Source organism: Artemia franciscana, unplaced genomic scaffold (assembly GCF_032884065.1).
Source record: "Artemia franciscana unplaced genomic scaffold, ASM3288406v1 PGA_scaffold_1178, whole genome shotgun sequence".
Taxonomy (NCBI): Eukaryota; Metazoa; Arthropoda; class Branchiopoda; order Anostraca; family Artemiidae; genus Artemia; species Artemia franciscana.
Window position 1 is genome coordinate 748,278 of NW_027062616.1, and position 123,246 is coordinate 871,523.

General features: G+C 34.0%; 1 protein-coding gene and 1 pseudogene across 4 annotated transcripts; one reads left to right on the forward strand and one right to left on the reverse strand.

The window, feature by feature from the left end:
- The first annotated feature begins 3,546 nt into the window (after positions 1-3,546).
- LOC136041171 (4-hydroxyphenylpyruvate dioxygenase-like protein) lies at positions 3,547-81,910 on the forward strand. 4 transcript variants are annotated; one of them, XM_065725702.1, is made up of 8 exons: positions 3,547-3,718; positions 7,020-7,248; positions 18,844-18,992; positions 52,735-52,822; positions 59,517-59,668; positions 60,030-60,181; positions 79,516-79,649; positions 81,706-81,910. In XM_065725702.1, the coding sequence occupies exons 5-8, from the start codon at positions 59,563-59,565 to the stop codon at positions 81,863-81,865; spliced, it is 552 nt and encodes a 183-aa protein (XP_065581774.1). In that variant the 5' UTR covers positions 3,547-3,718; positions 7,020-7,248; positions 18,844-18,992; positions 52,735-52,822; positions 59,517-59,562; the 3' UTR covers positions 81,866-81,910. The 4 variants fall into 4 exon arrangements, with proteins under 4 accessions (XP_065581774.1, XP_065581772.1, XP_065581773.1 ...); XM_065725701.1 differs by lacking the exons at positions 3,547-3,718; positions 7,020-7,248; positions 18,844-18,992 and adding an exon at positions 51,486-51,670; XM_065725700.1 differs by lacking the exons at positions 3,547-3,718; positions 7,020-7,248; positions 18,844-18,992; positions 52,735-52,822 and adding an exon at positions 44,367-44,460.
- Positions 81,911-82,384: 474 nt separating this feature from the next.
- On the reverse strand, positions 82,385-115,036 carry LOC136041170 (uncharacterized; annotated as a pseudogene).
- Positions 115,037-123,246: the final 8,210 nt, after the last annotated feature.

The window sequence follows — 123,246 nt, forward strand, 5'->3', positions numbered from 1 at the left end:
AGAGCATTGTTTCAGGATCTGTACTATGAAAAATGTTTGACAAGTCTAAGTGCGAAGTTGGATTTTAAATAGACTTGATTGCTATATGTTTCCCAGGAAAGATGTGACTGTGCAATACATTAAGTTGGTCTGAAGAACTTCAGCCATTGTTTCAGGATATGTACTATGAAAGATGTTTGACCAAGTCCAAACGCGAAGTTCGATTTTAAATGAGGCTTGATTGCTATATGTTTCCCAGGAAAGATGTGACGATGCAACACATGAAGTTGGGCTAAAGAGCTTCAGCCATTGTTTCAGGATATGTACTATGAAAGATGTTTGACCAAGACCAAACGTGAAGTTCGATTTTAAATGTGGCTCGATTGCTATGTGTTTCCCAGGAAAGATATGACAGTGTAACACATGAAGTTGGCCTTAAGAGCTTCAGCAATTGTTTCAAGATATGTTCTATGAAAGAAGTTTGACCAAGTCCAAACGCGAAGTTCGATTTTAAATGGGGCTTGAGTGCTATATGTTTCCCAGGAAAGATGTGACGGCGCAATACATGAAGTTGGGCTAAAGAGCTTCTGCCATTGTTTCAGGATCTGTACTATGAAAGATGTTTGACTAGAAGTTCGAATTAAAATTCTGTTGTCTCCGTGCGTAAACGGCCTGTAGACGCCATGTATAACTGTCTGCTGAGGAACACTTGAACAAGGGTAGAAGGTCCTACAGTAATATCTTTTAGGCCTAGAAGGAGGATACCTGAGGAATCTCTGTTGCTTTGGGAATGCACAAAAATAACATTTGTTGCATTTTCTCCTCTGGACGACACATCCGTCAAACAACTACCTGTTTGACAGATTGGTAATGCTGACCCATTTCTGTTCTAGCTCATCAAAACTTCCACAAACTGTAATAACAGCGATAGACTAGAGACTTTGAACACTGTCTAACTGTAACTGTAGATAATTTAGATTCTGTCTGCAAAATTATGGATAACTTATAAAAAACTTTCTGTTGCCTATATATATATGTAGCCTCTCAGAGACCCAAATTCTATATGTATATTTTTTGGTCTTGGACATATTCAATGTGTTTTAACTTTTCATCAGAAGTAATTCCAGATATATATGAGAAGGGGGAAGGGGGATACTTTACCCCGTAGACTCAGTTCATGAAAAAAGAGTTGTCGGGGTTTTATTCGCAATGGCTTTTGAAAATAACTGATATTCTTTTTTCACTTTCACTTTGCCATGGAAAAACTAGTTGGGGCAATCTCTTTTCTCCAGCTAAATCATATACATACGGGTTCTGCAGGTGGTGAAGATAGAATGCAAGAGTATTCGTCAAGAATGAAATATAAGGTGATAAATTGATTTATTTGTTTTTGTCACTCATTTAAATAAAAAAGAACTTATCTTTTTAGCTGAAAGTAAGGAGCGACATTAAAACTTAAAACGAACAGAAATTACTCCATATATAAAATGGGTTGTCCCCTCCGCAATCCCTCGCTCTTTACGCTAAAGCTTTTAATTGTTTTAAAAAGTAGAATTGTGGCAAAGAGTAAAACTTTAGCGTAAAGAGCGAGGGATTGCGGAGGGGACAACCCATTTTATATACGGAGTAATTTCTGTTCGTTTTAAGTTTTAATCTCGCTCCTTACTTTCAGCTAAAAAGATAAGTTCTTTTTTATTTAATTTTTGAACGTTTTTGAATTAATGCATGTTTGATTTTGGCTCTCCGCACATAAATTATTAAAATAAAATTTGCATATTAATTCTTTTTTTGGCTAAATGGCTTTCTCTTAGTTTTGATCTGACGATTTTGAGAAATAAGGGGTGGAGAAGGAGGCCTAGTTGCCCTCCAATTTTCCGGCTGCTTAAAAAGGCAACTAGAACTTTTAATTTTTAACGAACGTTTTTATTGGTAAAAAATATACGTAACTTGTAAATTAGCAACTTACGTAACAAACTCTCATAATCTTATATTTTTATTATGTATACAAGGAGGTTTGTATCCTCGTTAATACCTCGCTCTTTACACTAAATCTTAAGTTTTGTACCAATTCTTTAAGAATGACCCCTGAATCAGAAAGGCCGTAGAATAAATAGTTGAAATTACTAAAAATACTTTAGCATAAAGATCGAGGTATTTATCTCCTCCTTAATACCTCGCTCCTTATGCTAAAGTATTTTTGGAACCCCTCATATGCGTAATAATCTCTGTTCGTTTGAAGTTTCAATGCTACTCCTTCCTTTCACTTGAAAAAAACGTTTTCATGTTTATTTTTCATTGTTTTCTTATAGTAATGCTAGAAAATCATGCGCCCTTTTCCTTGAATTTTTCTTGTCTCATGACAGATTTCTCCAAGGAAAGATCCTTCAACATAGCCCCCTCCCCTCAACCCTACCCCCCAAACAAAATAAAATCCCCCTGAAAACGTCTGTACGCTTCCCAATAACCATTACTATATGTAAACACTGGTCAAAGTTTGTAACTTGCAGCCCCTCCCCCAGGGATTGTGGGGGAGTAAATCATTCCCAAATACATAGTTATTATGGTTTTTCGCCAATGCTGAACAAAATGGCTATCTCAAAATTTTGATCCGTTGATTTTGGGAAAAAAATGAGCGTGGGAGGGGGCCTAGATGCCCTCCAATTTTTTTGGTCACTTAAAAAGGGCACTAGAACTTTTCATTTCCGTTAGAATGAGCCCTCTTGCGACATTCTAGGATCACTTGGTCTATAAAATGATCTCTGGGAAAAAGAAAAAAAAACAAAAAAACAAACAAATAAACACGCACCCGTGATTTGTCTTCTAACAAAAAATACAAAATTCCACATTTTTGTAGACAGGAGCTTGAAACTTCTACAGTAGGGTTCTCTGATAAATTGAATCTGATGGTGTGATTTTCGTTAAGATTCTATGACTTTTAGGGGGTGTTTCCCCCTATTTTCTTAAATAAGGCAAATTTTCTCTGGCTCGTAAGTTATGATGGGTAAGACTAAACTTGATGAAACTTATATATTTAAAATCAGTATTAAAATGCAATTCTTTCGGTGTAGCTATTGATATCAAAATTCAATTTTTTTGAGTTTCGGTTACTATTGAGCCGGGTCGCTCCTTACTACAGTTCGTCACCACGAACTGTTTGATACTGTAAATAAAATAGTTACTGTGGTTAAACTGTGTATGGTTACTTGCATACAATGAACATGGAATGTATTTTCTTTCCATGATGCGTTCTTCCTGTAGGACGAACCTCTAAGAAGTTCCTCGATATAAAACGTAAATAATTTCTTGCACCATACTGTCCTTCCATGCGGGAAGTGTTCCTTTTATGCGCAAATGAAGTACTAGCAGCAACTATTACAATGATAAATAAAATCATATTTTATGTCTATTTTCATGTAATTTAATTCTTCCCTTGATTTGAACGTTGTTCTTTGATTAGTTGTCATTATTATTTAGGTGATGATTTTACAGGTATCTTTAAAATTAGGGAATGAGAAAAAGTTAATTTTTCTTTTTTATGTTTATTTTAAGGTGCACTTCCACGCTATTGAGGATTTAAACAACAACCGAGTTGCATTAGAATGGGTTATAGTGAAATTCCATGAAGAAAAAATGCGTATTATTAATAAAAGAATCAAACAACTTTGGCGAGAAATATACTGAGGGGTGGATATTGACTATGTCATGATTCATACGGATGAAATTGACCCGACATCTGCTTGTAAGTGTTTTACACTACTACCGGTGATCCTCCAATAAATAATAATCTTGGGTTAACTCTGTCTGACAAGCCTGTATGTCAAGGGATCCTGTCTAAGGCTGAATAATTCATTGCAAAATATTCATTGACCCCCCCGTTCATATTAGAATCGGCTGCCTCATTCTTCCCAAATACGTTTCGTATTAGATTTCGTTATATCTTTTTTCGTTTTTTTTCCCTTATTGTTTTCGTAAACAGTAATAGCCCAAAAATACCACCATCTCTCTATTTCTCTCTCTCTCTCTCTCTCTCTCTCTCTCTCTCTCTCTCTCTCCCTTACTCCAGCACTCTCTTACACTCCCCTTTTCTCGTCTCTTTCTTTGATCTGAATCAAAATTTGTAATACAGCTCTGTCTGAAAATACTGTTTGTCGGTGCAGAAATGTAGAGCCATAAATAAGTTTAATAGTGTGACTCTAGAACTTTTTTGAACTATTTCGTTTTGCAAACTTTTTGACAAATGGCAAAGAGAAGCGGTATAAATCCCACTATATTTCCTGACATCTGCTTTGGATTTTTTCAGCGAAAAGCTGCTTTAAATAAATGAATATAAAACGTGTAAAAATATCTTTCGTTCCAGTATGTAAAGAAACGTAAACTTATACTGAAAAACCAGAATAAGCATAACTTATACGAAAAAACAACTATGTATTATAGTATCTCTAGATCAAAAACTACTTATAAAAGTTTCTGTAGCAAGCAATTCATTACATTTTCTACCACACTTTCTTTGATATTTAGCCAAACTGACAAAGCAAGTCTTAGGAAGGGTTTGGTGCGGAAAGTGTGAGTAAAATGAATAAACTTTTAGAGATTTTTCGGGTACAGGATGCTAGGATAGGTTTAAAAATAATGTTGAGAAGACTAAGTGGCTAAGGGTAAGAATAAGTGTAAATGAAAAGGTGACGTTGGGTAACGAAAAGATCGATCAAATGGACAGTCACATTTACCTAAATATTATTATAATCAAAGATGGTGAGAGCAATGGAGATATTAATAGTAAAATAGTCTAGGCTCAGGGTGTTTTTTTTTCACAGTAAAAAAAAAGTTTGGAAGAATAAGAAAGTAAGTCTGCGATATCAAGATTAGAATACTGGAAACCGAGGAAGATTTTCTAGATGTTTTCCAAAGAAATTGCCTACGGATTGTTCTTGACCCGGCTAACTAACTGTATATCAAACAGTAAGCTGTAGGGGTAGGATGATTCAATGTCACTTTCAAGGGCTATAATGAAATAAAGGTTGAGATGGCTAGGAACGTTGTGTAAAAGAAGGATGACAGATTGCCAAAGATTGTCCTTGTCGGCCAACCGTCTAGGACTAAACGGAAAGCGGCTTGTCTGCTGTTGAGGTGGAGGGATGTCGTAAAGAAGCATTTAACTAAAGAAACACTTCCTGGGATGGTGTAAAGAGTGAGGTATTGAATAGATTGGGATGGAGAAGGAGCGTACGTAGCTGTGTTTACCGTAGACGGCTTGGTGCTTTGGTCACTTGTTAGTAGCAGTAGTAGCAGATGATACAAGCTAAAATAGAATACCGGGGAATAGATCTGCTTACCACTCAGTAATATAGCCTCTACCATCTAATGAAATGGCATAGTTCTCACATCTAACGCATTTAATAAATAAAACTATTGCTAAAAAAAAAGTCACCTACCAACCGCCAATCTTGATCTATAATTTGAATTGGCAAAAAAAAAAGTTTCCTGATTTCTTTTCTTTTTTTTCTTTTTTTTCATTTCTGTTCTGTTTTTTTTCTTTTTTTCATTAATTATTTGCTTACGAAGTTTTTCAAAAGGTCCCAAGAGGGGTTCTGCGCTCGTTTACCTGTATTTCAGTTTGCTATAGCCAGACTAAAATTCATGATTATCTATACATCGGTCTGGTTTTAATTTACTAACTTATTTAAAACGACTGTTTTCGCAAATGGTTGGTGACTCGTTACTGAACTCAGACTCGAAGCATACGACTTGGAATCGAGGATTAATGGACTGTTATCATTGCAGATAAAAATAACGATACAAATTTAAATAATTTATATTATCCATTAATTGTAAAGGTAAAGAATATGGCATTGGACTTTGCAATCCCTACCGGCAGTGCTGATCTCCGTTTCTTGGCCCTTCAGCCACGAAGTACAATGGGGGGCCAGCTATCCTGTGCTTTTGAACATCCTTTGTGGTTTTTTTTTCCTTAGATTTCTCCAGGAACCCATGTAGAGCTGGGTAGACTCTGGCTGAGTTTGCTGAGTCACGCCACTGACCCCCATATTAACCAAATACCCAGCGATGTCTGTCCCAGACCCTTCTCCTCACGGATATAAGATTTTAAATCTATTGCACTACCTAATCGGCAAGGATGATCGAGTGGTTAATAATAGTGGTTCTCTAGAAGGATCCCAACTAGAACAAAAAGAGAGATAATTTTTATAATGCTAATTTTATGCTTATTTCTATGGTTTTTTTCACGTTTTGACAATTCATCCTTAGCTCCCCTCCCCCATATAGCCTTACGTTATATAGAACATAAAATAAAGATTGTGCCGTAAGATTTCTTATTTTATTCTTTTTGTCTACTGTAATAGCAGTAACCCTGACAACACACCCTCACCCACTTGGGTACATGGGTCCATATATAGTTCTAATACTATTTTTTTTTCTTTTTTTCTATAGATTGGTTGATCTGTTTCAACACCGGTTACTCTCTGTGGGATATTGGATGAAAACATACCACGATATATTAATTAAAAGCGTGAATAATAAAAGAAACAAGCATGATAAAATAGTAAATTTAAATATGCTGCGAAAAAAAATATTTCTTAGTTTTTATGATATTTTAAGGTACAGCCTAAGGCCGCTGGGGAGAATTTTCAAAAAGGCAAAAAAACTCATGAAAATGAGAATAAAATTAGCAATCTAAAAATGTTTCTCTTTTTGTCTCCTCCTGGAGACCTCTTATTCTTAACCTTTACTCCATCAATAAACTAAACAATAGCTTTAAGTAATTATAAAAACTACTGTGGGTAATGGTATTATGTTAGCATGACTGTGGAAAAGTTTCTGTGAGTAAATGCTCTAACTCGCAGATCAGAGCGTCAGGAAAAAAAAATTAGGTAGACAAGACAAGATCAGCCAGGTGATCTCGTCAATCAACTTAAGCTCTGCCATAAATTATTCTCACTTTTTCATGATAGTGTCTTGAAAAAGAATAAGAAAAAATCTTCATTGGCTATAGAGTCCTTTTCAATAGACTGTTTCTTTTTCAGGAAGTAAGAAAAGACGACAGCACAGTTACAAAGTCGTCATGTTTAAAGGTGATGTAGAGCTAGATATGAGAGGGCGTAGCAGTGCTGGTCAAAAAATGTGTGCCTCGATCCTAATTCGCAAGGCTTTAACAGAAACATTCAGTGGAAGTTGTGGTGTATTGGCCTTAGACGAACCGACCACCAACTTGGATCGAGATAATATAGAAAGTCTCTCCAGAGCACTTACAAGGTTTTTTACTTTTTTTTATGCAATCAAGGTCGCCATTTGAGGGGTAGTAGGTCAGTTGCCCATCATAGATTTTGAAAATACCTGCTCTTGTGTCTTCATAAAAAAAAACCCAGCTAAATCCCCCTCCTACGCTCTGAAAAACACCTTTTATTTGTATCTGCATTTATTTTTTTATTTTTTTATGAAAAATTACTCCTCTCCCCCCCTTTACATTATTTTAATTGAAACCATTCACTTCGATAAGAAATCAATAAAATTTACTATTTCCACTTAAATGAAAACAATGAATGAAAAATGTAAAAAGAAGATCGGTTTTATTCTAATTTATGGCTTATGGCTAACCTACGTGCACCAGATAATGCTGAGATAGATTTTGTAGATTTTGAAAATGCCTTATTTTGTGTCTTCATTTAAAAAATTTCCAAAAAATCTAATCCCCCCCCCACTCACATTCTGATAAACATCTTTTATCTGTATCTACATTTTTTTTTTTTTTTACAAAAAATCGCTCTCCTCCTCTTCTTTACATTATTTGCATTAAAGCTTACTAATTCTCCCAAGGATGACCTGCTCTTTGTTTACCCTCAGATGCATTTCCAAAAATTATATTTTTAGCAACCCGACACCTTTCAACCCTAAAAAAGAACCAAAAAATGTTTTATTTTTCTTTTGTTATAGCCTTAAAAAGTGGGATTTAACCACATGATTCGTACATTGTTCGTTAGATTGCCCATCAAACTACTACCTAGAACTAATGTATCTTATTTTTCCACTTTTTCCAATAAAGAAAAAAAAACTTTGCACCTTAGCTATTCTGCTTTTTACATTTTTGCTATTCACTTGATGAACTTTATTGCTGCCTAGTGTCGCCTCTTTATGCACATTTTTTTGGTTTAAGTTACTTAGTCCATTCAAAATTAAGACTAATCTCTTACCCTGAAGTTTCAAAGCCTCAAAATATTTAATATTTTGCTAAGATTTTTATCTAAAACACTTGTATCATGGATACAAAATATAAATAAATGAAGCTTTTACCTTTTAATTTGGTACTATAAGCAGTGCTGCAACAAGTACTCCAAATTTTTACTTAATTATCAAGTATTAAGTACTCATTGTTTTTTTTACTTAAATATCAAGTAATAAGTACTTTCCAAATTCTTACTTAAGCATCAAATATCAACTACTTGCCAAAATTGTACTTAAGTATCACTTCAAGTACTACTTCAAGTATTTATTCTATATATATATATATATATATATATATATATATATATATATATATAGATACATATATATATATATATATATATATATATATATATATATATATATATATATATATATATATATATATATATATATAAATATAAAAGTAGATAATAAAGTAGATAGTCTTTTTACATAAATTATCACAGGAAGACCGAATCCGAAAAGGTAAAAAAAAGGTAAAGGATACGGCATTATACTTTACAGTCCTTACCGGCGGTGCTGATCTCCGTTTCTTGGCCCTTCAGCCAGGAAGGGCAATGGGGGGTTGGGGGCCAGCCATCCTGTTCTTTCGCACACCCTTCCTGTTTACCTTCCCCTGATTTCTCCAGGTACCCGTTTAGAGCTGGGTCGACTCTGGCTAAGCTTACAGAGTCACATCACTGACTCCCGTCCCAAACCGAAGAATTGGGTACACTGGGATTCGAACCCGTGTCCTCTCATACAAAGGATCCCGAATCCAGCGCACCAACCCACTCGGAAAGTACGGCAATCCGAGAAAGCACATCTATTAAGCCAAATCGAGCAATTAGTTTTATGTTTTGGTGCCATCTAGGAAGCCGGAGGAGGAATTTGCAATATCTGAAATAAGCCGCACATAGAGTATGGCGATTTTTCTTACGAAACAGATGAGCCATGCCTGATAAAAACAAAAGCACAGGGGCGCAATCAGCGTTATAAATCATGTAGGAACAGTTGCGGTTGTAACGGCTTTTGTTTGGTGATATTTTTCCGTCAGCGACGCGTAGATTTTTCATAGCTTGATTCACTAGGGATGAAAAGGTAGTGGAAAGTGCTGGACCGAAACACAGACCAATACAAATAACTAAAGAAGAACATGGCACAATTGCGGTCCCAGCAACGAATGGAATGACAACAAAAGGGCTATTTAAACAAATAAACTCGCATTTAGACGCATTAACTGACGGTCCAATCTTAGATAGTTCATTGGTTGATATAGTAAAATTGTAAAGCAATCCACGGCGAGTCCGGGCAACAAGAAGAACGTCGTCTGCATATGTAACAGAAGACAAACCAATATTACCGTAAGAAACAAAACTTTCAAGGGGACGCAGGAACGACGCAAGCACACATTTGAATTTACAAGAAGACAATACGGCAGAAGTTGCAACCTATCTATTTCTTGCAGCAGTTTTCACACCATGAAGTGGCAAAAACCATGAGACTAAGTCGAAAATCTTCTGAGAAAAAAGGAATTAAATAAGAGCTGAGAGCTCATATGGCACTTGTGACGAGGTCGGAAGAGCCAAGAGCTCATATGGCATGAGCTCTAGCAAAATTATAAGAATCAATAGATTAATTTAAAAGAAAAATCAGAGGCTTAATGCTGGTCGGCATTTAAAATAAGAGCTCTGAGACAAAATGTCCTTTTAAATATCAAAATTTATACAGACCCAACCACCAAGTCGCAACTTAAAAATACCTCATTTTTCTAATTTTTCCTCTCCCTTAAGTCCCCCCTCCAGATGGTTGAATCAGGGAAATCAACTTTATCAAGTCAATTTGTACAGGTCCCTGACATGCCTACCAATTTTATTGTCCTTGCACGTCCAGAAGTACCGAACTCACCAAAGCACTGGACCCCCTAACTACCCCAAAGAGAGTGGATCCAGTCCGGTTTCTTTAATCACGTATCTACGAAATTTTCTTATTCTACCCACCATCCCGATCTCTCCACTCTAAGTGTTTTCCAAGATTTCCGGCTTCCCCCTCCAACTCTCCCCCAATGTCACCAGAACTGGTCGGAGTTTAAAATAAGAAATCCTAGACATGACTTCCTCCTTAATATCAAATTCAAAAATACCTCACGAACGGTCACCCGCTCTTAAATTAAAAATATCTCAATTTTTTAATGTTTCCGAATTAACACCCCCTCCAACTCCCCAAAAGAGAGCGAATCCATTTCGGTTATGTAAATCACATATCTAGGACTTGTGTTCATTCTTCCCACCAAGTTTCATCCTGATCACTCCATTCTAAGCTTTTTCCAAGATTTCTGACCCCCTCCCCAAATCCCCCCAATGACATTGGATCCGGTCGGGATTTAAAACATGAGATCTGAGTTACGAGGTCCTTCTAATATGAAAATTCATCCGATTAAATTCAAGATCCGATCATTCCTTCGTAAGTTAAAAATACCTCATTTTGTCTAATTTTTCAGAGTTAACCCTCCCCCAACTCCCCAAAAGAGAACTTCACTCTAAGCATTTTCCAAGATTTTAGGTTTCTCCCTCCAATGTCACCTGATCCGGTCGGAATTTAAAGTAAGAGCTTTGAGACAAGATATTCATCTAAATATCAAATTTAATTAAGATTTTCCAAGTAATTTTTCTCTGAGGACGGAATATTTGGTTGAAGGTTGGCTTTAGTATGACTTATTTTGGAAAAAGGTTATTTTCAGGCTTTGGGCAAGCCATGGGTGGATGTAGCTATAGGCCCTAATAAACTGAAGGAAAACTCGACTTTCTTAAGACTTAAAACCCCCTCCCCCTCGCCCTATTTTAGATATGGCTTGTGATATCACAGCTTGATATGAGCCCTGATCCTCGTCATCTTTCGTCTAGCTTTCATTTGGATCCGTTGCTCCATTCGCAAGTTAAACTAAATTAAACCAAAAGCTTGACTTTTTTCAGTACTTAAACTCTCTCTCCCTGGTTCTATTTGAGATAGGGTTTTCATCTCAAAACTTGATGCCTGTCATGGTCTTAGGCACCTTTGGTTCAATATTCACTGAGATCCATCGATCTCTCGCAAGCTACACTGAATTAACTGAAAAACTCAACTTTTAATTTAGCTTATGTCTCCATCCCAGAACTCAATGCATATCATACTCTTAGGCATCTTTATGCAATTTTCATCGAAATTCATCTCCATATGCAAGTTACGGTGAATTAAATGAAAAACTCAAATTTTTTTAACACTTAAAGCCCCATCACCCTAATTAAACTAAATTTTAATCCAAATAGTTCAATTTCATTACAAATCCGCTATACTCGATTGCACAGACGGACGGACGGACAGACAGACAGATCTCGAACACTTATCTTGATGGATATTTTCCACTGTCCAAATAGATGATGATACCTGCATAGTGATATGCCATTATTTTCCTTGTTTTGGATCCAATTAGCCAACATGGCTACCTAAGACGTTGTAAAATCCGTCCGTCCGTCTGTCTGTCTGTCTGTCCGTCCGTCTGTGTAATCATGAATAGTGGGAGAAACGTTGGTCGGATTTGGATGAAAATTTTGATGGCCAGATTTGGTGCCAAAGATCATGAGACACATCAAGTTGAAAGATGAAGACCCTAGCTCAAATAAAACAGAGGGGAGAGGGCTTTACCTGCTAAAAACAGTTTTTCGTTTAATTTAGCGGAGCTTGCGAATGGAATGATGGATCTGAATGAAAATTGAACGAAAGAGGCCCAAGACCATGGCAAATATCAAGTTTTGAGATAAAGACCCTAGCTTAAATATAACAAGGGGGAATGGGTTTTAATTCCTGAAAAATTTAAGTTTTCTGTTTAATTTAGTATAACTTGCAAATGCGAGTAACGGATCCGAATCTAAACTAGACCAAAGATGCCTAAGATCAGGGCTCATATCAAGTTCCGGTATCACAAACCCTATCTCAAACAGGGCGAGAGGGAGAGGGTTTCAGGTCTTAAGAAAGTTGAGTTTTTCTTTAATTTAGTAGGGCCTATAACTTATGAATGGAGTGACAAATCTGAAGTCAGATTCGTATGAATACCTGAATTTACTGAAATAAATTTGACAAAATACCGCTGCATTGGATCCTGCTAAAATTACCTAGACTTGTTTATTGCAGACAACTTTTAGATTGGCACATATTTGTAGCTTCAGTAGTCTTACCAATAATATGGTCCTGAAGATAATGAAATGGTAGAAATCTGGTTCAGTTGACGAGATGACAAAAGTTAAACACTAATGTTAGAAATATAAGCCGAAAACTTTTAAACAAAAATTAAACCAAGCGTTAATAATACTATATTTTTTTTTGTCAAAAACAAATACCTTATTTCATGTCCAAGAATAGGGCATGGAGGTATATCTGAGTTCACTTATCTAAGTAAACTCTAACTAAAGGGTGATGTTTTCTTGTACAATGCCAACGCACACACACACACAAAATTTTCGTGTCAAAGGTAAAGTATTTGAAAAACAAGTACATTAAAAGTATCTTAAGTAATATGTATTTCGTAATCTTACTTAAGTATCAAGTAATAAGTACACCCTAGAGTTTTTACTTAAGTACAAGTACAAGTAATGGAAAATTTTACTTAAGTAGTACTTCAAGTAAAAGTACTTCAAGTAAGTGGCAGCACTGACTATAAGATACAATCCCTTTTATCCCCTGATTCCACCGAGTTAACTTATAACCACACTTCCTACCTAAACTGCTAAAGTATTTTTCTAGTATATATCAGGAAAAAACATTCATTGAAGCTTTTAAAAGAGTGAGTGCTACTCATGCTTGTCAATTTTAAATTTACCTGGAAATGTTTATTCTACCACAAACTACACGACCACAAACCAAACACCGACCGGCATTAAGCCTCTGATTTTCCTTTCAAATCAATCTATTCATTCTTAGAAATTTGCTAGAGCTCATGCCATATGATCTCTTGGCTCTTGGCTTTTCCCACCTCGTCACAAGTGCAATATGAGTTCTTAGCTCTTTTTAAATTTTTTGCTATCCACTTGATGTGCTTTCTTGCTGCCTAGCCTGCATTGCTGCCTTAAGTAGTACTTCAAGTAAAAGTACTTCAAGTAAGTGACAGCACTGACTATAAGATACAATCCATTTTATCCCCTGATTCCACCGAGTTAACATATAACCACACTTCCTACCTAAACTGCTAAAGTATTTTTCTAGTATATATCAGGGGAAAACATTCATTGAAGCTTTTAAAAGAGTGAGTGCTACTCATGCTTGTCAATTTTAAATTTACCTGGAAATATTTATTCTACCACAAACTACACGACCACAAACCAAACACCGACCGGCATTAAGCCTCTGATTTTCCTTTTAAATCAATCTATTCATTCTTAGAAATTTGCTAGAGCTCATGCCATATGAGCTCTTGGCTCTTGGCTTTTCCCACCTCGTCACAAGTGCAATATGAGTTCTTAGCTCTTTTTAAATTTTTTGGTATTCACTTGATGTACTTTCTTGCTGCCTAGTGTCGTCTCTTAATGCTCCTTTTATTTTGGTTTAAGTTACTTAGTCTTCTCAAAATAAAGACTAGTTTCTTATCTTGAACTTTCAAAGACTCAAAATATTTATTATTTTGCTAAGATTTTATCTAAGACACTTGAATCATGGGTATAAAATCTAAATAAATGAAGCTTTAACCTTTTAATTTGGTACGATAAGATACAAACCATTCTATACCCTTATTCCACCGAGTTAACTTATAACCTCACTTCTTACCTAAACTGCTACATTATTTCTCTAGTATATCATTAATCTCTTCGCCATACTTATCTGGTAGGTTAGGCAAGGAAAAAACTTTCGTTGTAGCTTTCAAAAGACTGAGTGATACACATGCTTGTCGATTTAAAATTTAACTGCAAATATTTATTCTACCACAAACCACCGGATTCTTCTCTTAAACCCTATCTATTGCATGTTTTAGTCTAATCAGTATCATCATCCTAAGTAATTTGTTTCTCACAGGAATTATGCCTATTACATAAGAACCAAAGAAATGATGAAGAAAAATGTCTTGAAAAAAATGTCTTTAAAAAAACGTTTTGAAATTTCTTGAAGAAAAATGTCTTAAAAACGGTTTGAAGATATATATATATATATATATATATATATATATATATATATATATATATATATATATATATATATATATATATATATATATATATATAAATCTATGTATATAAAAATAAGTTGTCTGTGTGTGTGTGGGTCTGTCGGGTGACGTCATGTTTGTGTGTTGACTGACGTCATGTTTTCGACTGACGAAATTACAGACCGGGACATCGGGAAACAAATGGCGACCGGGACACCGGCACATAGGGAATATAAATGACCACCGGGACACTCAAAGAGAAAGCGACCGGGATACAAGGAATGTTCGATTAGGAATCATCATCAACAAAGCACCGAGACACAAATGACGACCGGGACAAAGGGATTATAAAAGACGACCAGGACATAAGTAAAAAAAAACGAAAAAAAAGGTAAAAACTACAAAAAAGCTAAAAAGAAATAAAAAAACTAAAAACTAATAAAAAAACTAAAAAAGCTAAAAAACTAAAATAGAAAAAAAATAACATAGGAAAAAAATGAAAAATAAAGGAGAAAAACAAAACTAAAAAAAATAAAAATAAACTAAAAAGAAAAGAGAAAAAAAACTAAAAAAATTAAAAAAGTAAAAACCAAAAAAAAAATAAAAAGAAAAAAAGGGGAAAAATACAAAATTTATTTCATTATATACCATTTCAAAAACGAATGTATATACAGACCGGGATACCAGGATACAAATGACGACAGGGACACAGGGAATATAAATGAAGACCGGGACACAGAGATACAACAACAACGGGGACGCCGGGGGGCACAGGGGGATATATAAATGACGACGGGGACGCAGGGAATGTTCGATCAGCAATCACCATCAACAAAGCTCAAGGGCAATCATTAGAATTATGAGGTATAACTAAAAAAACTAAAAAAAAGGTAAAAAACTAAAAACTGAAAAAAGACCAATTCAAAAACGAATGTATATACAGACCGAGACACCGGGACACAAATGACGACCGGGACACCGGGACACAAGGAATATAAATGACGCCCAGGACACTCAAAGAGAAATCACAGACTGGGACACCGGGACACAAATGACGACCGGGACACAGGGAATATAAATGACGACTGGGACACAGGGACAAAACTAAAACGGGAACGCCCGGGGGCACAGGGGGAAATATAAATGACGACGAAGACACAGGGAATGGTCGATTAGCAATCACCATCAACAAAGCTCAAGGGCAATCATTAGATTCATGAGGTATAGATCTGAATACGGATTGTTTTCCCATGGACCATTATATTTTGCATGTTCAAGAGTCGGTAAACCTGACAATCTATTTATATGCACAGACCATGGGACAGCGAAGAATGTTGTATATTCGCAAGTTTTCCGTAGTTAAAAACACACACATATATATATATATATATATATATATATATATATATATATATATATATATATATATATATATATATATATATTCACAGGTGGGACATAGGGGCACAACTACAATGGCGCGTAACGACTTAGGCGCGCGTTGGGGTGGCGCAAAGTGCCACCCCAACAGCTAATATATATATATATACACGAGAATTTAGAGTGGCGAAACCCTATATAGGCCAGTGTATTCTCCTGATGAGCCCTTATGTTGGGTGTTGCCTCTGAATTATTTGTCTATATTATTTTTTCTATGGTTTGGTAAATGACGACTTATACTTATTGACGACATGACTGCCTGTCCATGGATTATTCTTTATGGTTGATTGTGTGTGGCTATGCTGTTTGACCTATGTGATTGTATGGATGAGTAGGGTTAAGGCCTCATTCAAGTGCTGGTCTATATTAATCACTAATTTAGGAAAACAGTCTTCCTTTTCTCCTTCTGTCTCCTCTTTTTTTTTTTTTTTTTTTTTTTTTTTTGTGTGTGTTTGTGCTGTAGCATTGGTGATTTCTCTTTTCATGATATATATATATATATATATATATATATATATATATATATACATATATATATATATATATATATATATATATATATATATATATATATATATATATATAAAATATAAATAAGTTGTATGTATGTCCCTCTGGTACACTATCTATTTATATCAAAATAAGTTTAATGTATTTTTGTTTGAGGGTTTGCATATGACGTGTGAAAAATAAAGAAGAAAAACAAAACTAAAAAAGGAAAAAAAGGTAAAAACTATAACAAAATAAAGAGAAAATAACTAAGAAAAAGAAAAAACAAAAAAAGAAAAAACCTGAAAAAAGATAAAAAATAAAAAAAGGTAAAAAACTAAAAAGAAAAAAGTAAAAAAGAAAAAAAGCAAAAACATATATATATAAATAAAAAAAGCTAAAAAACTAAAATAAAAAAAAAAACTAAAAAATAAAAAAAGGAAAAAAGAAAAAGCTATTTTAGCTAATTGTTATTACTCATGATGAAACGTTTCTTGAAACTATGTGCCGAACTACTTATCTTGAGCACTATTACCGTGTCAGCCGTGACAAAAAGTACTTTTTTATCTTTTAAATACTTTGTTTCTTTTAGTTTTTTTAATACTAAGAAAAGGGAATTTTTTAAGATGATCTTTCCTTGTGGGCCTGTTTCGAGGATAGATCTGGTGCCTGCACCCGTAGTTTTTCCGGATGCAGCAGCATTTAGACTTGTCTGGGTTAAAATGCTCCTAGTGTAATATGGGGTTCTATTGACCCCCTCCCCCCTCTTGTAGTGATCTTTATCGTCATGGGAAAGTCAGCTAAATTGTTTAAGATGCTCTTAACCATGTGTCTTGAGTTGTTCATACATTTACCTTGAAAAATAGACTTCTTAAGTAGTAGGAGTATATTTAGAATGGAATTCTAGAATGAATTTAAAAAAAATAGACCACTTAAGAAATAGGAGTACATCTAGAATGGAATTAAAAAATAGACCACTTAAGAAGTAGAATTATATGAAGGATAGAATTCTAGAGTGAAATTAAAAAGATAGACTACTTGCGAAGGGGAAGAATATCGAGAACGTAATTCAGAATGGAATTACAGAATAGCTCCTTGGACTTATTTTGGCTGTCTCTATTTTAGATTAACTGACGAGGGGATTCATACTGTGATGCTAGGGGTAGTATATCTTAACCGTCGTACGACAATAAACTTTGAAATTATTTACCAAGTATGTTCTGTTAATCAAGATCAAATCATTAAAGTTTGTATTCGTTATGATGCTTGTTCCGCATGTCTTCTAGCCGCAAATCTCGCTTGCGCTTCATTTTCTTGCATCATTACGTTAGACATATTTCTATGTCTTTTGCTTTAGCTGTTTGAATACATTCAAAATTATGTGTGATTTCTCATGGCATCATAGATACGAAAGAACTTCTTTTTTTCTTTTTCTTTTTTTTCTTAAGTTAACTATCCAGTAGTTATAATTTTGTCTTAATGGCTTTTTTATGTAATTTAGTAACAGCCAGGAATGTTCCGACGCCTATGCCCTCTGAAGTATATAAATTACGTATTGTCATAATCAAGTCTTTATTCTTTTGTTTCATGTCATAGGGTGGCCAATCAACAATTTCATATTTTGACGTGAGTTCAATTCCTTCTTCCTTTTTTTTATGGAGGCTAAAATAATTGTTTTTTATTTCATTGCATTTTCTGAAATATCTAACTTATGTGACTATCATAGCGAATCACAATTGGAATCACAAAAGAAAAAGCTGCCTAAAAATTGCTTTTTCTTCAAGGGATTCTAATCTAAAAACAAAAATAATTTAAAAATTTAATTAAGATTAGGATACGACTTTTGACAAGGCTATGATTTCATATGATCTCAAGCTGCTATTATAATTACTCACAAATGATAAGAAATAATAAGGCTAAGAATATCGACGTCTGTGGAGTCCATAAATTGTGATGGTACATACCAAATTTCTCTTCTTTAAGCGAGTGATGCAATCATTTTTCTTCAAACAGTGAGATCGTGTGAACTTGAGGAGACTTTGAAAAGTATGAAAAAATCGGCTGCTGGAATGGACTTTATAACCTTTCAAGTAGTTCAAAAATTTTACCCAACTATGTCTAGTCATCTGTTGTACTTTTTAATCAATTTTTGAATTGGGAGTATACCCTAATTGCTTGAGAAGTGCGTTGGTAATTCCTCTGTATAAAGGAGGTGATAAGGAAGATATGAACAACCACTGTCTGATATCTTTACTTCCAGTGATTTATCGTATTTTTGAAAAGTTGATTTTTAGACAATCGATGGATTATTTTGAAAAAAGAGGTTTTTTCCCTAAAGTCAATTTGGCTTTAGAAAAAATATGTCTACAGAACACGCTTTAGTATTTTCGACTATATTTTTCAACGATAGCCTAGATTCAGGTTTAAAGGTGGCTTCGATTTTTTTTATTGTGAAGATTTTGACTGTGTTGATAATGAGCTTTCATTGGCTAAGCCTGAATATGCTGGAATACGTTTTAAAAGTCTGAAATTGATAGCTTCATTTCTAGAAGGAAGAACACAATGAGTACGACTGAGCACAGTCCTATCAGAAGAGATGGTAGTAAAGTGTGGTGTACCACTGGGGTATGTGTTGAGTCCCTGTTATTTCATGTATAGATTAATGATCAAAATGGATGCCTCAAATAGCTGTCAACAGGTAGGTATAATAATCGCCCGTTGCGAGCATTACTTTCAGCTTTTGCTGAGGATACTCAGTTCACAATGGCTACGAAAGCAGAAATGGATTTGAAAATTGATGTGAAACAAGTAATGGTGATTATCGACAAGAAACGAAAGCAGATTACTGGATGATGATGGTAATCTTGATTTACAATGGAAACGATTAACTAATCTAGGTGATCAAAAATCAGAGAATGATGCTATGAATTTACAAAATATGAAATTATTTTAAACAATTTCAAGGGTGAAGTTGTTAACCAACAAATTGTTGCAAATCAGTATTTAGATGAGGGTATTAATAGATTAATTAAAATTTATCAATCAGCCAAGAATATTTTGACTAGAGTTGATGGTTAATCATAAGAAATACTTCAAAAATAGCAATAGATGATGTAAATGTGGAAAATAGAAGAATTGAAAATGTTGCTAACCCAGAAAATTGTGCAGATGCAGTTAATCTTTCAATGTTAAATGACCTTAAACAAGAAGTTATTAAAGATCAATCTTAAACAATCTGAAATTAAGCAAAGATATTAGCAAGCATATTAAAACTTATCAATTACCCGACAATATACTTACTAGAATTGACGACAAGGAACTATTAGTAAACAATACTTTAAAAATTACAAAAGAAGATGTGAAATATGGAAAATAGAAGAATTAGAAATGTTGCAAACCCAAAAAATGGTGCAGATGCAGTTAATCTTTCAACGTTTTTGTTATACTCAAAAGGTTTTATACAGTTTATTTTATCATTTAGACAATTTTGAAAATGTTATAATAAATACACTTGAAAAAGATCCAAATGAAGCATTCCAAAAGAGAATGAAAGGAATATATTCTGAAAAAGAAAAATAGTTCTATAATAAATAAAAGAGTATACAATTTATTTGTCAAAATTTCAAAAACAAAAAACTAAAACAAGTTTTAATGCAAAACAAAAATTTAATGAGCAAGTAATGCATAGAAAAGCGAATGAACAAGAACCTGTTAAGCTATTAGTTTGTAAAAGACAGGTGACTAAGATATAAAATATAAAAATTAAAATAAGGGATGTGATAGTGATTTATCTTACAAACAACTTAAAATTATCCAAGATTAATATTCTCATCTCTTCTTGATAAATTTGAAATCAATAAAAAAAAACTCACTTCATTGAATACACAATTCATCTATCTCCTCTTGAAAAAGTAAAAATAAACAGATGTCTTAAAAAAATAAGAAAATTGCCAAATTCAAATAGAAAATAATGCTGTTGGTAGAGAACCCGTTAAATTATTGCCTAAAGAGAGCAAAGTCTTGAAGAGAGGATAAATTGAGCAAGTAAAAATAAAGAATAAAGATAACTTTATAATTATATCATATAATCAGCTGATTCAAAATGGTGGCTTACTTCTATTTTCAAAATCATTAGCAGCTGCGATAGGTAAAGCTGCCCTAACACGTGGTACTGTGCATTAGGCATATATGCTGGAAAGAAAATTGTTGAGAAAATTACAGATTTTTCAAATGGTAAAGGTGAAGGTTTAACATTACTGGGGACTTTACCAAAAGGTCAAGGCTTAAAATTACCTGGTGCATTCAAAATTGTTGGATCATGATCGGAAGTGGTTGTTGAAGCTCCCGAAAACGTGGTAGACCCTAAAAATACAAATAGAAGCTGTTAAAGTAGGCTACCTAAACAGCACAGAAGACCAAAAAAATTTTGGTCTATATAGGATCGCCTGGAACGCACTGGACTTGTTATTTCAATGATCCCAAGTACCCATTTGTAAACTTTTATGATTCTTTTGGAATCCAGCCTGAATTTGAAATTGTCAACTACTTAACGACTTCAAATAAACAAATTGCCTATCATTCTACTGTCAAGTCCAAAATTTTAACAATGAAAGTTGTAGTCATTTGTGGGTTGATTATAAAAAAAGAAGATTTATGGGGATAGATCCACATAATTTTATTTAAAGTTTACTTTCAAATATAAATGGAAGAGGGAATACAAAAAAGATTATTTATTTATCATAGAAGTTTTTTATATTATGGAAATGTTAATGATGCATTTTTAGCCTCTAAATTTATATTTGGTGCTTCAGGTTTATCTGCTCTTGCTATGTTGCCTCTTACTTTTTTAAGTCTTAAGGCAGTTCTGATTGAAAAACTTGAAAGATATCTAACAATGAAAGAAAGAAAGGCAGAGATATACTGACAAAGGTATACTGAGATAAAGGCTGAGCAGAAGGAAGTACTGCTTATTTATTCTATTTAAAATTACTTGCGACACAAAATTGGGTGAATTGACTATAGAAGAAATTTTCAAACGAGAAAATGAATTAAGCAAGGTATTACAGTTTTTTCCTAGTGAAAAATTCTTGAAACGGGTAAAGTTAAATTGTTATAAATATTGCGTAGAGTCTGTAAAGTTTAACATATAAATAAAACCCTTCTTACTTTCCGCACTATATTCTCCAAAACTTTAAAGAATACAAACCATCATTTCCTAGAGTGCTATGGCATATCATATATCCTAATAACGCGTAATTGTTTCCGACGCGTGTTTTGGATTTCTTCCCAGATTTGTTTACTTGATGAAAAAATTCTGTGAAGAAAACCAGAGGTGAGTAAAAGAAAAATTATTTATGATTCAGAAAATCTGTTCAATACAACTATTTACTAAAAAATGAAGAAACTTTTAAGTGAAATGAAAATGCAAAATAAATGTATTTGAATTATTGAAAAAGAATATTTAGACATTGGAATCGAATCTACGATTAAAGGAATGAAATGTGTTGTAACTAAATGTGGAAAGAAACTCGTTATCATTTATGATTTTAAACGTGAAATGACTGATCTATTTGGACCTAAGTGTTTTGATTCTAAAGCAGCTGATTTTGAAATACATTAAAAAATTAGATAAAGGTATGATTTTTAAAGGTTATTGAAAGAAAAAATAAAGATAATATAAATTATTTTGATACTGATATTGAACTAACCACTAAATATTAAATCATATTAAATTATTACATTTTATCAGTAATACAGGAAAAATGGAATATAATTAAACTCTTATTTCAAAAATTAGTAGTAGTTCAGTAGTGTGGCATCTACCAATGGGATTATTGTGACAAATTTATAAAAAACTCTTTGGTACAATTTTTAGCTTTGTACAAGCCATTAACTTCTCTTTATAATCCTGCAGTAGCCTAGCAACATTGGCAGAAAAAAAAGACTTATCAAGGAGATTTTCTTTTCTGTCTAAGGTGGAGACTGTAATTCTCCTTCATGGAGTCTTTAATCATGTTAACTCTGATGGACATAATCTCTAATGGATTAGTTGTAGTCTTTAAATTGACATATTCTTTTTCATTGTTTAAGAAAACCACATATTTCTTTTGTTTTTCTTTATAAGAATCTAGGTTTTGCCTTACTATTTATATGTTGGACAAAATTTTGCAACGTTTTTTAACAATTCGTATTTTATAATGCTCTGGATTTATTGATAGAGGGAAGAACATTCAACTATCAACGGTAGGTTGAAAATCTGCATGATATTCAGGCTTCTATGGGGCTGATGAAATTTTAAACCCTAACATATTATGACTTTAAGAATAAAAAAATATTAAAAACCTATTCCTTTCCCCATGCCATGAAAGATTCAACTTATTTCCATTTACCTTTCCTGAGATATTGCAGATACACCCTTTTGACCAACAGACCCTACAGCAATTTTCCACCTCAACATGCCCTTACAATTTTAATTTAATACCCTTAGCTGTTCCTGAGATAATGCAGATATGCCCTATGAATAGAACTGGATGTATATTGTGTCTTTTAATTTCGTTCAACACCCCAAAGAACATACTCTGAAAGTCCAACATAATACTCCAAATGTTTTTCTTCTGATATTCCAAAGACCTCCTTTTTAAAATCTGAATGCACATACTTTATTTTGATTTAGTTTCAAATTCTATTCAATTTTTCCATAAAGTTTCAAAGTCATACTCTATTCCATCCCTGAGATATTGCCTCTGCCATTTTGACAATCTGAATGCTCTTGAATTCTTTCGATTTTGTTCAATAGTAGTAGTAGTAGTAGGAGTTGTAGTAGTAGAAGTAGCAGTAGTAGTAGCTATTGTAGAAGCAGTAATAGTAGCAGCAGTAGCAGTCACAAGTAGCTGCAGTTGCAGTCATAGGTAGCTGCAAATGTAAGTAGTTGCTACAGTCAAAGTCAGACGTAGTTTTAATTACACCAAGTAATCAAAGTCACAAGCAATTGGAGGCATGGTCACAAGTTTTCACTTTCTCAAGTAGTTCAAAACACAATCAGTTGCAGTTGCAAATAGTAATAGTGGTAGTAAAAGTAGTAGTAGTAGCAGTCCTGAATTTTTTCACTTAATTGCTTTAGCCTCAGTAGTAGCAGCAGCAGTAGTAGTAGTAGTAGTAGTAGTAGTAGTAGTAGTAGTAGTAGTAGTAGTAGTAGTAGTAGTAGTAGTAGTAGTAGTAGTAGTAGTAGTAGTAGTAGTAGTAGTAGTAGTAGTAGTAGCAGTAATAGTAGTAGTAGTAGTAGTAGTGGAAGTAGTAGTAGTAATATACTACTGTAGTACTACTTATGTGTAGTAATGGTTCTATTTATGTGTAGTAATTTGAGTTCTCTGCAGTCTACTTAAATCTCTTATTAAAACATAATGATTGTCAAAATAGAGTAAATTAATCAGATGTCCGGCAGTTATACCCATTGATCTTAGTTTTAGGATTATGAGGTTTAACCACTTTATTTTCATTTATTTCAAATAAACAAATTTTAATATTATACTAGCTGTTGGGGTGGCACTTCGCGCCACCCCAACACCTATTTGGTGGGGGCGCTTCACACCCCCCAAGCCCTCCCGCGCGCGTAAGTCGTTACACGCCATATTAGTTACGCGCCATTGTAGTTGTGTCGTAAAACTTGCGAATATACAACATTCTTCGCTGTCCCATTGTCTGTACATATAAATAGATTGTCAGGTTTACCGACTCTTAACATAAACATATAATTGTCCATGGGAAAAACGATCCGTATTCAGATCTATACCTCATTATTCTAATGATTGCCCTTGAGCTTTGTTGATGGTGATTGCTAATCAAACATTCCCTGTGTCCCCATCGTCATTTATATATCCCCTTGTGTCCCCCGGCGTCCCCGTTGTAGTTGTATCCCTGTGTCTCAGTTGTCATTTATAGTTGACAAACATGACGTCAGTCGACACACAAAAATGACGTCAGTCGACACACGTCCCAGTCGTCATTTGTGTCCCGGTGTCACAGTCTGTAATTTCTCTTTGAGTGTCCCGGTCGTCATTTATGTTCCCTGGGTCCTGGTCTGTATATACATTCGTTTTTGAATTGGTATATGATGAAATAAATTTTTAGTTTTTTTCCTTTTTTTCTTTTTAGTTTTTTTGGTTTTTAACTTTTTTAGCTTTTTAGTTTTTCTTTTTTCTTTTTAGTTTTTTTGTAGTTTTTACCTTTTTTAGTTTTTTTAATTTTTCTTTAGTTTTCTTTTTCTTCTTTATTGTTCAGTTTTTTTTCCTTTTTTTATTTTTGTTTTCTTTTTCAGTTTATAGTTTTTTTATTAGTTTTTAGTTGTTTTTTTCTTTTTAGTTTTTTTGCTGTTTTTACCCTTTTTTAGTTTTTTATTTTTTTTTTCTTTTTTAGTTTTTATTTTTTTACCTTTTTTTAGTTTTTTTTTTAGTTTTTTAGCCTTTTTAGCTTTTTAGTATTTTTTACCTGTTTTTTTCTATTTTTTAGCTTTTTTCTTTTTTAGTTTTTTCTTCTTTCTTATTAATGCTAAAGCCAATATTCGAACCTGGAACCTCTCGGACCTAGAACCTGGAACATAACGCTTTACCAATTCAGCTACTTCGGCTTGAATACATTTACCTTTTTTTTTAGTTTTCTTTCTCTCCTTTATTTGCCAGTTTTTTCCTTTTATTTAGTTTTTTTTTAGTTTTTAGTTTTTAGTTTTTTTTATTGGTTTTTAGTTTTTTTTTCTTTTTTTGTAGTTTTTACCTGTTTTTTAGATTTTTTTAGTTTTTTTCCTTTTTTAGTTTTTTTTTTCTTCTTTTGTATTAACGCTAAAGCCAAGGTTCGAACCTAAAACTTCTCGGACCTAGAACCTGGAACATAACGCTTTACCAGTTCAGCTACTTCGGCTTGAACACATTTACCTTTTTTAGTTTTTTTTTATTTTTATTTTTTAGTTATCTTTTTCTCCTTTGTTTGTCAGTTTTTTGTTTAGTTTTTTTAGTTTTTTATTAGTTTTTAGTTTTTTTGTAGTTTTTGCCGTTTTTATTTTTTTTGTTGCTTTTTTTACTTGTTTAGTTTTTAGTTTTTTACTCTTTTTTAGTTTTTTTTTTAGTTTTTTTAGCATTTATTTTTATTTTTTTTTGTAGTTTTTATCTTTTTAAGTTTTTTCTTCTTTTGTATTAATGCTAAAGCCAAGGTTCGAACCTCGAACCTCTCGGACCTAAAATCTGGAACATAAGGTTTTATCAACTGAGCTACTATATTTGTATTTGTATCGGATTAAGGACGCTTCTTGACTACTAAGGTCCCTGCGTCGGCCCTGTAGTGCGTTCCCGCAGCATGGTCCGATCTCTGGGTCCCGTATTACCACGCTCAGGTCAAACCGACTGAGCCAACACAGGTAGTTATATAACTGAGGTACTTCGGCTTGAATACATTCGTTTTTGAATTGGTATGTGATGAAATAATTCAGCCGTCATATGCGGACAGTGACGTCACTCTACAGACACACAGACAACTTATTTATATACTAGCTGTTGGGGTAGCGCTCTTGCCACCCCAACGCCTAGTTGGCGTTAGTATATATATATATATATATATATATATACTAGCTGTTGGGGTGGCGCTTCGCGCCACCCCAACACCTAGTTGGTGGGGGCGCTTCGCGCCCCCCCCAAGCCCCCCCGCGCGCGTAAGTCGTTACGCGCCATAATAGTTACGCGCCATTGTAGTTGTGTCCCTATGTCCCACCTGTGAATATAGATATATATATATATATATGGTTTTAACTACGTAAAACTTGCGAATATACAACATTCTTTGCTGTCCCATTGTCTTTGCATATAAATAGATTGTCAGGTTTACCGACTCTTGAACATGCAACATATAATGGTCCATGGGAAAACAATCTGTATTCAGATCTATACCTCATGATTCTAATGATTGCCCTTGAGCTTTGTTGATGGTGATTGCTAATCGACCATTCCCTTTCCCGGTGTCCCGGTCGTCATTTACATCCCCCTGTTTCCCCCGGTGTCCCCGTTGTAGTTGTGTCCCTGTGTCCCGGTCGTCATTTATATTCCCTGTGTCCCGGGTCCCGGTCATCATTTGTATCCCGGTGTCCCGGTCTGTATATACATTCGTTTTTTAGTTTTGTTTTTCTCCTTTATTTTTTTCCTTTTTTTTTCTTTTTTAGCTTATTTAGATTTTTAGATTTTTTAGTTTTTTTTATTAGTTTTAGTTTTTATTTCTTTTTAGTTTTTTTGTCCCGGTCGTCATTTATATCCCCCTGTTTCCCCCGGTGTCCCGTTGTAGTTGTGTCCCTGTGTCCCGGTCGTTATTTATATTCCCTGTGTCCCGGTCGTCATTTGTATCCCGGTGTACCGGTCTGTATATACATTCGTTTTTTAGTTTTGTTTTTCTCCTTTATTTTTTTCCTTTTTTTTTCTTTTTTAGTTTATTTAGATTTTTAGATTTTTTAGTTTTTTTATTAGTTTTTAGTTTTTTTTTCTTTTTAGTTTTTTTGTAGTTTTTACCTTCTTTTTAGTTTTGTTAATTTTTTTTTTTTACTTGTGTCCTGGTCGTCATTTATACTCCCTGTGTCCCGGTGCTTTGTAGATTGCTAATCGAACATTCCTTTTGTCCTGGTCGCTTTCTCTTTGAGTGTCGTCATTTATTTTTTTTCTTTTTTAGTTCTTTTAGTTTTTACCTTTTTAGTTTTTTTTTAGTTTTTAGTTTTTTTAGTTTTTTACCTTTTTTTAGTTTTTTTAGTTTTTTTAGTTTTTTAGCTTTTTTATTTTTTTTATTAGTTTTTAGTTTTTTGTAGTTTTTGCCTTTTTTTTAGTTTTTTTAGTTTTTTAGCTTTTTTATTAGTTTTTAGTTTTTTTTGTAGTTTTTGCCTTTTTTTAGTTTTTTTAGTTTTTTAGCTTTTTTATTTTTTTTATTAGTTTTTAGTTTTTTTTGTAGTTTTTAGTTTTTTTTATTAGTTTTTAGTTTTTATTTCTTTTTAGTTTTTTTGTCCCGGTCGTCATTTATATCCCCCTGTTTCCCCCGGTGTCCCCGTTGTAGTTGTGTCCCTGTGTCCCGGTCGTTATTTATATTCCCTGTGTCCCGGTCGTCATTTGTATCCCGGTGTACCGGTCTGTATATACATTCGTTTTTTAGTTTTGTTTTTCTCCTTTATTTTTTTCCTTTTTTTTCTTTTTTAGTTTATTTAGATTTTTTAGTTTTTTTATTAGTTTTTAGTTTTTTTTTCTTTTTAGTTTTTTTGTAGTTTTTACCTTCTTTTTAGTTTTGTTAATTTTTTTTTTTACTTGTGTCCTGGTCGTCATTTATACTCCCTGTGTCCCGGTGCTTTGTTGATTGCTAATCGAACATTCCTTTTGTCCTGGTCGCTTTCTCTTTGAGTGTCGTCATTTATTTTTTTCTTTTTTAGTTCTTTTAGTTTTTACCTTTTTTAGTTTTTTTTTAGTTTTTAGTTTTTTTAGTTTTTTACCTTTTTTTAGTTTTTTTAGTTTTTTTAGTTTTTTTAGTTTTTTAGCTTTTTTATTTTTTTTATTAGTTTTTAGTTTTTTTGTAGTTTTTGCCTTTTTTTTAGTTTTTTTAGTTTTTTAGCTTTTTTATTAGTTTTTAGTTTTTTTTGTAGTTTTGGTCGCTTTCTCTTTGAGTGTCGTCATTTATTAGTTTTTTCCTTTTTTTTTAGTTTTTTATTGGTTTTTACCTTTATTTTAGCTTATTTTTCAGTTTTTTCCTTTTTTTTAGTTTTTTTTATTTTTTATTTTTTTTAGTTTTTTACCTTTTTTTAGTTTTTTTAGTTTTTTAGCTTTTTTACTTTTTTTTATTAGTTTTTAGTTTTTTTTTGTAGTTTTTGCCTTTTTTTAGTTTTTTCAGTTTTTTTTTTAGTTTTTTATTGGTTTTTACCTTTATAGTTTTTTTAGTTTTTTAGCTTTTTTATTTTTTTTATTAGTTTTTAGTTTTTTTTTGTAGTTTTTGCCTTTTTTTAGTTTTTTCAGTTTTGACGTCACCTAATCCAGTTTTTTCAGGTGACGTCACCTGACACATCCATCCACACATCCATCCACAACTTATTTTTATATATATAGATATATATATATATATATATATATATATATATATATATATATATATATATATATATATATATATATCTATATATATAAAAATAAGTTGTCTGTCTGTGGATGTGTGGATGGATGTGTGGATGGATGTGTCAGGTGACGTCACCTGAAAAAACTGGATTAGGTGACGTCAAAACTGAAAAAACTAAAAAAAGGCAAAAACTACAAAAAAAACTAAAAACTAATAAAAAAAATAAAAAAGCTAAAAAACTAAAAAAACTATAAAGGTAAAAACCAATAAAAAACTAAAAAAAAAAACTGAAAAAACTAAAAAAAGGCAAAAACTACAAAAAAAAACTAAAAACTAATAAAAAAAGTAAAAAAGCTAAAAAACTAAAAAAACTAAAAAAACTAAAAAAAGGTAAAAAACTAAAAAAATAAAAAATAAAAAAAAACTAAAAAAAGGAAAAAACTGAAAAATAAGCTAAAATAAAGGTAAAAACCAATAAAAAACTAAAAAAAAAAAGGAAAAAACTAATAAATGACGACACTCAAAGAGAAAGCGACCAGGACAAAAAACTAAAAAAAAAGGCAAAAACTACAAAAAAACTAAAAACTAATAAAAAAAATAAAAAAGCTAAAAAACTAAAAAACTAAAAAAAGGTAAAAAACTAAAAAAACTAAAAACTAAAAAAAAACTAAAAAAGGTAAAAACTAAAAGAACTAAAAAAGAAAAAAATAAATGACGACACTCAAAGAGAAAGCGACCAGGACAAAAGGAATGTTCGATTAGCAATCAACAAAGCACCGGGACACAGGGAGTATAAATGACGACCAGGACACAAGTAAAAAAAAAAATTAACAAAACTAAAAAGAAGGTAAAAACTACAAAAAAACTAAAAAGAAAAAAAAACTAAAAACTAATAAAAAAACTAAAAAATCTAAAATCTAAATAAACTAAAAAAGAAAAAAAAAAGGAAAAAAATAAAGGAGAAAAACAAAACTAAAAAACGAATGTATATACAGACCGGTACACCGGGATACAAATGACGACCGGGACACAGGGAATATAAATAACGACCGGGACACAGGGACACAACTACAACGGGGACACCGGGGGAAACAGGGGGATATAAATGACGACCGGGACAAAAAAACTAAAAAGAAATAAAAACTAAAAACTAATAAAAAAAACTAAAAAATCTAAAAATCTAAATAAGCTAAAAAAGAAAAAAAAAGGAAAAAAATAAAGGAGAAAAACAAAACTAAAAAACGAATGTATATACAGACCGGGACACCGGGATACAAATGATGACCGGGACCCGGGACACAGGGAATATAAATGACGACCGGGACACAGGGACACAACTACAACGGGGACACCGGGGGAAACAGGGGGATAACCTGACAATCTATTTATATGCAAAGACAATGGGACAGCAAAGAATGTTGTATATTCGCAAGTTTTACGTAGTTAAAACCATATATATATATATATATCTATATTCACAGGTGGGACATAGGGACACAACTACAATGGCGCGTAACTATTATGGCGCGTAACGACTTACGCGCGCGGGGGGGCTTGGGGGGGGCGCGAAGCGCCCCCACCAACTAGGTGTTGGGGTGGCGCGAAGCGCCACCCCAACAGCTAGTATATATATATATATATATACATATATATATATATATATATATATATATATATATATATATATATATAGGGTGGCGCGAAGCGCCACCCTTACAGCTATCTATATATATAAAAATAAGTTGTCTGTCTGTGTGTCTGTGGATCAGGTGACGTCATGTTTCTGTGTTGACTGACGTCATGTTTTCGACTGAAGAAATTACAGATCGGGACACAAATGACGACCGGGACACCGGCACATAGGGAATATAAATGACTCGGGACACTCAAAGAGAAAGCGACCGGGACACAAGGAATGTTAGCAATCACCATCAACAAAGCACCGGGACACAAATGACGACCTGGACACAGGGAGTATAAATGACGACCAGGACATAAGTAAAAAAAAGCTAAAAAAAACTAAAAAAAGGTAAAAACTACAAAAAAACTAAAAAGAAAAAAAACTAAAAACTAATAAAAAAACTAAAAAAACTAAAAAGAAAAAAAGAAAAAGAGGAAAAAAAAATGAAAAATAAAGGAGAAAAACAAAACTAAAAAAAAAATAAAAATAAAAAAAATAAAAAGAAAAAAGAAAAAAACTAAAAAAAAGTAAAAACCAAAAAAAAATAAAAAGAAAAAAAGGGGAAAAATACAAAAATTTATTTCATCATATACCATTTCAAAAACGAATGTATAGCCTATACAAACCGGGACACCGGGATACAAATGACGACTGGGACACAGGGAATATAAATGACGACCGGGACACAGGGACACAACTACAACGGGGACGCCGGGGGGCACAGGGGGATATATAAATGACGACGGGGACACAGGGAATGTTCGATTAGCAATCACCATCAACAAAGCTCAAAGGCAATCATTAGAATCATGAGGTATAACTAAAAAAACTAAAAAAAGGTAAAAAACTAAAACCTAAAAAAAAGACCAATTCAAAAACGAATGTATATACAGACCGGGACACCGGGACACAAATGATGACCGGGACACCGGGGACACAGGGACACAAATACAACGGGGACGCCGGGGGGCACAGGGGGATATATAAATGACGACGGCGACACAGGGAATCGTCGATTAGCAATCACCATCAACAAAGTTCAAGAGCAATCATTAGAATCATGAGGTATAGATCTGAATACGGATTGTTTTCCCATGGACCATTATATGTTGCATGTTCAAGAGTCGGTAAACACAAATGACGACCGAGACAGAGGGAATATAAGTGACGGCCGGGAACCTCAAAGAGAAATTACAGACTGGGACACCCGGACACAAATCACGACCGGGACACAGGGAATATAAATGACGACCGGGACACAGGGACACAACTACAACGGGGACGCCAGGGGCACAGGCGGGATATATAAATGACGACCGGGACACAGGGATTGTTCGAATAGAAATTACAGACCGGGACTCCGGGACACAAATGACGACCGGGACACCGGGACACAGGGAATATAAATGACGACCGGGACACTCAAAGAGAAATTACAAACTGGGACACCCTGACACAAATGACGACCGGGACACAGGGAATATAAATGACGACCGGGACACAGGGACACATCATTAGAATAATGAGGTATAGATCTGAATACGGATTGTTTTTCCCATGGACAATTATATGTTGCATGTTCAAGAGTCTGTAAACCTGACAATCTATTTATATGCACAGACAATGGGACAGCGAAGAATGTTGTATATTCGCATGTTTTACGTAGTTAAAAACATATATTTATATCTATCTTTATTCACAGGTGGGACACAGGGACACAACTACAATGGCGCGTAACTAATATGGCGCATAACGACTTACGCGCGCGGGGGGGCTTGGGGGGGCGCGAAGCGCCCAACCAACTAGGTGTTGGGGTGTACAACGACAACTAAGTCGTTACGCGCCATAATAGTTACGCGCCATTGTAGTTGTGTCCCTATGTCCCACCTGTGAATATAGATATATATATATATATATGGTTTTAACTACGTAAAACTTGCGAATATACAACATTCTTTGCTGTCCCATTGTCTTTGCATATAAATAGATTGTCAGGTTATCCCCCTGTTTCCCCCGGTGTCCCCGTTGTAGTTGTGTCCCTGTGTCCCGGTCGTCATTTATATTCCCTGTGTCCCGGGTCCCGGTCATCATTTGTATCCCGGTGTCCCGGTCTGTATATACATTCGTTTTTTAGTTTTGTTTTTCTCCTTTATTTTTTTCCTTTTTTTTTCTTTTTTAGCTTATTTAGATTTTTAGATTTTTTAGTTTTTTTTATTAGTTTTTAGTTTTTATTTCTTTTTAGTTTTTTTGTCCCGGTCGTCATTTATATCCCCCTGTTTCCCCCGGTGTCCCCGTTGTAGTTGTGTCCCTGTGTCCCGGTCGTTATTTATATTCCCTGTGTCCCGGTCGTCATTTGTATCCCGGTGTACCGGTCTGTATATACATTCGTTTTTTAGTTTTGTTTTTCTCCTTTATTTTTTTCCTTTTTTTTTCTTTTTTAGTTTATTTAGATTTTTAGATTTTTTAGTTTTTTTATTAGTTTTTAGTTTTTTTTTCTTTTTAGTTTTTTTGTAGTTTTTACCTTCTTTTTAGTTTTGTTAATTTTTTTTTTTACTTGTGTCCTGGTCGTCATTTATACTCCCTGTGTCCCGGTGCTTTGTTGATTGCTAATCGAACATTCCTTTTGTCCTGGTCGCTTTCTCTTTGAGTGTCGTCATTTATTTTTTTCTTTTTTAGTTCTTTTAGTTTTTACCTTTTTTAGTTTTTTTTTAGTTTTTAGTTTTTTTAGTTTTTTACCTTTTTTTAGTTTTTTTAGTTTTTTAGCTTTTTTATTTTTTTTATTAGTTTTTAGTTTTTTTGTAGTTTTTGCCTTTTTTTTTAGTTTTTTGTCCTGGTCGCTTTCTCTTTGAGTGTCGTCATTTATTAGTTTTTTCCTTTTTTTTTTTAGTTTTTTATTGGTTTTTACCTTTATTTTAGCTTATTTTTCAGTTTTTTCCTTTTTTTTAGTTTTTTTTTATTTTTTATTTTTTTTAGTTTTTTACCTTTTTTTAGTTTTTTTAGTTTTTTTAGTTTTTTAGCTTTTTTACTTTTTTTATTAGTTTTTAGTTTTTTTTTGTAGTTTTGCCTTTTTTTAGTTTTTTCAGTTTTTTTTTTTAGTTTTTTATTGGTTTTTACCTTTATAGTTTTTTTAGTTTTTTAGCTTTTTTATTTTTTTTATTAGTTTTTAGTTTTTTTTGTAGTTTTTGCCTTTTTTTAGTTTTTTCAGTTTTGACGTCACCTAATCCAGTTTTTTCAGGTGACGTCACCTGACACATCCATCCACACATCCACAGACAGACAACTTATTTTTATATATATAGATATATATATATATATATATATATATATATATATATATATATATATATATATATATATATATATATATATATATATATGTTGCAAATAGATAGATTGTCTGGTTTACTTACTCTTGAACATGCAACATATGATTGTCCATGGGAAAAACAATCCGTATTCAGATCTATACCTCATTATTGTAATGAAGTGTCCCTGTGTCACGGTCGTCACTTATATACCCTGTGTCCCTGTGTCCCGGTGACCTGGTCGTCATTTGTGTCCCGGTGTCCCGGTCTGTAATTTCTATTCGAGCAATCCCTGTGTCCCGGTTGTCATTTATATATCCCGCCTGTGCCCCTGGCGCCCCTGATGTAGTTTTGTCGCTGTGTCCCAGTCGTCACATATATTCCCTGTGTCCCGGTCGTGATTTGTATCCAGGTGTCCCAGTCTGTAATTTCTCTTTGAGGTTCTCGGTCGTCATTTATATTCCCTGTGTCACGGTCGTCATTTGTGTACCAGTGTCCCAGTTTGTAATTTTAACAGTTGACAAACATGACGTCAGTCGACGAACAATTTCAAGACGCATACAGCTCAATCCTTATTATGACGTCAGTCGACAAACATGACGTCAGTCGACACACAAACATGACGTCAATCGACACACAAACACAGACAACTTATTTTATATATATTCTACCAACCTAGTTGGTGGGGGGCACTTTGCGCCCCCAAGCCCCCGTGCGCGCAAGTTGTTACGCGCCATATTAGTTATGCGCCAATGTAGTTGCGTTCGTGTGTCCCACCATATATATATATATATACATATATATATATATATATATATATATATATATATATATATATATATATATATATATATATATATATATATATATATATATATGTAAAACTTGCGAATGTACAAAATTCTTGGCTGTCCCATTATCTGTGCATATAAATAGATTGTCAGGTTTACCTACTCTTGAACATGCAACATATAATCGTCCATGGGAAAAACAATCTATACCTCATGATTCTAATGACTGCCCTTGAGCTTTCTTGATGGTGATTGCTAATCAAACATTCCATGTGTCCCTGTCGTCATTTATATATCCACCTGTGCCCCCTGGTGTCCCCGTTGTTGTTGTTTCCCTGTGTCCCGGTCGTCATTTGTGTATTAGTATGTAATATCTCTGAGTTTCGCGGTCGTCATTTTTATTCCCTGTGTCCCGGTGTTCCGATCGTCATTTGTGTTCCGGTGTCCCAGTTTGTACTTTTTCTTTGAGTGTTCTGGTCGTCATTTATATTCCCTGTGTCCCGGTCGTCATTTGTGTCCCGGTGCTTTGTTGAGGGTGATTGCTAATCTAACATTCCCTGTGTTCGGTCGCTTTCTCTTTGAGTGCCCCGGTCGTTATTTATATTCCCTATGTCCCGATGTCCCGGTGTTTAATTTCGTCAATCAACAAACATGAAGCGCCATATTAGTTGTGTCCCTGTGTCCCACCTGGGAATATAGATAGATATACATATATTTTTAACTGCGTAAAACTTGCGAATGTTCAACATTCTTGGCTGTCCCATTGTCTCACCATTCTCACCATTGTCTCTAAACAGATCTTCAGGTTTACCGACTCTTGAACATGCAACATGTAATTGTTCATGGGAAAAACAATCTGTATTCCGATCTATACCTCATTATTCTAATGATTGCCCTTGAGCTTTGTTGATGTTGATTGCTAATCGAACATTCCCTGTGTCCCTATCGTCATTTATATATCCCCCTGTACCCCCCGGCGTCCCCGTTGTTGTTGTTTCCCTGTGTCCTGGTCGCCATTTGTGTCCCGGTGTCCCAGTCTGTAATTTCTCTTTGAGTGTCACGATCGTCATTTATATTCCCTATGACCCGGTGTCCCGGTCGTCATTTGTGTTTCGGTGTCCCGGTCTGTGATTTCTCTTTGAGTGTCTTGGTCGTCATTTATATTCCCTGTGTCCCGGTCGACATTTGTTTCCCGGTGCTTTAATGATGGTGATTGCTAATCGAACATTCCTTGTGTCCCGGTCGCTTTCTCTTTGAGTGTCCCGGTCGTCATTTATATTCCCTATTTCCCGGTCATCATTCATGTCCCGATGTCTCGGTGTGTAATTTCGTCAATCAACAAACATGACGTCAGTCGACACACAAACATGACGTCACTCGACACACAAATAACTTATTTTTATATATATATAGATAGATGTCCCGGAGTCCCAGTTGTCATTTGTGTCCCGATGTCCCGGTGTGTAATTTCGTCAATCAACAAACATGACTTCACGCGACACACACACAGACAACTTATTTTTATATATATAGAAGATAGATAGATAGATACGTCAGTTGACAAGCATGACGTCAGTCGACATACAAACATAACGTCAGTAGACAGACACACAGACAAACAACTTATTTTTATATATATAGATTTATTTTCAAATTTATAACTATCTTGAATATCCATTTCAAAATTAGTAATCCCTCTAAAGTTGAATTCATTTTCATGTTTTTGATATTTTGATAGTTTGTCTACATGTTTTATAGCTGGATGAAGATAAGTGAGTATTGATCAAATAAACATTTATTATCATTATTTTTTATATTAATGCAAGCTTTTTTAGTTCTTACCAATTTAGGCAATTCTCTATATGTACCTCCCACATAATTTGGTAATCTTGTCATTCGATAATCAATTACAAAGCCTGATCTAGGTGTATTGTCTATGACTGATGTATACATATTCCTGAGATTACTATTTAGTTGGCCTTGTTTGATGTCATTATTTTTATTAAAAATTCAGGAGTAGCTACGATAATGAAATGGTTCGAGTTCTTCATTATCATTCTGAGAACAAAATATTAAACGTGTTGTAAATTGAAGTCTTTAACTATCTTTATCACTCATTGTTGTATTTCTCAAATCTTTAAAAAGAAGAACTCCCGAAAGTTATTCAATAAAAACTTTCATTCTATAAATAGATCCTTTAAAGTTGAAAAAATTATTAGCGAGTATAGTGAAAAGTAGAAAAATACAAAGAAATATAGTTCAAGAATGTTCCTTTGAGCAAGCTGGATTTCGTTTATGCTGAAAAGTTGGGTGCACCAATCCTTGAAGCAGAAGATAAAAATACAAATTACATAAAAGTGACACTAATTTAAGCAGAAGCTTTCAATGACTGGATCAATCTTGAAGCAACGCAGCAAGTTTTCAATCAAGCAATCAAGCACACTCAAGTCAGGCTACTTTACCCCAAAATAAACCAAATTTCATTGCTAATGTCGATTCGTGGATAGATGAAGAACTTTTGTGAGAAATTGATAAGGACTACGGTCCTAAGGGATTCTATTTTGAAATACCTAGTTTTTATTTATACAGTCTTCAATATTTAAAAGAGGCAATAGATGAATCAGTAACGCTTCATCAAAGATTTGGAGGAAAGATGAAAGGTGTGAAATCTAGTGAGCTAGAAAAAAGTCTCAGTTCGTAAAAATCTATGCAAGAAGGTCAAAAGCTGCTAAAGATAACTTTGATGTTATACTACCTCAGGAATGAACTGGGAATTGCATGAATGTAAATGATATTATTGACAAATTATATAGTTTGCTAGGTAGCAGAGCTGCTGAAAATACATCATATGGAGCTGTTGGCCTGCTCGATTCTTTATTCAAAAATGAAATTATTAAGAAAAATGACTATAATACTATTTACAACATCTATCTCGGAATTTGAATTTTATGAAAAAAAATTCTTAAATTAATAAATGGTTTTGATTATTATTAGTGGTAACAAAAGTGAAATCGAACAGTCAAATTCAAGTAATCTGATCAAGTTCAATCGGAATTCTGATTATGAAGTAGCTTTAACTCAATGTACACTATGGTGTTCAAGGTATAACATTAGTGATCGATTTAAAAGCAATACGTTTGAATACAGGGAAACAGACAAGAATAAATGGTTAAAATTCGAATCACTCTGCCGGAATGCACTGCAAGGCCGACGCAGGGACCTTAGTAGTCAAGAAGTGTTGTTACTTCTTAAATAATAATAATAATGAATGATTAACGTTATTATACCCAATGGGCTGTATGATGAAGGAGGTTTAAATTATTTCTTAACTTTTTATTTCAATTTATCCCTGGATCAATGCCCAATAAGTATACTATCCAATCTAGCAACAATGAAATTCGTTATTATTTTGAAAGAGAATCATAAATTTCGGTTTACTAGTGATTTCTGTTTTATTTTAGGGTTTGAAAATGAAGCTAAACTAACTAGTAAGCATAATAAAGGTACTAAACTTCGTAATATTACAAGAAATGTTGATAAAATACATATTCATTTCTCATTAGTGGATAGTTCAATTGTGAATGGGAATACAACCTCTAATGTGATATGGAGTTTAGCTCCAAAAACAGAACCTGGAATGCTACTCCGTGAGATTCCTATAGAAAGGCAATATCTTCCAATCAATCGAAACGAATATATCAACGCGCTAAGAATAACTATAACTGATCAATTAGGTAGGTTACTCGATCTGAATGGAGAAAATATTGAATATGTTTTGGATTTGAAAAAAAAAGTTTAATAAAAAATATTAATAAACGTTATCTATAATAAATATTGATCAATAAGAAATAGTCATTGTATACGAGACAGTATGGTAGTGGGAATGTATTCCTTTAAAAATATCGCCAATTCTCAATTGTTCAAGACGTCAATAAGAAATTTAAAAGGTGATGCTCGTTCCATGTATAACACTATGATCAAACCTCGACTGGAATTATCTAAAAACAGAGCGATTGAATATGGAAAAGATTGGATAGATTATAAATAAAGAGAGTTAAATGATGTGAGATCTCTAAAGGATATAGTTTCAAATAATAAAAGATATTTCATTAAACGTCTTGATGAACAGAGGAAATGCTTATTGAACGCAATAATTTTAGGGAAGGGACTTGAACTACATTCCTAGTGATGCTCTTGTTGACACTCTCATTGACAATCGAAGATCTTTCTCCGCTGTTTGAAAATCTTTTAAACTTTATTTAATAATTTTTTCCGTATATAAATGGCGGTGAATAATGTTGTTACTCCAAATTGGGAAATATTTGAGAAACCTATTGTTGATGATTTTTCCACCGAATACGAATATACAGAAATTAATGAAAATAATGTGAATGCATCTCAACGATTAAATTATAATTTCATTTTTAAACAATTGGAATCTTGGATTCTTTAAAGTGATAGTTACCTTTATGCAAAAGTGAAAAGAACACAACCGGATGGAACAAATATACGAAATAATGATGAAGCTACTTAAAAAAATTATGGATTTCATTTTTTCGGAAGTGCTGAATATATTATTATTGAAAAATGTATTTAAAGTATTGATTATATTGATATAACGACTAATGTTAAAAATTCATTTAAATTTTTAGATGACTATCTTCGAAGCGCAGCTACTAATATTTTTTGGTATAAAGATTAAACCTAATCCGTTGATCCCTTCAAATTAGAAAACAAGTTTGAAAACACTTTTACACCTGTTACAGCAGGGGGTTTAGCCATTACAACAAAATGAAATAACCTTTTTAATAGTGGTTGATTCAAAAGATTGAATATAACAAAAGAAAGTCACGTGGTTAATATGTATTTACTATTATCACAATTATTTGGAGTTTTTCAAGCTATAGAGGTGTTACAGATCAAATTATATTAAAAAGAAACTATTTTTTCTATAGGATTATAAAAAATGGAGCTAAAAAATTTAAAGTGATGTAATGCATGTATCATTGATGTTACCTGTATTACATCCCAGTTTACCCATAGTGACTCAATTAGAAGCTGGATTAACAAAGAAGGCAGAACAATCAAAAGCTGGGTTAAAAAAAGGGTAACCCATTTCAATTAAGATGAAAAGCGTATAGTACCTATTAAAATGATAATAAAACAGATAAGGAATTAATATGAAGGGTAATCAGTGAACGCTATAATAGAACTAAAACGGTGTTTGTGTTACAGAAATCTGAAAAAGATAACAGTTATATGCAAAACAATATGTTATTTAACCATGTGAATACTGATCGAATTGAAGTGAGAGTAAATGGATATATATATATATATATATATATATATATATATATATATATATATATATATATATATATATATATATATATATATATATATATATATATATATATATATATATATATATATATATATATATTTATATATAATATATATATATATATATATATATATATATATGTATATATATATATATATATATATATATATATATATATATATATATATTTATATGTATATATATATTTATATATATATATATATATATATATATATATATATATATATATATATATATGTATATATATATATATATATATATATATATATATATATATATATATATATATATATATATATATATATATATATATATATATGTATATATATATATATATATATATATATATATATATATATATATATATATATATATATATATATATATATATATATATATGCAAAATATCTACAAGGAGATTTTAAGTAAGATTTCAGTGATACTAATGAAGATTATTCTAACGCTTGTCAACAACTTTTACAGCTAGCATATAAACATAAAAATATTTATATCCTAAAGTTACAATGATTAAAACAATTAATCCTTTATTTTGTTTGGATGTTTTAATGCATGAATCGAATATTTATTAAAGTTCATCAAGTGTTGATATAGAAATTAAACTTTTATTACATCAAGTACCTGTTAATCCGTATAACATTTACTGCGTAATATTTTCAGAAAGAAAAGTAATCATGGAAGTCATTTATAGTAAATTATATGTTAATATATAAATTATTGGCAATTTAGAAATTTGCTCATAGAATTCGCAGCTAATAAATGGAGAACTTTTTAAGCGAAATGAAAGTGGAAAATAAATATAATCCAACTATTAGGAAAGAAGATTTAGACATTGGAATGGAATGCACGAATACTGGAATGAAATGTGTTACAACTAAATATGGAAATAAACTCGTTATTACTATTGATTTTAAACATGAAATGGTTTTGTTTTTTTTGCGCCTAAGCGTTTTGATTCTAAAGCAGCTAATCTTGAAGAGAAATTTAAAAAATTAGATAAAGGTATGATTTTAAAGGCTATGGAAAGAAAAAAATAAAGATAATATAAAGTATTTGGATATTGATATTGAACTAACCACTAAATAATAAATTATTACGTTTAATCAGTAGTATAGGAAAAATGGAATATAATTAAACTCTTATTTTACAATTTCATCAAATTCTTATTTCATCAAAACCTTTTCCGATCTTAAAGCTGCGGATGGGAAATTATAAAATTTTTGGAAATCTTCATTTAAATGGTTAATTAAACAAAAAAAGAGGTTAATTAATGGGGCTTATAGCCTTTATTCACATTGTGATAAAGTATAAAGACCAAATTTGATTTCCAAGAACCTGTTTTCATTTTGAATGTAGGGATGGGAAATGTTCAGAATGTGCAATATTTGATGTTAAAATGATGTAAAATGAGCAAAAATGATGTAAATTGAATGATTGCAGGTGGTCCAGAAACCCCATTTATGTTCATGTATGCTGTGTATCAGTGGTAAAGTAATGATTGTAGTGAATTTTTTATTTAGTGAGAAATATTATTGGTTAGTGAAACAGAATAAAAAAAAAAGTTTGCATGCATCCTGGTATTAGAATTTTTTCTTGAGAAGAAAGTATTAATGTTTGAACTCACTGATATTAAATGGCATCAATACTGGTTTGTGAATATTTTATTTCATATACAAAAATTCTAATGGTTTCTGAAATAAGAAAAAGTTCTGATATTTGATGGTATTCTTGGGAACAAGGCATTAATATTAGAACTCAAAATCAAGTGTTACAGTGAAGCTTTGGTGACAATATCTTTTTTGTAAGATTCCTCTATAGTCGATTCTGCTTTTTTCTGTAGAGACTTTATGAAAATTCAAACTTTCGCAAACATCAATCTTTTAAAACATCTTTTGGTCTTGACTCTTTGTTGAAGCCTTTCTCAAAGACATCCTGAGCTCTAATTCTATAGAGCTTTCTTGAGAAGAACCAATGAGCAGAGAATTCAGAGGTTTATTTCTTATTGTAAGATCACTTCTTTTTTTCGGGCTTTTTGTTGATGAAGAGATGCTATTTAGCATGTTTTTCTCTCCTTTAACATTAAATTTTAGGCTACTGGTATTTCAGAATTCGTGTAATCTAACCAACATTTGGAGAGCTGAATACAGGGATTAAAGAAGTATTTTGACTGCAGAAATAATTTGTTGAAATTTTATAATGAAAAAAGGAGGATATTTTTTAATGAGCTAATAATCAGTTAAAAGCCAAAGGGTTGCATCCATCTTTTATTGGCCCTTGGTTGCCATCCCTTGCCTGTTGGTATAAGGTGTGTTTATTTTGTTGTATTTTTAAACAAATCAGCCATGCAGTCAGACAGTGTAATTCATTTTCTATTTGCTTTTGAAGGTGAATCAGTTTTAATTGCCGATGTAATTTAAAAAAACACGCTATTAAAATTTGATGTTTTATCTAGTTTCTTAGGTTGGGCTAGGCCTACAGTCCGTAATAATTTTATTAAAGAGAAAGGGGAAAATGGTAATAAAAGAATTTTATACTCTTTCAAGAAACAGTGAATTCAGAAGCTATATTTCTTAATGCTCGTTTTTTCAGATTAAAAAAAGAAGCTTAACAATTGGTATGGAACCTGTTGTACATCATATTGAAGTATGTACATCCAATCTTGAAAAAATCACCAAGTATTTCATTGAAAAGCTTAATTTTGAACTAGCTTATGTTAAAGAAGATCAAGACATAAAACAGAATGCTGTGAAATTTGGTGAATGTATTTTAGTAATAACAAAAAGAGTTGAAAAACTAGTTGAATCCAATGGAACTGTGATAAATTGCAGCAAGAGAGTATAAAAGGGACACCGTGTTTAATCTAGCCTTTGCAGTGAAAGATAAAAAATGGTTCTGTGATAACTATGTTAAGGCAGGAGGGGCTATAATTACCCCTTGCAGGATCATAAACGATTCTTTTGGATCCATTCAGATTGCTCAAGTAAAATCTATATGTGGAAATGTTATACATACCCTGTTGGATAAAAACAGATATAAGGGCTTTCTCCCTGGCTTTCCGACCGTACCCATTGGCTGTGACAATTCGCTGATTGACTATATGGACCATGTAACATATATTAAATAAAAAAAACAAGTTTTTCAACTGAAAGTAAGGAGTGACATCAAAACTTAAAACGCACAGAAATTACTTCGTATATGAAAGAGGCTGCTTCCTCATCAACGCCCCGCTCTTTACGCTAAAGTTTGACTCTTTCTCTCAATTCTTCTTTCTAAAACAGTAAAAAACTTTAGCGTAAAGAGCGGGGCGTTGATGAGGAAGCAGCCTCTTTCATATACGAAGTAATTTCTGTGCGTTTTAAGTTTTGATGTCACTCCTTACTTTCAGTTGAAAAAACTTGTTTTTTTATTTAATTTCTGAACGTTTTTGAATCAATGCATGTTTTGATTTTGGCTCTCCGCAGAGGAATAATCAAAACGAAATTTTTATATTTTTTTTTTGGCTCAATGGCTTTCTCATAATTTTGATCGAACGATTTTGAGAAAAAAAGAGTGGGGGACGAAGCCTAGTTGCCTCCCGATTTTCTGGTTAATTAAAAAGGCAACTAGAACTTTTAATTTTTTACGAATCTTTTTATTGGTAAAAGATTTACGTAACTTATAAATTAGCTTACGTAAAGAACTTTTGTATTCTCATGTTTTTATTATATATATGTGGGGATTCGCCCCATCGTCAGTACCTCGCTCTTTACACTAAAGCTTAAATTTTATCCTAATTTATTAAGAATGACCCCCTGAATCACAAAAGCCGTAGAATAAGTAGTTGAAATTACCGAAAATACTTTAGCGTAAAGAGCGAGGTATTAGAAGGAGGTGAGCCCCTCATATGGGTAATAATTTCTGTTTGTTTTAAGTTTTATTGCTGTTCCTTACTTCCAGCTGAAAAAGCTTTTTCACTTTTATTTTTTAATTGTTTTTTTTTTTAAATAATGCTAGTAAATCCTGTTCTCCCTTCATGGAAATTTTCTTCTCCCATTACAAATTCTCGAAGGAAAGTTCCCCCAGCATATCGCCCTCTTCTCAACCCCTCCCCCAAACCAAAAAAAACCTTCTGAAAACGCCTGCATACTTCCCAATAACCATTACTATATGTAAGCACAGGTCAAAGTTTGTAACATGTTGCCCCTCCCACGGGGACTGTGGGGGAGTAAGTCGTCCCCAAAGACATAGTTATAAGGTTTTTCGACTACGCTGAATAAAATGGCTATCTCAGAATTTTGATCCGTTGACTTTGGGAAAATAATTAGCGTGGGAGGGGGCCTAGGTGCCCTCCAATTTTTTTGGTCACTTAAAAAGGGCACTAGAACTTTTCATTTCCGTTAGAATGAGCCCTCTTGCAACATTCTAGGACAACTGGGTCGATACGATCACCCCTGGGAAAAAAAAAAACAAATAAACACGCATCCGTGATTTTTTGCCTTCTGGCAAAAAATGCAAAATTCCACATTTTTGTAGATAGGAGCTCGAAACTTCTACAGTAGGATTCTCTGATACGCTGAATCTGATGGTGTGATTTTCGTTAAGATTCTATGACTTTTAGGGGGCGTTTCCCCCTATTTTCTAAAATAACGCAAATTTTCTCAGGCTCGTAACTTTTGATGGGTAAGATTAAACTTGATGAAACTTATATATTTAAAACCAGCATTAAAATGCAATTCTTTTGATGTAGCTATTGGTATCAAAATTCCATTTTTTAGAGTTTTGGTTACTATTGAGCCGGGTCGCTCCTTACTACAGTTCGTTACCACGAACTGTTTGATATGTTAAACGGGTCAAATGGACTCTGTTATTGAATTTTATGAGAAGACCTTTGGAATGAAACGGTTTATGATAAATAGGTAGTGTATTTTTTCTTGTTTCAAAATCAGATTCTAATTTAAGAGTTTGGGCCATTTTGGTCATAAAATGACCAGCGCATTACTTCTTTAGTGGTAATAAAAAAGAATTTAAACAACTCATTTTACTGGAGAACCAACATTATAGTTCTCATGCGGTTTTTGCTTCGTTTGGAGGCAAAGTGATGAGTCTGGTAAAGCTCTTCTTCTTCTTTTTCTTCTTATTAAACTCTTCTTCATTCTCATCACTTGTTTCTCGAAAGGTAGACTCACCTTTTCTATTTTTTAAATTATTTTTCAGCAAAAGCCCAGTTTTTTTCTAATTGTTCCAGTTCCAGTTTCTTTCTAAAGCTAATTGTTGCAAAGTCTTCTTAATTTTCACATGCTGACTGCTGAATGTAATATAATCTATTCTAAATTGCGTATTTTTACTAATTGTCGCTAGCCCCAATTTTACTTCTAGTACCCAATAATGATTTTTAACCTATTAAAATTAAACTTTTCATGGTGCATTACTGTCAGAATATTATTTAGCTTAAGGCAGCTTTATTTAACAATCCATGATTAAACTACCTAGTACGACTTCCTTTTCTTTTTCTTATTTGTTCTTATATTGATAATCCTATAATGATATTGCCAAATCCCGATTACGAAACATTATTGAAGAGAATTTTTATGTTAGAAATCCTTATGTTGCATGCTTTGAGAAGAATATAGGAAAAAAACAAAAAAGGAAATTAATAAATAAGTAAGTGTGTGTGGAAAGCGAACAAAATGAAATGAATAAAAACCTTTAGGGGACCTTTAAGGGAAAAGGCTTTAGGGGAGTTGTTTACCATATTTATCAGTGATTTCTATTCTTTTTAAGTTTGAGTTCGTTGTCTATTTGAATATATATTCATTTTAGTTTTTATTTATCCGCCCAAACAGGAAGGGTGCGCGTGAGTGTAGGGGGGACGGCTCCAACCCCTGTTACACTTCCTGGCTGAAAGGCCATGAAACAGGGCAGCATGACTTGTTTGGACTATGAAGCTGTGTGTTGTTTGATTGCCTTTATTTACTAAATACTTTAAAAAGTAACACCGTTTTTTTAGCTTTTCCACTTTGGAACTATAGTGTTGGATTGCACCATAAATTTAAGAAAGCAGAAAAAATTCAAAATGTTTGATCAGCAGTAGTCTTGTGCGGTATTATTCTAACAATATTTTTACTTTAAAATTCAAATTGGATTGATTGGAGGCATTAAAAATAGAACATTATTCGGTCTTCCACGGATTGTTCAGGAATTTTGAAGGTAAATTTAAACCAATCGGAGATACTTAATTTATGGGTTCTTTATTGGGTGTCAAGAATCTTAGCCTTTTAGCCTGGGCTGATTAAAAACCCTTAAAGTCCATTTTGCTCATTTTTATCTTGACATATTGGAAATATCCTCTTCAATTGTCTTATTACATTGGATATTTTCGTTTGGCCTATTTTCAAGTGAAATATATGTTTTCGAGTATTTTTTCTGTGCATTGATGCCCCTTTACCCTAAGACTTATAAAAATAAGCTTCAAGCTCTTTGTAAGTACAAGTTTCTGAAGCCTGTTTTCGGGTGAACCAATTTATATTTACTTTTTGTTCATTAGAATAACCTTGTCCCAATGACTTTTTGGATGCAAGCTTGAAGTCAATTGAAGGTAAAATCTTTCATGCCCATTTTCTGAATTTTTTTTACGAGGGGGAGGTGAATTTTGGCTCTAGTGAAAAATTTTGCTAGGGTTTGCTTGGCCTTGGTACTTGAGGGTAATTGGTAATTTTTGAATGTTTTTGAAATAATGCATGTTTTGACTTTGGCTCTTTGCACATGAATAATTAAAAGGAAATTTGCAGATTAATTTATTTTTTGGCTAAATGGCTTTCTCATAGTTTTGATCGGACAATTGTGAGAAAAAAAGAGAGGGGAGTAGGCCTAGTTACCCTCCAATTTTTTGGTTACTTAAAAAGGCAACTAGAACTTTTTATGTTACGAACGTTTTTATTAGTAAAAATACACTTAACTTACGGAACGAACTTCCAAATTCGTATGTTTTTGTTACGTATATGAGGGGTTCGCCCCCTCGTCAATACCTCGCTCTTTACACTAAAGCTTAAATTTTGTCCCAATTTGTTAAGAGTGACCCCTGAATCAGAAAGGCAATAAAATTGCCTTGAAATCAATAAAATTACTTTAGCATAAAGAGTGAAGTATTAGGGGGAGGTGAACCCCATCGTGTGCGTAATAATTTCTGTTCGTTTCAGATTTTAATGCTGCTCCTTACTTTCAGTTGAAGAAACTTTTTCATATTTATTTTTTCATTGCTCCTTAAAAAAATGCAACAAAAATCCTGCGTCCCTTCATGGAAATTCTCTTCCCCCATGACAAATTCCTCCATGGAAAGTTCCCCCTGTATAACCCCCTCCCCTCAACCCATCCCTCCCAACCGAAAAAATCCCCCTGAAAGTGTCTGTAAACTTCCCAATAACTATCACTATGTGTAAACACTGGTCAAAGTTTGTAACTTGCAGCCCCTCCCACGGGAACTGTGGGGGAGTAAGTCGTCCCCAAAGACAAAGTTATTAGGTTTTTGACTATGCTAAATAAAATGGCTATCTTGGAATTTTGATCCGGGGACATTGAGAAAAAAATGAGCGTGGGAGGGGGCCTATGTACCCTCCAATTTTTTTGTCACTTAAAACTGGCATTAGAACTTTTAATTTCTGTTAGAATGATCCCCCACGTGATATTCTAGGACCGCTAGGTCGGTACGATCACCCTTGGGAAAAAAAAATAATAAATAAACACGCATCCGTGATCTGTCTTGTTGCAAAAAAATGTAAAATGCCACATTTTTGTAAATAGGAGCTTGAAACTTCTACATTAGAATAACTGAAACCACATTAGAATAAACTTCTACATTAGAATTCTGATACGCTGAATCTGATGGTGTAATTTTCGTTAAGATTCTATGATTTTTAAGGGGCGTTTCCTCCTATTTTCTAAAATAAGGCAAATTGTCTCAGGCTCATGACTTTTGATGGGTAAGTCTAAACTTAATGAAACTTATATATTTAATATCAGCATAAAAATGCAATTTTTTCGATGTAACTATTGTTATAAAAACTCCGTTTTTAGAGTTTCGGTTACTATTGAGCCAGATCGCTCCTTACTACAGTTCGTTACCACGAACTTTTTGACAAACTACATATTTTTTTCCAAGGACTTATGGGTGCGAGTTTCAAACCAATGAGAGCCAAAATTATCGGTTTGGCCCATTAAATCTGAGATCCCATTTGGAAAATCCGAACTCAACCATGGTTAAAACCATGGTTGAAAAGCTTGGATTTTTGAGACTGGTCAAAAAAAGGAATTATATTAGGATAAAAAAAATCATCATAAAAGATGAAAGAGCTTATCCATGCGCATTTCTTTTAAATATTAAAATTTTCTATTGAAATGTTGGAAACGTAAGCCTAGAAATCTGCAAAAAAATAAATCTCTTCAGTGACACTACTGAAGCCATCCTGACATCTTACACGTCTATTCTATGGACACCCATGAGTATAAACATACCTTAATTTATTATTTTATAAAAAGAACTTGTTTTATTAAAATTATGCCGTTTATTTCTAGCGTATTTAAAACGCGTATGTCTGGGTCATCAGAGCCAATGCATAAGTAATGACTAAGTAAAGAATGAAGTGCCAACCTTATGTCGCTCTACTCCCCCCCCCCCGGCTCCTCTGTGTAAACGGGATAGTAACAGAACTTTGAGAGGAGGCTCAATGTATCGAACACTGATAATTCTAGTGCCCTATTGAAGGCTAGGAATTGATGGAAGGACCCCCGTCGTACTCTCCTTTACCCCCCAAAAGCCTCCGTACCCCTATTGCATTGGATTAAAATTTCAGGATTGTGATCCCTCTCAAAATAGCCAATAAGTCCAACAAATATGCCTCGAGGAAAAAAAAGACCCATACAGCCCTAGGGTAGAAGGTTCAGAAATTATGCAAATTGCCAATGAATCATAGACAATTACTATCAAACAGTTCGTGGTAAAGAACTGTAGGAAGGAGCAACCCGGCTCAACAGTAACCGAAACTAACAAATGGAATTTTGATAAAAATATTTTTTTCCTCGGGGTTGATCTTATCGACCCAGTGGTCCTAGAATTTCGCGAGAGGGTTCATTTTGACAGAAGTTAAAGTTCTTGTTCCCTTTTTAAGTGAACATAAAATTGGAGGGCACCTAGGCCCCCTCCCACGCTCATATTTTTCCCAAAGTCATTGGATCAAAATTTTGAGGTAGTCATTTTGTTCAGCATAGTTGAAAAACCTAATAATTAGGTCTTTTGGGACGACTTAATCCCCCACATTCGCCGGGGGAGGGGTTGCAAATTACAAATTTTGACCATCGTTTACATATAGTAATGGTTACTGGGAAGTGTACAGACATTTTCAGGGGGACTTTTTTACGTTAAAGGGGATCGGGGGAGGGGGTCACGTGGGAGGATCTTTCTATTGAGGAATTTATCATGAGGAAAGAAAATTTCTATGAAGGGGCCGCAGGTATATCTAGCATTATTTAAAAAAAAAAACAATGAGGAAATAAAAACAGTTTTAGGTGGAAGAAAGGAGCAGTATTAGAACCTAAAAACGAACAGAAATTATCACGTCTATAAGGGGGTTCGTCTCCTCCACAACACCTAACTCTTTACGCTAAAGTATTTTTAGTAATTTCAACTATTTATTCTACAGCCTTTTTGATTCAGGGGTCATTCTTAGAGAAATTTTTTATCAAAATCGTCCCATCAAAACTATGAGAAAGCCATTTAGCCAAAAAAAAAATTAATTTGCAAATTTCATTTTAATTATTCATATGTGGCGAGCCAAAATCAAAACATGCATTAATTAAAAAATGTTCAGAAATTAAATTTAAAAAAAGTTTTTTAACTGCAAGTAAGGAGCGACATTGAAGCTTAAAACGAACAGAATCTATTCCGTATATTAAAGGGGTTGTCCCCTTCTCAATGCCTCGCTCTTTACGCTAAATTTTTTTATTGTTTTAAAAAGTAGATTTGTGAGAAAGAGTCAAACTTTAGCGTAACGAGTGAGGCGTTGAGGAGGTCGTCCCCTTCTCAACACCTCGCTCTTTACGCTAAATTTTTTTATTGTTTTAAAAAGTAGAGTTGTGAGAAAGAGTCAGACTTTAGCGTAAAGACCGAGGCGTTGAGGAGGGGACAACCCCTTTTATATACGGAATAGTTTTTTTTCGTTCTAAGTTTTAATGTCGCTCCTTACTTGCAGTTCAAAAACATGTTTTTTTTTATTTAATTGTTGAAAAGAGCCAGCAAGATTGCTCCTAGCGGTCTAATTAAATTGAAAATTGTATGGATTGCTCCTTGGGCCAAGAGGACTATTTTTGTTAGGAAGAAGAAGGATGTAGGAGGGCCAAAACATGGTCATGATCCAATTGTACGGCCAGAATTAAGTTTGGGAGTACAATTGTTTTAAGTCAGGGCCCGAGAAGAGCCGAAAAACGTTTTCCCGATTAACTAGAGACTCATATTAAGTGGGTCAAAGGGGACCCAATGAAGAATATAAGTAGAAACAAAATCTGTCAACATTTAAAAACAAAAAGTTCCCGAAAATCGAGCTTAAAAATGAGCCAACAATGTTTTTCTAGTGACTTAAAACTTACAACCGTAAATCCCTGGGACTATGTTCCTTTCCTTCTACCGGGAACTATTTTTAAAAAATCAAAGAGTAAGAATTTTTAAACTATATAAATTTTAAAGACTAAAATATTTTTCGTCTTATAAATATTTTAGTAATATATATATATATATATATATATATATATATATATATATATATATATATATATATATATATAAATATATATATATATATATATATATATATATTTATATATATATATATATATATATATATATATATATATATATATATATATATATATATATATATATATATATATATATATGTTGATTCAAGTCGATGTCGATTCATGGGACTATCAAAAAGCAGTTGTCACAACCGCATTTCAACTTCTGTTTGACATATATATTTATATATATATATATATATATATATATATAAATATATATATATATATATATATATATATATATATATATATATATATATATATATATATATATATACATATATATATATATATATATATGTCAAACAGAAAGAAGTTGAAATGCGGTTTGGAAAACTGCTTTTTGATAGTCCCATGAATCGACATCGACTTGAATCAACATATATATATATATATATATATATATATATATATATATATATATATATATATATATATATATATATATATGTATATATATATTACTAAAATATATATAACGAAAAATATTTTAGTCTTTAAAATTTATATAGTTTTAAAAATTCTTACTCTTTGATTTTTTAAAAATAGTTCCCGGTAGAAGGAAAGGAACATAGTCCCAGGGATTTACGGTTGTAAGTTTTAAGTCACTAGAAAAACATTGTTGGCTCATTTTTAAGCTCGATTTTCGGGAACTTTTTGTTTTTAAATGTTGACAGATTTTGTTTCTACTTATATTCTTCATTGGGTCCCCTTTGACCCATATATATATATATATATATATATATATATATATATATATATATATATATATATATATATATATATATATATATATATATATATATATATATATATATATACATATATATATATATATATATATATATATATATATATATATATATATATGTATATATATATATATATATATATATATATATATATATATATATATATATATATATATATATATATATATATATATACATATATATATATATATATATATATATATATATATATATATACTAACTTCTGCAGATACTATGTGTATACACAATTAATTCACAATCGGACCACGGGTTTAGTGTGAGATTTGGATTGCAAGCTTGGACCGAATCAGAAAAAATTTCCAGTTATCGTTGAGCATTCATGCAGTGTGTTTCTCCGCTGTGCAAAGTGAATTTGCTATAGCCACGCCCCTAGGATACAGTGTTTTTTCACTGAGAACAAGCTCGATTGAATAGGATTTCAGATTTGCATTTGATGAAAGCGGGCCCTAGTAATAACTGGATTTATTACAAAACGGGGCCCTTGCGAGTAAGTTTCACTCGATGATATTTTAGTATATTAGATAGGCAAAGCGGCATTATTGTCAGAAATTAGTAATAGCAGTGACAAAAGAGCATTTTGACCGGAGGATGGACGAAATGCTACAGCTAATTTCGCAGTTAAAGACTGAAAATAAACTACTCAGAGCAGAAAATAAATTGCTAAAGACTGAGCTCGTCCAAGTGAAGACTTCTACTTTACGAACAGAACTATATCTAAGAAAAAATAATATCATTATACATGGAATTGAAGCGCCGCAAGGCTCAAAAAATCTTCGGCAGACTGTAGCCTCATTTTTTGAGGCTAAGCTTGGAATATCCAACGCTAACCAAATACGTTTGAGTGCCATTTATCGTATTTCAAAGAATTCTAGTCGACCAGAACCAGAGAGTGTTCTGAGCCTCCGGAGTGGGACACAGCGAAAAAAGGTTGTAGAACCTATTTTTGTAAGCCTAGATGGCTTTGACCGGTCGATGATCATGAAGGAGTGTGGAAAACTTAAGAAGTCGGGGTTCAGTATATCGACGGACCTACCAGCGGAGCTTGGTAAAAGAAGAAAGGAACTTTTCTCATTAGGGTATAAGCTAAAAACATCTAAAGTGACAGCTGAAAAAGTTGCTGAAACTCGTCTTGTCCAACGAGGCGTCAGAATGTGGTTGGATGTTAAAAAGTCTAAAAATTCACAATGGGCGAAATATCTAGATGAATGCTTTGACCCAGTTAAAGTGCCAACTATCCAACCTGAGGAATTAGACTCAGAGTCATAATTGTGTGTGTTCCTTTCATTCATAAGTTTTGTCAGTATAAGTTGATTGCCAATTGATTAGATTTCCATGTTGATTTTCCCCCATCCTTGCCACGGTCGGATGTTGATTAAGTTCTTGAACATTCCTTAATTTTTCTATATATTTTTTTATTTTTTTCTCCTTCTTATGTAGTTGTCATTACAGGTTGATTGCCGCTTGCTTACATTTTTCTGTCTAAAATGTGTATTTAAATGCTATTTTTTATCCATGTTATTCCATTTTCTTTGTTTTGTTTTTCTCTTTCAGAGTTCAAAAAAAGTTCCTACGGGTGTGTGTATTTCTCATGGCTTTTGCTTCACTTCAAGATATGGCCTTGTCCCCTGGAAATTATTAGGTAAGTAATGAGTTCCTATTTTTCATCCCGGGGGCTAATCACTTCGTCATTGCCAAAAGATTATAACCGGTTAAAAAAGTTAGAGAATTCTTTTTTGGATTTAGAGAAAATTTTTGATGAAAAAATAAGTAATGAAGATGATTTGCCGTTATTTAGTGAAAGTAATTATCCTAGAAGTAAATATGTTGATTTAATAGATTTAATCAATGGGCACTCTGAATCTCAGTTCTCTGTGCTTCAACTTAACTGTCAAGGATTATGTTCGTCGTCTATGGAAATAACTTCAATGTGCCACCAACTGCAACCCAACATAATTGGATTATGTGAGACATTCCTTACAGGACAAACGGATAGCCTCCTAGATATCCCAGGCTATAAATCAAATTTTCTACATAGAAAAGAAGCTCGCAGAGGAGGATTGGCTATTTATGCGAGGAATGAATATGCTGTGCATATTAACAATCAACTGAGCCGGAATGTTGAAGGCGTTTTTGAATCACTTTTCTTTGAGCTATATGGGCCTTCTAAGAAAAAGATATTGATTGGAGAAATATATCGCTCACCCTCTGGTTCTGTTTCTGCTTTTACGGATATACTAACTCAGATTTTACAGCTAATAGGAAACAAGAACCAAGATGTGATCATCATAGGTGATTTTAACATTAATCTAGCCTTTCCTCTAAGAAATAGCTCAGTGGATCTTCTCACTATTATGTCAGGGTCTAATCTTTACCCTTCAATTACAATTCCAGCCAGAGTAACAGAAAGTACACACTCACTGATTGACAACATTTTTTCTACATTATGTCCGGCGAAGGTATCAGTCATCACCAGTGACACATCTGATCATTTTCCTATACACACTGTCTTCAACACGGGGAGGATACCAACTCCACTCGTAAGAACTAACCAGGGTCTACAAGTAATTAATCTTAAAAAGGAGAATCTTAAACTGTTAAATGATGAGTTAAAAAATGTTTCTTGGGACAATGTCCTAGCAAATGAGGATGTGAACGAAGGTTTTGAAATTTTCCACAATGCGTTTGTAGCTGCATATAAAGCATGCTGTTTTATAGATAAACCAAGAAACCGTGAAAAAAAAAATACCCTAATATGCCCATGGGTTACCGAAAGCTTACTCATATGCATAAATATGAAAAATAAGTTATAGGCAAATTACAGAAACCACCCAAGCCGAGAAAACCTAGAGAGATATGAGACGTATAAGAAATGCCTTCATTCAGTTCTGAGGAAAGCAAAAAGAATTTATGTGAATATTAAAATATCTGAAAGTGGGAAGGATGGACGAAAAGTCTGGAAGGTCATTTATTCGGTTTTGCGACCAAATGATAAGAAAGAAGAATTGCCTTCCAGACTTTTTGTCAACGGGGAGGCAGTTACGGAACCCACTCAGGTTGCAAAAGAACTCAGTACATTTTTCGCAAGGATAGGAGGAATTACTTCTACTTCTGCGAAAAGTCCCCACAAACCCTACAAGCATTACCTTGACTCAGCATGCACCAAATCAATGGCAATAATTCCTGTGACATCAATTGAAGTAGAGCTAATTGTGAAGACCTTGAAAGGCACATCAGCATCTTGATTTGACTGGATACACACGAAAGCCCTGAAAGCAGTCCTCCCTTCTATCCTAGAGCCATTAACTTATTTGATAAACCTGTCTCTAAGAAGTGGTGTTTTTCCTTCGATACTAAAAAAAGCAAGAATAATCCCTCTGCATAAAGATGGCCCTCATGACGATCCATCAAATTTCCGATCCATATCCATATTATCTGTTTTTTCAAAAGTTTTTGAAAAACCCTTACAAAGACTACTTTACCAGTTTCTCGAAAAAAAAGGATTTTTTATTAGTCGTCAGTTCGGCTTCAGACCTGGTCATTCAACAGAAGATGCTCTGGCATCCCTAAGCTTATTCATCAACAGAGCACTTGACTCAGGCCTTCTGCCAGCTGCTATATTGATTGACATCAAGAAAGCATTTGACAGCATGGATCATACAATCTTACTGGGAAAGTTGCAACATATTGGAGTGAGGGGGATAGCCCTTCAATGGTTTGAATCTTATCTTCAAAATAGTTGCATCTACATTGGTGACGACCCAAGAAACGACACTACTGTGAAATTTGGTGTGCCCCAAGGATCAATCCTCGGTCCTCTTTTGTTTTTAGTCCATGTAAATGACCTAACTCGTATCCTTAATCCGAATCATGACGACCAAAAATGCTGTAACCAATGCTTTGATCAAACATCTGAGGACATTACTAACGAGCAAGATGAACTTATAGCATTCGCTGACGACACTTCAATTACCTGCTGCGGACTTGATATGCCTTCACTCCAGCGGAAGCTTGAAAACATCATAGAAGAGACCTATCTGTGGATGGATGCCAACAAACTTGTCATCAATGTAGAAAAATCTTGCATCCTACTATTTTAAAGGGGAGGAACCCTTCACCCAGAAATAACAGGAATTGTGACGACTCGTGGAAAGGTTCAACGACCAGTAAATGGATGTGCAAAATATTTAGGAGTAATAGTAGATGAAAACCTTTCTTTCCTTCCTCACATCCATGCTGTAGAATTAAAGCTTTCAAGGAATCTTGGTATCATGAAAAAACTGAAGCAAACATTCCCACGTAAAACCCTTACCCTTCTCTACAATGCACTCATTAGACCCCACTTACAGTATTGCGCAATGGTATGGCAATCAACATTCAAATCCCATCTGAAAAACTGGATTCCATCCACAAGAATGCCTTGAAGATCATCAAACACACAGAAGATTATCTCTCGCTGAAATCGCTGTTTGAGCTTTCCTGCTTGGTTTTTGCTTTCAGATTCCTCTCCGGCTTGCTTCCACCACCTTTTAGGAATCTATTCCGTTTGGTATCGAACAGCGTCTTCCAATTACAAGACTATCTGCACAGATCCATATTCGAAATACGCCAACAGTGAGGTCGGATTTTTCGCCTGACATCGTCTGTGCTAAGGCCTACAATACCCTACCGCTTGAACTGAGAGGTAGGAGCTCCCTTGGTTCTTTCAAAAAGAGAATAAAAAATTATCTTGTTTTGAATTAGTTTAATTTGAATAATGAATCTAATTAGAAAAGTGATTTTAGTCATTATTGAGTTTTTTGTGGGGGTTGGAGTGGTTTGCTCCTGGATGAAGAAGTGGGGACTTGTAAGGATGTTTTTTTTGGTAGGGGCCATGTTTGTATCGAGAAATGGAGGGAGAGCCATAGTGCGTATTTATTTTTGAGGTGATATGGGACTCAGCATGCAGTTTTTGCATAGAGATGAGAGATTAAGTATGTTATGACTGTTATAATTTTTTTTTAATAAACCCGAATGAACTGATTGTTAATTGGAATAAAAAAAATGTCTATGAGAGTAAATATCAACATTATAACTTAAAATCAAAAAGGAATTATACTTATATAAGATCGGGAGCTGTCACTCCATCAAGCCCTATTGTTTATGCTGAAGTTAGGTTAATATTTTACTCATAGCGTTTTGGAGTGCAACAAAAATTAAACAGTTATTTGGTATTGCTCAGTTTGTTTTATTTACCGATATTCTTTATATCATTTGAACTGCAAATGTTATTGTTTACTTACAAGGCCTTTCACTTTCACTGGCAGAAGTTAGATCTTTGTTGTGGCCTGATCGATTTTGTTGCCTAAGAAATGAATTGGATTTTCTGTTACAATCGGAACCATTTACCGCAAAAGAATTTTTTTGTGGTTTTTGATAAAAAACCAAACTAAATGGTGGTGTTTTTTCTAATCCTAGTCCTTGGGCATAATTAAAGACACTAGAAAAAAAATGGTAGTAATGAACTGTTAAACTGGTTAGGTCTACATGGCACTGGTACTAACTAACTCCTGTTGCAAACTACTGAGTTGGCTGCAGGGGATAAAAGATGTCGATTCATGAGACTATCAAAAAGCAGTTGTTCAAAACGCATTTCAACTTCTGTTTGACGGTCTTTTTAGGAGTCTGAATTTTTATAGAATGAAGAATGTAAATGAGTGTCGAAAATAAGGAAGTTCGCAAAGGAAAGTGCGATCGATCCAAAGAAGACAATTAGTGAAAATCAACAGAACTTGGGCCTTGGAATATTATTTTTGGCTTCTGACCAGCCCTTGTTCTTCTCTTTTTGAAGTATTTAATAACTCCTTACCTCTTAAAAATGGATCAAGTCTTAAATTGATTGACTGATTTAAATGGATTATATAATAAATCTTTCTATTGTGTAGAATGAAAATTTATTAGAAGCGAATTCCTCTCCAACTGTTAGCATATCCTTTGAAGCTTACTGCTATTACTGTTACTTCTACTACTACTAACATCTCACTGCAGCTCCAAGCTGCCTGAGGCTAACACTGCTACACACATTTCCCCTCCATCCAAAGCATCTCTCTTTACGTCCTCCCAAGAAGTTCCAATTTCTCTTAAATTTTTCCCTATGATATCTTCCCTCGCCATTTGGGGACGAACTGCTCTTTGCTTGGCCCCTGATGGATGTCCAGCAAGGACAATCGTTGACAATCTATCATTCTTAATCCTTCGAACGTGTTTTAGCCTCCCCAACCTTTCTCTTATACTACCCTAGAAAGTGGGTCTGAATTTTTTTCAGTCGGAGTAAAGCTATTGTTTCGAAGTACATAAAGCATTAAATTGTGTCACGAACGTAACTATTCTAAGAGTGTGTGAAAATCTACACCTTTTCTGTTGCGTAGTTTGGTTTTTTGCTATAATAAGGGTACTAATATCTTCAGTTTTTGTTGTAAACCCTTCACATCCCTAGGTTTGATACTATCAGACCCTGAAAAAGAAAATTAATAAAAATGTGTCTTTGACCATTTTTGTCATCACTTTAAAAATGTTTTTCCAGATTTTTATTTCGAAGAAAAGTGTAGAACGATATTAAAACCTAAAGTGAGCAGAAAATTAAACTTAAAACGACATAAAACTGCTGTGAATAAGTAAATGAAATATAAAACAAACAGAAATTACTTGTAAATGAATCTTTGCACAAGAAGTTATTGATATGATGATCAATTCAGGCTTAAAATGAACAAAATTACCAAAAATAAGATCAGGCCTTCTGCCCCGTTAAATCCAGTAAATATTGGAGTGTTCTTTGCGCTTTGATGAAAGTGATCTATATTTCGAAGAATGTGATTATAGTTCTCATAATATCAACAAGAGCAACAAAAAAAGAAATTCGTGGTGCTTTTAAAGATTTGCCAATGAGAGTTCCGCTGACAGTGGGCTTTATTTACCCTCAGATAGTGGGATTACAACCCTCTCAAATACTCGAAAAGCCAGTGTCATTTGTGCTTTTCTGAAAATAATATCTTTCGAAAGTGTGTCTTTTATTTTTCAAAACATAATCAAAACAAACTATGAAATGACAGTACTAAACAAGGTCACGCGGAAGACTCACTATTAGAATAATTAAATTCATGGCTCTCAGTTTAATTTGATTATTGTAAACAAGTAGGTTTTTTGTCAAAATTTTTCCTTTTAGTTCTATTTCATTCATAAGTTATTAAAATTGCTGAAATGAACCATTTAAGAAATTGTGGTAATTTTTTAAGCAGCCTCATTAGTTTACTGGAGCAATAGCCTGTTTCAATTGATGAATCAATAAATGATTGATGAATCAGTAAATCAATAGAGCTGCGAGGGACGCGACTCTAAACTGGACAATTGTAAAAACGAGTTGAAGTTGAATCTGGACTAAATTTGTCTGCAAGCCTAGTACTCTTGATCTGGGAGCCATTTCCGGTTTTTTCTGCAAGGGGAGTACTGAAAAAAACGATCGCTAAAAATAATTTCATGTTAAGAACCTGAAGCTTCTATGTGGAACATCGGAACGCGTTTGGATTTGGAAAAAGCGCAATATCGAAGGTATCCAAACACCTCCAAACTATTAATCCACCGATACGATACCGTGAAGCCTTAGTTTTCGCGTTATCGTATTGACTGACAACGCTATATGTAGTCCAGACTAGTTGCCCTATTATTGGTCAATTAATGTTGATTTAAAAATGACTTAGTATCTTAAAACTTTTCGGAAATTCGTGTCGGTCTGTCGAATATAGGAGACTATAGCACGGATGATGTGCATTTTATTTCCCTATTCTTTTCTTTACATTGGTATAATTTGATTAAAAGTCTGATGAAATTGATGAAACGTTAAAGAAAGTTGGATATTTTTCGAGAAGCCATTGACTGAACACCTTCGTTTAGGGTGACTAAACTGCCAAGACCTAGCTTTTTTATTACAGAAAATGTTCTAATAAGAACTGGTCTATGAACAACTAGTTTCAAATTATAGTATTGTCCAATATGGATGACTTTAACCGAAAAGACGCAATGGAACTGTTTTTCTAAACTAGTCTTTTGGAATCCTGCACTGTGTGTCAATTTTCAATTTCTGTATGGCTGTGGAAAAACATGTTAATGTTTAATTTTGGATATTTTGACTTAAGATTCTAATTTTTTTAAGTTTTAGGCCCCATTGCCCTTTCCAACTAACCTCTGACTTATGCAGGCTCATATTGGTGTCACATATTGATTTTGACCAACAATATTTTTATTATAACTCTATTTTTATTTCTAAAAAGACAAAACATTTGCTCACGTGATCCTTTTTTCAGGTTAGATCAACCAATTGATGGCCTAATTATAGGAGGTAGTGTTGGAATGAAGCTCAAAGTAATGGACTACTGGAAATGTGCAGAAGTAGGGTTACGAACATCAGGATCTAGAAAAATATCCATTGTTCTTGCTGAATCGCTCCCAGGACAAGGTAACTTACAAAACAAGTGGTATTTCAGTTTAGAAATTTAATTGAAATCTTGGAAACCTTTTCCTTGTATGGTTGGAATTGTGTGGCCTTTATCGTAGAGGGCAGTGCCCTCTCTCAATAATTTTGTATTCTCAACTATTTATACTATGAAACCATTTTTGAATGAATTAGCGTGGTCCTTGTCTGTTATTCATTCAAGATATTGCATAGAATCCAGGGAGTGTTTTCCCACGTGCGAGTCAACAGGACTTTTCAGTTTTCGTAGAGATTGAATTAGAGCTTTGGGAACCTCTTGCTTGAAAATTTGTGCTTGTATAACCTTTTTCTTATATGGTATTGATTCATAATTTTTAATTTTCAGCTAATTCACATATCAGAATATTTTTGGATGAGCATGGTGGGCCTGGTATTCAACATATTGGATTACATACGAAGAGTATTGTCCCATGTGTGAGTCGACTCCATGAAAATGGAGTGCAATTTTGGAAACCGCCAGAAGCTTATTATTCATCTGTAAGTAAAATATTATTAATCTATACTAAGGTCAAATTACCTGACTAGCTTTGATCCTAAAAGGCAACAATCCCTACGGGTGACAAATTGAAATTTCCCTATAGAGTTCGAAGAAATAAACGTTTAAATGGGGATAAGTCTATCTATTAGATACAAGAGTTTTGACATTTTGACCACATATACAATGATCTTCATCAGCCGATGTACATATGTATATCTGTAGTATATGCATATCTGATATGCACTATGCATATCAGCAGTATATCTGCTGATGACGATCGCTGCATATGTGGTCGAAATATCCAGACTTTTGTATCAGTTTTCACTGTCTAACAAATGGACGTATCTTAATTTGACTGTTTATTTATTCGTCATAAAAAAGCGGTTTGGTCTGGAAAAAATCCATATTTTAAGGTCTTACGTCGAAATACCTATGTAGCAGGCTACTTATCAATATCAATATTCATGTAGCGAGAGCAGTCATCTGATAAAGCTAGAATAAATATCATGCAGTGTCACTGTATTATTCATCTATTCAGGCCCTTATAAGGATCACGGCTTATTAATCTTTCTAATCTTTTTTCATATTGATATAGTTTCAATGAGGTTTGAAATTTATAGATGGCGCTGAGGGAGTTTTTTTCCTCCATTTGTCTAAGGCTAAACCTTTGAATATCAAAACGTTCAAATATTCATATGCGTCTTGAAATCAAATATGAAGGTATTTCTAACTATGCACAGTTTTAAGCATATAAGCACCCGCATTAGAAAGTGATTCCCATTAATTGGCTCTATTCACGTGCAGACATGAAAAGTATAAGAAAAAACTCTATAAGAAAGTTTAAAACGCAAATTTTGTCTTAATTAATTCTGTTAGGAATTTGAAATAAGACTGAAAAGTTTTCTCTATCGTCCAGTTTAGTTTTATACAGAAGCTAATTTGCTTAAACATGGAGTTCAAAGCAATATCACTTAAAACATTCAATGATAGTTTTCAAATCATTAACACTAAACATCTAAGCAATCAATTTCTTCCAATATGAAAAGTTGGAATTATCATTATTTAGAATATTCCCACACTGTGTTTGGTTCTAATGACAAGTTAAATATCAACAGGGTTTATGAACATTACCATTAAATTTTTGGTTTAGACGTATGAATATCCTCCATATCAATAGTTTCTAATTTATACATTCTATTTAAATTTCTTATTTTCTTTTCATTTTGGTAATGCTTGCAGTGCTTCTGAACTGTCTATAAGTAAAATATCTGCTGAATATAGCGAGGCATTCCAGTTCCATTGTGGTGTCGATAGACTTGTCAAATTCTGTATTAAAAGTTGTACCAAATTCTAGATTGCTATTTTTTGGCTTTTTGGCAATACTAGTGGGGCTTATGACCCGTCTATAAATAAAATATTTTTCGAATATAGGGAGGCTATCCAGTTCCATTGTGTTGTCAATCGACTGGGTAAATGCTGTATTAAAAGTTGTACGAAATTCTAGATTGGTATTTTTTGGCTTTTTGGCAATACTAGCGGTGCTTATGACCCGTCTATAAGTAAAATATTTTTCGAATATAGGGAGACAATCCAGTTCCATTGTGGTGTCGACCGACTGGGCAAATGCTGTATTAAAAGTTATACGAATATAGGGAGGCTATACCACTAATACTAGCGGTGCTTGTGACCCGTCTATAAGTAAAATATTTTTCTAAAATAGGGAGGCAATCCAGTTCCATTGTTGTGTCGATCGACTGGGCAAATTCTGTATTAAAAGTTGTACCAAATTCTGGAATGCTATTTTTTGGCTTTTTGGCAACCGTCTATAAATATTTTTCGAATATAGGGAGGCTATACCGCTAATACTAGCGGTGCTTATGACCCGTCTATAAGTAAAGTATTTTTCGAATATAGGGAGGCAATCCAGTTCCATTGTAGTTTCGATCGACTGGGCAAATTCTGTATTAAAAGTTGTACCAAATTCTGGATTGCTATTTCTTGGCTTTTTGGCAATACTAGCGGTGCTTATGACCCGTCTATAAGTAAAATATTTTTCGAATATAGGGGGGCAATCCAGTTCCATTGTGGTGTCGACCGACTGGGCAAATGCTGTATTAAAAGTTATACGAATATAGGGAGGCTATACCGCTAATACTAGCGGTGCTTGTGACCCTTCTATAAGTAAAATATTTTTCTAAAATAGGGAGGCAATCCAGTTCCATTGTGGTGTCGATCGACAGGGCAAATTCTGTATTAGAAGTTGTCCCAAATTCTAGATTACTATTTTTTGGCTTTTTGGCACTACTAGCGGAGCTTTAATATTTGCTTTTTGAATTTAGCTGAGATTTTTGGGATGGATCAAACAGAGTTTTGTCATTCAGCTTATAGTTGTTTACAATGAAGGGTATTTGGTACCTAATTGAAAACCTTGACCTTTCAGAACTTACAAAAGGAATTCGGTACATCCCAGACCACCGACAATCTGAAAGAGGAAGTAAAATTAGCAGAGATTTACCATAAAAATAAATATTAGAATTTTGGATTTGAAAATGCCACGTGGAAATATTTAATACTCGTATATGTTTTAAATCAATCAAATTTTAGAAAAAGAATACAATTTAGTTTCTGATGCATTTACAAGTTTTGAAGGTAGGTATAAAAAAATTCAAAGTATTCTTACTGCCCTATTTTGTAGTACCTGTAAGGGTTTTATATGCTTCCAAAATGTATTAAGATATACAACTGAGCAGTAATCAAACAGTTCGTGGTAACGAACTGTAGTGATATGCAATTGATCAGCAATTCAAATAAGAAGCACTTAAAGAGTCGTAATTTATTTTTAATGTGGAAAATGGAAGAATATCCTTCACACAATACATCGATGCAATATTTTGAGCAAGTTTTAATCTTAAATACTCAATATGATTATGAAATGACAAGGGGATCAAGAAAAACTCCTAAATATTGATATGATTAGACCCTACCTTAGGTATAGCTGTGACATCTGCAAGTAGAATTGCATAGCTAATATTCTCCTGCAAACCTCGTGGAACATCATTAATATGAATCAAAAATAAAAGTGGACCTTATACTGAGTCTTGGGCGACACCAATATCATTAAGACTTTTTAAGTTAGTCATTTTTCCACCGATATCTTCTGTGATTTTACGTCGGCACAGGTATGATATAATAATTTGTAGTCCTTTCCCTCTTATGCCGGAATTTATTATTTTGTCAAGAAGAATTTCATGATTTAAAGTGTTAAATGTTTTTTTTTACATCATAGAAAACAGTAGCCGCATGGAAATCATCATCTAAACAATCATTTATTTCTAATAAAAGAGCTGCAACTGCTTGTTCTGTCGAACGGTTCGCAACTAATTCCAAATCGATATTTGGTAAAGAAATTTATTTTATCCAAATAGAAATCCTTTCTTTTAAAATTTTTTCAAACACTTTACGTAATGGCGATGTATTTGCAATAGGACGATAGTTACTTACATCAGATTTATTGCCTGGTTTATGCAACTGAGTTACTCGGGCAATTTTCCATCTACTAGGAAATATACCTAAATTGATACTTAAATTGGAAATATGGATAATTGGCTTAGAAATAACTCCGGCAATACTCTTTAATAAATTTGTTGATAGTTCATCATGTGCCACTGACTTACCGTTTTCTTATATTTTTGACAATCTTTTGGAATTCTACAGAACTAACTGGGGCCAGAAATATGCTCGTGCTTTCAGTGGGAGGTAAATATTGTTTATGCGACCTGCAAGGGGACGAATCTATTCCTGCTGCAATAATTGATCGACCAACACCAGTAAAATAATCACTAAACATGTTAGCAACAGCTTGCGGCCTTCTAACTTTTACACCATTTGTATTAGATAATGCCTCAGGCTGTGATGACTTTTCATTTTTTTCAATTTTATCATTAATTAAATTCAAAGCTTTCAGAGAGAATCATAATTTTTAAATGAGTTTTCATGATAAATTCTTTCATTTTCTTTAAGAATCCTTAATAACAGATTCTTATAATTTTTAAAACGTATTATATTTATTTCAGTGGGATACTTCATTTTGATTTTGTATAAACGATTTTTTTCATTAATAGACCTCAAAATCTATTCATTTACCCATGGTTTTCTTGGTGCATTCCTCTTTCCTTTGGATTTCTATACGGGCAAAATTACTCAAGCTTTTCAGTCTATATATTATAAAATTTATCTAAGGATTGATTTGGATTCATTTCATCAATTACCGAACTCCACCCGACGTCACCAAGTTCTTCTTTTAATTTCAACAAATTTTTTCCCCAAAGTCTCTTCCCTTTGTTGACTTTTTTTTTCTACGGAAATATAGCGAAAAATCAGCCATTAGTATGCAGTGATCAGATGAATCATCGGGAATGACATATGTACTAACCGCACTGTCAGGTGAAAAATATTATCATTTAGTGAAAATGACCTATCAATAATCATGGATCCATGAGATAGCGGACATTCTAAAAACTTCAAAGTGTTACTATCCAGTCTATTCTGATTAGCAGAAACAAGGTTCATTAAATCAATATTAAAATCTCCTGTAACTAGATAAGAAGTATTAAGACTAACTAATTTATCCTAGAAATTTTCAGAACAATTCCTAAATTCTACCTGACTAGCTGACAGAGTACGGTAAATAACTGCGATTAGAATCTACTCATTATTTGAAAAAAAAACATTCAAGAACACAAGATTCAAATAGCATTTCAATATGTATTGGCAAAAAATCTAGCCTTGCACGGGCTGGTATGCAACTTCTAATTCTAACACCAAGACCACCTTTCTTTTGCATACTTCTCCCAATATGAAATAATTGAAATACTTTCAATTGAAAACTCATCTAAAAAAGTTTTGCATAAACCGAATATGTCCTTATAAGATATCGATAGAAAAGTGTCAAATGCATCCCTTGCAGTCCTCCAACCTCGGCAATTCCAAAACGATATCCTCCTTGTACGAGATTTTTTTTGCTAATCCATTCAGAAATAAATATTGATTTTTTGGTATATCTGATGTGCTGCTGTTATCTTCATTATCACTAGCTACAACATTTTGGAAAACTGAATGAAACAAAAGGGAATCACGCTCAAATTCTTTTAACCTTGATGATGGAATTTCATCATTATCATCAATTGGAATTTCATCATTATCATCACAATCCATTGTCCATTACTACCCATTATCAAATATTACCACCATGTCAAGAATAACCACACCACGACCTTCGCGCCCAGCAAACAAAAATAAAAGGTAACACACAGAAACAACTAAGAAAAGAAAAGAGAAATGTCTTCATTGCACGACAAAATCTTTCAATAGGCTACCGCTATTCAGAAAGACCTCTATGTGCGTCTATACAAGCAAAAGAAAATTAGATAAATAAGGAGAAAGAATAATACTAAACATATAGATCAATGAGAATTAGTGAGAAGATAAATAAAAAACAAATAAATACGATTTGGCTAAGTAAAATAAAATTAAACGTTTCCTACTTGTATATATTAAAACATACCAAGAGGGCACTTTGCTATTATACGATATGAGTTTATTCCACTGAAACATCAATTGGAAAACTATGGTGTACTTGTCCTCGGACGTTCGGAAAGTAGTCAACCTCTGGTATGCTATCATTAAACAAATATTTTGTAATTGAGCCGCCAGGTCTTTTCATAAATAAGCCTGTCTGAATCCCCTTTGATATTCATGCCTCATATCTAGAAGTTTTCCGCAATTTATCCCGTTTCACTAAAAGCAGCTTACGTATTTTACGAATTACGGCTGTAACATCATCACTAATAAACAAGTTGCTATTGTTTCCATGAAACGTCTTATCCTTAAGCTTGCCGGCATTTTTTATAATAGAAAATTTGTTTTCTTTTTATTTAGTGTCACCTTTAAGAATTTACGATTTCTGTCGTATTGCGAGATTGTAAAATTTACTTCAGGCAATTCTAATCCATGGCGAACAGCTTCTGTGAATAAAGCTTTAACGTTATCAATATCCTCGCAAACTGCATTCCATATGATTACATTATTTTCTAACTTGGCGGCTTCCAATTTCACAATCCAACACATTGAGTCTTTATTTTTTCTTCCTAAATTTATTATTTCATCGTTACAAGTTTTTATTTTTAATTTGAAGCAGGACCTATCATTTTCAATTTTTACAATTTTTACAATTTTCGATTCACTATTAACCATCTTATTCTTAAGAAGCGAATGTTTTCTGTCCAGATCATCGACCCTTGTAGTAAGAGTTCCTAATTGATTGTAGATATCGTCTAATTTATTACCATTTTCTTTTACGAGTTCTAGAATTTGCTTAAAATTTGCACCTAATATTCATATTTCTGGTTTTGAGCTAGAGCTATCATCTGAGATGTCTAATGAAATATTCATACCTTCTTGTTCTGGATTTTTCCTTTTACGTCCCATTTTACATTAATAGTGTACTAATATCCAAATATGAAATTGTATTATTAAATATAAAAAAAGCTCTTGAAATAATATTTTCACCTAAATCCACACAGAGGTCTTAAATGCGTCTTACCCTGCCGAGATCATTAAAATTGCTGTATTAAAAGCTGTATACCAAATTCTAGATTACTATATTTTGGCTTTTTTGGTAATACTAGCGGTGCTTATGACTCGTCTATAAGTAAAATATTTGCCGAATATAGTGAGGCATTCCAGTTCCATTGTGGTGTCGATCGACTGGGCAATTGCTGTATCAAAAGTTGTGCCAAATTCTAGATTACTATATTTTGGCTTTTTTGGTAATACTAGCGGTGCTTATGACTCGTCTACATAGTAAAATATTTGCCGAATATAGTGAGGCATTCCAGTTCCATTGTGCTGTCGATCGACTGGGCAATTGCTGTATCAAAAGTTGTACCAAATTCTAGATTACTATATTTTGGCTTTTTCGGCAATACTAGCGGTGCTTATGACTCGTCTATAAGCAAACTATTTGCCGAATAAAATGAGGCATTCCAGTTCCATTGTGCTGTCGATCGACTGGGCAATTGCTGTATCAAAAAATGTGCCAAATTCTACATTACTATATTTTGGCTTTTTTGGTAATACTGGCGGTGCTTATGACTCGTCTATAAGTAAAATATTTGCCGAAAATAGTGAGGCATTCCAGTTCCATTGTGGTGTCGATCGACTGGGCAATTGCTGTATCAAAAGTTGTGCAAAATTCTAGATTACTATATTTTGCCTTTTTTGGTAATACTAACGGTGCTTATGACTCGTCTATAAGTAAAATATTTGCCGAATATAGCGAGAAATTCCAGTTCCATTGTGGTGTCGATCGACTGGGCAATTGCTGTATCAAAAGTTGTGCCTAATTCTAGATTACTATATTCTGGCTTTTTTTGGTAATAATAGCGGTGCTTATGACTCGTTTATAAGTAAAATATTTGCCGAATATAGTGAGGCATTCCTGTTCCACCGTGGTGTCGATCGACTGGGCAATTGCTGTATCAAAAGTTGTGCCAAATTCCATATTACTATATTTTGGCTTTTTGGGTAATACTAGCGATGCGTATGACTCGTCTATAAGTACAATATTTGCCGAATATAGTAAGGCATTCCAGTTCCATTGTGGTGTCGATCGACTGGGCAATTGCTGTATCAAAAGGTGTGCCAAATTCTAGATTGCTATCTTTTGGCTTTTTGGTAATACTGGCGGTCCTTATTCGTTTATATGTAAAATATTCGCCGAATGTAGTAAGGCAGTTCAGTTCCATTGTGGTGTCGATCGACTGGCTAATGGCTGTATTAAAAGTTGTACCAAGTTCTAGATTGCTATTATTTGCCTTTTCGGTAATGCTGGAGGTGCTTATGACCCGTCTATATGTAAAATATCTGCCGAAAATAGTGAGGCATTCACTTCCATTGTGGCATCATCGACTGGGCAATTGCTCTATTAAAAGTTGAACCACATTCTAGATTGCTACAATTTGCCTTTTCGATAATACTGGCGGTGCTCATGATCCGTCTATATGCAAAATATCTGCCAAATGTAGTGAAGTATTTCAGTGCCATTGTGGCATCGTCGATCCGGTAATTGCTCTATTAAAAGTTGTACCAAGTTCTAGATTGCTATTATTTGCCTTTTCGGTAATACTGGTGGTGGTTATGCCCCGTCTATATCTAAAATATCTGCCGAATATAGTGCGGCATTTCATTTCCATTGTGGCATCATCGACTGGGCAATTGCTCTATTAAAAGTTTTACCGCATTCTAGATTGCTATTATTTGCCTTTTCGGTAATACTGGCGGTGCTTATGACCCGTCTATATGTAAAATATCTGCCGAATATAGTGAAGAATTTCAGTTCCATTGTGGTGTCAATCGACCGGGCAATTGCTCTATTAAAAGTTGTACCACATTCTAGATTGCTATTATTTGCCTTTTCAGTAATACTGGCGGTGCTTATGACTCGTCTATAAGTAAAATATTTGCCGAAAATAGTGAGGCATTCCAGTTCCATTGTGGTGTCGATCGACTGGGCAATTGCTGTATCAAAAGTTGTGCAAAATTCTAGATTACTATATTTTGCCTTTTTTGGTAATACTAACGGTGCTTATGACTCGTCTATAAGTAAAATATTTGCCGAATATAGCGAGAAATTCCAGTTCCATTGTGGTGTCGATCGACTGGGCAATTGCTGTATCAAAAGTTGTGCCTAATTCTAGATTACTATATTCAGGCTTTTTTTGGTAATAATAGCGGTGCTTATGACTCGTTTATAAGTAAAATATTTGCCGAATATAGTGAGGCATTCCTGTTCCACCATGGTGTCGATCGACTGGGCAATTGCTGTATCAAAAGTTGTGCCAAATTCCATATTACTATATTTTGGCTTTTTGGGTAATACTAGCGATGCGTATGACTCGTCTATAAGTACAATATTTGCCGAATATAGTAAGGCATTCCAGTTCCATTGTGGTGTCGATCGACTGGGCAATTGCTGTATCAAAAGGTGTGCCAAATTCTAGATTGCTATCTTTTGGCTTTTTGGTAATACTGGCGGTCCTTATTCGTTTATATGTAAAATATTCGCCGAATGTAGTAAGGCAGTTCAGTTCCATTGTGGTGTCGATCGACTGGGCAATGGCTGTATTAAAAGTTGTACCAAGTTCTAGATTGCTATTATTTGCCTTTTCGGTAATGCTGGAGGTGCTTATGACCCGTCTATATGTAAAATATCTGCCGAAAATAGTGAGGCATTCACTTCCATTGTGGCATCATCGACTGGGCAATTGCTCTATTAAAAGTTGAACCACATTCTAGATTGCTACTATTTGCCTTTTCGATAATACTGGCGGTGCTCATGATCCGTCTATATGCAAAATATCTGCCGAATGTAGTGAAGTATTTCAGTGCCATTGTGGCATCGTCGATCCGGTAATTGCTCTATTAAAAGTTGTACCAAGTTCTAGATTGCTATTATTTGCCTTTTCGGTAATACTGGTGGTGGTTATGCCCCGTCTATATCTAAAATATCTGCCGAATATAGTGCGGCATTTCATTTCCATTGTGGCATCATCGACTGGGCAATCGCTCTATTAAAAGTTTTACCGCATTCTAGATTTCTATTATTTGCCTTTTCGGTAATACTGGCGGTGCTTATGACCCGTCTATATGTAAAATATCTGCCGAATATAGTGAAGAATTTCAGTTCCATTGTGGTGTCAATCGACCGGGCAATTGCTCTATTAAAAGTTGTACCACATTCTAGATTGCTATTATTTGCCTTTTCAGTAATACTGGCGGTGCTTATGACCCGTCTATATGTAAAATATCTGCCGAATACAGTGAAGCATTTCAGTTCCATTGTGGTGTCAATCGACTGGGCAATGGCTGTATTAAACGTTTTACCGAATTCTAGATTGCTACTATTTGCCTTGTCGGTAATACTGGCGGTGCTTATGACCCGTCTATATGTAAAATATCTGCCGAATATAGTGCGGCATTTCAGTTCCATTGTAGTATCATCGACTGGGCAATTGCTCTATTGGCTTTTTTAGTAATACTGGCGGTGCTTATGACCCGTCTATATGTAAAATATCTGCCGAATACAGTGAAGCATTTCAGTTCCATTGTGGTGTCAATCGACTGGGCAATGGCTGTATTAAACGTTTTACCAAATTCTAGATTGCTCCTATTTGCCTTTTCGGTAATACTGGCGGTGCTTATGACCTGTCTATATGTAAAATATCTGCCGAATATAGTGCGGCATTTCAGTTCCATATTAGCATTATCGACTGAGCAATTGCTCTATTAAAAGTTGTACCACATTCTAGATTGCAATTGTTTGCCTTTTCAGTAATACTGGCGGTGCTTATGACCCGTCTATATGTAAACTACCTGCCGAATACAGTGAAGCATTTCAGTTCCATTGTGGTGTCAATCGACTGGGCAATGGCTGTATTAAAAGTTGTACCAAATTCTAGGTTGCTATTATTTGCCTTTTTCAGTAATACTGGTGGTGCTTATGACCCGTCTATATGTAAACTATCTGCCGAATATAGTGAAGCATTTCAGTTCCATTGTGGTGTCAATCGACTGGGCAATGGCTGTATTAAAGGTTGTACCAAATTCTAGATTGCTATTATTTGCCTTTTCGGTAATACTGGCGGTGCTTATGACCCGTCTATATGTAAAATATCTGCCGAATATAGTGAAGCATTTCAGTCCCAGTGTAGCATCATCGACTGGGCAATTGCTCTATTAAAAGTTGTACCACATTCTAGATTGCTATTGTTTGCCTTTTCAGTAATACTGGCGGTGCTTATGACCCGTCTATATGTAAATTATCTGCCAAATATAGTAGGCATTTCAGTTCCATTGTGGTGTCAATCGACTGGGCAATGGCTGTATGAAAAGTTGTACCATATTCTAGATTGCTATTATTTGCCTTTTTCAGTAATACTGGTGGTGCTTATGATCCGTCTATACGTAAACTATCTGCCGAATATAGTGAAGCATTCCAGTTCCATTGTAGTGTCAATTGACTGGGCAATGACTGTATTAAAAGTTTTACCAGATTCTAGATTGCTATTATTTGCCTTTTCGGTAATACTGGCGGTGCTTATGACCCGTCTATATGTAAAATATCTGCCGAATATAGTGCGGCATTTCAGTTCCATTGTAGCATCATCGACTGGGCAATTGCTCTATTAAAAGTTGTACCACATTCTAGATTGCTATTGTTTGCCTTTTCAGTAATACTGGCGGTGCTTATGACCCGTCTATATGTAAACTATCTGCCGAATATTGTGAAACATTTCAGTTCCATTGTGGTGTCAATCGACTGGGCAATGGCTGTATTAAAAGTTGTACCAAATTCTAGATTGCTATTATTTGCCTTTTCGGTAATACTGGCGGTGCTTATGACCCGTCTATATGTAAAATATCTGCCGAATATAGTGCGGCATATCAGTTCCATTGTAGCATCGTTCACTGGGCAATTGCTCTATTAAAAGTTATACCAAATTCTAGATTGCTATTGTTTGCCTTTTCAGTAATACTGGCGGTGCTTATGACCCGTCTATATGTAAAATATCTGGCGAATATAGTGAAGCATTTCAGTTCCATTGTGGTGTCAATCGACCGGGCAATTGCTCTATTAAAAGTGTTACCACATTCTAGATTGCTATTATTTGCCTTTTCAGTAATACTGGCGGTGCTTATGACCCGTCTATATGTAAAATATCTGCCGAATACAGTGAAGCATTTCAGTTCCATTGTGGTGTCAATCGACTGGGCAATGGCTGTATTAAACGTTTTACCAAATTCTAGATTGCTACTATTTGCCTTGTCGGTAATACTGGCGGTGCTTATGACCCGTCTATATGTAAAATATTTGCCGAATATAGTGCGGCATTTCAGTTCCATTGTGGCATCATCGACTGGGCAATTGCTCTATTAAAAGTTGAACCACATTCTAGATTGCTATTATTTGCCTTTTCAGTAATACTGGTGGTGCTTATGACTCGTCTATATGTAAAATATCTGCCGAATATAGTGAGGTATTCCAGTTCCATTGTGGTGTCAATCGACTGGGCAATGGCTTTATTAAAAGTTGTACCAAATTCTAGATTGCTGTTATTTGCCTTTTCGATAATACTGGCGGTGCTTATGACCCGTCTATATGCAAAATATCTGCCGAATATAGTGAGGCATTCCAGTTCCATTGTGGTGTCAATCGACTGGGCAATGACTGTATTAAAAGTTGTACCAGATACTAGATTGCTATTATTTGCCTTTTTGGTAATACTGGCGGTGCTTATGACCTGTCTATATGTAAAATATCTGCCGAATATAGTGCGGCATTTCAGTTCCATTTTAGCATCATCGACTGGGCGATTGCTCTATTAAAAGTTGTACCACATTCTAGATTGCTATTGTTTGCCTTTTCAGTAATACTGGCGGTGCTTATGACCCGTCTATATGTAAACTATCTGCCGAATATAGTGAAGCATTTCAGTTCCATTGTGGTGTCAATCGACTGGGCAATGGCTGTATTAAAAGTTGTACCAAATTCTAGGTTGCTATTATTTGCCTTTTTCAGTAATACTGGTGGTGCTTATGACCCGTCTATATGTAAAATATCTGCCGAATATAGTGCGGCATTTCAGTCCCATTGTAGCATCATCGACTGGGCAATTGCTCTATTAAAAATTGTACCACATTCTAGATTGCTACTGTTTGCCTTTTCAATAATACTGTTGGTGCTTATGACCCGTCTATATGTAAACTATCTGCCGAATATTGTGAAGCATTTCAGTTCCATTGTGGTGTCAATCGACTGGGCAATGGCTGTATTAAAAGTTGTATCATATTCTAGATTGCTATTATTTGCCTTTTCGGTAATACTAGCGGTGCTTATGACCCGTCTATATGTAAAATATCTGCCGAATATAGTGCGGTATATCAGTCCCATTGTAGCATCATCGACTGAGTAATTGCTCTAATAAAAATTGTACAACATTCTAGATTGCTACTGTTTGCCTTTTCAGTAATACTGGCGGTGCTTATGACCCGTCTATATGTAAACTATCTGCCGAATATAGTGAAGCATTTCAGTTCCATTATGGTGTCAATCGACTGGGTAATGGCTGTATTAAAAGTTGTATCATATTCTAGATTGCTCTTATTTGCCTTTTCGGTAATACTGGCGATGCTTATGACCCGTCTATATGTAAAATATCTGCCGAATATAGTGCGGCATTTCAGTCCCATTGTAGCATCATCGACTGGGCAATTGCTCTATTAAAAATTTTACCACATTCTAGATTGCTAATGTTTGCCTTTTCAGTAATACTGGCGGTGCTTATGACCCGTCTATATGTAAACTATCTGCCGAATATTGTGAAGCATTTCAGTTCCATTGTGGTGTCAATCGACTGGGCAATGGCTGTATTAAAAGTTGTACCAAATTCTAGATTGCTATTATTTGCCTTTTCGGTAATACTGGCGGTGCTTATGACCCGTCTATATGTAAAATATCTGCCGAATATAGTGCGGCATTTCAGTTCCATTGTAGCATCGTCGACTGGGCAATTGCTCTATTAAAAGTTATACCACATTCTAGATTGCTATTGTTTGCCTTTTCAGTAATACTGTTGGTGCTTATGACCCGTCTATATGTAAACTATCTGCCGAATATTTTGAAGCATTTCAGTTCCATTGTGGTGTCAATCGACTGGGCAATGGCTGTATTAAAAGTTGTACCAAATTCTAAATTGCTATTATTTGCCTTTTCGGTACTACTGGCGGTGCTTATGACTCGTCTATATGTAAAATATCTGCCGAATATAGTGCGGCATTTCAGTTCCATTATAGCAACATCGACTGGGCATTTGCTCTATGAAAAGTTTTACCACATTCTAGATTGCTATTATTTGCCTTTTTCAGTAATACTGGTGGTGCTTATGACCCATCTATATGTAAACTATCTGCCGAATATTGTGAACCATTTCAGTTCCATTGTGGTGTCAATCGACTGGGCAATGGCTGTATTAAAAGTTGTACCAAATTCTAGATTGATATTGTTTGCCTTTTCAGTAATACTGGCGGTGCTTATGACCCGTCTATGTGTAAACTATCTGCCGAATATTGTGAAGCATTTCAGTTCCATTGTGGTGTCAATCGACTGGGCAATGGCTGTATTAAAAGTTGTACCAAATTCCAGATTGCTATTATTTGCCTTTTCGGTAATACTGGCGGTGCTTTTGACCCGTCTATATTTAAAATATCTGCCGAATATAGTGAGGCATTCCAGTTCGATTGTGGTGTCAATCGACTGGGCAATGGCTGTATTAAAAATTGTACCAAATTCTAGATTGATATTGTTTGCCTTTTTCAGTAATACTGGTGGTGCTTATGACCCGTCTATATGTAAAATATCTGCCGAATATAGTGAGGCATTCCAGTTCCATTTTGGTGTCAATCGACTGGGCAATGGCTGTATTAAAAGTTGTACCAAATTCCAGATTGCTATTATTTGCCTTTTCGGTAATACTGGCGGTGCTTTTGACCCGTCTATATTTAAAATATCTGCCGAATATAGTGAGGCATTCCAGTTCCATTGTGGTGTCAATCGACTGGGCAATGGCTGTATTAAAAGTTGTGCCAAATTCTAGATTGATATTGTTTGCCTTTTTCAGTAATACTGGTGGTGCTTATGACCCGTCTATATGTAAAATATCTGCCAAATATAGTGAGGCATTCCAGTTCCATTTTGGTGTCAATCGACTGGGCAATGGCTGTATTAAAAGTTGTACCAAATTCTAGATTGCTATTATTTGCCTTTTTCAGTAATACTGGTGGTGCTTATGACCCGTCTATATGTAAAATATCTGCCGAATATAGTGAGGCATTCCAGTTCCATTGTGGTGTCAATCGACTGGGCAATGGCTTTATTAAAAGTTGTACCAAATTCTAGATTGCTGTTATTTGCCTTTTCGGTAATACTGGCGGTGCTTATGACCCGTTTATATGTAAAATATCTGCCGAATATAGTGAGGCATTCCAGTTCCATTGTGGTGTCAATCGACTGGGCAATGGCTGTATTAAAAGTTGTACCAAATTCTAGATTGATATTGTTTGCCTTTTCAGTAATACTGGTGGTGCTTATGACCCGTCTATATGTAAAATATCTGCCGAATATAGTGAGGCATTCCAGTTCCATTGTGGTGTCAATCGACTGGGCAATGGCTGTATTAAAAGTTGTACCAAATTCTAGATTGCTATTAATTGCCTTTTCGGTAATACTGGCGGTGCTTATGACCCGTCTATATGTAAAATATCTACCGAATATAGTGCGGCATTTCAGTTCCATTATAGCAACATCGACTGGGCAATTGCTCTATGAAAAGTTGTACCATATTCTAGATTGCTATTATTTGCCTTTTTCAGTAATACTGGTTGTGCTTATGATCCGTCTATATGTAAACTATCTGCCGAATATTGTGAAGCATTTCAGTTCCATTGTGGTGTCAATCGACTGGGCAATGGCTGTATTAAAAGTTGTACCAAATTCTAGATTGCTATTATTTGCCTTTTCGGTAATACTGGCGGTGCTTATGACCCGTCTATATGTAAAATATCTGCCGAATATAGTGAGGCATTCCAGTTCCATTGTGGTGTCAATCGACTGGGCAATAGCTGTATTAAAAGTTGTACCAAATTCTAGATTGATATTGTTTGCCTTTTCAGTAATACTGGCGGTGCTTATGACCCGTCTATATGTAAACTATCTGCCGAATATTGTGAAGCATTTCAGTTCCATTGTGGTGTCAATCGACTGGGCAATGGCTGTATTAAAAGTTGTACCAAATTCTAGATTGATATTTTTTGGCTATTTGGTAATACTGGCGGTGCTTATGACGCGTCTATATGTAAAATATATGCCGAATATAGTGCGACATTTCAGTTCCATTGTGGCATCATCGACTGGGCAATTGTTCTATTAAAAGTTGTACCACATTCTAGATTGCTATTCTTTGCCTTTTCAGTAATACTGGCGGTGCTTATGACCCGTCTATATGTAAAATATCTGCCGAATATAGTGAGGCATTCCAGTTCCATTGTGGTGTCAATCGACTGGGCAATGGCTGTATTAAAAGTTGTACCAAATTCTAGATTGATATTTTTTGGCTTTTTTGTAATACTGGCGGTGCTTATGACGCGTCTATATGTAAAATATCTGCCGAATATAGTGCGACATTTCAGTTCCATTGTGGCATCATCGACTGGGCAATTGTTCTATTAAAAGTTGTACCACATTCTAGATTGCATTATTTGCCTTTTCAGTAATACTGGCGGTGCTTATGACCCGTCTATATGTAAAATATCTGCCGAATGTAGTGAGTCATTCTAGTTCCATTGTGGTGGCAATCCACTGGGCAATGGCTGTATTAAAAGTTGTACCAAATTCTAGATTGCTATTTTTTGGCTTTTTGGTAATACTGGCGGTGCTTATGACGCGTCTATAAGTAAGATATCTGCCGAATATAGTGAGGCCTTCCAGTTCCATTGTGGTGTCAATCGACTGGGCAATTGCTGCATTAAAAGTTTTACAGTAAATTCTAGATTGCTATTTTTGGCTTTTCCAAATTATAGTTAAATTTGCAAAAACTTCACCTGTTTTTCCTTTTCCAACCCAAATAGTAATATAGTGTTGTGTTAAAGAGAAAAAGAAAGATTACTGCCCTATACTTCTGTGTTGAAAAGATGCTTGAACTCCATTGGCCTATTTTTACGGAATAGCTATGTAAACACATCACAAAATTCTTTTAGAGATATCAGAAATGGAAGCCAAATAACCCCGCATTTTTGTTGTTGTTTTATATACCCGTCGTTGCTATGCCAAATTTTGATGCAGTGAAAATATTGCCAAACCTGTTTGGTTCTTTTTTACGAAATTTTAAGCCAGCATAAAGCGACAAGTTTTTAAATCACGTTATTTTTTAAAATTAAGCTCTCTGTCTGTAGTAATTCATGTAGTAGTAATCATGATTGCAGTGATAGCTGTAACCTAGTAAAGAGCGAACCACAACCCACAGTACCAAAAAGGTACGAAAATGATATTGCTTCTTTGTTTGTATATAATTTATCTACAAAATTTATTCAAATAAACTGACTCGTATTATTTCCTTAAAGTTGTAGAATCCTGAAAAACTAGTGCTTTACTGAAAACTGCTTACTTTAGCTTTTGAGTGAACTTTTATGTCAAAATTTACTGATTACATGGTCTGGGAATGACTATTGAAAGCCTTATAAATTAGTCGTTTTTTGGCAGATTACTTGAGGATTTTTTGCTCGTAATATTTTTTTTTTGTCGCATCTATTGCATGTGTTCAGGAAAGCACTAGTTTTTCAGAACTCCACTTCCTTAAGAAATTATTGAGAGTCTGTTTATTTGAACCAATATTGTAGATTTATTTTGAGTATACTTTGAAGGACTAATTCTTGTTTGTTTTTAGTTTCATCTTCGCTCTTCACTTCTATCATAAAGACTTCTTTTCTAATGCTATAATGATTCTTTTGAAACTAAGATTCTCGCATTAATCAAATGCACAGAAGCCCTTGAACATAGTAGATCCTTTTACAAATATTCTAATGACAGACTATTTACACTAGCCACGTAAATTGAGCCAGATTATTGCTACATGTGTCGAAAGAGACATAAATTACAGACTCCATTACCAATAATGTATCTTGTGTCTAATCTGCTGAAGTGTGCTATATTCAACTGTCAAGTACCAATCAGAGTAAAGATAGAAGCCAAACTTTTTGAAATTAAAATAGATGAAAGTTTTGCCTCTATTATTCTGAAGCTGGTAAAATGTATAGACACATTGTTCGTTGGAAATCTGATAATCTATTAAAGATGTTTTGTCAACTTGGCAGATGTTATATACTAAAACTTGAAAATGATATTATTGCAAATAAGTAAAACCTTATCCAGGGGTTGAGTAGGGATTTAAAACCCCCAAAAAATGTTTGCCCTACTCGTAAAAACGTAACAAAAATGAATATAAACTGGTTCTTTATGCGGTTTTTAATTTTTTTTTAAGCCCCCGCTTATGAAGAAAAATCCTGGATACGGCCCTAAAATTGTGATTAATTTTCAATGAGAGCAAGAAAAGAGAAGGCTGTATCACAGAGAAACAGAGACTGTACTTGTAAAAAATCTAGGGACCTTGAAAATTTTGTTCTTTTTACTGGCTAAAAATTTCACACGGAAGAACCAATAATTAAAATTTAAATTTAGTTCTTATTACCAGCTTAAAATTGCACTTGGGAACCCATCAGGTTTTAAATAGTGTTTTTATTGGCCTCCCTTTCTGGTATACACTCAAAGAGTTATGTTGTAATTTATAATAGATAACTTATACGAAATAAAACATGTATAGCTGAGTTCACGGAACTTATTTCATAATTACAAAACTTTCGAAATCCAGGAACTTCACATGGAGAAATTGATGTTGACTTCTTGGGCTAGGAGTTTCTGAAGTTCATTTGCTTTTTGACATCTTTTACATACGTAATAATTTATCTCATGGCTGGGGGTGAATTTGGTGAAACAAAAAAGAGAGAATTATGCAAAGTTAGGTAGAAGTAATAAAATCTAAATATTTTATGGGGCTGGAAATCCCCTCCCCTATATATACTTGCTAGTCATATGGAATTGTACCACCTCCTGAGCTTTAGTTTTGTGTTTAGTTTGACCACTTCTTTCATATGTAACTTACATGCCCCCGCGCCTAGCTTAAAATCCATACCCCCAGGCTCTGGGGGTTTTGTTAGTATTATTAATTCTAATAAATGTTTCCATCTTACCTTCATTCCAAATAACTAAATAATCTCTTATATTGAAACTTAAATTCATCTTTACCAAAAGCCAAGGCCACCACGGTTAATTCCCGTGAACTTTCAGAGAATATTGGGGGGGGGGGGTTACTCAACTAGATTTAAACATTTTATGTACATATGGGCTGTCGAAACGGCTTTAGCCTACTCAGGAATGACTGAGTGTATTAGTTTGAAACCCATATAGCATGAAAGTCGGCAAGGCTACTGGATTATTATATTTTAAAAAAATCTAACAGGAGTTAGTAATAAAATTATTTTACCCATTTTAGGGTCAAAACTGCGCTAGGATACCATGCCTTTTCCAAATTGACCGTGGGGTTTTAGTTTTTATGTGATAATTGGAGAAAAGGCACATATTTTATAGATTAATTTAATGTCTTTCCAGGTTGGTAAATTGGACGAAATCATTGCTTGTGGAGAAGATCTAGCAAAGTTCAAGCAGCTTGGTATTCTTATCGACTGCGAAGCAGACGCATCCGACCCTCAAACCCTTCCAACTAATGCTCCAAAGGACGATAGGTATATATGCATTTACTTAATTAAACCAATTTATGCAAGTTTAATTTATTCTATTTTAGTTAGTCAGAAATTATGTTGTTTGAATTCATTTTAAATCTAAAAGCCCCAGTAACAATCTTTGCCGGAACTCATTAATTTCTACTGAATTTCCAGAGCAAGAATAGCAGCCTTACTGGTACTCTCACTTGGCTTGTGTTGTGTTTTTGTCCTAGTCCTTTTTAGGACTCCGAGTTTTTACAAAAATCAGTACAAGCGTTTACCGATATACTTCCAATCCTCAAGATAGCTGTATACCTGCTTTTGATTCCCGCCCCCTAAAGGTTTTGGCCGAGCAAACCTATCAAAATGCTGTGTATTTGGTACAATATGTGTAATTACAACTAATGTGGATAGGAGTGCGCTAATACGGGCGATCGGTGAAAATTTTTAATACCCATATCTAAAAACAGAATTTTGTGCTTTAAAATGAGCAGAAGGTATTCGAGAAACTAACTATTAGAAACTAACTATGCGCACAGGTTTAAATTTTTTACTTTTTGTTATCAAATTTGGAATTAAAGGCCAAGTACAAAGGCTTTGATTTTAAAAGTTTTTTGTTTATACATTTTAGTTTTAAGAAAGGGAGAGGACGATTTGGCCAAACTTTTCCTCTTAGATTAATAATTGAGAAGCTTCTTAATCATATGGCCACTTTATTCCTAAGGTTTCTGGCCACTTGAATGAACAAGGCATTTGATTCAGCTAACCATAAAGTTTGATTGCTGTGTTTGAGAATACCACTGCTGAGGTTAAGGTAGGAGGCAAGGCTAGCAGTTGCTTCGGTGGAGATCGGAAGTTTTTCAGGGTTTTGGTCGAGAGTTTCTTTCAGGATTTATGCAAATTATTTTGATAGATTTTATTCCTAAAGAACATGGCAAAGGCTATGAGAGACCATGGAACTAAATGGGGAGGCAAAACACTGCTATGCTTAGATTGTGCAGAGGATTTAAATGTTCTAGAACAAAGTGCTAGATAGTATCAGCCAAATGAATTAATTTGGGGAAATTTAGAGAGTTCAGTGTACAAGAATAGGTTTGAAAATTAATGTTAAGAAGACTAATGTGCTTATACTTAGAATAAATGAAGATGAAGTGGTGATGAGGTAACGAGAAGATTGATCCTGTGGATAGCTTCACTCACCTTAGTATTTTTATTAAATAAAAAAAAACAAGTTTTTTCAACTGAAAGTAAGGAGCGACATTAAAACTCAAAACGAACAGAAATTACTTCGTATATGAAAGGGGATGCTTCCTCATCAACGCCCCGCTCTTTACGCTAAAGTTTGACTCTTTCTCGCAACTCTTCTTTTAAAAACAGTAAAAAACTGTAGCGTAAAGAGCGGGGCGTTGATGAGGAAGCAGCCCCTTTCATATGCGAAGTAATCTCTGTTCGTTTTGAGTTTTAATGTCGCTCCTTACTTTCTGTTGAAAAAACTTGTTTTTTTTTATTTAATTTCTGAACGTTTTTGAATCGTTCAGGAATAAGAGGAATAATTAAAATGAAATTTGCATTTTATTTTTTTTGTCTAAATGGCTTTCTCATAATTTTGATCGAATGATTTTGAGAAAAAAAGAGCGGGGAGGAAGCCTAGTTGCCCTCCAATTTTTTGGTTAATTATAAAGGCAACTAAATCTTTTATTTTTTACGAATCTTTTTATTAGTAAAAGATATACGTAACTTATAAATTAGCTTACGTAAAGAATTTTTTATTCTTATGTTTTTATTATGCATATGAGAGGGTTCGCCCCCTCGTCAGTACCTCTCTCAGTACGTCTCTCTTTACACTAAATCTTAAATTTTGTCCCAATTCATTAAGAATGACCCCTGAATCACAAAAGCCGTAGAATAAATGGTTGACAATACTAAAAATACTTTGCGTATAGAGCAAGGTATTAGGAGGAGGTGAGCCCCTCATATGGGTAATAATTTCTGTTCGTTTTAAGTTTTAATGCTGCTCCTTACTTGCAGTTGCTTTCCAGTATATTCCCAGTATAAGTTCCAGTATATTTCATTTTAGGTATTTATTGCAAATTTTCACACTGCCAGTCTTTGATGAGGATACCTTTTTTTTGGAAGTAATTCAGCGCAAAGGTGCTACAGGATTTGGTGCTGGGAATGTTACAGCTCTAGCAAGATCTATTGAAGAATCTTCAAAGAATCTAGTCAATACTAATTAGTCAAATTTTAACTTAGTTTTATTTAAGTAAATTATTATATTATTATACCGTCTATTATGTCTTTAAACCAACAATGTATCCATTTTTTAACTGAAATTCATAGAACTGATTCTGTGGAAGGTTTGTATCGTTTGACATATTGACTGTAACACTTTAATAAATTATTTCGAAAAAAGGTTGAAAAGTAGATTAAAAACTTCTTTACCATTGAATCTTTGACGTTCAATTTTTTTTTTACTATTTGAGCAGAAGGGCGCATTATTTTGTTTAATAATTTTGACCCTCCTATTGGTTTTTATAGTGAAACATATTTTCTTCCAGCTTCCCTGAAGGTCTTTGTGAATACTGTCATTACCTAACGAGCACGTAATACTTAATGTCTCACAATTTTTACTAAAAACTAGCTGTCACTTAGTACCCCTTGTCACCTTAAAAATGCTTGTCTTACAATATACCTAAAAGTAGCATGGGTAGTACTTATTCTTGCCGTAAATCTGATCATTTGATTGTAATACAATATAATACATTACAAAACAGCCAAAATTTCGGTCGATTTTATCTATTTTTTGCGGTATGCCATCTTTAGCCTCAGCTGGCTGCTATTACTTTTAGATTTCTATGCCTTGCTTTTAACTGGAACTTTTGTTTAGTTTTTCAAAAGCGAGATATACTTTCTGGGTAGTATTTCTCTTGCCATAAACTCAAAAGTCTGATTATAAGACATTATGGTGGTTTCATCGAAACCACCATACTTTTGATAGTTTTCCTTGTCCAAATAGTATCTGTGATTAAAAAGCAAATGAATTGTAATTTGTTCTTTCCACTCTCTCCAGTAGCTATGGTAAAGCTGAGGTACAAGCATGTGAGCACCAAATTTCAGCTTCACCCTGTGCACAAGAGATGGATCTTTGTATAAAACTTCCACTGTTGGACGCTCACCAGCGTTGTAATACCATCTAAAATAAAATTATGGTTCGTTACTGAAATAAATAATGATTTTATTCCTTGCTATTTTTTGAAAGAGCGTAACTATCAGTTACACTGGGCTGAACTTCGTTTAATACTTGGTTGGAGCAACCGCTGCCACCATGATAGTACCATGGTGTACTATATGCTACCATGGTGTACTGCTACCATGCTACCATGGTTTACTATCATGCTATACTATATAGCACAGTTAACATTTGAGTTGTTTTAGAGAGATTCTTGGATACTTATTTTGCGTCTTCAAATTTTTTCACATTAGGCACAAAAAAATCGTCCACTTGATTTAATGTAAAACTTTACTTCCTATTTTTGAATGCTATGTCGGCAGAGATTTAAGTTATTTGTTTATCAAGATTTTCTTCGCGATATTCGTAATTTTCTTAACTACTGTGAAAGAACATAACTTAGTCAAAGCCTAGAAAATGTGGTATGCATAGCAAATGTTTTTCTTTCTTCTGCCCTTGTCTAAGAAAACTAGTGAAGCTTTAGTACCTTTCAAGTACTTTTCAGATCAATTTAAAATATCCTCAATTTTAGGTAATGAGGTAAAAAAGTAATGAGGCCTCAAAAGTAAAACACTTCAAAATAGTGATGGAACCTTTTAATTGACAATGAACAGATATAAAATTATTTAACTGGATATTTCGAACACATATACAGTGTTCATCATCAGCAGTAAAAAAAGTGACGAAAGTAAAAGTTGCATTGAAAAAAATAAGAGCAATAAACTATATGTAATTAGTTTATTACGTATAAATTTTGTTTATTTTTATTCATGTCTTTTAGTTTTACTGCTGATGATGAACACTGTATCATCATCACTGTATGAACACTGTATGAACACTGTAAGGGGGGATATTTCATCTATCATTTCGAAACAGACGATGAACATTAAGGTGAGCCTCTCAGAGAATACTGAGAACAGTGGTGAACTAAACCAAAAAACCTTATGTGCATACGGGTTGTCAAGGGTGAGGCGAGTATATTAATTTAAAACTTACAGGAAATTATAAGGAGATGAAAAATTGACCAAAAAGACAGTATTTATACACTACTACAACTGCTACTACTACTATAACTACTAACACCATTAGTACTACTACTATTACTACTACTCCTACTTCTACTACTACTACTTCTACTGCAACTGCCACTACTACTACTGCTACGGCTAAAGCTATTGCATAACACTACTAAACTATTACTAAAACATTTTGTTCATTTAAAATCATAAAGCTCTCACAAGCAAAAAGACATTTCTTTCTCGAATGTTCAGACGAAAGTCTTGGGTCTGGAAAAAATTTTTGGTATTGGTAATGTGATTAATCAGTTATTGAGGGATGTCTGTTAAAAAGAAAGAGCCAATTCAAGCTACTACTGATGTGATCCAAGTTAAAATGGATAGGTGAGGGTAATGAGAACTATTTTGAAAGCAATGGTTTGGGAAAATTAGATACTGACTGGTAAAAATGAAAAACAGAAGAAAAAACAGCATTTCAAAACCAATTTTTTGCCACCACTACAAAGATGGTGACCCGGGGGGTTCCCCATACTATACCACTGCCTGCTATTATTATAAGAATACTTGACTGTCAACTCCATTCCTTAAATGTGCTAAACAAGATTGAACGGAACAAACTTACAAAGGTTATAACTGTCGTTAACGTAGCTTTCCATATTCTAATCTTGCAGTTGCAGAATACTAATTTAAAAAAAAATTCTATCCTACCTTTCTGGGTAGTATTCACGATAGGTATCAAGCCAGAGCTTCAAAAATCTTGCATTTTTGTGGGCGACAAGGACTTGTGTTCAAAGAAATTGATTTTCATCCCAGGCCAATGCCATTTCAAAACGACGATAATAATTCAAGTTTTGAACAACATAGACATCATTGTCAAACCATATTCCGCCATACTTCATCAATATTTGAATTCGTTCGATGTCAGATCCATGAGGAAGGCGCCACCCTATGAAATTGCATGTGCTCTATGAAAACGCTTTGATAAATAATAACAAAAACTGACACAGTCAAATTCTCTTCTAAATTTTAACAGTGCCGTAGCTAGAAGAAACAGCGGTATTCATGTGAAGCCTCTAAGGGTGGGCTAAACTGAATTATTTTCACTTATATTATGGTAATAATGGTGGGGGGATTATCTTTTACCCAGGAGCTGAAAACCCTAGTTACGCCTCTGAATATCAGATAGCTTGCTAAAAGATTTTGTTATTGAATAAGAGACTACTACCACAACAAGAGCAAAAAAATAGTAAAAGTCAAACTAAATTTTGGAAATGCTTACTCTCAGAATTTTTTCGTATTTTACACAGTTATTATCCTCTATAACGCAGATAAAATTTACACAAACTGTGAAACCAAAGATAAGTTATTTATGGAACACGTAGGACACTTGTGTGAGTTATTGAATATTGCGAATTATTATGGTGATTATTTCTCGTGTTCATGCTATCTCGTGCTCTGCGTGTATATAACAACATTCAAATGATTTAAAACCATATTTTTGTATACCTAAGTTTTGTCACCTTTGTTACAGAGGAACAAGATAAGAATAACACATGTATCATTATATATTGTGATCATATATCTGTGATCATATATATTGTGATCAATATATTACGTATTGTGAGCTATTAATTAAATATTGTGAGTAATTAATAGTTATTAAACATATTAATTATTAAATATTTACTTCAGTCAATCTCAAACTCTGCTTGTGAGCTTTGGCCTTATCATATTTTTACGTTGGACTTTATCATGATTTGATTACGAACACCCATATTTCAATATTTACCTTTTACAGAAACAAGCTAAAGAAATTTCGAATTCAAAATAAGGCAGGAACTGAAAGCCCTTGTAAGAAATAAAGGCGGGATACTGTGTTTTGCATTAGGGCACTTGTGCTGGAATTCAAGTCCTATACTTGTAACTAATGCTTCAAAATTCTCAAATACCAATCATGGCTGTAGCCGTAGCTGCAACCTAGAGAAGAATAAACTACGGCCCATAGTAACAAAAAAATTTAACACACTATTTTAAAAAGTGGCAAGTGAGAAAAAATGGCATTCGCTGCTGATTCAAGGATGGTAATTATTATCTATATTAGTCTTAATAGAAAAGGTCATTTCGAAAACAAATGTATGAAACTTTTGAAAAATAGGCTACAACCTACCAAAAAGGCGTTGGAATTGAACAGTTGTAGTTAAAATCAATCACTAAGTGTTAAATTAATACTAATTGTCTCTTGTTCGAGATTAAATAAAAAAAACATCAAAAAAGATCAAAACATGCATTAATTAACAAACGTCCAGAAATTAACTAAAGTTTGACTCTTTCTCTTAACTCTACTTCTTAAAACAGTAAAACACTTTAGCGTAAAGAGCGGGGCGTTGAAGAGGAAAAGCCCCTTTCATATACAGAGTAATTTCTGTTCGTTTTAAGTTTTAATGTCGCTCCTTACTTTCATTTAAAAAAACTTGTTTTGTTTTTTATTTAATTTCTGGATGTTTGTTAATTAATGCATGTTTTGATCTTGGCTCTCTTCACATAAATAATTAAAACGAAATCTGCATATTAATTTTTTTTTGGCTAAATGGCTTTCTCATAGTTTTAATCGGAATATTTTGAGAAAAAAGAAGAGAGGGATGAAGCCTAGTTGCCCTCCAATTTTTTGATTACTTAAAAAGGCAACTAGAACTTTAAATTTTTTTGCGAACATTTTCATTAGTAAAAAAATATACGAATTAACTTACGTAACGAACTTCCATATTTGTATGTTTTTATTGTGTATATGGGGGAGTTCACCCCTCGTCAATACCTCGCTCTTTACATTAAAGCTGAAATTCTGTCTCAATTCCTTAAGATTGACCCTTGAATCACAAAGGCCGTAGAATAAATAGTTGAAATTACTAAAAATACCTTAGCGTAAAGAGAGAGGTGTTACGAGGAGGTAAACCCCTCAAATGCGCAGTAATTTCTGCTCGTTTTAAGTTTTAATGCTGCTCCTCACTTTCAGAAAAAAACTTTTCATATATATTTTTTATGGTTTTTTAAATAATACTAAAAAATCCTACGCCCTTTTCAATGAAAGTCTCTTCCCGCATGAGAAGTTTTTCCATGGAAAGATCCTGCCATGTAACCCTCCCTCAACTTTCCCTCCCAAACCAAAAAAATCCCCCTGAAAACGTCCGTATACTTCCCAGTAACCATTACTATATGAAAACACAGGTCAAAGTTTGTTACTTGCATCCTCTCCCACGGGGACTGCAGGAGAGTAAGTCGTCCCCAAAGACATATTTATTAGGTTTTTCGACTATGGTAAATAAAATGGCTATCTCAGAATTTTGATCCGGTGACTTTGGGGGGAAATGAGCGAAGGAGGGGGCCTAGGTGTCCTCCAATTTTATTGGTTACTTAAAAAGGGCAGTATAACTTTTAATTTCTGTGAGAATGGGCCCTCTTGCGACATTCTAGGACAACTGGGTCGATACAATCACCCATAGGAAAAATAAACACTCATCCGTGATTTGTCTTCTGGCAAAAAATGCGAAATTCCACATTTGTGTAGATAGGAGCATGAAACTTCTACAATAAGGTTCTCTAATACGTTGAATCTGATGGTGTTATTTTCGTTAATATTGTATGACTTTTTAGGGGTTTTTTCCCCTATTTTATAAAATGAGGCAAATTTTCTCAGGCTTTTAACTTCTGATAGGCAAGACTAATCTTGATGACAGTTATATATCTAAAATCAGCATAAAAATGCGATTTTGTTGATGTAACTATTGGTATCAAAATTTCATTTTTTAGAGTTTCGGTTACTATTGAGCCGGGTCACTCCTTACTACAGTTCGTTACCACGAACTGTTTGATCACTGGTTTGAAGAGGTGAAAAATATTCTACTTGTGAAGCTAGCTTGGTCCTCTTTACCGCCATCTAATTATGTTTCTCTAAAACTACAAACGACCGAATATTTCTTCGATTCTGTAATTCAGATAGAAGATGATAGGAAAATTTTGACCTTAGTCAGGTTTTCTTCTAGAGGGGGTTGGGGGTTGAGAAAATCTAAAAAACTCACAAACAGCCAAATTAAGTCAAATATAAAAAGAAGTATTATAAATTCTTAAGATTTTTTTGGGATCTCCAATCCAGCATGCCTTGGAAGTGTAATAAAGTATTCAAACGACTAATTTATACAAATACAAAACTGCTAATAAGGAGGTACCTCTTGGGAAACTTATGAAAGGAGTTTGTCACTAAATCTTATACTTAAATTCTTATACTTAAAGGTTTATGCTCTGTAATTTGTAGAAGTATATTTTTTGAAGCCGAAAACTAGCTTAAAGAAATGTTTTTTTTTTCACTCTTACCCACTGGAACATTCCACTAGGTTTGTCCTTTGAAATTACTTGTATATTGCTATTTCATTTCCAATTCTTATTTGCCATATTGAAAGAATATTTAATGTTCTGTTTATTTATTTATTTTTTTTCATTATTAAGCTGAAACACAGAGAGATGATAATAATACGACTTGTGCAGAAGATTGCATGCTGTCAACTGATATCCCAAGGAGTAAAGGTTTCAGTTTTTTCCCCATTTCCAGTCCCTTACCATAGGAAAACATAATAGTACATAACATATTGAAATTTTATTTCAACCCTGTTATGGTAAACCTCATATATATAACGTAAATAAACATTATAAGCTCTCTTTTTGAAAAATATCCTTATGAATGACATTAATTGACTCTCTTTTCAAGTTCGAACTCATAGGAATTTATTTTATCATAGCTTTGCGGTACTTTGAAAAAATACACATGATGAAAACGATGTGGTAAAACGTTGTTTTAGAAGAGTGCTTTTACATCAGCACTGGCAACTGAGCTTTACTTGCGTAATCTTGGTTTAAAAAAAAATCAATTACTATTGTTGCTTGTGTTTAGCCATTGGGTGAATGCAAGATCGATTTGCTGTGTATTAAAGAGGTCTGCAAACAGTGTAATCTTTAAGTACACATTATCAATACCATCTTAATTAGTCTTTTGGACACACTGATTAGGCCACACTGATTGGGTGAGTACAAGATTGATTTCAGTTTTAGAATTGCTCTGTATTAAAGAGGTCTCTAAGACAGTGTAAGCTTTAAGTACACATTATCAATACCATCTTAATTAGTCTTTCGGCCACACTGATTAGGCCAAATGGATTGGGTGAGTGCAAGATCAAATTCAGTTTTAGAATTGCTCTGTATTAAAGAGGTCTTCAAAACAGCGTAAGCTTTAAGTACACATTATCAATACCATCTTAATTAGTCTTTCGGCCACACTGATTAGGCCAAACTGATTGGGTGAGTGCAAGATCAATTTCAGTTTTAGAATTGCTCTGTATTAAAGAGGTCTTCAAAACAGCGTAAGCTTTAAGTACACATTATCAATACCATCTTAATTAGTCTTTCGGCCACACTGATTAGGCCAAACTGATTGGGTGAGTGCAAGATCAATTTCAGTTTTAGAATTGCTCTGTACACATTATCAATACCATCTTAATTAGTCTTTCGGCCACACTGATTAGGCCAAACTGATTGGGTGAGTGCAAGATCAATTTCAGTTTTAGAATTGCTCTGTATTAAAGCGGTCTTCAAAACAGCGTAAGCTTTAAGTACACATTATCAATACCATTCTTAATTAGTCTTTTGGCTACACTGATTGGGCGAGTGTAAGTAGAAGATCGATTTCAGTTTTAGAATTGCTCTGTATTAAAGTGGTTTTCAAAGCAGCCTAAGCTTTAAGTACACATTATCAATAGTACCTTAATTAACTGTTTGTAAAACAAATTTTTCTTATTAAATTGATAATAGCCCAGATGCATAAATATCTAAAAAAATGAATATATTATCAAACTATTGAAAAAATGATTCAATTTTGCATCGTAAGCTTTAAACGGTGCACTTAATGCTATTTTTTCTTATACTACTAAGTCTTACAAGAAGATCAATTGTAGAGAAATGAAATAAGACGTATTTAAAAACGTTTGATTCGCACTGACTGTTAAAATTAACTTGGTGAGTCCTAATGTGCTTTTTTAAAGGTAGACGGTCTTTCTACTGCGTCCAAACCTTGGGGATTCAATGATGACAAAGCACGGTTTAAATGTGAAAATACTCTATGTTGTTACCAAATGTCACTATATTATTACCTAAGAGAAAAGAGAGTTCACCTGTAAAAACAATTGTGCCTAAGAAACTTTTCACTCTCTTAACTGGCTTAAAATCACATTAATGAAAAAAAAAAGTCTGGTATCCTTACTATGGGGTAAAAATTGGACATAGGACATCAAAGCGTAAAATTACGAAATAATCTTGCTTCCCTTTCTGACAAATACTAAAGGAATATTGTGATTGGCTTACAAAAACAAATCACAAAAATATGCCAATGGAATTGAAGCGCACTTTTAGACTCGAAAATGTACAGCAGTAACTTCTCCTTTTCTCTTTCCTACTTCCATTAAATAAAAAAAAACAAATTTTTTTTTAACTGAAAATAAGGAGCGACATTAAAACTTAAAACGAACAGAAATTACTTCGTATATGAAATGGGTTGTCCCCTCCTCAACACCCCACTCTTTACGATAAAGTTTAATTCTTTCTCCCACCTCTACTTTTTAAAACAGCAAAAAACTTTAGCCTAAAGAGTGGGGCGTTGAGGAGGGAACTGCCCCTTTCATATACGAAGTAATTTCTGTTCGTTTTAAGTTTTAATGTCGCTCCTTAATTTCAGTTAAAAAACTCTTTTTTAATATTTAAATTTTGAATGTTTTTGAATTAATGCATGTTTTGATTTTGGCTCTCCCCAGATGAATAATTAAAACAAATTTGTATATTTTTTTTGCTAAATGGCTTTCTCATAGTTTTGATCGAGTAATTTTGAGAAAAAGGAGCAGGGGAGGAGGCCTAGTTGCCCTCCAAATTTAGGGCTATTTAAAAAGTTAACTAAAGCTTTTAATTTCTAACGAACGTTTTTATTCGTAACTTACGAATTAGCTTGCACAACGAACTTCTATATTTGTATGTTTTTATTACGTACTAGCTGGGTCCCCAATGGCACACGGCAGGTTTCTACATATGGATTCTCATTGTCCCTTGTGTTCTAACCACAGACATTGCTGGGTCCCGGCGGCGTGGGCCACAGCATGGCACTTGGCAGGCTTCTATATATGGATTCTCATTGTTCCTTGTGTTCTGGGTCCCGGCATTGCTATGTCATTTTTGGATCGAATTGATGACGTATATTGAACATTCCTAATCTGGCCCTTTCTCTTTGAGCTTCAAGCCTGGTTTTGCGTTGCTCTGGTGTTACCTTTATGGTGACATTGTAGGATAATTATACACCCATTGCTTTTGTAGTATACCGACACGCCTTCCTTTTTTACTATTTCTGTTAGCCGAAAGCCTGGTTTTACGTTGCGAACATGACGTCATTTATAGATTTTTATCTTTAATTTTCAGGTTTTTTCCTTTTTTTTCATTTTATTTTTTTATTTTTCAAATTTTTTGACGTCATATTTTATTTAATTTTTTAGTTTTTTCTTTTTTAGTCTTTTCTTTTTTATTTTTTTTATCTTTTTTCTTTTTTTATGTTTTTAGTTTTTTTAAAGTCTTTTAAGTTTTTTTTTAGTTAGTTTTTTTTATATATTGACGTCATACTTAGTGATAGACAGACAGTGTAACGATAAAGATAGTGTAATGGACAGACGGATACTAAATTTTTATATATATAGATAGATATGAGGAGGTTCACCCCCTCGTCAGTACCTCGCTCTTTACACTAAAGCTTAAATTTTGTCTCTGAAAAATGACCCCTGAGTCACAAAGGCCGTAGAATAAATAGTAGAAATTACTAAAAATCCTTTAGTGTAAAGAACGAGGTATTAGGAGGAGGTGAAACCCTCATATGCGTAATAATTTCTGTTCACTTTAAGTTTTAATGCTGCTCCTTACTTTCAGTTGAAAAAACTTTTTTGTTTATTCTTTCATTGTTTTTTTTTTCAAGTAGCAATAGAAAATCCTGCACTCCCTTCGTGGAAATTATCTTCCCCCATGACAAATTCCTCCATAGAAAGTTCCCTCAACCTATCCCCTCTTCTCAACCCTTTCCCCTCAACCAAAAAATTTCCCTGAAAACGTCTCTACGCTTCCTAAAAACCATTACTATATGTAAGCACTGGTCAAAGTTTGTAACTTTTAACCCCTCCCACGGGGACTTTTGGGGAGTAAGTCGTCCAAAAAGACATAGTCATAAGGTTTTTCGACTATGCTGAATAAAATGGCTATCTCAGAATTTTGATCCGGTGACTTTGAGAAAATAATTAGCCTGGGAGGTGGCCTAGGTGCCCTCCAACTTTTTGGCCTCTTAAAAAGGGCACTAGAACTTTTTATTTTCGTTAAAATGAGCCCTCCCGCGACATTTTAGGACCAATTGGTCGATACGATCACCCCTGGAAAAAAAACAAACAAATACGCATCCGTTATCTGTCTTCTGGCAAAATATAAAAAATTCCACATTTTTGTAGATAGGAGCTTGAAACTTCCGAAGTACGGTTCTCTGATTCGCTGAATCTCATGATGTGGTTTTCGTTAAGATCTTATGACTCTTAGTGGGTGTTTCCCCCTATTGTCTAAAATAAGGCAAATTTTCTCAGGCTCGTAACTTTTAATGGGTAAGATTAAACTTGATTAAACTTATACATTTAAAATCAACATTAAAATGTGATTCTTTTGATGTAGATATTGGTATTAAAATTCGTTTTTAGAGTTTTGGTTACTATTGAGTCGGGTCACTCCTTACTACAGTTCGTTACCACGAACTGTTTGATATAACTTATTGTTACTATAAAACTTACCTTTACTAAGTTCCTGGCTAAATATTTCAGAAGGTGGCTCTAGCCAAAAAATCTTGATACGGCTTGACCAGTCCTTTTCTTCGTTAATTCTTTCCCACCATTTTCCACTAAAATTCATATTTGTGTATACATGAAAATATTGTGGGCTATGATTGATGTATGCAGACCGAAAACAAATGTAATCTGTAAAGCTATATTCTGCCTTATTCCAACGTATATAGTGCACTATATTTGGTACCAAGTAACTTTCAGTCGGTGTGTCATTTTTAAACTTATTTCCATCAAAAATAATATCTTTAATGATCGAGGAATTAGTTGAGGAATCCTGCTCTTTTACTCGATAATGATATTTTTCTTGTGCACTAGCTTTATTAGTAGATTTTCTGATACTTCTTTGTATCACCAGCAGACTGAACAAGATGAATATTGGTCCTAACCAAACTCTCCTTCTGACTCGCTTCCTAGAATAGTTTTTGATTTAACCAAAACAAAAAACAAATAAGCTGATACAACTGAATATGTCTAATATTTTGGACTCGAGGTTTTATTCAGTAAGCACGAAGAAATAGTATATCTGAGTCCGCTGAAATCAAACGTGCTTATCGTATTTTTGAATTCAAGTTAAATAAGACAGCATCAGAAGGTTGAAATTTTAGTTTCTGGGTTGAGCAATATGGTATGGACGACATTAAAAATTAGCTAAATGACTGAAATATGGGCGTTCAAAATCCTGATGAGCCAGCTGCTACTGGAGAACGAATATAAGGCAAGGAAAACAGACTTAAATTGTGGAAATTACTTTACAGGCAGCCAATGATTCTAAGTATGTTGAAACAATATGTGTCTTTTCATAGGTGAGCCAGCTGGTACAAATAAAACCTTTGTGCATGATACCTTGTATAGCTGTGTAGCCGAAATAGCAAAGTAAAATGAATGGCTTGTATTGTAATCCCCTTACCTGTTGCATACACAAGACATTTCGCCTGAAAGTTTCAAACTCACCAGATTTAATTTTAAACAATGAACCTAGTTTGGTCAAATGTATAGAACTAGCTCAAGTTGATAGTTTCCTTATGGGGCAACGAGGTTACCAAAGTATGCTGTACAAAATATGGATCAGCTGTTGCGGTATACTGCAAAGCCAAGCTTAAAATTTCTGTCACCGGACGGAATTTCCGTCAGTGCTTAGCTGTTCAACTTGAAAACAACCATAATGAAACAGTCGACTTTTTGACAAAAGCGTACTCCGGAAGTATTTTCGAAAAAAAATTCGTTAACAAAAACATGCTTGTCGATCTTGAACAGGAATCATTTGGAAAGTATATCCTGAAAATGGGAAACAGAAATATTCCAAAAAATGACTTCAAAAAAATTTCGTTAACAAAAGCATGCTTGTCGATCAAACAGTTCGTGGTAACGAACTGTAGTAAGGAGCGAACCGGGTCAATAGTAACAAAAACTCGGTTGAATTTTGATATCAATAGCTACATCAAAAGAATCGCATTTTAATGCTGATTTTAAATATATGAGCTTCATCAAGTTTAGTCTTAACCATCAAAAATTACAAGCCTGAGAAAATTTGCCTTATTTAGGAAAATAGGGGGAAACACCCCCTAAAAGTCTTAGGATCTTAACTAAAATGACACCATCAGATACAGCGTATTAGAGAACCCTACTGTAGAAGTTTCAAGCTCCTATCTACAAAAATGTGGAATTTTGTATTTTTTGCCAGAAGACAAATCACAGGTGCGTGTTTATTTTTTTGTTTTGTTTTTTGTTTTTTTCCCCGAGGGGTCATCGTACTGACCTAGTGGTCCTAGAATGTCACAAGAGGGCTCATTCTAATGGAAATGAAAATTTCTAGTGCCCTTTTTAGGAGACCAAAAAATTGGAGGAAATCTAGGCCCCCTCCCACGCTCATTTTTTCCCAGAGTCAACAGATCAAAATTTTGAGATAGCCATTTTATTCAGCATAGTCGACAACCATGATAACTATGTCTTTGGGGATGACTTACTCCCCCACAGTCCCTGGGGGAGGGGCTGCAAGTTACAAACTTCGACCAGTGTTTACATATAATAATGGTTATTGGGAAGTGTACAGACGTTTTCAGGGGGATTTTTTTTATTTTGGGGGTAGGGTTGAGGGGAGGGGGCTATGTTGGAGGATCTTTCCTTGGATAAATATGTCATGGGAGAAGAAAAATTCAATGAAAAGGGCGCAGGGCGCAGAACGAATCTGGTCACGTAAGAAAAAAACGTCAAATTCAGAGCTTAATATACAATGCTGTGTGTTCGGAGCCTCTCTATTATGGAGTATAATTTGAAAATAACACAACTATACGAAAATTAAAACATATATACCACAACCATAACTCAACTAACGAAAGAACTGCTAAGAGATAACACAACTATAAAGCGAAAACAGGTCAAAACTAACGGGAAAATAAACGAACTAAGAGGTGGAAGGGGCCCAGAGAAAAAATAAAATCCTTTTTGAATTTTGACCCTAACTTCCTCAGAGGAGTAATAATGTCAGAAGCCCCGAAATACCGAATTATTTTCTTTCAAACAGTTCGTGGTAACGAACTGTAGTAAGGAGCGACCCGGCTCAATAGAAAACGAAATTCTAAATAATAGAATTTTGATGCTAAAATATACATCAAAAGAATGAGATTTTTATGCTAATTTTAAATATACAAGTTTCATCAAATTTGGTCTTTGTCATCAAAAGTTATGAGCCTGAGAAAATTTGTCTTATTTTAGAAAATAGGGGAAAACACCCCCTAAAAGTCACACAATCTTAATTAAAGTCACACCATCGCATTCGGCGTGTCAGAAAACCCTATAGCAAAATTTTCAAACTCTTATCTACAAAAATGTGGAATTTCGTATTTTTTACCAGAAGACAAATCACGGGTGCGTGTTTTTTTTTTTTTTTCCCAGGGGTCATCGTGTTGACCAAGTGATCCTAGAATGTTGCAAGAGGGCTCATCCTAGCGGAAATAAACAGTTCTAGTGCCCTTTTTAAGTGACCAAAAAAATTGGAGGGCACCTAGGCACCCTCCCACGCTCATTTTTCTCCAAAGTCAACAGATCAAAATTTTGAGATAGCCATTTTGTTCCGCATAGTCAAAAACCATAATAACTATGGCTTTGGGAATGACTTACTCCCCCACAGTCCCTGGGGGAGGGGCTGCAAGTTACAAACTTTGACCAGTGTTTACATATAATAATGGTTATTGGGAAGTGTACAGTCGTTTTCATGGGATTTTTTTGGGTTTTGGGGGTGGGGTTGAGGAGAGGGGGCTATGTGGGAGGATCTTTCCCTGGAGAAATATGTCATAGGGGAACAAAAATTCAATGAAAAGGGCGCAGGATTTTCTAAAAAATTTTTCCATTGAAAGCAAGGAGTAGCATTGAAACTTAAAACGAACAGAGATTATTACGCATATGAGGGGCTCTAAAAATACTTTAGCATAAAGAGCGAGGTATTCAGGAGGAGATAAACACCTCGCTCTTTATGCTATAGTATTTTTAGTAGTTTCAACTATTTATTCTACGGCCTTTCTGATTCAGGGGTCATTCTTAAAGAATCGGCACAAAACTTACGATTTAGTGTAAAGAGCGAGGTATTAACGAGGGTACAAACCCCCTCATATACATAATAAAAATTTAAGAATATAGAAGTTTGTTACGTAAGTTAATTCTTAAGTTACGTATATTTTTTAATAATAAAAGAATTATAGTTGCCTTTTTGAGTAACCGAAAAATTGCATGGCAACTAGACCTCCATCCCCATCCCTTATTTCTCAAAATCGTCTGATCAAAACTAAGAGAAAGCCATTTAGCCAAAAAATGGAATTAAAATGTAAATTTCATTTTAATAATTTATGTGTGGAGAGCCAAAATCAAACATGTATTAATTCAAAAACTTTCAGAAATTACATAAAAAAAACTAGTTTTTCTAACTGAAAGTACGCAAACTAAAATGTAAATAGAAATTACTCCGTATATGAAATGGGTTGTCCCCTCCGCAATCCCTCGCTCTTTACGCTAAAGCTTTTAATTGTTTTAAAAAGCAGAATTGTGGCAAAGAGGCCAACTTTAGCGTAAAGAGCAAGGGATTACGGAGTAATTTCTGTTCGTTTTAAGTTTTAATGTTGCTCCTTACTTTCAGTTAGAAAAACTAGTTTTTTTTATGTAATCTTGAACAGGAATCAGTCAAAAAGTAGATCCTGAAAAAGGGAAATAAAAATATTCTAAAATATGACTTAGAAATTTTGTTAACAAAACATGCCTCTCAGTCTTGAACAGGAATCATTCGTAAAGTAATTCCTGAAAATGGGAAATAGAAATATTCCAAAAAATGACTTCAATGAAATTGAATTACCGGATGATTTCTTTTTCAATAATAATTTAATTGATGAAGCATTTGGAAATTGCCTCACAAATCAAAATTACGATGGATAGGAGCAACATTTTATTTTAGAGTTATTCAACAAAGAAGTAAGTATAATGAATGCTGAGGTTATTGATCGTCTCCAAGGAGATTACAAATTCTACAGAAGTTATTTTCCTGTGGAGGATAAAACAGGAAGGATTAATTGAACTCATAAGAGAATTTCTTAATTAAATTGAAATTGTTGAGTTGACAGCCCATAACTTAAAACTAAGGAATAACAATACAATTATGCTAGTGCATAATTTAAATATTTCAGTGGGTATATGCAATGAAGCATGCCTGGTTGTTACTAAATTATTTAACAACGTTAAATATTAAACGTTAATTATTAAAGCAAAAAAAAATACTAAAAAAAATACCCGATTCATCATCGACTCTAACATAGGTAAACTCGTATTCAAACTACATCGACATTAACCCCATTTCTATCATCGTTTGCGATGACTGTACATAAATTACAAGGGCAAACTTTCGAGTCTATTGGTGTTAATCCCTGTACATCTGTCTTTTATCTCGGCATGTTGTATATATCCTTTTCTCTATGTTAAATCACAAAAAAACTATCTAAAGTTCTACTACTAACTTGTATTGTATTGTAAACTTGTAAATATTTTTAATAGAAACAGCAAATGACGTCATGATATCATGACAATAGGCTCAAATAAAAGTTAAAATTTTCTTAAGCATATTTTGCTGAAGCATGTTCTTGTAAACTACTGAAATATTTCCCTCTATCTTTGTTTTTCTATCTTTTGTCCTATATCCTTCCCTCCCTTTCTTTTTCTTCGTTTAATTTACTGGTTTATGAGTTGGTGTTTAAGTAATTGCATTGGAAACTGACGCAATGGCACATGCAAAGGCTATTGCTAACTTTAATCATCGTGCAGATGAGAAAGTAAAATAACATTCATATTTTGGTCTATTTGGCGTACTCCTCAGAAACGTCGACTGCCGACATTCAGAGTTTTCTACAAAATTGTAAAAAAGTGTCGCAAATACGATCATCCAGACCTTTTCGCTTGATGTTTGAAACCAATGAACACCTACACAAAGTGACAGACAGTCCATCTAAGATAGGCTCTGAGCGGCTTCTCGTTATAGAATACAATTTCCAGACCCCTCAGTGTTACCAATGGAAACAGTGCTATGTATATAAGTATATAAGCACCCCTGCTATACATAGCACCCCTGTTATGTATATAAGTGCCCTATAGCCCAGAAAATATTAAAATAAGTCACTCTCTGAGTCGCCAAATGAGGTGCAGTGATCAATAATAGACCTATCTTTGTTTCACCTCGTGGCTAATTGTGATGTGCTTCGTCTACAGAAGCATTTCCTTTCGAAAGAAGGACTAGCCCTGCTACAACTTGATGGTTGAGGTGAAGTACGCCTGGATTGTCGAGTGGTAAAAGAAGACTCTCTAAATGTTTAGCTCAACCTATTCGTTCCGAACGTATGCCCAAACCAATTTGGTTCTCTGATTTCTTTATGTTTGTTCAACTCTTAGACGCTGGTGTGTTTTCACATATATGCTAATTGACTACCATGGCTTATGCTAGGAGTGGAAGTTCAACATAGCTGGAAATAAACTTGGAAGCTCTGTGTCAGAGAACCTAGCTTCAAGCTCCTGCACATATGTGAAATTTTGTACTTTTTGCCAGAAGAAAGATCATGGATGTGTGTTTATTTGTTTTTTGTTTTTTTTTTTGTTTTTTCATATAAAACCACAAGGAAGTTTTATCATATAAAACCAAAACACAAATACATCTTTTTCAAAATGTTAAGAAACACTCCAGTTTTGTATACACAAGGCAGTAACAATAATAATTTTAGTCGTCATGGTTGTTTTGTGATGTCTTAAAAAAGTCTTAAAATGTCAATTTAAAATTTTTTTTTTCGTTGAGAAAGGCTCCCGGACGTGAGCCCGAGATATTCGGAATATTTTTATTTTTTTGGTTAAAGTGTAATTTTTATCTTTTATTTTTGTTCACCGCTTTGTCGAAATTAAAACCCGTTATTTTGCTGCTTAATTTTTCGTAAATGGAAAAGCAGTGTGGTCTAAGAATATAATTTGGCATGTAAGTAAACATATATCCTAATTGACTACCATGGTTTATGCTAAGAGTGGAATTTCAACAGAGCTGTAAGTAAGGTTGGAAGCTTATTTAGTAAGCTGTGTCAGAAAAACAGAAACTTAATGCTATCGTTTAAGGATATATGAACTGTAATCTTAGCGATAGTAATAGCACCAGGACAGAGATTCTTAGTTGCTGTCCTCAAATGAACTATTTTTTAGTTATTTATTTTTCTTCACATATTAAACCAAAACACAAACACATCTTTTTCAAAATTCTAAGAAAAACTCCAGTTTTGTATACAAAAGGCAGTAACAAGTAATAATTTATATTCCATTACAGATCCCAACATAACCAACACGCAGTTAATACACGGTTATCAAATCACTGTTAACAACGACCTGTTATTTACTCATGCGCATAACAGTGGGTCTACATTCAATTTTGATCTTTTTCTTTCGATGAGACCGAATGTGATTAACCGCTCTTCCCGTGTTAACAATTCAATCAGTGTTTCTGACCATCTACCGGTTTCAAATATCTTTCGTGTTGGTTTAGATAATCCTATTGCTCGACTAATGAATCTTAGTTGCTGAGTGTGGAAACAGGAGTGAAAAAAACTTGATGTCGATGCACATAGCTAGAATCAAATACACTGACCGCATCACAAACACCGAAGTACGCCAACGGCTCCAGTCGAGTGAAACCGCTCTCAGTAGATCATGAAACGGCAACTGTGTTGGTTTGGCCACGTCAAGTGAATGGAGCCAAGCCGCCTTCTTAAAATTGTACTTGAAGGATCTCTGCACGGTCCCCTTCTGCAAGGCAATTCAATTTTTACAGCGTGAATTTAGCCTAATTGTCACGTACTGCACCTGATAGAATAATAAACAGAGCCTTGACGCGTGAGCTAGCAAAAGGAGTGGCCCCAAAAAAGGAATGACTTCCAACGAGGAGGGTTGGGACCTAAGGGATAAGGACTTACCAATTAGTTTTGATAACATATTGTCGAAAATTAAAGTGCCTTATCACCTATTTCAGACTAGCTGATACTAAGGTAATATTTACAAGCATTTACCACTGAATACCTATTACTGTGAAATTATACGCATGTCGATGGTGGCAGAAATGGTGGCTCTATCTTCTAGAGAAACTTAGATCGGAACAGAAATATGAAATTAGAACGAAAACTCCAAGCTTATTAAAGGCTGCCATCGGTCTTGGTTTTGGTCTTAGCTGTGGTGTGATGGTAGGCATAAAGTGGGCAGAGTGAATAAAATCAGATTCCACGATACACAAATTCGCAAAATTCTTAGCTCATCCCCGGGCTCATGTTAAAAGAAAATAGTGCTCGAATCAAAATAAACCCTTCCTGGTTTGAAAATTTGTGAAAAATAATAGACATATTAAGCATTCGGATCCTGCCCATCTAAGTCTTTGAAGGAAGAGTCGAGTAACTATTGAACTTCCGAGTTTTTTTGCACCTGGTCCACAGCTTGAACAGACTTTTGAAAAGGAACTAGATAAAATGCTCTCAGGGTCTATTAAAAGTCTTGGCTTTGTAGAAGCCTTCTCGAGTGTCTGTGATGCTATTAACAAAGTAAAAAAAATATTACTCAAATAGAGTTAATTATATTTGTGACTTGCATCTAGTAAATGGCAGTCTGATGCTGTTCGAGCTCTTAACTTTAATGTAGCAAATAATAATCTCGCATGGCTTAGTGCCCAAATCGTTTGGTATCGATTTCATCACTCTCCAGCTATTAAAAAGGTAAAAAACCCATCTCTGTGTAGTTTGCATTGGCCAATTACTGTTGCATCGATTCTCTTTAAAATTTTGAAATAGTAGTTGTTTTTGATTAGAAAGACCGAGTATGCTACTCGCCGTGCAACCTGTTTGGTTTCAAAAAGGGCTACATTAGACAGCAATGTGCACCATCCTGTGTATAATATCCTTCTGGAATGTTATTGAATTATTAAATCTATCGTTATTATAGGTTTGAAATGTAAGCCAAGCATTCTACTCCGGTCTTAATAGTCATCTGCTATGGAGAGCATATGTAAGATGAGTCGATAGTCTTGACGCGGTCTTGACAAGTCGGTAGTCCTTATGTTCCGTAATTTGTACCGAAAACTTGCAGTGGAGATTAAGTTTAGCCTACCAAGTTGGATAAAGACTTCTTCTACTATTATCCCAGTTCAAAAAGGGATTCGTCAAGGATCTCTTCATCACTTCTTTTCAACAGCAGTGTAGGTGAGGCTCAGCATGTGGTTTAACCAAGTTTTCTCACCAGGGCCAAAAACTGTATTTGTTGAACTATGCCGACAATATTTTGTATTTAAGTCGTTCTTTTTCCTGTTTTGAAGAGAGTTTTGTAGCGTTGAATTGCTCAAATAAGAAAATCGGTCTGTCTTTCAACGAGACTAAAACAGAGTTTATTGTTTTTAATCGTAAAGGAAGTTTTCCTACCCGAGAAGTAAAACTTCGTGACAAGATAATAAAATTTTCTTCAAATATAGAGCATCTTTGTCCACCTGTGGATTGAAACGTTAAACCAATGCGTCTGTTTTTAATAGATGATATTACAAGTAAAGTCCGAAAAACTCACGGAATATTTGTATCTTCGAAAGGTTCATATATAGTCAATTGATTCGAACCCAGCTTTTTTTGGTGATGGTTACACCACACGTGTTGGCGATCACTGCTTTTCTGGATTCTCTTATCAGATAAGAATAAACGTAAATTGCGTTCTTGTTGCTACCGTTTTCGTAAATTCCTTTTGTGCGTACCTCCTTGGAAACGTAACGCAGCTATTAGCAACCAATATAAAAAATAGCACCCGTACAGGTCTATTCAAAAGAGACTAGAGGAGTTTTATATTATTTTAACGGAAACTGAACTCTGTGACGCTTTTCAATTTTAGTGTCCATTTGTTGTTCTGCTTCTATACATTTGTGCGTTTCTTATTTGGTACATTTTTGTTGTTGTAACCTTTTATAGCACAGTGGATTGAGGCTCTGCTTGGCAATAGGAGGCCTAGGGTTCGATCCCCGTCGCAACAAGGTTGGGCGACAAGCTTGCTACTTGTCCCTGGAAAAAAAAACACCTAGCAACTGAAACGTCGATTTGACGCCCTATGGACCATCAATGGCTCTGGAAGATCTTTATCCTTTTTTGTTGTTGTTGTCTTTATTTTATTATTGCGTTAGTGACATTTTATCTTTTTAGTGGGAAATATTGTTCCTGCGTTCATTCATGTGGTTATTTCCCCCTCCTTTACAGGCCATGGAGTATTTGTGGGGATCAGCGCATTATATTTGTTTTGTGATTTTTTTATTGTTTGGAAAAATATCTTATCTATTGTCTAAATTTTTCCAAGCTGTTTGGTGTTGATTTTACTGCTAATTTTTCATATATTTCTTTTTTTTAACTTTATGCCCACTACAACCAAATACTGCACAAGTGCATATGGAGGTAAATTCATTGAAAACTGGATTCCATGGTTTTCCATTTTTTTTTAATATATAGTCAAATAAAATCTCAGTTAATTCAATTAAAATACTGAGATTTCCATTTTATCTTGCTTGCTGCTTTGACAATCAACAATGAGTGCCCAAATTCTTCTGGATTTGTGGGCCGAGACCTTTTTTCTCTGGTTTTACTGTACTTAATTCTGTTTCTATTGTTTTCTACTTTATTTTGCTTTATAATTCTTGTAGTGTGTTTTCAAACGGGAAAACTGATTTCTGAAACTGTAACGTAAAAAAAACCCTCAAAAGTTTTTACAAGAATAATCCCTATTTTAAAAATGCCCATTGTGGATTTTCTTTTTGTCATAATTATGAATTTTCCTCGTGAAAATGGCGACTTTTGATATGATGTAAATTCGTTCTCAATCAGCTTAAAAGAATGTTTCAGATAAAATAATAATAACAATCAAATTATGCGAATAATAAGCCAAAATTTTCTAGGATCTGAAAAATTCAAAGTCAAGGTTCAAAAAACTACTAGGTCTACTAAAAAAAAACAAAAAAACAATTTAAGCTAAAATCATAAGTTTAAACTAGTTGTATTTTTGTATCAGTTGAATTTAGTTGTATCAGTTGAATTTTTCTGTAACATTAGGCTTTGAATTTGAGAAAAAACAGTCTCTCAGACGTTACCAATCGGCAAAGTAGGGAATATATCCTCTTATCTAGTGTTGATCAAAAATAGGAAAAAACGCAAATTTTCCTTTTCATTTTGAATAGATATGGTGTATAGTGCTAAAAACCTGAGATAGGATGAACACTAGAATATATTAAGGCCACAAAACAATCAAGGGACACCAAAAGAGGAAGACAATGTTTCTATCTAATGAAAATATTTGATAGTTGCTTTGTTTCAATACTTCTTTCACTCTGTATTTTTGAGTCACCGCTTCAAGTTTTATTTTTAGCTCTTCAATTAATTAATTGCAACTTGTTTTATTTTATTATTAAATAAAAAACAAGTATTTTTTAACTAAAAGTAAGGAGCGACATCAAAACTTAAAATGAACAAAAACTACTCCGTGTATGAAAGGGGCTGTTCCTTCCTCAACGTCCCGCTCTTTACTACTACTACCACTACTACTACTAATACTACTGCTACTACTACTACTACTACTACTACTACTAATAACTCACTGCAGCACCAAGCCGCCTGAGGCCAAAACAGCTATGCACGCTCCTCCTCCGGCCTAATCTATTTAAAGCCTCCCTCTTTACAACCTCCCGGGAAGTCCCCATTTACTATAAATCTTTATTTATGACTGCCTCCCAACCCAAACAAGGACGACCTGCTTTCCGTTTAGCCCCAGACGGTTGGCCAAAAAGGACAATCTTCGGTAATCTGTCATCCTTCATCCGTAGAACGTGGCCTAGCTATCTCAACCTTTCTTTCACTATAGCGCTAGAAAGTGGGATTGAACCACATTTTTCGTACAACCTACTGTTTGGAATACGGTCAGTTAGCCGGGTACCCAGAACAATCCGTAGGCAATTTCTCTGAAAAACATCTAGTGAATTTTCATCTGCTTTTCGGAGCGCCCAGGGTTCAGAGCCATATTTGACCTCTGTCATCACTGTAGCTTCCAATATTCTAATCTTGGTTTGCAGACTTATCTGTCTATTCTTGCAAACTTTTTTTTAACTGAAAAAACACCCTGAGCCTTAGCTATTCTACTTTTAACATCTTCACTGCTCCCACCATCTTTACTAATAATACTACCAAGGTCACTGAAGCTCCCAACCTGATCAATCTTTTCGTTACCTAATGTCACCTGTTCATTTTCACTTATTTCTAGGCTTAGTGACTTAGTCTTCTTAACATTAATTTTCAAGCCAATTTTAGCACCCTGAACTTGCAAAACCTCTAAAAATTCATTCATTTTGCTCACATTTTAATCTAATATGCTTAAATCATCAGCATAATGTAAGTCAAGGAGTGTTAATCTTCCCCATTTGATTCTGTGGTCTCCAATTGCCCTTCCTGTGCTCCTTAAGACGAAGTCCAGTTAAAAAAAAACTTGTTTTCTTATATTTAATTTCTGAACCATTTTGAATAAATACATGTTTGATTTTGGCTCTCCACAAATGAATAATTAAAATTATGGCTTTCTCTCAGTTTTGATCAGCACGATTTTGAGAAAAAGAGGGGGGGGGGAGGAAGCCTTGTCATCCTCCAATTTTTTCGTTACTTAAAAACGCAACTAGAATTTTTATTTTTAACGAAAGTTGTTATTAGTAAAAAATATACGTAACTTACAAATTAACTTACGTAACGAACTTCTATATTCGTATATTTTTATTATGTATATGAGGGGGTTTGCCCCCTTGTTAATACTTTGTAATATTTTGTCTTAATTCTTTAAGATTAACCCCTGAATCACAAAGGCTATAGAATAAATAGTTGAAATTACGAAAAATACTTTACCGTAAAGAGCGAGGTATTTAGGAAGAGATGAACCCCCTACATGCGTAATAATCTCTGTTCGTTTTAAGTTTTAATTTTGGTCCTTACTTTCAGCGGAAAAAACTTTTTCATACTCATTTTTCATTTTTTTTTAATAATGCTAGAAAATCCTGCGCCCCCTTCATGGAATTTCTCTTCACCCATGAACAATTCCTCCAAGGGAAGATCCTCCCACGTATACCCCTCTCTTCAACCCCTCCCCAACCAAAAAATCCCTCTGAAAAGGGCTGTACACTTCAAAATAACCATTACTGAATATAAACACTGGCCAAAGTTTGTAACTTGCAGCCCCTCCCCCGGTAACTGTAGGGGAGTAAGTCCCCCCAAAGACATTTTTATAATGTTTTCGACTATGCTGAACAAAATTGACATCTCAAAAATTTGATCCGTTGGCTTTGGGAAAAGATGAGCGTGGGAGAGGGCCTAGGTACTCTCAAATTTTTTAGTCACTTAAAAACGGCACTAGAACATTTAATTTCCGTTAAAATGAGCCCTCTTGTGACATTCTAGGACTCCTTGGTTGATACGATCAGCCCAGGGGAAAAAAAAAATAAACACACACATGTGATCGGTCTTCTGGCTAAAAATACTAAGTTCCACATTTTTTTAGATAAGAGCTAGAAACTTCAAAGTAGGGTTCTCTGATACGTTGAATGCGATGGTGTGATTATCGTTAAGATCTTATGACTTTTAATGGGTTTTTCCCCCCATTTTTAGAAACAGATTTCTATTTGCTCTTAACTTTTGATGAGTAAGATTTAAATTTGACGAAACTTATATATTCAAAATTAGCATAAAAATACAATTCTTTTGATGTATCTATTAGTATCAAAATTCTGTTTTTTAGAGTTTGGTTTACTATTGAGCCGGGTCGCTCCTTGCAATAGTTAGTTACCACGATCTGTTTGATAGACGGGATCTAAACAGTGAATTGCATTAGGCCTTGTCATCATATTGGCTTTTTCTGGAATTGTCACTCGTACTCTGTTAGTTTTTAGGGCAACCCCAGTTTTCTTTGGTACTTTTTATGGCTCAAAAGGCAAATCAGGCATATTTAAAGTGATTTTTCAGAAAAGTTTATTTTACGACGAACAAACCGACTTCATTATGTCTCAACCGACTTCGTCTGAAAAAGACATAATGAAGACTAGGACTAAAGGATTACTCCTTAAGAACAATTTGGCCAATACGAAAAATTAAGCAAAGAAAAAACAGGTTTTAATTTCGACACAGCAGTGAACAAAAATAAAATATAAAAACTACACTTTAACTAAAAAATAAAATTACTCCGAATATTTCGACCGCACGTCGGGGAGCCTTTCTCAACGGAAAAAAAAATTACAACCGACAATTAAGACTTTTTCAAGACATCACAAAAAAAATGTGGGTCTGTCAATGCGAATGATTGTCCGTTGTAAATTTTTTTTCCGTTGAGAAAGGCTCCAAGACGTGGGGCCGAAATTTTCGGAGTATTTTTATTTTTTAGTTAATGTATAGTTTTTATATTTTATTTTTGTTCCCTGCTTTTTCGAAATCAAAATCCGTTTTTTCTTTGCTTAATTTTTTGTAAATGGAAAAGCCGTGTGGTCTAAGAAATTATTTACGTCTACCCTACGAATGACAAAAGACCAATTCAATTTTAGTGCTTTTGAATTTAGCAAAAAAATATGCCAATATAATTACACAACAAAGGTTTTTAGAAAAGTGCAAATTCCAAAATCGTTTCGTTTCAAGTATCATTTAAATACATATAATGAGACTAATCACACGAGAAAGGTAAATTTACCACATTTAAACCATTTGTTTAAAGATAAAGGTTTCCAGAGATAACAAAAAGTAAAAGAAATAGATTTTTAGAAAAATATCCTTTGCGTGTCCGTTAATGCGTATGATTTCCAACAAATTATGTCAATTTTAAAAAGTTCTTTTGAACATGTGTTAAGGTTATCGATTGCAAAAATTTTGCAATTAAAAAGGAAACATGAAGGACAAAATATATCAACGTATAAACCTAAACATTTCCCAGGGCCAGGTGTGATTAATTTCAGCAAAAAGAAGTTAATCAAAGAAAAAAAGGAAATCTTTGAAAAAAGTATAAAATTCGGAAAAAAATCCTAAAAAAAATACTGGTAGAAGAAATAATTTCAAAGATTGAGACAGGGATTCATGTGTTTTCTAAAGATGTTAATAATGTAGAGGATTTAAGACTGGGTGTCGGTAATATTATAAAGATTTTGGCAATTTTCAAGAAAACCTTAAGAACAAAGATACAAAAATTTTGAAAGATTTAAAAAAAGATGATTTTCTAATAATAAGGAAAGCTGATAAGAGCAATATGGTAGCAATCCTAGAAAAAAGATGATTATGAGAGTGAAATAGAAACAATTCTAAAGGATATTTCAACATACAAAAAAATTAACTCAGACCCAACTAAATCGTATGTTGCAAAATTAAGAAAGGACTTAGACGGCCTAAAAAAAAATTGAAGTATCACACCACAGATGTATTATAAGTTCTTTCCGAGGTTAACAATTTGCCCAAGAATATATGGTTTACAACCTATAGTATCAACAAGGAGCTCACCAACAGAAAAAATTTAAAAAATGGATAGCAAAGACGCTAAAACCCTTATTATATCTCCAAAAAGTCGTATATAAGAAACTCAGAATTAAAAAAAAATAAACTTAAAAATATTGAAATATCAAATGAATCTAGACTTTTTAGTTTTGATATAAAATCAATGTATACTTATATACCTTTCGATAGATCTGTATTTGTTTTATCTAAAAAACTTGATGAGCATAAAAATCAGATAGAAGAATTATCTTTAAGCATTGAGATTGAAACTAGATTAAATTTAGTTAAAATAACTAGCAGGTATACTAATTATTTCAAATTTAGAGATAACTTTTACCATCAAATTAGAGGATTAACAATGGGAGGACCTTTAAGTCCTCTGTTAGCAAATATTTATGTAGAGTATGTAGAAACTTTAGCTATTGACACATATTTCTTAAAACCAAATTTTGGGGGCAGATATATGGATGATGTTTTAGCTATTTGGAATAATAGGCAATCACAAATTGAAGGTTTTCTGGAACATTTAAATAATTTGGAAGAGGAGTTAGTTTTTACAATTGAAAATGAAACAGAGAATAAGTTTCCGTTTCTGAATATTTGGATCCATAGAAATAATAATGAACTAGCTTTTTCAATTTACCATAAACTGACTAACAACAACCGTTATTTGTCTTTCGCATCAAATCACCCAATCAAACAGTTCGTGGTAACGAAATGTAGTAAGGAGCGACCCGGCTCAATAGTAAACGAAATTCTAAAAAAACGGAATTTTTATATTAATAGATACACCAAAAGAATCAGATTCTTATGCTGATTTTAGATATATAGGTTTCATTAAATTTAGTCTTACTCATCAAGAGTTGAGAGCCCGAGAAAATGTGCCTTATTTGAAATAGGGGGAAACACACCCTTAAAGCTATAGGATCTTAACGAAAATCACACCATCACATTCACGGTATCAGCGAACCCTACTGTAGAAAATTCACGGGTGCGTGTGTATTTGTTTTTTTCCCCAGGGGTGATTGTATCGACCATGTGGTCCTAGAATGTCGCGAGAGGGCTCATTCTAACTGAAATCAAAAGTTCTAGTGCCCTTTTAAGTGACTAAAAAAATTGGAGGGCACCTAGGCCCCCTTTCACGCTCATTTTTTTCCCACAGTCAACGGATCAAAATTTTGAGATAGCCAGTTTGTTCAACATAGTTGGAAAACATAATAACTATGTTTTTAAGGCTGACTTACTCCCTCAGAGTCCCCAGGGGAGGGGCTGCAAGTTACAAACTTTGACCTATGTTTACTTACAGTAATTGTTACTTGGAAGTGTACAGACCTTTTCAGGGGGACTTTTTGGTTAGAAAAGGGGGTTGAGGGGAGGGGGATACGTACGAAGATCTTCCCTGGGAGGAATTTGTCATGGGAGAAGGAAAATTCCATGAAGGGGGAGGATTTTCTAGCACTATTTAAAAAAACAATGATATAGAATGATAACAAAATATATATATACGAACATAGAAGTTCGTTACGTAAGTTAATTTGTAAGTTACGTATGTTTTTTACTAATAAAAACATTTGTTAAAAATTGAAAATTCTAGTTGCTTTTTTAAGTAACCGAAAAACTGGAGGGCAACTAGGCCTCTTCCCCCACCCTTTTTCTCAAAATCGTCTGATGAAAACTAAGAGAAAGCCATTTAACAAAACAAAAATACACAAATTTTGTTCTAATTATTCATTTGCAGAGAGCCAAAATCAAACATGCATTAATTCAAAAACGTTCAGAAATTAAATTAAATTATTTTTTTTTAACTGAAAATAAGGAGCGACATTAAAATTTAAAACGAACAGAAATTACTCGGTGTATGAAAGGGGCTGTTCCCTCCTCAACGTCCCGCTCTTAACATTAAAGTTGTTTACTGTTTTATAAAGCACAAATGATAGAAAGAGTGAAACTTTAGCGTAAAGAGCGGGATGTTGAGGAGGGAACAGCCTCTTTCATACACGGAGTAATTTCTGTTCGTTTTAAGTTTTAATGTCGCTCCTTACTTTCAGTTAAAAAACTTGTTTTTTTATTTAATCCAAGTAAAAAGGGGGGGGGGGTAGTTATTTCTTTAGTTGATAAGAGTGTTAAAATTAGCTTCAGCAGAATACACGAGCAGTGAATTAAGTTTTACTAAGGATATTCTAGTAGAAAAGGAATATCCCGAAAATATGATTTCTCAAATAATTGAAAAAAGGAAAAAAATTCATGGAACCTGTAATATTAGAAGGAAATGGGTCAACTCAAAAAACAAATTACATAATTTTGCCTTATATTCCAATATTATCACAGAAATTAAGGAGAGAATTAAAAAAACATAATATAAAACAGCTTTTAAATCAGGACAAACTATAAGCTCATGGCTAAATAATGGAAAAGATAAAGTTCCAAGAAATATACAAAAGGGGGCATGCAAAATTCCTTGCTCTTGTTGTAAATCTTATGTAGGTAGAACACAGCAGAATTTACAAAATAGGCTGCAACAGCACAAAAATGTGATAGATTGCTCGCTAAGACATAATAAAAAAACCTGAAACATTTGAATCCGCTATAGCGGAACACGTGTATAATTTTCCTCATCACAATATTTTATTTGATCAGACAAAAATGATTGATAAGTCTGTAGAGCTTTTACAAAGTTTCAGAGAAATTATAAAAATAAAAAAGATTACTTGTGGGGGTATTAGTATTAATAGAGATGAAGGGGATTTTAAGATAGATTATATTTACAATAGTTTAATTAAAGAACAGTTAAAAATTTCAACGAGTATTGATTTACATAATTGTCCTGAAACAAGTGATAACCTTGCGAACGAAATTCAAAGCAAGATCAATGCTGTGAGAAGTCAACAGAATGCAGCTAAACAAGCAAATGAAAAAATCCATTCAATTTAGAATTCATAAATTTGTTTCATTTTTAGATCTGGGGCTGGGTGACCTTCTTTTGTTTCCTTCATGTAAATATTATTTTTATTTTTAATAGATTCCCATTTATACACCAATTGTTGCAAAGGAAAAGAACATTGGTTTCATTATAAACATTTGCTCTGATTTTGTTCTAAAGTTATTACCATCAGTGCTGGGAGTTTTGTCTTATAATGTGAGTTGTTTTTATTTATTTTATTGTTTATATATTTTTTGTTCGTTGTGTTTTAGTCGTCATGGTTTTCTTGTGATGTCTTAAAAAAGTCTTAAGTTGTCGGTTTAAATTTTTTTTTTCCGTTGAGAAAGGCTCCCGGACAAGAGGCCGAAATATTCGGAGTATTTTTTATTTTTTTGGTTAAAATGTAATTTTTATATTTTATTTTTGTTCACTGCTTTGTCGAAATTAAAACCCGTTATTTTGCTGCTTAATTTTTCGTAAATGGAAAAGCAGTGTGGTCTGAGAATATAATTTGGCATATAAGCAGCAACATAACCAATGATTTTCAGCAAGACCTTGTCACATCTTCGAACATTCGTAGGGAAACCATTCCGTGGTTCCAGATTCTCCGCAGATTATTGCAAATGAATTTTTCTTATCACCTCCTAGTTTATGCTTCTTGAAGGGTACTGGATATTAAGCAAAGAAATCGTAACATGCAGTACCTTTCGGATGACAAAAAAAATAAGCTAGTATATCAATTACTTCGCAACCTAATGACAATTCTGATGCTTTAAATCTGTTCAAAGGATTATTACAAATCTCACTGTGAAAATGCTTGCTTGACCGTCAAATTAACAACAATGACAAAATTTTTCTAAATGAATTCTTGAACAAAAGATGCATTTTTCATCCTATATCCAGGGTTTTCACTCAGTCACCTTGTCACAGTTCAATTGAAGATTGACCAAGCTTTTAACCTCTCCAAGAGTTTTGCTTTTTGAGGACTGTATGAAAATCATACTTCTGTTGTGAAACCCATACATTTTACATATATGCTTTGGTTTGAACTTAGTTTGTGAGCCGTTGAAGGTAACTAAGAATATTTTAAAGGTATGAAGAAAATTAAACTACGAGCCACGTTAAAATCTTTCTTTTTTCTGTGAAAGGGTAATACTGCACAAAAGTGAAATAAGAGTTTGACACAATATTGATCAAGCATGACTTAAACAAGTCCGATTTTTGCCAGCAAAATTTGTTTTCGTTGATCCTTGATCCTTTTATTCACCCAAATTTAGCCCTTTAAAGGATAATTTCTTACTCCTTAAAGGATTAAAAATCATAATCAAAGAATAAGATTCTAGGATGCTAAAAATGTTTGAACGCCTGCAATGGACTAAATGGAGCTTAATTAAGTACTCTTTTGCCAGAACTGCTATGAACAATGCAAAAATCACCTGCATTGCATAAATACAAAAAAAAAAAAAACAACGACAAGACTTTTCTAAAATGGATTCTTGAGCAAAATATGTATTTTCATCCTTTAGCCAGGGTTGTCATTCAGTCATCATGTCACATTTCAATCGGAGATTTGACTTGTCATTTTAATTTTTTTCCTTTGATGTTCGTCTTTTTGTCGTGTTTGCTGGGCTTCATTCCTATTTTTGTTGCACCGAGGGCAGCACAGCGATGGTTTTGGTCGGGAATTTGATTATTTTTGTCACAAGATAAAATTTTTACTCGTTTTTTTATTGCCTTTCTTACTACTGAAGGCGTAAAACCTGAGCCAGACCAACTATTACTATCGTAAAGCCTTGAGTGATTGGTATAATTGCTTGTGAAACGTAGCTCAAGGGGTCTGTAGAGTGATTGGTTCAGCAAACTAACGAGACAAATCTTAGAAATGAATTAAGAGTAAGATGACCACTACCACTACCAGCTACCAGCATAATAGCCACCTTAGATTAGATATAGAGACAATATTTCTTTTCACAGAATCTGCCTATCGTTTTTACATGTTGCCAATCTGTGAAATAGAAAAACACATTTTCTACAGGGGAACCTTTGGTATATCTGTCGAAAAGATAAGGTTTTAAGAAAAGTCAAGTATGCCCTCTTATGACTCTGGCTAACTGAATAAAAATAGACAGATAGTCTTATGGGGGAGATGAATTTTCTTTTGGCATTCTTTCGGAGCTGATGACATCTATATAAATAGGTTCTGAGATCACCCTCACTATGCATGATCTACGGAAAAACGAAAAACGAAAAAAATGAAGAAATAAAAAAAAAAAAAACAACAGTGAGGAAATTGTTCAGTCCTCGAATAACAGAAGCAAATCAGAAATTTTGGCAAAACTTCTACTAGTCATCCTCAGTGTTCAAAAACTAAATCATGTACCGCCAAAAAATCAAACTAACCCTTCTAACCAGCCTTTAAAGGTTATCCTCGGTGTTTTTTGTTTGTTTTTCTTCCGCTTTTTTTTGTTCTTTGTTGTTTTTTTCCATGGATATTTGCATCGAAAAAACTCTGCAAATCATTATTATGAAACTTAAGATGTAAATCTTCGGTCGTTTTTTCGATATCGAAAAAAAAATTTCCCTTTATTTTGAAATAACCGCAATTTTGAAATAGTTCATTTCTATATATTAGAAAAAACAACAAGTTTTTTCAGCTGAAACTAGGGAGCACCATTAAAACTCAAAATTAACAAAAATAATTCTCTAAGTTGGGGAGGGGGGCTCACTTTCCTCTGTCCCCTGGTCTATATTCTAAAATTAGTTAGTATTAAAAAAAAAATTTATTCGAATTAAAAGGCTCTTATGTTTCGAAAGTCGTTCTTAAAGAATTAAGAAAATAAATAAAACTTTAATGTAAAGATTTATATATTTAGCAGGGGGCAGTCCTCTCAATAACGAATAGTTTTTGTTCATTTTAAGTTTTAAAGATGCTCCTTATTTTCAGTTGAATAAACTTGTTGTTTTCTAATTTTATTTTTCGAATATTTTGGGGAAATATGCCTCCTCCTCCATTCTGATTGTTTCTCAAATCATGCCGGTTATCCCCCTCCGAGGAGAAGTGTTCCCTAAAGACCTCCCTCCTTCTCATTGGAAACTTTTCCCCGTGAAAAAGTCCCCCATGAAGAATCGCAAAAAATCCCTTCCCTCGCAGAAAAATTTCTTGGGCAATCCCAACTGGTCTGAAAATTGTCCTTGTATCATTCCCACGAAACATCTTCAAATGGAAAATGAGTCGCAAAAGGAAAGTAAGACAAATAAAATGAATTTCAAAGAGGAATTCTGGAAAACTCCACCATGTAAAATTTCACCTGGAAATTTCATCCCCAGAAATTTCCAAACCGACAAAAGATTCTCCCCGTGGAAGATCTTCGTGAAGAAATCCCACCTCCTCTAGAAAATGTCTGTATACACCCCAATAATATAAAACTATATGTAGACAATGGCCAAATTCATAACTTATAGCTCTCTTTCCAGAGACTCTAGGGGGTCATCGGATCCTCAGAGGCATTTTTATTTGACCTTTCAACTATGTTGAACAAAATGGCTGTCAAAGAATTTTGATCAGATGGCTTTGGGGAAAAATGGGGAGTGAAAAGAGGGATTGCTGCTCTCTAATCTTGTTGGTCACTTAAAAGGGACAATATAACTGTTAATTTTTGTTTAAAAGAGCTCTCTCCCAATCTTCTAGTATCATTGTTTCGATATGATCACCCCTGGAAAAAAAAGACACGCATCTGTGATGGTTTCTTTTCTTACAAAAAATACGAAGGTCCACATTTTTGCAGACGGAACTTGAAATCTCTACCGTGGAGTTCTTTGATACGCTGAATTTGATGATGTGATTTTCTTTAAAGTATTTTGACCATTTTAGGGGTAAACCCCCTTTTTTCCAAAATCACAGAGATTTTTCAGGCTAGTAGCTTTTGATGAGTAACATTATACTTAATGAATTTTACATGAGTTCATTACATTACATTCATTACATAATGAATTTCTACATGTATCTATCGCTATTAAAACTCTGTTTTTACAGTTTTGGCTACAATTGGACCGACTCGCTCCTTACTTACAGTTTGTTACCATGGACTGTTTTATGGCTTCATTCACTAATTACATTGTTTAATGAATAATAAGTTTTTCAGTATAAAAACTTACATTTATATTGGTACCATCACTACTGATTTTGTACTCTTAAAGTAATTAATACAAATTGGAACTAACTTGTTTTCACAGAATGAAAGATAAGAATAGGAACAAAAAATAAATAATACGTTTCTCCAGTTTATCATGATACCTTATCGTATTGAATAAACTAGCGCTATTATAGAATTTTTGTCTGCAAATATCAACCTGAAAATATATCAAACAGTTTTTTTATAACGAACTGTAAGTAAGGAGCGATGCTGTTCAATAGTAAGTAAAACTTCGAAAGAACTGAATTTTGGTCCTTATTCAAAATATACAAATTTCACCAAGTTCAATACCACACATCAAAAGTTACAAGTCTGAGTACTTAATTGTTGAAAAAAAGTTGGGACCCTTTAAAAGCGAGTGACCTTAGTGAAAATTGCACCCTTAGATTCAGCATATATGAGAACCCTACAGTAGAGGTGTTAAGCTCCTATATAAAACTAAATTAAAAGAAACAAGTTTTTTAACTAAAAGTAAGGAGTTACATTAAAACTTTTTGTATTTTGTTTAAAGTAAAATAATTCGTGTTGAGCAAACCTAGCGCTATTATTAAAATAATATCTGCAAATATCAATCTAAATGTATATCAAACAGTTCGTGGTAACGAATTGTAAGTAAGTGTCAACGTAAGTAAACAAACAGTTCAGTGTAAGTAAACAAACATTTCGCGGTAACGAACTGTAAGTAAGGAGCGATGCGTTTCAGTAGCAAGCGAAACCTTCAAAAGAATTGAATTTTTGTCCTTACTCAAAATATATAAATTTCACCAAGTTTAATACCACCCATCAAAAGTTACGAGCCTGAAAAAATTGCTTAGCTGTTGAAAAAAAGGGATACCCTTAAAAATTAAGTGACATGAATGAAAATAGCACCCTTAGATTCAGCATGTCTGAGAAGCCTACTGTGGAGGTGTTAAGCCTTATACAAAAATCTGGAATTTAGTTTTTTTTTTCAGAAGCCAGATCACAGATGCATGTTCATTTGTTTGTTTGCTGGCTTGTTCTTCCCATGGGTAATTGTATCGAGCAGTAATCCTAGAAGATCGAAAGAGGATTCCGAAAGAGGAGTGCCTTTTTTAAGTGACCAACAATATTTGAAGGCAGCTATCCCCCCTCACACGTCCCATTTTCTCCAATGTCATCTTATCAAAATTGAGACTGCCATTTTGTTCAGCATAGCCAAGAGGTTTAACAAATATGTCTTTTAGGATGACTTGACCCCCCAGAGCCTCCAGGGGAAGGGCTCCAAGCTATGAACTTTGCCCATCTTTACATATAGTATTGCCTATTGGGGTGAATACATATATTTTACAGGGAGATTTTCTGGAGGAGGCGTTATGTAGGAGGATCTTTCCGTGGAGGAGTTTTGCGTGGGGGAAAGGAATTTTCCATTGAGGGGGAGCTGGATTGGCCTGCATTAATAAAAAAAACGATAAGAAAGCGAATAAAAAAATAAAAAGTTTTCAACTGAAATTAAAGAGCAACATTTAAACTTAAAAGAAACAGCTCTTCACTTCGATCTTTATGCTAAAGCTTATTTTCAAACTTTTAATTAAGATTATTATTTTAATTAAACGGCCCTTGTTTTTCATTAGTCATTCCTAAATAGTTGGAACAAAGAGTCAAACTCTAACGAAAACCCCAACCCCCTTATATATGTAATAATTTCTGTTTACAACAATTACTAATTCAAATAATTCAAATAATGTTTGCAAATATCAATCTGAATGTATAGCAAACAGTTCATTGTAACAAACCCTAAATAAGGATCGATGCGGTTCAATAGTAATCGAAACTTACAAAAGAATTGAATTTTGGTCATTCCTTCAACTCCCCTATGTTTTCTGTTTGTTTACTGTTTTTTGTAACAAACAGTTTTTATTTACATAGATATAATGTGCAATGTATAATATAAATATGATATATACATATGAAAATATATTTTATATAATATTTTATACATATATATGCATAATATATATATATATATATATATATATATATATATATATATATATATATATATATATATATATATATATATATATATATACATATTACATATATATTATATGTATAAGTAAAAACACACACAGAAGGGGGAGGGGCTTATTCCAGAGGCAACCTACGTATTTTGTGTTGTACTATTTCTCATTCTTACATATGCACTAAATAAATGGTTACTAACGATAGTTATACCTTATACCGGGGATCTACAGTAGAGAAAACAAAGGAGACATCTTTTTATAAAACCAAACTGTGACTTTCTAAGATCTTGGATGACGCCAAAAGAATAAGAGCGAATGAACAATTGATGTAAATTCTTTGTCTTTGATTTTGTATAAATAACATCCTATAATCGCATAAATAAGATAAGTAATTTTCTTAGAAAAAGGGGAGGGGGGTACGAAAATTTGGTATTTTCCGTGGGGGTAACCATCGGCTACTATTACTATTCTAATCCGTTTTAAAATTATTCCTCACAAAGTTAGATTGAAATCCGATATCTACCTTTGTGTGTCAAATCAAATAAACCTCCGATTAGGTCTATTCATGTCACTAAAGATGATGGTTCAATAACAACGTCAACTAAAGAGGCAGGCGAAGTACTTTTCTAGCGGTAGTTTGGAAAAGATGATGTTAATAGTGATACCCAATATCACACAAAATTAAGAAGCGTAGTTACAGACGTCTTGACAATGGAAGACAATGATAAAATTAACATCACAGAAGAAGAATTAAAAGAAGTGATTAATAGCAAGCGTCCTTTACAAGCCCCCGGTCCAGATTGTATTGTTAGCCTAATTTAAACAAATAATATAAATGTTATAACACCATCACTATTAAAAATATTAAACACTTGCATAACACTCCGGTATTTCCCGCCAGCCTGGAAAAAGGCAATTGTGATATTAATTCTAAGGAGCGGTAAAATAATAATCGCAGTCCCCAGTCTTATCGCCCAATTAGCTTGTTTTCAAATGTAGGGAAAGTCTTTGAACGTTGAATCATGTATCAACTTCATGACTTGGGCTTCAAGAACTGGATCTCGAGGAACCAGTTTGGGTTCATGAAAGGCCGTAAGACTTTGGGTGCTATATATAATCCTGTTGTAAATATTGAAAAAAAGCAACATAAACTTCTCACGCTGTGCCTGTTTTTTGACATTCGATGTGCATCTGACAACGCTTGGCACCCTGGCATTGTCAATGAATTAAAAGATTCCGGATGCCCAATTTGGATGGTTAAGTTATTGTATAGCTATCTATAAGACAGAGTTGTATCGTATAATGAGTGTTTTTCAAAAATTGAGAAATCCTATCCACAAGGTGGAATATTATCGCCATTTTTATGGAATAGTAATATTATTGACCTATTAGATTTAAATTTGCCCAGAAATTCTCACATTCATGCTTATCCTTCCAACACTAAAAGTGATTTAGATTTTACAACATCTGAGGTTTTTCGAATCTTTGATCGTTGGGTGGGTAATAATAAATTAGTTTTCAATTCAAAGAGAACAGAAGCAGTTATTTACACTAGTTAAATAATATTTCCTAAGCCTGACCTTGTTTTTGATGGTAATGTAATTGAAATAAAAGAAAAAGCTAAATATTTGGGAGTTACCTTAGACAGGAAGTTATTCTGGACGGAACATATACAAAATTGATGTGTGCAGCTAAATGTACTTAGGGGCTAAAACATCGTGCTCTTAAAAATTTGTATCTGTCTGTTACAGAGAGCCTCATTCTATATGCAGTCCCTGCATATAGGGACCAGCCCCCATCCCCCCTAATTTGCAAATATATAACCCAAATTAGAAGTCCAATGCATATTGTCACCCATCACTTGTCTATGTGGCTATGAAACTGGTTTTTACATATCTACAGATCATAATTCTTGAGTTTGTTCTGAATAATTAACAAGCATCAATGGCCATTACTCACGTAGAATAAATTTTCACCCAAAATTTAATAGCTTTGTTATTTTTCAGTTGCCAAATCTTAAAAGATTTAAAAACTAATTAATTCGTCATCAGATGATATTTTATTGTGATGAGAACCAAGATGAATTCAGTTGAACTATAATTCACTGATATTCCTCGTTCTAGAAAATTAGGTTATAGTTTTTAATAGTTTATCAGTGAAGTGACGTTTAATATCTGTCAGAATGAGCAGGGGGACCAAACAGGCTGGCGACCAGCACCGTTCCTAGGGTTGGTGGTGCCTGGGATAAAATTAATTTCATTGACCCCTCCCGTATCGAATGAGAACAAGGAAAAACAAACAAAGTTAAAATGTGATCAAAGTGGGCAGCTCCCCAGCCAAAGTACTCGGAGGAACTTGCCCCGGCTGCTACCCCTGAGTGACTTTGTTGTCCCTCCAAACGGCTCTGCTGGCAGCCCCTTCACAAAAAGGATAATGTTTGTTCATTTTCAATTCTGAAGTTACTTTTTTTGATATCATGAGGTTTTGCCAAGTTTGAGGATAATCAAATACAAGTAAAGAAAAGGAAATCAATTGGGAAGTCAATTTGGTGGTAAGGCTGTGAGGTGGTAAGGTGGCGAGGCTCACCATTTCAATAAGAAAATTTCCAGATAAGCACTTAGGCTTTTATTTGGATATTTTTTATAGTCAATCACGGAATTTTCCAGGGAAATTCTGGAAATAAATTTCTAGAGGATGGCAAGTGTTTTTTCTCAACACTGGTTTTCTTAATCCGTGTAATCTTTTATATTACAAGTTTTTTTTGTGGGGATATCAGCCAACTAATTTTATGTTGCTTTCATTTATGGTGTTTATTTGGTTTTTCGCTAAAAGAATTTATCTTGGGGGAAGACTATGTTTCGGACTTTTTTTTTTTGGATTGAATGCTTTACATTGGTGTATCAATCTTGGGAAAGAACCCGGCGACACGTTGCAAACTTGATCTTAGATTATTTTATACGTAAGTTGTTCTGTCAGTTGTTCTGTCTGTTCGGTCAGAGGTGTCAGTTAAGAAAAAGGTCTTTACATAATTGCTGTATGATAAATGAAATGCATTAATAATTTCTTTTTTGTATTAATTTGCAGCCATATAAATTTATTCTATTAGATGGCCGATATCTTTACAAACCGTTAATTTTTGTTGAAAAACTAGATTTGTTAATGTATTTGCTTTAGCATAAATTATTTACAAGGGACCAAGGTCCCATGTTAAGCCCTAGTTAAAAATGATAGGTAATTGATAGATAACAATTCTATGTTTTCTTTGGTTTTGGTGGCCTTTTTTGGTTTGAATAGCCTCCTTCTAGCTAAGTTATCTATTAAGGGGTGCACCCCCTATAAAGTATACTATTTGTACCAATGAATAAAAAAGAGAGGGAGGTGATAGTATTGAGAGTGCTTGTACAGGACATCGATTCTTGTTGATAGATGAGCATTGCCAAGTGTCGAAAACCATGTAGTGACAAAGATATGCCCAGGATTGCACAAAGCCTCCATTCAGCTATAGGTTGCACAGAATTTTTGCCGTTCGGATTGCAATCAGCTTGGTGTAGACTTGACAAAACGTATTAGTTCCTGACCTGAACTAGTCTGAAAGCAAAAACATTGCTTTTTCTGAGGACACAACTATTCTAACAACTTAAAATAATATGAAAGTTGCGACTTGGAACCTTTCAAATCTTAACATGACTATCGTGTTAAACTTTAAACTGGACAAATTCAAACGTTTTGGACTAGACTTGTTTGGAGTTTCAAAACCCTATTTCCTAGGAGTAGAAAAATCGAATTAAGTAATTTGAATTTATTTACTCAGGCAGGAAGGATGGGGTATATAGGCAGAGAGAAGGGTTTATGATGAATTAGAAATCTTCAAAGTCTTGCTTTGGTTAGGAAGGTATTAATAGTAGAATTCTAGTTTTTCATTTTACCACTGAAATTTGCAATGTATCAGTCATAGTAGTGTATACCCCGGAAAATTTGGTCTGGAAAAATAAAAACGGCAACAGAAAAGGACTGCTACAATTTTGAAGGTATAAATATCTATTACTACTGCTACCATTACTACAACTACTACTAAAACTACTTTTATTACCACGGCACCAAGCCACCTGAGGTCAATACAGATAATCACGCTCATCTTCCATCCAAATCTACTCAAAGCCTAACTCTGTACATCCTCCCAAGAAGTTCCCATTTCCTTTAAATCTTCCTTATACGATGTCTTCCCACCTCATTCGGGGATGACCTGCCTTTCACTCGGAATGAAGTCGTGAGAAAAAATTTAAATGAAATTGAAAGTGCTTGGGAGAGTGTAAAAAGGGAAGCTTAAAATAGGTTGTGATGGAGAAGGAGTTAGTGAAGCTGTTTCGGTCTCAGGTAGCTTGGCACTGCAGTGAATTGCTAGTAGTTGTAGCAGTAGTATCAAAAACTCTACGATTAATGACTAAAACTTTTACACCCTAGTACCTACCCCCACCAGCTCCACCATTTCCCATGCATTACCAAACTCTACCAAGCCGATTTACGTTCTACCATAGCAAGTCGAGCTCTGCCATGCTCTACTATTTATTACCATGGTCTAAAAAATTATGGGGCTGAATCAAATGTCGCAATGTCTGAGAACAAATGGCTTTTCATAGGCAGCGCAATGGCGCTACCCAAGTTAAAAGTGATGTGGGCACTATGTATAATTTATTCATTTATTTATCCATTTTTGTTGTTGCTTTTTTCTGACCAAGGCACTTCGTACAGAAGGAGTTGTTGTAAAAACTTTGAAAGAAGCTCATTCGGTTGGAAATTGAAAATTCTTGGCCCTTTTAAAGAGTCAAAAATAATTAGAGGGTGACAGCCCCCCCCCCAAACCCAATTTTTTTGATAGTAATTACGTTCAGCATGGTTGAAAGGCCCAGTAATTATGGTTTTGGGGACGACAAGTCCCCGCGGCCGTCAGGACAAGGGCTTTAAGTTATACTATTGGCCCATTATTAACATATACATGACATATACAAATAGATGATAAGAATTTCTAATGTCCTTTTTAAGAGCACATGATCAAATATGACACATGTACACAATAATGTAAAACGTATGTTGTACATAATCAGAATTTCTAGTGCCCTTTTTAAGAGTCAAAAGTGATTGGAGGGCAGCCATCCCTCTCCCATCATGCCCTTCATTTTCCAAACCATATCTTGTACAAATAATTGCTCAAACAGGGATAAATCGTTTTACTACACAGTGAAAAACAATGAGAAAAATTATGGATATTTCGATTACATACATATCGACCTGCACATGCAATCACCTGCAGATAAACACTAGTTCGTCTGCTAATCTGCTAAGAAAAGAAAGATTTCAGTTTGGTGTCTAGCCACAGCCCAACTGTGCTCATGCTTTGTCTCATTGTCTCATGCTTTGTCACGCTGAGCTCGTGCTCAGCGCAACGGCACTACCCGAGTAAAAAGCGATGTGTGCACAATGTATTATTTATTTATTCATTTATTTATTTGTTGTTGTTTTTTCTGACCAAGGCACTTCGTATAGGAGTTGTTGTAAAAACTTTGAAAGAAGCTCCTTCGGTTAGGAATTGACACTTCTTGGCCCTTTTTTAAGAGTCAAAAGTGATTACAGGCCGAGCAGCCCCCCCCCCAACCCCAAAAATTTTTGAGATAGCCATTGCGTTCGGCATGGTTGAAAGGCATTGTTGTAATAAAGGTTTTGGGGACGACAATTCCCCGCAGCCTTCAGGACATGGGCTTAAGTTATACTATTTGATCATTATTAACATATACATGAGATACACAAATACATAATCAGGATTTCCAATGTCGTTTTTAAGAGCACATAATCAAATATGACACATGTATATAATAACGTAAACATATGTTGAACATAATCAGAATTTCTAGTGCCCTTTTAAGAGTCAAAAGTGATCGGAGAGAAACTAGCCTCCACGCCATACCCTCTTTTCTCCAAATGCATCTGATAGAAATTTGAGATAGAAATTCTGTTCAAACTACCCCATAAATCATAAAATAAGGCCTTTGAGGTTGATATAACACCCCAGAGCCAGGGGGCAAGGATTAAAAGTTATATCCCTGGGGGATATAAGGTTTTTATGGAAGAGATAGTCATATAAGCTTTAGAGGAGGCTCATTTGATTGGAAATTAAAAGCTGAGTTCTCTCTTAAGAGTCAAAAGTGATAGGACGGCAACTAGTCCCTCTTTCCCAGGCCCTATTTTCCTCAAAGGCATCTGATTGAAGTTTTGACAT

What these genes read in the sequence shown, in the direction of transcription:
- LOC136041171 (XM_065725699.1), top strand. Translation starts at nt 52,680, where the DNA reads ATGCTATTTTTTATCCATGTTATTCCATTTTCTTTGTTTTGTTTTTCT. An exon ending in TGAATCGCTCCCAGGACAAG is followed by an intron (nt 59,669 to 60,029) that starts GTAACTTACAAA and finishes TTTAATTTTCAG; the next exon opens with CTAATTCACATATCAGAATA. An exon ending in CAGAAGCTTATTATTCATCT is followed by an intron (nt 60,182 to 79,515) that starts GTAAGTAAAATA and finishes ATGTCTTTCCAG; the next exon opens with GTTGGTAAATTGGACGAAAT.